The sequence below is a fragment of the Rissa tridactyla genome, chromosome 3 (assembly GCF_028500815.1).
Source record: "Rissa tridactyla isolate bRisTri1 chromosome 3, bRisTri1.patW.cur.20221130, whole genome shotgun sequence".
In the NCBI taxonomy this organism is placed as follows: domain Eukaryota; kingdom Metazoa; phylum Chordata; class Aves; order Charadriiformes; family Laridae; genus Rissa; species Rissa tridactyla.
In genome coordinates, this window is record NC_071468.1 from 117853609 (window position 1) to 117997787 (window position 144179).

A 144179-nucleotide genomic window follows, 5' to 3' on the forward strand; every position below is an offset into this window, starting at 1 on the left:
GAATATGTGTCAGTAATTTCACTAACTCAAAAAAATTGTAAGACACTTCAGGAAAGCAGCTGATTTACATGAGGGATCTCAGGGATGTGTTTTTTTTTCTTTTTATAGATCCTTACTTCCTAAACTAACACATCAAATCTCACCTGATTTTATACGAGGAGGATGAAAACTGGGCTATTTAAGCAAAGTCTGGTTGCAGGTGAAGGGCTAGCCATTCATCCAGAATGCTCTTTTTTATTTTTTCTTTTTTTTTTCTTCTTCTTAATGTACATGGTTAATCACAATGTCCCAGAATACTTTGTCACAGAGAAACTAAGGTTGATATGAATCCTGAAAGAATTTGTTTTAAACTTTTAAAGGATAACTCCCAAACCATCACATGATCAATTCTACAAATACATGTTGAGGGGCTTTGTCTATTATATTTTCTGAAAATCGGGTGTGGGACCTGTTTCAGCATCTTTGAACTCAGGCCAGAGACGGAATCAGCTGGACTTCCAGAAAGACAGGTGTCAATGTAGGAATCAGTTTTATTAGTATTTTTATTGACACCAGTTAAAATACCACAAAAGAAGAAAAAGATGTCTTTCTGAATCACTTCCTTAAGTAACTTTTCAATTTTTTTTTGATGGATGACCTATACATAGCTATATCAGCATATCTGGTGTTACCCTATGCCCCAGGCTGCCATCAGGCTTAATGTAGAAATGGTTATTCTGGTTGGGGGTATTTTCACTACCCCAGTGTTCTCTTCTGAAAGTTACTATTATGAAACATCAGCATCACTACAAAATCAGACAATGCAATCTAAACAGCCTCCTTCAGTTCTGTGTTGTGAACTGTAGAGAACCACAGTTGAGGATGTTTGCTTCTGGCCATGTATTTATCTCTGCCACCCTCTGCTGCCACAAGGGGAAGGGTCAATAGGAGGAGGGCAGCCAAGGGTAGGAATGCCTTGAACTAGCAAAGCTCAGTCCATCTCTCTCAGAAAGAAACAGATTTCTAGAAGGTATTTAGATCTTCACAAATGGGCTCAACCCACATTGGCTTCACGGTAAATTAGAAGCACATTGTATTTATTTGGCTCTTGGGAAAATCGTGTAATTCACCTATCTGAAAAAATTCCAGATTTTAAGTTTGAACGCAGCAATTTTTATATTTTTCATTAAAGCAAGAGAGGAACACCAAAACGAAAATTAGTCTAATGAAGAGATGGGCTTTTAATATTCCATTTTATCTTACTGATGGGGATTGTGGGTTAAGAAATTACTTTTTTACATTTTTGTTTTGTTGATCCACTACTTTTGCACAATAAAAACTTTGTCAAAGTAATGCAAAACAGGTCTATTTTATTTTTCTTTTATATATTCTTGTTATATGTCTATCTGCACACCTTGAAGACTAAGTTGACAGTAAATTTGCCTAAATGCATTTTTGTGTCAAACAGTGCTGCCAAAGTCTGCGTGAGATTGCTTTGAAGAGAATACTTTGGCAAAAAGAGAGAACACACCCTCTCTACCGCTCAGTGCACAAAATGAATCCCTGAAGAATCCAGTAGGTCTCTGAATTAAACTTTTCTAAGTAAGTGGTGTGCTATTCTATTTCAAAATCTGTATAGCCATTTTGTAATCATTATTACGCATGAATTATACCTTATATCATATTTGTACCCAAAGAGAATCAATAATGTGCTATAGATCTTTTTACCAGTTATGCAAACAAACATTATAAAGTTACAGTCATGCTTCAAAATAGAAATCTATTTAATCAACTTAATTTAAATTCAAAATTAAGATAGAGATACTAATCTATGTTCACTGGTTCATATCATTATAGACCCTGTCAAATAAATAGGAAAATACATCCCCTGAGATATATTTTTTGTTTCCCCTGTAGCTCCTGAGAATTTACAATATAATTTAAGAATAATTTTCAATCTGGGAGCTATCACATTCCTTCATAGCTATTTCTGAGGATTAACTCTGGATTAATTCTGCCTTTAAAATCTAGAGAATACTCCCAAATTCTTCATTATTTTACAAATATGGGTAATCCTGACTACTTAGAATAATAGAATCATAGGGTTGGAAGGGACCTCTGGACATCATCTAGTCCAACCCCCTTGCCAGAGCAGGGTCACCCAGAGCAGGTTACACAGGAACGCGTCCAGATTTGGATTTTAATTGTCTCCAGAGATGGAGACTCCACCACCTCTCTGGGCAGTCTGTGCCAGGGCTCTGCCACCCTCAAAGTAAAGAATTTCCTCCTCATGTTTAGGTGGAGCTTCCTGTGCTCAGGTTTGTGCCCATTACCTCTTGTCCTGTCCCCGGGCACCACTGAAAAGAGCCTGGCCCCATCCTCCTGACACCCAGCTTTTAACTATTGATAAGTGTTGATAAGATCCCCCCTCAGCCATCTTTTTTCCAGACTGAAGAGACCCAAATCCCTCAGCCTTTCCTCATAAGAGAGGTGTTCCAGTCCCCTCATCATCTTGGTAGCCCTTTGCTGCACCCTCTCCAGCAGTTCCCTGTCCTTCTTGAACCAGGGAGCCCAGAACTGGACACAGTACTCCAGGTGCAGCCTCACCAAGGCAGAGTAGAGGGGGAGGATGACCACCCTCAACCTGCTGGCCACACTCTTCTTGATGCACCCCAGGATGCCATTGGCCTTCTCGGCCACAAGGGCACATTGCTGGCTCATGGTCATCCTGTTGTCCACCAGGACTCCCAGGTCTCTTTCAGCTGAGCTGCTCTCCAGCAGGTCAGCCCCCAATGTGTACTGGTGCATGGGGTTATTCCTCCCCAGGTGCAGCACCCTACGCTTGCCCTAATTGAATTTCATAAGGTTCCTCTTTGCCCAACTCTCCAGCCTGTCCAGGTCTCTCTGTATGGTGGCACAGCCTTCCGGTGTGTCAGCCATCCCCCCCAGCTTTGCGTCATCGGCAAACTTGCTGAGGGTGCACTCTATCCCCTCATCCAGGTCATTGATGAATATATTGAAGAGGACTGGACCCAGTACTGACCCCTGGGGAACACCACTCGTCACTGACCTCCAACTAGACTCTGTGCCCGTAATCACGACCCTCTGAGCTCTGTCTTTCAACCAGTTATCTATCCACCTTACTGTCCATTCATCAAGCCCACTTTTCCTAAGCTTCCCTGTGAGGATGCTGTGGGAGACCGTGTCGAACGCCTTGCTTAAGTCAAGGTAGACCTCATCTACCGCCCTCCCCTCATCTATCCATCCATCCAGTCGTGCCATCATAGAAGGCTATCAGATTAGTCAGACATGATTTTCCCTTGGTGAATTCATGTTGAGTACTTCCAATAGCTTTCTTTCCCTCCACATGCCTTGAGATGACGCCCAGAACGAGCTGTTCCATCATCTTTCCAGGGATGGAGGTGAGGCTGACCGGCCTGTAGTTCCCCGGCTCCTCCTTCTTGCCTTTTTGAAGACTGGAGTGATGTTGGCTTTCCTCCAGTCCTCAGGCACCTCACCTGTTTTCCAGGACCTTTCAAAGATGATGGAGAGCAGCCCAGCAATGACTTCCGCCAGCTCCCTTGGCACTCTCGGGTGCATCCCATCGGGGCCCATGGACTTGTGAATATCTGATTGATCTAATTGATCCCTCACTCGATCTTCCTCAACCCAAGGGAAATCTTCTTTCCCCGTTAATTCCCCTAATGCCTGGGACTCCTGAGGGCTGGGCCGAGCAGTAAAGACCGAAGCAAAGACGGCATTCAGTAACTCCGCCTTCTCCGCATCCTCCATCACCATGGCTCCTGTTTCATTCAACAGTGGGCCCACAACTTCTCTGGTCTTCCTTTTGCTTCCAATATACTTGTAGAAGCCCGTCTTTCAATTTTTATTTTCTATGTTCAGCCCAATGCCAAAGAACACTAAGCCATGTTTTATGTGAAAATATAAGCCCATTGTTTTTCTTGGCTGAACACAGAACAAAATTAAGAGTTTCTTCAAGTCTCTGGCATTTGGTTGAAGAATGGCCATAAGGCTCCTTCCCCACATGGGAAAAAAGGCCAGGCTTTGGAAGGTTTGGTATTCTGGCCTCAGTCCACCAAATAATGGCACTCTGGTCATCAGTGAGAAACCTATCATCATCCCACTGGACTCATCCCTTTCTCAGGTTCTATTTCAGAATCTTTATCTATAGGACCACTAATTTCAGGAAAATGAGTGATAGTCTGCAGGGCTGAGTCACAGGCTAGAGCCTTCCCAGGTGTTGCCCCCTCGGTAGCCTTTGGTGGTTCATCTCCTTTCTCCACAGCATCACTTCCTCTCTCCAAAGCTCAGAATCTCCATCGGACAAAGAGAAATAATACTACTTTCTTCCCTTTGAAACATGGTTCCAGAAATGCAAGATACAGGCTGACTTCATTTTTTTGCATAGGCAAAAGCCCAGTTTGCCATTGCGCTATTGCAGAGGGGCTAATATTTCCCTTTAGCTTTAATTTATTTGGACCTGAGAGCTTGTTCTTGCTATTTCTTGATTGAATTTAGAAAGAATGCCTGTAATGAAAAGGTAATGAGGTAATGTATTAAAACAAATGTTCTTTTTCCCATATTGCTCACCTCCTCACTAAACTATTAAAGTATATGCATTCAATTACAAATTAAGACAATATTGTCAGATTGTAATATCCATAATAACAGTATTTACTATTTCTATTTATTTTAGACCACCTTTTATTTTAAAAATACATGTATATATGTATATTTATACATATGTATATATTTAACGGGTAGTTGTTTTACTCAGCAGAGACAATTCTACTATATACTGGTTCAGGAGATAAAACCTGTCCAAACTTCTGTAAAGATCAGAGTGTCTTATCTTAAGTTGGATTACTACTCTTGCAGGCTGAGACCAGATAAACAAAGCCCTTATATAACTTCAGGGCTGTTGTGATCAATTTGCCTGGTGCACAACTCTGGGGACCATGCTGTTTTACCATCTTGATTGCAATGATAAATCCATCATTATGTTCAGTGCGGTGGAAACAGCTCAGAGCCTTGCCATTTGTGGCAAATCTTTTCTATGGCAGGCTCATAGTAAATCAGTCTAACCTGAGCTGACAATGATTGATTCTGAACAAAATGTCACGAACAATCAAATCCTCTGTTTTCTTCTCCTTTTAAAACCGAATAGATTTAACCCCTAAATCTAACTAAATTCCAAATAAGAGAAAATGAGGAGGGCTTGGTTTTTTTGTTTTGTTTTGTTTTTTTTTTCTCCGATTGATAATTATGAAAAAAGAGGAGATTTAATTCCCATTTTAGAAGACTAAAGTGTGTGGCAAACAATGCGCCTGTTATTTACAGTCATTAATCATTACTATCATTGAGAATCAGAGAAACACATTTTTAATCCACATCAGAGTGCATGTGTGGGAAGGAGACAGGAAGATTTATCAGCTCTCTGAGGCAGGTATTGTTTCTTTCCTCCTGTTTGATTAAAACCTTCCCATAACGGAGCTGTGGTAATGATTGGAGTGTCTGAAAAATTTCATAACACAGATGTCACCAATATTATTACATGGCATTAAAATCATCCAATTGGCCTACTGATTTATCTTGGGGTTTTTTTGTAAACTCACCTGGACCCTGAATGATTAGGGGTGTTATGGTGAACCTAAAGTTCTCCCAGAAATCTGTGTTGGTCAAAATCTAACATTTGATTGAATGTGGTTGAAACAAATCCTATATTCCATTGACAGAAAATGTACAGAAAAGAACAGAAAACTGTTCTGGCCCCAAAGTTAAATGTTCCAAAGTTAAAATGGTTTTTTTTTTGAGGGTATATTTAGAAAACAATATACTTTCATTGTATCTCTTCAAGCAGCCAACTTTGGCTGGAATAGATGCAGAAGTTAAAAAAGACATGAGCAGATCTTTCTGCTTTACAATTTATGAGGAAAAAAAAATGGTGTTAAAGAAAAATAGCTTTGTCTTTTGTGCGTACTGAATATAAAATGAAAATGATATAGTCAGTGAAATGATTACCTCATTTATTTGTTTATCTAGAATATTGGATGAAAGAAAGTAAAGGAATTGAAATTAAATGAATTATAAGCATCTTTCAAATCTATTCTTTTTCTAATATACAGAGATCAGACACTTTGGAGAGGCAATCAGCTTCGACGTGAGGTAGAGCAAACAGAAGCATCTTCCAGCTGAGACAAAAGGCTTTGCAGAGCTCGTGTTTGTGAGGAGATGTGAAAAGAATAGCTTAAATTGACTATCAGATATTTTTATACTGTTTTGGAGGAGTGGGAATCTTTCAAATTTAGTATGTGAATATCATGCTTGTGAAATTGAAACATAAGCAGAACTTGCTATATATGGGGTATTATTCTTTACACATCTCTAGTAATTAACTATCTCTGACTGGAATTAAAATCATTATTCCTGTTCACTTTTTTTTTTAATCAGAATTGCTGGGGGACAACAGAATTGCACAGAGGATTTAATTATATCATCAGGTTTTGATATTCAAAACTTAGTTTAGTTTTGGTTCAAAACAAATCCCAAAAATTCTTCAGTAATGGGAATAGTCCAAGGGTTCTTAATACACAGACAATCCACTCTGAGAGACTGAGCCTGGGCTGCAGTTTCTGCAAACCCTCTGGGATTTCTGGATTAGAGGCAATCTCCCTGCTTGGCTGCCTCAGTGACACGAAGCTTCATCGTCTGGTCTCTTCAGTAAAAATACCCAATAGCCACGTATATGAGTTTTCAAGAAACTGGGGATGTTTAGAAGATGCCTGTCAGGCAAGCTTCTTATGCTTGATTTCTAAAATAACTGCTATTAAATTGAACTCTCTGTGGACTTTTTCATGTCATTCCCAAGTAAATCCTTTTTTTTGCCAGAGATTTTCCAATCAGCACTAATCACCCCACTCTGGCTATGCCTACATTGTCACGTAGCCTCTTGAGTGAGGCAGCTGGTGCTGAGGACCTGTGTCCACACTGTACAGGGAGTTTCAGGGAGTTTTCTTTGGACTGGCTGTAGCCTGATCTGTGGACTGTATTCTCCCTTGGTTGCCAGAACACACACCTGCAAATCTGAAGCTTATTTCTGTTTCATTTAATCCAAAAGGAGTCTTATTTCTGATTTCCTGAGTGAGAACCAAAGTCTGCTGAATACACTGCCACTCTGAATTAAAATGCTAGGGCAAATATTCAGTCTACAGAAGGTTAGATCATGACTTGTGGTCTCAACATCTGGGGTATCCTCCATGAGACAGGCATGGCTGCTGTTCGATATTGTGCCCAATACCAACTTTCAAAATTATGCATAATACTTTAACAGGCGGCAGTGAAGGTTTTGTCTTCATCATGACACTACTGTGAAGTAAATTCAAGTCTAAGACATATGACACCATTATTCTAGCATGGATCCCCTTACAGAGTCAATTAATAGACATTAAATAATCCAAGCTTTTTCACCTGAAATTCCAGCTACAGTGAGAAATTCACAAGCATCAGTCATGGGTAATTAAGTGGAACCTTATGTGGAAAAACTTGAATATAAGGATTTTTTTACATGAGGGGCAGTCAGGGAAAGATATAAGGTAAACAAAATAAAGTGAGTCTTAAAATTGATTTTGAGTTGTTCATACAGGATCTTAATATAGTTTGAAATCAAACTTCTAGTTAATTCAGATTAACTTTTCCGCATGTTCCTGTGTAAGCAAGCTTTTTGTAAGTACTTTGAGCAGTAAACAAGTACTATGTTTAAAAAAAAACCCACAGAGAAAACAAACTTGCTGTTGATCAAGACTAAGAACAAACTGTTGCCAGAGGAGGCTAAGAGGTTAGTACAATTAAACCAGAAATTATGAATATGCACAGGTAACAAAAGTAGTATTGTTACAGCAAATATTAAATCAGTCAATGAACAGCAAATTCCGCAAAAAGAGCACACCACTTTCTGTACTGACAAAACTGTTTCAGACAAACTCAACCCATCTAAGGTTTGGTAGGATTTTTCTGGAAGGCTTTTTACAGTGTTTTCTGAAATACCTGGTGCCAGCCTCTGCTGATTATGCTACAGGAAAGTAGATGAGCAATGACCTACACATTATATAAGTTAGAAGCACAGATATATTCAGGAATTTAATTTGCATTTTTCTTCAAATATCAACATAATCTTAACATTTTAAAAAAATATATGTTCTGTTTCTATTTCTCGGAATCTTCTTTTTTTTATCTGCCCAGCACTGAGATCATTAACGCCCTAAAAGTATACCTATATTCACTAAATAAATAGGGTGAGGGCTAAGGCCTGTGCAACAGTACCTGACTGGTCACCCTGCTAAATTGTTAGCCCACCCTGGCCCAATTTTGGGCAGTATGAACAAGTAGACTTCCATTCAGCACTGGGGCAAGATCTGGGTTTGGCACAGATATGACTTTTCCAGCAGCGTTTGTGAGTGTAAGGATATTTTATTGTGCAGTTCAAGTTGCCCTGTGTCATTAGGCTTCAGAGACAAAAAATATTGCCTTGCATATTTCATTAATTAAAGATTATAGGTATCTGAATTCCCCCGAATCTCTTTTTTTTCTTTAGAAAATCTTTGCCTTTCTTAATTTTTTTCAAACATATTACCCCTAGAATTGAAAAATCCATCGCTGGCGTAGCTCTGTGGATAGCAATAAGACCCTCTGTTGACACACATTGGCTTCAGTGGCTACATCTGTTCAACTAAAATGTAAAAGTACCTAGGCTAAGGGTGTCAGATTCTAAGTACTGTTGTAAGGAGACTAAGTAATAATCTTGGCTGCCTAAAACTCTCAAACAATTTTTGGATGTGGATAAGCACTTGTCCCTGGACCATCTCTGGGCCTCGGTGGTGCCTGTGGAGCCTTAAAATATAATTATGATTTTATGTGCTTTTCAGTACAAAGTCTCAGAAATAACATGACGTCTGTTTCAGCCCAGCAGCACAATACTTTTATTGCACAAAAGCAAAGATAATCTCTAGGACATTGCATGAGAGTGGACATCTGAAGGCGCAAAGTCTGTGGGGACAGCACAAGGACGATGCGGGGCGGATAGTACCAAACCTGATGCAGTTTCATCCTCATTGCCTTGGAGGATCAATTATCTGGAGTCTGCAGTCAAAAACATCTTGGCTTCTTCTTGGTGAGAGAACAATTAAGCAACATAAATCACCAGGGGTCAGAGACTGTCTTTGCTCCCTTGTGGTCTTTTATTTAGCAGTGTGGATTCACCCAGCATGGTTCCTATGACTGAAGTACGCATACGTGTTTTCAAGATTAGGAAAGTAATGATTTATTATCGCTTCACATGCAATTGCCTGTAGGATGAACAAGAACAGCTGTTCAGTAGTGTAGAGCAGCAATACACAGTAGTTTGCTGCAGGGTAGGAAGGGAAGGAATTCCATAATTTGATTTGGTAGGGGAGCCTCTATCCACAGAACACAAGTAGCCAAATGCAGGTTTATTCAGGAAATCTTTGTCTTACTGTGAAAAGTGCTATTGTTTCTTAATTACTACCACCGATAGCCAAGTCCTTAATATTACATCTGTGCTGAAAGGCTGCATCCTCCAGAATCTCACTAAGGCATTGTCTGTGTTCTGGCAGGGATGATGCAAGACCATCCCAGAATAACAGCACCCTCTTCTGATCAGTCGTGGGGTTCTTGGTTTTTACACTATCCATCACTGTCAGCTCCCATTACCGCCGTTTCTGAGATCCATCAGGCTCCCAGAACAGTGTAGTGCACCACAGAATGCTACAGGAAATTAAGCTATTCCCATAAATACAGCTTCCTTTCTTTTTACTGAATGGAGTGAAAAACAAGATGCAAGTTCACACGCAAGCAGGATTCATATTCATGGAAGTGCAGAAGAGAAAGGAGGGAAATGATTCCTGAGTCATCTTGTGTATTCTCTTGAACATGTAAATATTTTCCTCTATTCCCTACTGCCTTCAAGTTCTTCATATTTAGCTTCATTTCAGCTGAACAGACCATATCTGTTCGTTGCCTGTGCTGCTACAAAAATATTGTCAGGTGGTAACATATACACACTTGCCTTGCAGAGGACACCATTCAGAGGAATGTGTTATCTTCAGAATCAGTTGCAGGCATAGGTAGAACTAGAATATATTGCATTTTAGGCTTCCAGTCAGTGCTACCACATTTGCAACATCACACATTCAACAGTCAGTACATCTGAAAATTAAAGTTGCATGCACAAATCGTTCCTCTTTTATGTGTTCTTCGGGTCTCTGAATTGCCTACAAGCAATTGCATGTGAAAAGATAATAAATCACTGCCTGCCTTTTGTGCCTTAGAAGGAAAAAAAAGTCCCTTTCAATAAGATGATCAAACCTGAAGGTTTGAAATTTGCACTTGAAGTTATATATGCAAGAGCAGTAAAGTGCGCAAGACTTGTTATGTTAAGACTTGGCGGATTCTTTTGACAGAACAGCATTGCTTCATCCTGGCTGCTCCACATTAGAGATCACTTTCCAGATTGTGCAACTTTAAGATGAGGTATAATAAGAAGTGAGAAAGGCACAGATTTAAAAGAGGCAACTTAATGGAAAAAAGTAAAACTTGAACTTATGGTCTTGTCATTATCAGCCCAATCTCCCTTCCGTATGAACCCACAGTATTGTTTAAATGAGGAAAGAGCAGCTGGAAGGGAACCAGTTTTGCATGATCCCATCTGGAGCTTCATCTTTGTGGCATACTTAAACGAGATGCTAGGTTGGTGCATGGGCAGGACTGATAGGATGCTGACGGATTTTAGCAGACAGCCTCTAGCAAGCTCTAGCGAGGAAAGCACAGATGGGGAATAGTGATTTTTGGCAGCTTACGATTTAGCCAAACCTGAATGGATTGAAGACATGAAGAGAGTAAAAGACATCTTCCTGACCCCAGGACTGTACTCACACCAAATGTCAAATTCCTTTTGCAAAACATGGAAGTATTCAACTATTAGAAAACATCATATAGAAATAATCACATTTCTTTTTAAAGTTGGAAAACATTAACCATATTTTTATGCATGCTAAAGTTAAAGATAGATAGCCCTTTCCAAATAAAAAGTATGTGAAACCTTCCTATTCCAGTCAAGGACCAGATATTCCCATAAACAGCTCGATGCCATCTCAGGAATTTGACGCCTTCCCAGAAATAACAAACAATTCAAATGCTAGACCTCATATGGAGGAAACAATCTATCCTTACAATAGCTTGCAATGAGTCTTCATGAATCTTCTGTCACAATGCAAGGGCAGTGATTGCCAATGAAAAGCTCATGTAAAAATGCAAGACTAAATGGCCAGACAGAACAAGTGTAGCTACACAGGCTATGGAAATGAGCGTCCAACGATTTTTTAAGACAGTCTTCTATGTGAATGCGAATGAAGTAAGTGAAAAGATCTTCCAAATAGGCATATTTTTCCTTATTGATATTTTTTTAGAATCATATGAGAAACTAGAGGTCATAAATGAGCCTGCCCCTACCCTAAAAAGTTTAATATCCAAGTAGACAAGAGGATAAAAGGAAGCATTATTAACTCTGCATTACAGAAGTGAAAAATACCTGATTCTAAGAGATTCCGACAGCTACAGCTCTGGTTTAAACAGACATAACTTTTTAGATATTCAGCACTTCCAGTCCAGTTCTTAAGTGACTTTTTTTTTTCTTTTCTGAAATCTAAAGTCAAATACTTGAAACCAGTTTCCTGAATCCGTTATAAATACTTTAGTCATGATGCCATCCATTTACTCTTTAACGTTTTGCTTTTGGGCTTCTTGAGGTAATAGAAATCACTTTTACTTTAAAAACAAAATGCAGAAAGCAAAACCCATTTATATAATTACAACTCTGATCTCCCCTCCTTCTCCCAGACATAATCCCCCCTAGAAAACTAACACTTAATGGGCCATTCCAGTAAACCCTTAAAGCTCAAAGATTGCTGTGTTTAATAGAAGCCCATAAGTGTTGAAATAGCAAAACTTGCAGCAAGATTCCCTGAAAGCTGTGCAAACTAACAAGCTTAATGGATTTTTAATGGTCCCTTTACAGACTTATGTAAGGGCAATGGAGGCAGTGGTGGTGGGAGGTTATGCTTATGCATAATATTAAAAATATTTTGAATGCTCCACAACAGCATCAATACTCAGTAGGACTATATTCTCATGGAAAGTTACATTAAGGAGTTTCTAATTGAATAGAGCAGGTATTAAACACCTTTACAGTGAGTGCAACTAATGTAATGCTCCTGAGGACAACACGGCGCTTCTGTTACATTAAGCATCCCCATATGATTAGTAGATTATAACATAAAACAACTGTGGGCATGACATCTAAGTCTAATATGATAAGAACTCCAAATCACGTATTTGTATGCAAATATGATGTTGAAAGCTGTTGTGCGGTTAGTAAGAAACCATAGAATGAAAAGTTATGATTTCAGAAAAAAAGCAATGACTCTAAAGGACAAGAAATTAAAAACCAGAACTGACATGAGCTAGAGCTTGCAGTGTTGTCCTTATCACAAAAAGACTGGAAGAGAAATATGGGGGATACATAACAGTTTAAAAGACCTTTATTCTGGAGAAGATGTGGAAAATTTCATGCATACATGACTTCAATCTGTCCTCTTGTTTTCAACCTCTTTTTTGTTGCTAAAACAATCAGCTAAATTTTCTTCTCACAAAAATTACGTTAATTTAGTATGGAATTATTTACTTGACTTCTCTAGGTATATAGATCTAACTGGTGGCCAAACGGGCTCCGTTGTGATGATAAAGTCATCCACGCTTAGGCACTTTATCATATTGGCAGGCAAATAGACTATATCTTTCCTGGTTTGCAGCTCTAGTTTTGTGATTGTTCTAAGCAAAAGTCTTTAATCTGAACACCCACAGAATACCGGAAAACAGGTGACATATTCTCATCTATTGTAGTTTATTTTTAAAGACCTGAAGTTTTGAAGCAATATAATCTTTAGTTTTCAAAGAAAAAAAAGATAATTTGAAACACAGATTTACTTCTCTCCTGCAAATGAACTACCACAAATTCAATACTCATTTTTTCAGAGTGTTCAGATAAGCAGGACTTAACAAGTTTTTTTAAAAAAAAATCCATTATTTTGGTTTTGAACACTCTTTTTTTGTACCCTAGATTTCCCGTAATCAAAGCTAGCTTTAGTCCACTTTCATTTTCCCAACACGCGCTTCCTTATTACCTGGAAACATTTTCTACTTTGACTTATAAGTTAATTTGCATAAAATAGGTTGTATTAACTCTTTCTACGTACCCATTTGTAGGTGAAGTCTGGATGCTGGATATCCTTCTCAAGGAGAAGGGGCCTGGAGAGCTTGTTGCTCCGCAGACTTGAATCCGTTGCTCTGTAGTGTTGAAAAGGATGAAAAGTGGCTTGCTGCTTTCAATGTCTCAATTTAGTCTGATCGACCATATATAATGTAAGCCTCTGCAAAACAGTCTAGTCAAATCCATCTGTCTGCTGAGAGAAAAATCCTTAACAGTGGAATTTCACACAGTTTACAGATAGCTACAACTTAGTCTTTGTATTCCTGAACTTCAGGAAGGGAAACAATCGCCAGGCCCTTTTTTCCAAGGCAGTAAGTGATTTTCACCAACTCTAACATTATCTTCATAAAGTTATATATCTTTATATATCTATATATACAAAGTTTTTTTTATGTACAAATATATATATAAAAAAGCCAAAGTTCCCTTCTTTATTCAAGTATAATGGATTTTTTTTATTATTATTACTCCTCCTTCCTCCCACTCCAAGTGTCCTAACTATTGATACTCCAGTTACCTCATATGATAGTAACAAGTATGAGCTAAAATCCCATGCCTTCAGTGTTAAGAACAACTTGATTTTATTCTTACTGTCATAGCTCCAGACGCCTGTGAAAGAAGACAGACATCTGTGTAATTATACTTTTTGTTCTCTTCAACAAAATTGCATACTCTGTTTTTTTAATGTCTTTACAAGTCATGCTACCAAGTTGTCTTAGTTATGTTAGGCACGCATTTCTTTTCAGTTTGCCAGTCTAGGAGGTCTCAAAGTTCAATTGACTGAGTCATTGACAATGTAAGTTTCTCTGAACGTATCACTCTCAGCTTCCATCAGCTCAGAGCTAGTCAATCCATTGAATTTGAAACACATCTGCTCTTAAAACAGGCAATGATTTTTGACCAGGTGAATCACAACTTAAACTCCATAGACTGTATTGACTGCACTAACTATAAGGAGAGTCTAAACAAATAGTTCAGATGAACATATCTACATGATGCAACAGGTGTTTCCCGCTCCCTCACCTCTTCCCAGCTTGTGTTCTTTCATTGCATGGTGGTGAATTCAAGTTGTTAAGGCCTCAGTCTTATTTGCCATCCATCTACAGATATTAAAAAACACAAAGCATCCATTTCAGATCAGACCAAAGGTCCATCTAGCCCAGAAATTTGTCTTCAGTAGTGATCAGAACCGGATGTCTGAGAAAAAATATAAGACTAGAGAGAAAGTGCACATGATACATTTCCACAGTATTCTCCCAGGGATCAGTAATTTTCAGCTCAAAGGCTTTCTAAAACAGAGGTGATTTCTTTGTATTTAAGAATCCTGGTGAATTCCTCTTTGAATTTTCTGATTGTGCCTTGAATGTACATAAACTTGTAGCATCCTGTGATAGGATTTTTTACTACAACTCTGCATTAACTTGAAGACCACCCTGAACCCACCATACTATCTTGTTTTAATGTCCAACACTTTCCAGCTTTTGCCTTGGAATAGACAGTGAGTAACTGATCTTCTCTATGCTGTTTGTACCCTTACTGACCTCAGTCCCGGATCTCTCTCAGTCTCCTCAACTATCTCCTTTACCGCGCTGAAGACCAGACTTAATTATCTTCCAGCTTTCTTACTTACTTATTTTGATGCTTTTTAACAGCTTTGTTACCATTCTTTGAACTTTTTAGAGTCTCGCTGTATAACTCTGAAGAGGACAAACCAGACCATAAGCCAGATCTATGCAGGGACATGCCATTATCTAGTATCAGTATACATTATAGTATTACTGACATTGATAATTGACTTTACACAGTAGCTTATATGTCATAATACAATCCCTGTTTTGTTCTCTATTCTGTTATTAATAATTTCCACTATTCCAACTGGGTTTTGATCATAAAGGAGAGTAGAGCAGTATTTTCAAAGGAAAATCTTTTATAATACCAAGATCTCATTCCTGAGTGGTAATGATCAGCTCAGAGTCCCTCATTCCACATGTAAAGATTAAATTATTTTTCCCATGTGCATGATTTCAAATTTATATTTATTGAATCGTGTCTGCCATATTAATGCCCAGATACTAAGTCTTGTAATGTCTTTGTACCTTTTTTTTTTTTCCATTGTGCTCTCAGGCACATTATTTCCATCCCTCAAGGATTTACAATCATGGTTGTTTTACACCAGAACAGCACCTCAGTCATTGTAGAGACCTCAGAACCATTAGTCATGTTTTCTTCTAAACTTCATCTATACAGCCTCACCATCCCATCAAAAATGCATTTCCTCTTCCTGTGAAACACTTCAAGTTCTCAATACAGCCCAAACTGCGGTGTGAAGAAGCTGTAAACAAGCCTATGCCATGAGCTGAAGAGAAAGGTTTAAATACATCAAGCCCCATAAATCATACTTGAGTTCAAAACCAGTATACCCCATCCCTTCGAACAGCAAAGGTCACAATAGCTGCACGAGAACTAGGCTGTCTCTTGCCCTGCCCTCCACGTGCCTGATCCACAAACACCTCATGAAGAACAACCCACCCCTGTGCCAGCTGAGGAGGGGATTTAGGAGCTCTCTAAGAGCTTAATGCTCCCTGCTGCCATATTAACTTTTAAACTGCTTGTGTAGTAGGTGAATTTGGATTTGGGGAAGAGTTACAATCCCTGTGTAATAGAACAACGGGCAGACCCAGTGTCTCCCAATGGGAATGTTAAGTGTGAACGGTGCAAATTCATGTTGTTATACTGAGTGTATATACAGAAGATGAAAGCCTGTATTTTTTTTCCCCCTACTATTAAGTACACTCATGTTGTCAGCTCTTAAACTCATTAACTCCGGGACATTTAAGTTCTGCCAGTTTTATTCCTGATCCTACTGAGAGTTTTTTATTCCTTATAAACTAACTCATCCCCAATTGCTTTGATCCTCTGAATTCCCAGTCAGTTTGTTCCCTGATGAGACCAGAGGCTTAACTTGTTTCCACTTGAAAATGAGCGTATATGCACACACACATATACACACGCAGTGTAAGGGTAACTTGTAACTTTTCCAGTTCATTATTTACCCATATATTTAGTTTTCATGTTCCCTTTGGGGAGTAAGTTCCCTAAAGTGCAAAGTTTTAATCATAAGGCTTGTGGCTTTTTGCTCAGTGCCAAAAGCACTGTTTCTAATAGCATTTTGGCTCTGCTTATGTATCCAAAGGTCTACTGCTGTGGGGGAAGTAAGAATGATTGCCTTCCAATAACAGTGCCCAGTACAGCAAATAACTTCGTAAACATGGAACAGGAAAAAGCCTGCCCAGAACACAGCTACCCCCCGCTCCACCATGCACAGAGTGATAGAGTATAGCTCTGTGCCCCTTGTTCAACTTAGAATTAATAAATGATACATTCACTTTTTGGTTTGGTTGATAGCTTAGACATTTTCTGCTGCAGTTTTGTCTGTTCTTGCTTTGAAAAAAAAGTCTGAACTAATGGTGCTGCTGGCATCCTCTTTGTCTGTGCTGTGCAATCTCTGCCTCCGCTTGCAAACTCTCACAAAACAGTGTAATCTATTGCAGTTCTTGCATTTTTACAAAATCTTTGCATTTCTCTGGGATAAGACAGCCTGACAAAAGAGAAAATAATACAGGCCAGGCTGGATGGGGCTTTGGGGAACCCGGTCTAGTGGGAGGTGTCCCTGCCCATGGCAGGGGGGTTGGAACTGGGTGATCCTGTGGATCAGGAATGCATGATGCAACACATACATGATAATAGCAGCTTGAATGATTCTAAGCAACACAATTTGTTTCTTATCTGGACCATGCAGCACACATTAAGCAAAAAGGTATATGGGGTTTTTAGATTTTTTATTGTGGATACCTTATTAAAGCTCTGAATAAGGTTCAAAACTAGTCACAAAGGAATAAAAAGACACCCTTATAGCTGTGTTCCACAAGCATCCTCTTCAGGTCATTGGAAGAGAACTTATTTGCTATGCTGAATAAATCAATATATTTCAGAAGCTGTATGGAAGACAGTTTAAATAGACATAACTTGTTAAAGGCTTTCTTCAGCATTCTGAACTCCCTAGTCAGTGCCTTTTCTGAAAATAATCAACTTGCAGAAAGACCTAGGATGCATGTTCTTCAGTTGTGTTGTGGGATTTATACTCCTAATCCCAGAGATTCCCAGTTGGCTACGGCAACAACTATTTTACTAGAGCAATGAGGGTGACTGCTGAGAAGGCTGGTGGTGGAACTGGTGATCTGCAGTTGAATATTGGTAGCAGTACAGGTGATTTGCAATTATTATGTAGAAGTGAAGGTAGTCCTGTAATTTGCTTGTTTTCTGTGTCTGGATGACTTCTTGAGCAAACTGGATGTCTTATTGTGCATGAGAAAAAAATAGTTGCTAAGAGGGCTGTTACTCTGTGAGGCTCACCAAAACAAATTCAGCTCACAACCCAAGCTGCCCTGGCTAAAGACCAGGGAAGAGACAGTTCAGAGTATCCTGGGGGGAGACCCAACACTACTCTGGCATTTTTCTACTACAGAGGTCACCAGCTGACCAGTCAGAGAAACTGTCTGTATTTTCTCTCTCTCTCTTTTTTTTTTTTTCCTCTCTTTTGTATTATCTTGACAGTGAAAGCCTTCTGGCACAGGATTTATGAAGTAAAAAGCTAAAAGGAAGCGTTTAAGATTTATGCCTTACATGTTGTGCTGGCATTCATCACAAGAAAAATGCATATGTAGTAAAACCTTGCCAAGCTATCATAAGTGGGATACCCATCCCAGTGTGTCCACCCAGGGAGCCCAGACAGGAGCAAAATGAGACTACTGAAATGGAGCCCTTGAGTCCATGGGCAAGGGTTAGGGAGGTCCGAGTTGGGACTGGTTGGAGACCAGTTAAGGCCCATTGATGTTCTCAGGGCCCTGATCAACAGACATTAGTTTTTAGTGGATAATAGTTTTAGTGGATAGATGGTAGATTATGCATTTTGGTATTAATTTTAAAATTTTAGTTTCCCTATATTTTGGAAAATATTTACCACCCACAAAATGCATGCTCTTGCACAGGGTGCTTTTGATCTTTCTTGTAACAGCATTAGTCAGACCAAGAATGAGTAGATGCCTCTTCATATTGAGATGCTAAGTGAAATAAAGCAAGGTAGGCATCACTGGGTGCTTGCAGTCAAAGGAAGCATCAGTTTTGACCTCTCTGAGAGCAGCATTGGACATCTGAGCGCACAGGCAGGAGTTCAGTGTTCTCCATGAATCAAACAGGAATAACTTCTAGTGAGCAACCTATTTTCTAAGCACATACTGAACGGAAGGAGTTAAACATGCACATTAATGCTATCTAAAACGAGAAGTATTTAACAGACTCAGTGATGCAGAAGAACGCTCTACCCCAATTAGTCATAACATTTCGATATAGACTACACTTTGAGCATAGAAGTAATAATATTTGACGTACTGAGGCTATTCATGTGCCCCCTTCACTATCCACTCTCTTTATAGAGAAACTCTGCAAATCTTTCTAGATGTATCAAATACATTAAACTACCTAAAAATAAATTGAATCTAGGAGCCCAAATTATGAAGCTTTCAGTTCAGATATGGCTCTCGCTTTGCTTTCAGCCTTAGCAGGAAATAAAATCTAAAAGTCCTTGGATACACAAATGAGCTAACTTTGGCCTTTGGGTCTGTAACTCCCCATCTCCCACCTTTGTTGCTGGATTCTTAGAAGGTAAACCCACTTTCATGCAAAAGAAGAAAGGTTTCCATTCAAAGTAGATGCAGAAGGTCACAATTTTCCATTAGGAAGTTTTGATGGAAGTTATGATGCATTTCCTCAAATCACTTCCAAATAGGAAACTGGTTAACTTTATAGATATTTTTTATTATATGCTATTCTGGTCTGTTCTATTTTCAGTGACAACAGGTGGAGTGGCTAGGAACTGAATTAATTCCTCTATGAGGAAAGGCTGAGAGAGCTGGGACTGTTGAGCCTAGAGAAGAGAAGGCTCAGGGGGATCTTATCAATATATATAAATTCCTGAAAGGAAGGTGCTAAGAGGACTGAGCCAGGCTCTTTTCAGTGGTGGTGACTGGTTACAGGACAAGGACAATGAGCAGAAACTGAAACATGGGACATTCCCTCTGAACATCAGGAAACACTTTTGCCCTGTGTAGTGACCAAGCAGTAGGCCAGGTTGCCCAAAGAGGCTGTGGAATTTCCGTCCTTGAAGGTATCCAACAGCTGTCTGGACATGGTCCTGGGCTAGTGGCTCTGGGTGGCCCTTCTTACACAGAGGGGTTGGACCAGATGACCTCCAGAGGTGCCTTCCAACCTCAGCCCTTCTGCGATTCTGTGTTTTAGAATTGCCATCAATACCTCATGCACGTCCCCTCTGTACTTTTCAAATTTTTGAAACTTTCACCACAATTTCAGAGTGGTATAGAGCAAAAAGAACTTTGCTGAGAAGAGGTTTTTCTCTTTCCTGAAGGAACCCTTATTTGCTGCTGTTCTCCAGAGGGTGGGGAAAAAAAAAGGTAAAAAAGGCAACAAAATTAATGAAATTATCAAAAATGAATAAATATCAAAATCATTAATTCAAAAAAAAGACTAAAAAGCATTTCCTAGTATCTAACACAAAATACATTTCCTGACTCACTCCCTCTAGAATTAAGCAAATTAGTTTTTGTATCACAAACCCAGTAGACTTGGAGAACAATAGATCACTGCAACCTTTTGCATATTTAACCACAGTTGTCACATGCTTCTGTTGCAGTCTTCCTCTCTTTCTCTTACCCCCATTTCCTTTTTGCTAGAATAAGAAAATCTAATTATTTAGAACACTTCCTCAGAGGTGATGTTTTCCAGCCTCTAATCATTCTTGTATGCCTCCTTTGGATTCTCTCCAATTTATCTTCATCTTCTTGAAATGGACATAGTACCCTAAGTGCATCCTTCTCTAGCACTAGATAGTGAGCAATAATTACCTGGTTGTCTTCCTTCAACATTACTGTTCCTATATTGCACAAGGAGATTTGCCCTTTCTGCAATGTCTTATTGTTGATGTTGTATTTAGCTTGCAGTCCACTTTAGCTCCCTGATGCTTTTCTGCAGTGGTATTGCCTAGTCAGCTACTCTTTATTTCGTATGTGTGTAATTGATTTCACAAGGTATTTCACATCAGCTTTTTGTTGAATCTCATTTTGTCAATTTTGAACCAATTCTCCAGTGGATTAACATAATTTTAAATGTTAATCCTGTGCTCCACCTAGCTTAACCAATTCTCACTTTGTCATTAACAAATTTTATAAATATAATAATTTCCATCACCTAAGTAATTAATATTTGCCAAAAATATTTAGCATACTTCTTCAAATAGTGATTTAATACAGGAAGATTTAAGCTAGACTTTGTTTCTTTGTGTTGATGTGTTATGCTGTAGCATTGAAGCTTCTACGCACGTTAAATGGTCACCCAGAATGTTAAACTTTGATGAATTTCAACAAGGTTAAAAAATATTTTATTGACACTTATCCTAAAAGCGCTAGTAAGCACATAAAAATCTAAAGAAGGAGCCTATACTAAGAGGAAACATGGACAACATCTTTATCATATAGTCAAAAATCCAATCTGTGGCCCAGGTAGTATTTTAAGTAGAAAAGTTCATGGATAGTATCCACCATGCCTAATAGACAACTAATAGGCCTTTTTTTCTAAAGCTTCCCATGTAGTTAATGGAAAAGATAAGTGTCTCTGAAGGCTTCTAAAAGAAAATCTAGTCCATCTAGGTTAGCTACCTATGTTAGGCAGTTTAGATGCCATCTTTATATGATTTTCCAAAAGGAAAATAATTTCGTATCTCTTCCTTTAGAAAATCATGTCTCCACTTATAACTGTATTGTGTTTGGAGAGAACTGAACTGATAGAAGATCAAATTACACGATAAACATAGCTGGTAAGAAATTGATACAATTCAGAAAAAGGTATGTTCACAAGCAATCTTTTCAAATAGTGTATGTTGTGGAGAATGGATCTAAGACTTTCAGGGAGACTTGTATCACAACTGCATTGTAACTACAGTCTGTACCAGAGCAGACACCCCAGAAACAGAACACAAAGATGCTTCACATAAGCATCACACTAACATGACTAGACGGTCTTCAACCCCAACCTAACCAGTTCCCATTTTGTTTTGCGGGATTACCGGCTCTGGATTTACCTACCTTAATCATCTTTGCATCATGTTCAAATCACACTGTACGTGTGACAAGCTATCTGACATAATGTCTTCTTTTTGCCTCTGCATCCTAATACGGGAGGAAGGGAAAGTGCAAGTTAAAATACCTTCTGATATTATCAGTGTTTTGTTGTTGTTGTTGATTTTCTAGAAAGCTCTGTGGAAGAATCATTTTGCTCTTAGGCATCTTTATCAAAGGGCTCATGACTATAAATGCCACATCTACATGCAATTACAGTGCAACAAATGAAAACCAGAAACAGCCACAGATCCTGAGACGGTCTTTGTTTGTAAATAAAATGGTCCAGGAACTACTCTCTGGTCCTAAGGGCAGAGTTTGCACACATATAGCTGAATGCTTAGACCATGTCTCTGAAACAACTACAACCCCCCCACAAAACAGGGAATCTGCATCTATATTGCTTTGGGAACAGTCTCTGGCTCATACTGTCCACCAAACCGTGCCTGAGCCTGGATCATGGCAGACACCATGCCACTCTAACTCCAGTTATCCCAGTAAATACAATATTGCCAGCTTTATAAAGACTTCCTTTCATCTGCACTTGCTTTGTCCTGTCTGAAGCTTTCTTTTAGCTTCTTGTCTGGAACAGCATTTTTTAAGGAGCAATTGGCTATGCCTGCTTTGTTTCACTTCTACCTATCTTTACATAATATAATGAGTATTAGAAGGAAATAGTAATGATTTTAGCAAAACGGTCTCAAGTAGAGGAATGTAGGCCTTGTATAACAACAAAGGCCTTAAAAGTAGGTACAAAGGATGCACTATAGAAGAATACAAGCCTGGGATGATAACAAGAATGGCACTGACTTACACTGGAGATACCAGTGCTATGAAGAGCTTACCAGCTGCGAGTTAAAGAAATGCAGACCTGGGAGCTGGGGAAAACCAGCATTAACAAAAAAGAACATGGGAAAAATACCTAACATATAAAAATGCACCATGTATGGTGAATTTGGTCTATGTGTCAATGTAGAAAATCCCTATTAGCAGTCATATGGAAAGTGACCTCCACTGGATTCTGGAGCAAGTAGGAAGAACTCACCAACACACTGGATATTAGGAAACATTTTTTCACTGAAAGGGTTATTAAACATTGGAATAGGCTGCCCAGGGAGGTGGTGGATTCACCATCCCTTGAGGTGTTTAAAAAAAGGGTAGATGGGGCACTTGGTTTAGAAGGGGCTTTTGTCAGGGTAGGTTAAAGGTTGGACTCGATGATCTTAAAGGTCCCTTCCAACCTCAGCAATTCTATGATTCTATGATTCCTCCAAAGAAAGGACTTGGGAGGCTGATAACTTGTCATACTCCTCACCTCAGCTGAAGCTGTAGGCCTTAGGACTCAGAGTGGCAGCAGACAGGTGACCCTAACAGAAGAAAGGACTAGATACTAGCAAGTTGTCATGGTTTGGGTTGCGTTGGCCAATGACAAGACAACAGATGCTCTCCCCCCACCTCTCGCTCCAGGGAGAGGAAGAGATAAAGAGAGTTATGAATTTAGAAAGAGCGAAAACACTTTAATGAAGTATTAATAATTGAAAAAAAGGAAATAATGAAATAGATACAATATATATAAATATACACAAAACCATATCAAGCTCCCAGGGAGATGTTACTGGCAGGCACTGGGGAATTTCCAGACTGGACTCAGTGACAAATGGGAACTGGAACACACTGACCAGGATCAAAACGGAGATGAGCTGACAGGGTCCTCCTCAGATATCAGTCATCAAAGAAAGAGAGCCACTGAAGAACCAGTCCATTGGAGAAAAGCCCTTGGAAAGCAGCTAGAAATAAAGCACCATCCTGAGCCCCCTTGATCCCTCAGCTTTTATACTGAGCATGGCACATGGGATGGAACACCTGATTGACTTGTCACAGGGTAACCCTTCCGGAGGGCAAAAACCCAGGTCAGCTGAGCCTGGTTGACACAGCAACAAGTGCGAGCAAGAGCCTCTCTCAGTGGACAGAAAGTTGGCTCTGCTGCGCCCCAAACCAGGACGGAAGTGTATGTATAACAATTATAACTGTCTTCTTATTATTGAGACTTTTTTTTCTGTGGTGGTAATATAGTCTCTATTTTCTTTTCTCTTTCTTTTTCTCCAGTAATTAGATCTGGGATAATAACAATTCCTTGATTAGATTGTTAAGATTTCAGTTAAAACATCTTGGCTTTAAATATATTTCCTTTCCTGCCCACAAGATTTTGAACGCAACACTAGCAATTAAACAATGAGACATTGACGGCCAGTGATCAAGTCCGTGCCCTGGACAAGTCCAAATTACTAGCTAAGTTGTCTGGAGGGTCAACTCAGTTCATCCCACTGTGTTTTGGCATCTGAAATATGGAATGCTCAGTTCAAGTCTTTGTGCTTAATCACAGTGTCATTAGGGCATGAGCACAGACGGAGATAGGTGTCCTCCCATAGGAATTTCATCTCTGCAGTAGTTACACTGGCTGTCCTGGTCTGCCAGCCAAATCAATCTGCTTGAGAGTTGGAAGCCTAAAAATGCCATTTATTTTCAGTCTTGGGACAAAGGATATGCAATAGGGTATATGAAATTACCAAAAAAGCTGCAAAGCTTGAAGACTACTGTACATGCTGATATGATTTAGGCACAGGAGTAATAAGCAATTACTAAGGAATAATAAGCAACCACTACAGGATGATAGGTAGGTAGGTAAGTAGATAGACAGACAGACATAGTCATGTATGTAAGCACAAAAGCCCTAAGGACACCTTCCAGTTACAACCCCTCATTGCAGGAAAATGGTTTCTTGGTGTTTTGGTGTGGTTTTTTTTCACACTAAGAAAGTTGCCAGATGTGGGTGTCTTACCAGGAAGAGATGTGTCTGCAAGCCCATGCTCCCAAGAATGGAAGAAGTAAGATTTCCCAAATACTGGAAGGCTGTTTCAGTATGACTGGAACAATAAATTTACCAATGGCATCCTTCTGAGGCACATCTGGACAGATCCAACAGAAATTATTCAAAACAAATCATCTGGAGGGAGTCATCCAGAGCAGGAAAATTCAGCCTGAATTGCTGGAGTTACAGTGAGCTGTGTGCAGCTGAAAGCCTTCTAATAGAAAGCTACAACAAGTCATAAATGTACTACCGAAATATACCACTCCATTTCCTATCAAAATCTTTTATATATGTAATAACTATAAGGTTACTTTGTGATTCCAGTTAAGTGGGATGAACTTAGGCCGTACTACATACTGCACTGTGGTCCTCATTCTGTTGGGAGTCATCTGGAACTACTGCACAATGAAATCTAATTAAAAATTTGGAGAAGGCTTTATAATTAATTCTGTTATGCTTTTCTAAGTTACTAATAAAGTCAAACACAGAAAAAAAATCTCTTCAGTAAGATAAAAAAAAGTTATATTCACCATGAACAAGCAAACCCAAAAATGATGTGATGAAATGATGCTCTGAAAGGGGGTATTTTTAGCAAAAAATGTTTTGAACAAAAACGGAAAATCAAGTCTTTCATACATTCTTCATATGTGGTTATTATCTTGTAAAGCACAGAAAAGAATGGGTCAGGAGCAGAAGTCTGAGCATCATTTAAACCCTTAGTTACAGGTTGAGTCAGATTCACGTCCCTAAAGTATTGCTTTCCTGATCATAGTCTGAAAGGTGCTGTATAATGGAACATAACTGAGGTCATTGCTATCCACTTTCAGAGCAGTGTGATTGACGGTGGCATTGTAAGCTTTCTTTAATTACAAGATTGCAGTCTCAGAGAACAAGCCCTTACTCCTAGCAAAAGAGAAATATGATTAGTTAATTCCACAGGAGAAGCTAGGTTAGAATGCAAGAGAGCATGAAGAAAGATTACAGAATTGGTCTACACAGGGAAAATAAGACATATCAAGAATGAATAAGGTGTCAGATACACGAGAGAGAAAAAAAGAACAGAGGTGGTTCTGAAACTTCAGACATTCCTATGTCAAGCTCACTTCATCCCTAGCATTTAGAAACTTAAGGATCAAATTTGCTGTCAGTATAAGTCTATTACCACTCCACCGAACTGCATCAACACTGCTTGGCCTTATGTACAGTTTTTATACAAGCAGGCAATTCTCTGAATTGAGATTCACGTCCAATGTTTTCCAGCAATACAGAAAAAGCATTCCCCTTCCCCAGTTGTGGCCACCGAAGCAGATTTAACTTGCATGGTACAGGTTTGCTTTATTGTACCCCAGAGATGAAGGGCAGAGGTGCCCAGCACCACCCTTGGGCAGCACCAAACACATGCTTCACAAACCTGATGTTTCCTTTTTCTGTTTCTTGACTATCTTTTTCATCTCCCTTGTGTCTCCCTTTCCCCACCCATGTCATTCCCAAATAGTTTTACTCCTGTTCAGATGGTTTAACCTCAAGCCAATGCAAAGTCAGAGACCTAGTCACCTGCCTGCAGCCCTAACATTTTTTCTATACTAGGCTAACATTGAGATGAATGTCAAAACATAAAAAAATCTTTTGCAAATTACAGGTGTTACTACCCCAAATCCAGCAGAACGCATGTGCTTACCTGGTGCGCTGCTGCACCATGTTAGAGACTCCCTGAACATGAATGACTTCATGGCACAGGGCAGCAGTCTACAAAGTTGGCCACTTGGGTCCTGAAAACCTCAGTACAATTTTATAGTTGCGCTAATTAGTTCTGCTTCACAGAGACCACGTTGTTCTCAGCCCCACAGCCACATCAGTCAGCTCTGGGACCATATATTGCACACACGGAAAGACATGTTTCTACAGAAAAAAGATGAAGATGTTGTCATGAAGGGCAAACCAGAATTAAAACAGATATTTCCTTAAAAATCTTGGAATAAATGCAGCCAGGTTATTATCAGCTTTATGGGGAGGAGGAAGAAAGGGAAGAGAAAAAAAAGAGGAAAGTTACCACTGAGTTTATGGTATCATAAATCCCAAATCAGAACTGTACTTTAAAATTTTAACTGGTATATAGGAATGCATAATCTACTGTCACCCTTTAACAACATGATTAGTCATATGAGCATTAGTTCTTCTCATATTTAAGATTAAACATACTTAAATGGTTGTATATTGTTTTATGCCAAAGTGAGGACAGGCTATTTCTTATCTAAAACTAAATAATTGTATGAATTAAAATGTGGAATCACAAATCAAGTGAAGAATTTTCTCTCTATCTCACAAATCCAGTGATGTCAGTGGCGTTATTGCTATAGTCAGGTCTTCTCTGCATGGATGAAAGTGGCAAACTGAGCCCTGATATAGACTTGATAGAAATAGGAAAAGTGGCAATTGTTTTAAAAATTGACTTTTTTGTTGATAAGCAAAAAAAAGAAAACCCTTCTAACCCTATGTGGGTATAGATGAAAGTAATTTTTTTATCAACTAAGTTGTCTGTACAAGAGCATTAGTTCCAGATGACACGTTACACATTAGCTGCATGTAAATGTGTGTATAGAAACCACTCCATTAGTTATAATGAACCAATCAGAAGGTCCTCAAAAGTAAATAAATAAAAAGTCCACAAGAATGTGACTCCTCATAGCTCGTAGAATGAAATAGTCTGAAAAAGAGTAAAAAGAGACGGAGATCTGCCCTCTTCACTAGGGTTCTTGAAAACTAAAACATATGCGGTTAGAATTTATATACTTAGAATTAATACTAGAAGACCTAATGGTCACTTTTGGCTTTAAATTCTGTGCCTATGACAAAAATTAGAAAGTATGTTACTTGTCAAGTTTATGAAAAATATCAGTCTCCCAAATGACCAAGGGGAGAGAAAATCATTGACTATTAATACAAAAAAAAAACCAAAATTATATTTTTTAGTCATCAGGTTGCACATACAAAAATAGCCCAGTCCTGATTGGGAAGGTCTGATTCATGGTTTCCAATCCATACACACAAATGAGAAGAGGTTTGAGAACAAAGGCAAGTCTATAAACACCTGACAAAAACCTGTAGCCAGATTCTTATGGAATCAAGAAATTAACAGCTTGGGAAAGTGGAATCAGTGGACACTGAAGAAATAAGATGGACAAGTATTTTTTTTTTAGCTGCCAGTGGGTAAAACTCAGCTGGAAACTCAGCTACCACCATTGGTATCAGCAAAGAGCTTGGTCGACATGTTTTACCATCCTAATTTTTGCACCAGCTTCTAAGTAGGACTGCTGAGTTGCACACTAGGGTGAAAAATGAGCACATTTGTTCGTTTGATGGGTACGAATGAAACCTCCCAAACTGGCAACAAGGGTCCATTGCTGTTCTTCAAGGAAAAACTGTTCAAAAAGCAGCCCAACCCACAGCATTTTAATTTAGCAGGGTATAAGGGAAGGAGAATTACAGCATCTGGCTGAAGAGCTTGTATACCACCTTTGCTCAGCCCAAAGCAAATTAAAACAGTTGAGTTATAAACCCCACAGATGGAAAAGGGGGCTACAGTAATGATATTCTCTTAAATACAGCCAAGTTGCTTGGGTGCCCCACATAACATAAATTGCTGAAGCACTCAAGTACTTAACTAGTTACAGTATGTGAAATTGGGTTTAATTTGACAACGCTGTAGCTCAGCATTGTTTGCCTTGCAATTATATACATTGATTAGACTTTGAACATAATGAGCTCTTGCCTGAAGGGGTCTGACAACAAAAGCAATATTTTAGGAACTCAGGGCTGTAGGGTTGTAAAGCAAAAATTTTGCTTGAATACAGTCTCAAAGCAGGCTGTTTTAATAAGTTAATAGTCTAAGGTCCTGTGGATAGAAGATGCAAGGCTTTGTTAGAACTCCATATTAAGTAATGCAAATGTTATTTTTATTCTACATGCACATTAAACACATAATCCTCACTTCTGTTGAAACAACCCAGGTAGTAAACACTCCAAATGTATCTTGGGTTAATATGCACAAGATGGAAATTAAGTTACACTATAGCATACATTACAATAAAAACTAGTGAAGTGTGTAATTACTGTTACTATGCTGCATGTTACGGTATATAGTGCTCAGTGTAGCCACAGCGGTAACCATCTTAGTGTCACTGTCTTAATTATAGCAGTTTTATTGTTATTATTATTGTCAGTCTTTAAGCTTTTACTAAATCCAAAGCTCAAACCCAGCAAAGCACAGAAGCATGAGCTTAATTTTAAGCAGGTGCGTAGTCCCACAGAAGCTAGTAGAATTACAAAAACTTTAAAAATACACCTTTTGGAATGAATAGGATTAGTTACACATCTCAAATTAATGATAGGCACACCAGGGATTCATATTACCTTCAACAGAAATATTAATTCAGTGAAGATTCTAAACCTGAGCATCTTGTTGACTACAGGTGATTTAATTTCCATTGAACCAGTCTTAACAAGTTATCTATAGTCTCCATGTCTCCAGCATCTTTTGAGCAAGGCTAGAAAAGAAATACGCCTGATGCTGCCAACTGGAGAATCCAAATCTGAAGCCTTTTAGGTGTAGCATGCCTAACAGTCTGCCTCTATTTATTTTAGCTATTTCTGCTATATTTATTTTTCTATTTCTGCTGCCCTTCTCCATATTCCTGACAAACACCAGGTATTTGCTGACTCCCACTGTTTTTACCCAACTGAGTTCAGATCAGTGGGTCTCTTCCAAGATCTGAGGTCATGGTGGCAGGATTCATATAGATATAGGTCTAGAATCGCAAATGGATATAAGTATCTAAGTCTTAAATTTCAGACCTCAAAAATACTTCAGCTGCTGTCTAACTCTAGGGGTCCCAAATGTCCCCAAGTCTTCTAACCTAATAATAATGTATTTTGTCTGTCAATAACTGAAAAACAATATGATCCATAGGATATAGTATAGATATTTTAAGCATTTTTCTATAGAGTAGATTAAATAATACTTTTTGGTTCGGCAAAATATACAAAATCCCCCCACATTGCTGTAAAAATCCTTTAAAAATGTAATATTTCTTCAATATTCGTTTAGCCTACACATGGGTGTGATGGGAACCACACCCCAGAGGAGCCCCATACCTGGGTGTTTGGTCTGGACAGGACTAGGCAGCGCTGCCTAAGCACTGATTCGGGTTGTGACTAGAATTTATGATGAGAAAGTCAGCCTTTGCCTTGTCCTTGTCCCTCCAGGCTGCACAACTAACAAATAACTGTGACACCTAGAGGAAACGACCACTTTTCCCAAAGAACCTGAGAGAAATGCCTTCGTGTTCTCCATAGGTGTTTTTTGGAGCAGGGAGGATAACTTCCCACCCTATTCCATGAATGAATAAGGTGAAAGTCTAGCCTGGACAGACTAAGTTTTCAACACTCCGTTTTAGGATTTGACCTCATTTTATCCTGGTTCCCATTAGTTTTCCTTCAGTTTATGTTCTCATCATATAAATGTAATGATTAAGATTAATTTGTATCTTTCATTAGCATTTTATATCATGAAGGTACCATTAGCCAGTTTATAGCGATATAATTACCTTGTTTAATAAGTACCGAATCTACACCACGTGACTGCAAAGTAGAACATATTTGTTATTATAAATATAATGATATTGATGTTGGTATGGTGTCTGTATCAAAACTTGTTCCATTGAGAACAAATGCTGGAAACATCAGTCACGCATGCTTACTCCTTGCAAGCGTTCTAGAGTATCCCAGGAAAAGGAGGTGGATTATATAGACAGTGTGGGCAGATATTTTATTTCATCTTGCAGATATTTACTGCATGAATAATATATAGCATTCACAAAAGGAAAGTAGTAATTCAAAAACTCAGCTGACCCCAAACTGGGCCTATTTTATTGGAGAATCAAAATTATCTGATGATCTTCTTGTAACTGGATACATGGCCATAACATCCTCAGATCTAATGCTAAGTATAAAATCCCTTTTAGTGTCCCTGGGATAGAGCAACAGTTTTTTATGAGGAGAAAGTAATGAATTTTCTTGCTAAGAAAAACCAGGGAACTAAGAGTTTTGTGAAGGTTAAATGCCATGTAGCTACAAGAAAGGGGCTGTATTCTTATAATGCACCAAACAGCATAAAAAATAGACCAGTTCACCTAAGGAGAGAATAAGCCTATTATACAGTGTCATTTAAAAAAGTGAGTGGCAGCTCATTCCATGAGGACAAGAAACTGAAAGTTCACAGGAATAATATGCGAATAAAAATCTGTTGGCTGTTGAGAAAAACAAAATACCATCCTCCACGTAGGATTCTCCAACACCCAGTGAACTAAAGGAGAATGGATTATTTCGAGAAATGCTTTACAAAAAATTTCGGCCCAGCCTTCCAGCTTTCCAAATGCTGACTGTTAAAACGGAGGAAGATTTGACAATGATTTTCAGTAGAATAGCAACATTTTCATTACAGGGACAAGTGGGGGAAGGTCCATATTTATTTCAAAAGTTGACTTCTCACAGCAAAAATTGCGGACAAGTTTCTCAGCACTGTAAACCCATATAACTTTAACTTCTGCATTGGCTGAATATTTTTTAACTATATTGATTCGATGAAATGGCAATGTTTTTCTCAACTTATTTCACAAAAAACTAACTATAAATGAATTGGGGGCTGGGGGGGGGGGTTGGATGGGGGGTGCTACACCCACTTTTAAACACACTGTTGCCAAGTATTGTGTCATCTCTGAGTTAAAAACCAACACTCTTCACAGATGGGTAAGTTAGGCAGATAAGACTGGGATTTGCAGAAAGCACTGAGATAAGTGGGGAAACACCAAGGCCAGCAAGGAGAAAACTAGCAAAAAAAGAAAGATAGGGCCTATGCCTATTCCCTAGGAGGTGTTCTTGTAGGATTGAGTGACACTCTTTTCTATGAATAGTAAATTCTCTGCATAAAAGATTATCAACTCAAGTGAATAATTTTTGGCAAAAAAAAGGGATTTTTTAAAGTCAAATTATTTTACTTACATCTCTTTTCAATGAAATGTTTATTTTCAAAATGCCATGACATTTCATTTTAGCATTTTTAATGAAACTTTGTAAATTTATTCTTCTTAAAATTTTTTGGTGAATAAAGACCTACATTAAAAAAGGTAACAGGAAAATTGAACAAGATAATCTGAAACTAAGTGAAACGGGTTTTTTATTTTATTTGTTTTGCCAAAATATGTTTGCGTTATTTTCATCTAACTGAAATTTCTAACTGAATATTTTTATTTCTGCAGCTTAAGTAAAACTTTACCCACTTTTTGTGGATATCTAACTACTAAAGCACTTTGAAAATACATGAGCTGTGTGTGCTCCCTGAAACTAGGCACTAAGATATGGCAGCCATTTTTCATCTGAAATCAATAAGTTATTGAGTAAAACACCAACCTAGGAAACAAAAGACCTGTTTAATGCAGGTTTTTTTGCTAAATAGAAAAGCCTTTAAGAAGATACTGTCACCTGCCACAGAATAGCAACAGCTTCTGATTCAAGAATTTCTTCCAAATGAGGAAACAAAAAGTTTTCCATCTTGGAGATGAAAACCCTAGCCACTAAGTTATTTGAGCTGGTAGAGCAAAGCTGTTTCAAAACCATCCTATCTTCATTTGTTGTTTGCGGCCTCCTGACCTTGAGGGAGTGAAATTTGTACCACCAAAAAGCTACAGCAGGAGAATGATATTCAGGAGCTCAGAGGTGAGGTAAGGCTCTGAAAAGTCTGGTGGTCCCTAAAATTAAAGATGCATTTTCTGACCAAACGTCTGCTAAAACCTCTGCACCTTTGATAAACACTAATACTAGATTTTCTCTGATCGAGGTGCCAGGGCTGGATTAAGAGACACACTGACATTCATCACAATTAATTTCAGACATACAAATGGCCGTACTGTTTGAACTTCAGCAATTCATTCTCAGACTTAGAAACATAGAATAGAATAATTTAGGTTGGAAAAGACCCTTAAGATCATCAAGTCCAACTGTTAATCTAGCACCACCAAGTGCACCACTAAACCATGTCCCTCAGCACCACATCTACATGTCTTTTACATACCTCCAGGGATGGTGACTCAAGTACTTCCCTGGGCCCCCTCTTCCGATGCTTGATAACCCTTTTGGGAAGAAATTTTTCCTAATATCCAAACTCATCCTCCCCTGGTGCAACTTGAGGCCATTTCTTCTTGTCCTATTGCCTGTTACTTGCGAGAAGAGACTGACCCCCACCTCTCTACACCCTCTTTTCAGGCAGTTGTGGAGAGCGAGGAGGTCTCCCCTCAGCCTCCTTTTCTCCAGGCTGAACACCCCCAGCTCCCTCAGCCGCTCCTCACAAGACTTGTGCTCCAGACCCCTCACCAGCTCCGTTGCCCTTCTCTGGACACGCTTCAGCACCCCAATGTCTTTCTTGTAGTGAGGGGCCCAAAACCGGACACAGCACTTGAGGTGGGGCCTCACCAGTGCCCAGTACAGGGGGACGATCACTGCCCTAGTCCCGCCGGCCACACTGTGCCTGATACACTATGATTCTATGACTATATTAGTGGTACATAAGCAAAGTTCAGGTATCCCTGCATCATCTGGTAAATAGTGATATTTAAATCTATGTTGCTTTTTAAATTTATTAATATAACATGTTATAGTTTATTGAATGTTTTAGAGGGTAACTTTTCTACATACAGTCTCTGTGTATGCAGTGACTTGATGTACTCTGGAGCCTCACTTTAAGTCTCTCAGCTTTGCAGGATTAATATTTTCTTCTGGAAAACAGGGCTAGCAATAATAATAATCTTGACATACCTCACCTGTGAATGAACATGTGGTATAAATGTTAAACAGCCTTATTACTCCAAGTTCTTTAACAGACACCAACCCTTCTTCTGATACCATCAGACGTATTTTCAGCTTCAGCAGTTTCCCTGTATTTCCAAGGCAACAGGAGTTTCTGCTCAGTAGTGGAGATTTTTAAAGGCCTGTCGCTCCATGACTCTGAGATATTAGGGATTGAAAAACCTCATATAGTGGAAAATTTTGACTGGTTTTCTACCAAGTATAGTCCACTAGTCAGCTTATGATTCAAGGATATAGTTTGAGGTGCAACATTTGCAAGGCAAGGAGTCAGAAACTTCCCCTATACAGAAATCTTTAGTAACCAAACCCAAAGTAGCACATTTGCATCTCTGACCGAACACACTACAGTGTTTTTGAGTCTCACTGCTACCTATAGGAGCAGTAAAGTGTGACACCCGTATTAAGAGCTTTTTTCCCAAGCCTTTCAATAATGGCATTATGATAAAGTATCGTTACATATAGAAAAAACAAAAAAAAACCCAAAACCAACAGCCACCTATTGAATCTTATGCCCAAGAGGCATGTGAATTACTTAGACTGTGTCCTGCCTGCCAGAAGAATAGAAAGCTGACACTTTCAGAAGGAGTAACATGCAAAACATCCTATTCAAAGGGTCTCCCATAAATACAATAAAAGACTGCAGATCATTTGACTTGCTTTGTTTATCAGTTAGTCATTAATGTTAAGCATGTTGTCACCTGGCATTTAATGTAGAAGAGCACATAAAAAGAATGGTTATAATAGAATAAAAGAGCAGTTCAGAGCAAGCAATTCTACTGTCAAGTTACATAGCGCAGGTACAGCAAGGCTTGTGTGTTCCGTAAGGAAAGTACTTGTCTTTTCCAGGGTGCTTTCAACTCTCTGTCTGAAGTCCACTGAAACAAAAAGACATCTTTCCACCTTTTTGGTCTTTTTGTGGTATAAGATCAAGCTCTGTGTGGAGGAAATACGAGACGTTACACAGTTGTAGGAATGTAACACATAGATCGCTGGTGAGTCAGTGGATAAATGATACCTGAAGGACTACAACTATCAAACAACAAGAGCAAATTTTGGCATGTGCTAGGCAGACCTGATTGCTGTTGACCTCTCAAAGAAAAAATATGTTTCTGGACAAAAAAAACTTTGCTAAATGTGTATGGAAACTGAGCTTTCTGGATGTGGTTGATCTCCATAATTTTGCCATCTACCAGCTGTAGACACTATCATCTGAACTAGTCAAGCTGGTCTCCTTTTCCAGCCAGTGGAGATAGATGAGCACATCCAGAATCATTACAGGGTGACCTGTCTCTCCAGTGTTGAACACCTACTCTACCTTTAAGGGCAGGCTAGGGTGACTACTTCAGGTGTGGAAATCAAGTATGCCAATGGGACTTCCTAGATATGCACAAATGCTTAATACCAGAATTCTTGATATCCAAACCAAACACTAGGGTGGTGAGATTAATTATCTTTACTAACAGACCTCTGCATTATTCTTTAAAATCTGAGGTCTTTTTCTAGGTGTTTTCAAATTCAGATTCCAGACATAGGCTCCTTGTGTAACATATATTGCTATAGGAGGATGTGTTGGAAAAAAAAAAAAATTAATGGAAGGAATCACTGTATGCAGATATTTTTATTTTTTTTTTTCCAACCTCAGACATGATGCTATAATGCCTACAGACAAGCTACACAGGTTTATCAGATGTAATTTTCAAGACAAAATTGCAAAGGTAGCCAACTAAATAGAGAGTCTGATTTGAAGTGGTGTTATGTACCTAAAGCTACTATTGGTATTAACAATTGTTACAGGTGCTCCACATGTTTATCTGGCTCACTTTTCTATCAGTGTTGAACTTCAAGAGCCATCATCAAAATAATTAGTGATGTGGTGTGCATTGATCTTCAGATGTGTAGCTCATGATAACTTGAAGCATCCAATTTTCAGGTGATGGGTAAAAGTTTATTTTTTCCTCATTGTACCTTAGAAAATACTTACAGTAATAAGAATTTTATTGTGGCATTAGCAGTAGCAGCTGAAGTATGTAAGCATATCATTGAATAAGTCTCTTCATGGCTGCACATGCTCAGGGCTTATGGTTTTACATCTCTTCTGAGAAGTACAGGCATGGCAGCAGAAAAAGTGCACAATATAGGTACATCTTTAAAATCAGCAGAGTATGACAGCAGCCATTGCAATTTGAAGTGAAAGAAACAGCAAATGAATGTGCCTAGCAGCTGCTTTGTGTAATGTCAATTATATTATTCCAGTAAGAGGAGTAAAAGGTTCACTATAGCATGTGGGGAAGTGCTCGAATCCTGTGCTACAATAGACTGGTGAAAGAAATGTGATAGGAAGTAATATTTCACTTGTTCAAGCTGTTTACATTCGAAATTCAAGCCCATTGACTGTTCAGTTCATAATCAGTGCCAAATTCTACATTCGCATTTTTCTGTGGGTGAAACATCACATGCAATAATTTTCAGAGGATTGTTTGAAAGCTGAGTTTTTAAAAATATCGCCTTTCTAGCCTCCAGCAAAACCACACCATGCCCTCCATCTTTAAGCAGAATTTTACAATCCATGTAAAAACTATTTTTTGTCATTAAATGATCCTTTTTTTCTAACAATGGACTACAGGTCAATACAAGCTATTTACTCAAAGGGCTACTTTTTGACGTCAGAGGTGACAGAGGCAAAATTCTGTTCACTACTGAAAATTTAGCCATGATTATTTTAACAGATAGATTTTGCCTTTTCAGCTGCAGCTCAGAATCTATAAAGGAGACATGTCACTTTCTTTTTTTCTCTCCCTCTCATTTAATAAAAAGTTACAGTTCAGTTCAAAAGTGTCATTTTAATATTTCCACCCACTCTTGTTCAGTTTGGCTGCTATGGAAGAAGGAAAAGGTGTTGTGCATTCCTAAATAGGCACTGGTGAGCAGATGGACTCTAGCTAAAAAATTCTGGGTGAGAGAAATCAGAAGTGTTTCATTTCTATGTCTGCTCTATTGGCAATGCAAACTCTGGTTCTGCTCAGACGTGCAGATTCCAAGAGGCGTGGAGTGGGAGAATGGAGATCTCAGAAGTTTCTGTGAAGTTTTAGAAACGCAGTGAAAAATATGATGTATTGTGAAAATGTGGAAAGTGTGATAAAAAAAAAAGCAGAGAGCAAAATCTCAAAATCTCAAGAGCATTATTTTGCAATTACAAATCTGACTGCACATGCAAACTCACTGCCTGCTTACTATCACTATACTCCTAAATTTCCAAAAGCAGCCATCAGGATAATGAAATGGGCCAGGTCTAAAGCTGACACTGTGGTTCAGCATATTTAATCAGATCTTTTCCCCGTATCATTTCTTTCTCCCTACATATCATCTTCCTTACAAGATGTTTTCAGCTTGGTAATTGGCAGCAGAGTACTGAAGACTTGTTTTTAATAATTGTTTGTAGCAGATTATTGCCTAAAGACCCAGATCAGGTTCCGATCGTGCTGATTTTGTGGAAAGAGAACAGAGAGACTGTCAATGACTAAAACAACTTGTTGGGATAGGGGACCGTGGGGTTTGTATAGAGCAGGAAGTATATTGCAAACCTTTACCTTCCCCAGCAAGGAAATACCATCCTGGGTCCCTTGCAAATTTAAGTCAGTCTGAACATTGTAATTACCCAGAAGCAACAGGGGTACGGAATCTAATCCAGAAAGTAATAAATTGTGTTTTGTCGCTATTCCTGTACCTTCACCACTACATACACAAAAAGGTATTTTGTCTCTGCAGCTTGGTAACTCCAAAGCCAAATTACTAGTGAACGAAGAGGAAACGAGATAACGTTTTTCCCTTCCTCTACTCAAACACAGTTCATGAATCAGGGATTAACTTGGTCCCTCTCCAATTCAGACTATGAGGCTTGATTACGCCACAGCTTCGGAGAGTATCTATCACATGGAAGAGGAGGAGTTCATCCAGACTGTCCTTGTGTTACCATGAGGCCTGTATGAACCAGTCAAAAGCCTTTCTGAAATGTATGGATCAAAGCAGACAACATTATCAAGCAGTGTTTTTATAAGCAACTTTGAGAAGAAAAAAACAGGCCTAACTTTGATCCCAGGAAATTAAAGTCACATGCTAGGCAATACATGTCACCTGCCTGCTCCTAGATGCATGTTCATAACCTGAGATAAACATTTCTCACTATGCGCCTTTATTGTTAGATAATATAGATTTCCCATCTTAAAAATATTGCTATCAAGTATCTCATAACGCCTGTGCCATAGCAACCTGTTAGTGTGATTTACTTTGTCAGGAGACAATGGGTATTTTATTGTTTGACCCATTCTGCTCTGGCAACGTAGGTTATTTTTTTCATAGGAGCTGTTTTATTTAATCTTACAGCAGGTGGTATTGAATCTTCACATCATTTTTTCCCTTACCACTGTACGCTTTTAGAGTAAATAGTATAATGAAAATCCAGGATTTCACAGAAAGGCACCCACTTAAGAGACTCTGCACTCTGTTATCTCAGAAAAGATCTCTCTCTAAAAATGTATGCATTACAAGCAATTCAAGGAAACCTCTTTTTCTTTAACATGTGAAAGTAATTACGGATTACCATAATTAAACCCATTAAGTTTAATGAGAAACCTTCAAATGGCTTAAATGGGGCTCACCTCCCTTAAAAGGCCAATGTCACAACTACCAAGTGACCATCATGGTGACCAACCTGAGAATCAGGTATATAGGAAGGCTCAAGAATTTTCTGGCTGCTTGGGAATGAGGTTAGCACAGTACATTTGAAAGGGGGGAGAAGGGAAATAACCATCTTACCTCTTTCCTCATAATCATGAATTACTGCAACATGAGCTAAAAGTTGAACCATACAAAGTTGAACCACGCAATTGTCACTGTAAGAGGCTCTAGTCTCTGGGAATCAGGCGCAGAACTGTAGCACTCATTCATTAGCAGAACTGACACATATGTCCAAAGGAACTGAGACCAACCCAAATGTCAGTGCTTATATCAAATTTATCCTTGATGTTCCATTTGTAACATTTGCTTAAGTTTGGGACCTCTAGGCTGGCAAGTCAGCAAGTCTAGGAGTCTCCATTAAGCTGACTGCTTCTTTCAAACATTTTGAATTTGTCCCACAAGCTTAGAAATAGGGTAACTTATACAACATACACATGAATGCCAAAGACAGAGTCCTAAAACAGTGATCCTCTCTGACAGCAGCAAGACCTGCTTGTGTATGAAGGAAATCTAAATGATCAGTTACACTTCCCATAAGCTTTCATGAAACAGGGGCTTCCAAAACTCTTCATCAAAAATCAAGTCAAGGCAGCTTGCATTAATCGCTGAGGCAAATTATCTGCTATGCCCCAGAGACTACAGTCTACATCACTGCAGCCAATGTGACAAAGGAAAGTTTTAAGATGGGATATAAAGGAGAACAAAAAAGTGGCTTTGTTCATTAAGTGCGTTTCCCAAGCTGAAGAGGTAGCCAGGGACTGTTTCTTTGAAATCCAGCAAGTAGATGATTGTAAGCAGCTAACAGAAGAGCTGACCCCCTGGTACTGAACAACAGGTAGCAAGAGAAGAGATAAACCAAGTAGGTTCCCTGCAGTATTAGTTTAAAACTTGTTTGAATTCTTGAAACTATGATTGAAACTATTAGAGAAGAGATGCAAAAAAAGCAGTGGGACGGGTTCAAAATAACAAATGAAGAGGGCTATACTTGGAGTAGCATTCTGACTTTTAATAGTATTCCGACTTTTTGCACTGTAATGGAGAGGGATTTCCCAGATGAGTACATTTTTTTTGAGCCTGAACCTGTTGAGGTTGACAGAGTCCAAGGCTTTTGAAGAAAAACTTACATATTGGACCATGTTCTTCCTCACAGTGCTATTTCTTTAATGCACAATGTGAAGGTGGGGAAAAAAATAACCAGCCCTCAGACTATTCCCTGAGTAGTTTTCCCATATTCATCATCTGATATGTATGGACCTGTCAAGTGAAGGTTCAGCTGCTACTTTCTTTCTGCTGGACTTCTAGTCACAATTTTAATCATGTCTTGCATTCAATCTGAATCAATTTAGGATCATCAGGCTTCAGAGTTTCAGTTCAACAGAAAACATTAATAAATGGAAGAATTAATTCCAGCACAGAGTAGATCAATCAAATCCTCATCTAGGGAGCTACTTACACACTACTGTGTCTCTTTGTCTTTTTCTCATGGGTCAAAAAATCACCACACTGCTACTATGGTAACAACCAAGAAAAAAAAATTAGGCAAGAACCCCAGTCAAAACGACAAGACAGATGCTGCAATTTTGTTTGCAAACAGAGAGTGTTGAACTCTGCTTCGTAGCCTCTTGTGGTGGGGAAGAGGGAGGGGGAGAAGAAGAAAGGCTGGTTTGAACTAATTAATGTATTCTCTGGTTGTAAGTCACCCGATCTCTGAGAAGATGGTTTCATAGAGCAGAAAAACAATGTGCGCTCATTGATTAAATCCCTTTATAGAAGGGAACAGATTGCGGGAAAGGAGGATGTGTTACACAGCACGGGAAGGATCCCTCCCCTCGCTTCCATGCTCCCTGCCTTGCCCTCCCCTTCCATGTGCTGCAAGCCCTCAGGTGCAGACAGCTAGCAGGATTTACATGATCCTGGTCAAAATGTAACACTCCAGTGTTGTCCCTGGCTCATTGAATTTACTCCTGCAGACACAGGCTGAAAGAATCAGAATTCATTGGTTCTGGCTGGAAATACATGCCAGGGTAGGCATGTACAGCCAGCACCTGCCCTTGCTGGAGTCACAGCATTCTGCAAAACAGGCTGCTCGGGACAAAATGGTGCTATGGTAGAGCCAATGTAATGGCTGGTGTGGTGCTGTTCTATGGAAGATAAAGTTACTAAAGCTATCTTTAGCACCTGAGAAAATACTGAAGGTGTATCTTCATTTTAAGGATTCTGTGGCATCCTCACAAATACATCGCTGATACTTTTTATTGTCTCCGCAAAAGGTATTCTAACAGAGCAGCTCCACCTTTATGGCTCAGGAAAGGCAGCTGAAAATAGTCTCCCCTGGATCCCATCAGTGTCACTGTTGGTGTCACTCAAAGGAGGTCTTTGTGGAAGAGCGCAAAGCACCTAGGCTTCTGAGGCCAGCACACGTGTTTCCATTGTTTTATTTGTTCCTGCTGGCCCAAGGGAAAAAAGAAAACATTTTAAGTCACAAACCTTCAAAACTGGAAACCCACATGCCAAATTCTGCCTTGAAATACGTGCTCGAACAACTTTTATTGAAACCTGTACAGCACTGGATACAAACAGGAGGAGAATTTAGCTTCAGATATGATGGTAGTAATTTTTCTAAATCTTCTGGAATCGCTCCAACTCTGCTCAAACTGCCACCAGGACAAGTTTTGCTATCTAATCTTTTTAAGGATGAAGATTGGAACTCATATCAAAGACTTCTTTGAAAGCCTCAGTGCATATTTTAAGTGTTTGGATTGTTTTTTGTTGTTTTATTTGTTTTGTTTTTTTTTTTTTAATTGATAAATTTGGAGACAAAATTGAATAAATGAATCATTTGATTATGACTTTGGGTCAGATACAGGTTACACAAATGTTCTATAAATAAGGAACCTATCCAAGACCTGGACAATCTTTCATAAAACTTATCTTTGTCCACTTCAGTAATTAAGGAAGTTTCCTTAATCCTTCTGAAAGTTTTTTAGGAACCCATGAAAGCTTAGCAACATCCTTAGTTGAAGAACCATCATATGACCTGCTAGACAAGCCCAGAGTTGGTTGTCATCATGTTTTGACTAATTCTAATTAGATAACATTGTTTTCATTATACGACGTGGTGGTGCTGGTGTCTTGCAGAACAGGTTAGTGTGTTTGCTTTGGAAACATCATTCCTGGGAGAGGGGCTGTCTCATTCCCAGTGAGTTTTCACTCGTAAGGTTCATTTTGCAGTCAGGTGCCCTAAGAGCAGATCACAAGGCAGTCTGAGTGATGGCTCATCATTTTTCCTGTTGCTACTGGATCAAACTCCAGGTGCAAGCTTCCTGTCTTCAGGGGAAAAATGCAACACAGTGTGCATAGGACATGCAAATGGCAATAAGGAATCCTGGTGACTTTATTTACTTTTTTATTGTTTATATAGAAATTTCCTAGTCTAAATTGAAAAAATAGGAAAGGGTTTAGATCCCCATATACTAGATTCCTGCCAAATATATTACAGTTTATTCTTTTTCTTTGTCAGTGGCAACTCAGTTACTTGCCTTAACCTGATGGGTATAAAGTCAAACTAGAATAAAGGCTTCTCACTTTCCTTGATTTTGCCTTAAAAAGACATTGCTCTGATAAGTGCCCAACCTTAGAAGGTGATAGAGAAGCAGAGCCTCCACTTGCCTTGGGTAGATTCATCGCATCTTTGGTCATTTATTATATAGAAAAGAGTTCCTGTCCTAATGTGTTCCCGTCACATTTTGTCATAAGAAAGACATTTTAAGGAACCAGTTATTACAAGACAAGACAAGGAGAACTTCCCAGTCCTTCAGTTCAGACTAATAATTTCTCATCTTCATAGTTAAAAAAATACTTGCACATTATTTCTGATTTGAAATGGTCTGGCTTTACCTTCTAGCTGGTGTTTTTTTGCTATACCTTTCTCCATTCAGATCAAGTGTCTGTTAAACCAGCTGACGGCAGAGTGAGGTACAAACATCATCTTGTTCCTTAAACTGCAGAACTGTGGGCTCCCTCTAAGAAAACACAGAGAATGGATCATTCATTGAGATTCCTAGATTAGCTGAGCATATACCATACGTATTAAAAATGGCTGTGACATGCTAGATTATGGATGCGCTGCCTTATGTCCCATCAAAGCTATCATAAAACTAGTCTGTCATCTTGTAAATGACAAAAGATTTCTTTTTCAAAAAAAAAAGAGCAAAGACATTATTTCATATTCTCCCTGTTAATTTGGATAGTCTGCTTAAGCACTGCCTTTTTAAAATAAAATATAATGCTGCGAGAAATGAGCATTTTATGCATATTATTATCATATTTATTTTTATATTCAGCTACTCCTACAGTATAACTCAGTGTGGTAAATAGCTCATGCTAATTACTTAAAAATCCATTAAATTTTAAGTCTTATAGCAGATGCAAACACCATTTCAAATGTTCTCATTGTGCTGCCTACATAATTCATGAACTCTTATTAGAATGCAGACTCCAAGTGGGCATTTGGTGTGTGAGCCACACTCTCCAGCTTTTTGTGCGCTCATGAAAAAGTGGAATACACACCTACAGAGCCTCAATACCAAATACTTCTGTTCAGCAGCTACGCCGACCTATATTAAAGAGTGAGAGGTCACTTAATATAGTAAGATGTTGGAGATGTTGGAGTTGCACAGGCACAGAAGAGTGGGGGTACTTCAGGCAGTCACTCCCAGAGCCAGGGCTGGGAGGCCTGAGCAGATGGCCAGGACGTATCTCAGCTTCCAGTCCCCAATACCAAACCTATTACATGATTTTCTTCATTGAATCTTATGGAGCCCACCTCCCTCTTGTTTCTCTTTTGCTAGACCTATAAATCATGGGGAGTTCACAGTATTGCGGTAGCCCAACCTGACCAGCAAGAGTGCAGGATTGTCCTGACCCAACTCTACCTCTACCTTGATGTGAGCTCAACCACCGTCTGGCTGAGGATGGTGCCCTCATTGGCATAGCATTCGTCAGCTTTGGCTGATGGTTGCCAAGGGCACTGTATGTCCTGTGCTGTATCTGCAAGACATTCTTGGATGCCCTCAAGTATATAAAGTGGTGCTAGATACCCGTGCTCAGGCACGTGAATAACTTCCTACGTATGTGAAATTTAGTCATTTAAATCAAAAGTAAATACCTTGGGTTCCATTTACAGTTTAAATTAGAGGCTGGTTCATCCCACCTATGCTAGTTACCTGTTGAAGCATGACATGTAGTGCCCTTTGTAAATTAATATTCTCTCTATTCACCGTAAAACAAGTTTAGAGTAACTAACTTTAGGTAACCAACATTTATATTGCTACAAGTAGGCAAGAGGTCTTAGGTCTACCCATTAGAGGAATTTGATAAAAAATCAGTGCTCTATAAATAGTACCCTGAGCCCCAAAATAAAATTTTCTTAGTGCTGCAAATAACATTTTTTTCCCCAAATGAATTAGTAATTCTCCATCTGTAATATATGTGTAACATGATTTCCATAGTTCTCCAAGATTTTCTGATGCTAAAAGTATTAACAATTGTGAAGTACTCTTTTAACTGCAAAAATGGGAACTCATAAGTACTTCAGATAGTCACTTCTCCAACTCTAGCTGTACTTTAAGAACAGACCTCTGTACCCCAGTCAGCTTTTCTCTAGCAAAGCCCACCAGATCTGAAGATCCCGTGGTTTTGTACTCATATTCAAAACTCTGCTTTTCTGAGTTTAGTGTCTTGCAGGTAAATGGATACATGGTGTGCAAAGCACAGACAGTCAGCATATTTTAGTATTCTTTATACATATTTTAAAAGCTTTCATATAGTACTTTGGCTATTTCTAACTTTCATGCTTCAATTCCCTATTCTATCCTGTAATATTTTATCTGTCTTCTCTGATCTTGCACTTTGATAGGGCTAGAAAACCTTTGGGAGAATGATCTAACATCTCTTGCTATCTTTGTTTTTTGGTTTTGTTTTTGTTTTGTTTTTTCTCCAATATACTTCTTTAGTTGTATTCTTGCCACCTTATTTAATTCCTTTTGTGTAAAACAAATATGTCATGATTTTTCCTTTTCTTAGCAGAAAGCCACAAGATCAGATTTGTTTTCAACTTTAACCCTTCATTTTAACCAAGAAGAAGATAAAAACATTACCAAATAGTCCTAATCCAGGTAGAAGAGGAACTGGTTTAACAGAACATCACACTTTTCTTTCTTCAGGCTTCATGAAAGCCCCACATTTGTAAATACTTTAAAATCATTTTCTCCAGTGCCCTGCTTTCATCACATTGAGTAGCATCTTGCACACTCCCACTGAGCTTGGGGAGAATAGCTGTAGGGAAGGGAGATATTTAAGGAGAGCTTAAGATCCTATAACCGTGGCTAAGAAAAAGGAGCTATTGCCTAGAAGCACTTGCTCTTTGTCAAACCCTGGCCCAGATTACCTCCACACTCATGGGTGTTGAACCCACTGGTACTTATTCCAGTTGTGTTTCTCCTGTGTTGTTCAAAGTCTTGATATGTTCTTGAGTATTTTAACCCTCAAACATAAAAGATCTTTTTATCACTTATGTCTCTCATGCTTGAATCTGAGTGTAGATATATATTGCCTCTGGTCCAGTCTTACACGATAACAGCATTAGAAATTCAATTACTTCCCTCAGAAATAGTTTGATAATCGTAATAGCTCTCATTTTTCTTACATTTTCCTTATGTGCAGTCAATTTTTGCATTCTATGAATTTTACCTTTTAATTCAAACTTCCTTTCTACCAATCTTGTTTCCAATCTTCAAACACAAATGTATTTTAAAGGACTTATATGGCACATTTCTCTGTGAATCATATTCCTGGGACTGATATAAGTCTGTGTAGAGAAGTTTCTCAAATAATAACCTGAAAAACAGTAGATTACTTCTGTTTTGGTAAGGACTGCGGCCTGAAACAAGCTAATGACTATGAAGTTTTAAGTGTTGAAGGATGTTTATACTTCGTAACTACTTTTCTTAGGTAGCTATTGAATAATTAGAGAGGTTTTGCTGTTCATCAGTCTAATGTATTACCCAGCTCCACAGAAGATATTAATCACTTTAAAAGAAAAACATCTTATGGCTTGGGATTCAAGACTTTATGATTATGCTGTAGATCCAAAGATTCTTAGTGAATCATAAATGAAGACAAAGATGATGCCGCAATATTTTATTAAACGTTACAAACTATTTCAGCTTTTATTTCATTTTTTGCTTCTTCATCTCCTTTGGAGTCAAGATAACAAACCATCTTCATGTCCATTTGCCTCCAGCAAATCCGGAAACGGGAGCTTTAAAAATGATGCATGATATCACATTCACATAACGTTACATTTTGTAATGCTGAATCATTGAAGAAGGAATAGAGCAAAATCCTTATCTATGAATGCACTATGGTATGAAAATTCATTTGAAATATTTTTCATATCGGTGATGAAAAACTCAGAAATTTCAGCAGCAGAGCAGTAAGTAATCTATAAACTATGTTTCCTGAAAAAATGCCTGCTTGTAAAACTATTCTTATTGCAGGTTTTGCTGTAAACATTTTTCAAAGAGATTTAGAAATTCCATTTTCTTTCTGATCCTTTTGTAATATTTCCATGATTTACATGTTTTTCCTTGGTCCACTTTCAATTTATATTTCAGTAGATTTTTAACCAGTTGACTTCTTAGTTTGCTTTGCTAATGGTGTAATTGGTAAAACACACCAAATTATTCTATGGTCATTACAATTGGTGGAAATATTTTTTAAAAAATACAACAAAACAACATTTCTCTTCCCTACTGTTTCCATCCCTTTTTCTTCCCTTCTTTTCCCTTCACTTAAAAAAAAAAAAGTAAGTTTTTTGGATATTTAAACTTTTAAAACATTTGATTTGCACTTGCTGATTCCTCCTGAGGTTGCCAGAGCCTTTCTTCTTTCAGATGCTCTCCAGGAAGACGTCATTACTGCCCTGTGAGAGAGCAATGACCCCAGACAGTAGCCAGGCAATTCTACCACTGAACATTTCAGATGAAGGTGAGGTATACATTACCTGTCCAAGTGTGTCAACACTAGACCACAAGGTAGATTTCAGAGGGATGGCTAGAAGTAACAATATCATGCTCTTGGCCCTTTTTTGCTTGGAAGCCTTAACATCACATCTGTTCTGTAGGTGGTAGTATCTTACATTAGTGTGCTCAAAATTGATTCCTGCCTCCAACAGTACAGCCAAAATGTCCTTCTTGTCCCTATTTCACCACTATCATCTCTGTTTTTTCCATAAATTTGGGGAAAAAAAACTCACTGTAAAATGTAAATAAAGTCATCTTCTGACCTTCCTTTCTTTTTCAAGACTTTTTTTTTTTTCCCCAAAATCTTTTAACATAGTTATGACACTATCAGCCATACAAAATGGCATTTCCTCAAAATGCATCTCTCCAAACATAATTCTTCAGGTTTCTGAAGCAGAACCTAACTATCTCTCACATGCATTAAAAGCGGATTAATCATGAATCTTCACTTCTCCAAGGAACGCTATTCTTTCCTGTAATATTCTTAATTGTACTCACTTTCCCCTGTGCTTAGGTCTGTGCTCCAAATTTATACTACAACATTTTCAAAAGTCTGGGATTTTGAATTTTCACAAATAAATATGTTACAGCAGTTTCAGGTCACTATTTTCCAAGTCATATTTGCATAATGGGTACAACAACTATGCCCTCTTGAAACTCATATTTTCAGTCTATGCCTAAATTAAACTCAGTAAGGTTGATAAGTTTAAAGTCTTTCACATGGATGGTTGATGTCCAGTAGAGTTTCTTGACCTTTATTTTCTGAACTAAGACTGGAATAAATTAAATGAAGGGAGGAAATGGTGTTTAATGCAATGATATTTAATAAAAGGTTCTCTTTTCCCCACTGACAATAGTTATTTCATTCAGATCTATAATAACCTCTTTCCTGAGGCCTCAAAAAATCAAAAAATCCTTCTGAGATTGTATCACACTTCTGATGTATTCTAGTTTCAATATTTTACTATGTTTAATCTGTCAGAATAGAATGTATTGATGTCATTCTTATCCATCTTGCACATTGGTTTGTCGTTTCTCTCATTAAACTTATATTGGACTAAATGATTTACATTGCTGTCTGCTTTATTACATTGTAGAGAAGAGCATTGCTGAGTAAGAATATACACTGCAACATGATAAAATTATTTTCCACGCATATAGCCACTCTTGTACTATTACTGTGACAATCTTTGTGAAAATGACAGATTTTCTGTCTGCGCCTTGGTCTGCTATGTTGATTTAAACTATCAGCCAAAGTCATTATTTTGAAACTTAAAGATCTATGTATTGAACATCATCTCAGATTTGCCTTATTAATTATAACAATATTACTCTTCTGTGTTGTAATAATCCTTATCTCTGATCACTAGCAGTAAACAGAAGGTATCCTTACACTCAGAATGATCTGAGAAAAAGACCTTTTCTGAAGTTTATAAAATTGTACCATTAATTGCAGGTATAACATCTCATATCTGAACATTTAAATAGGTTATTACTTTGAAAACGTATCCAGAATCAGTGATTCTGGGATATTTTGGGGGAAATATTTATGTTCTAAAGTACTATATCAAACATTAATTAGTTGCTGGGGAAAAAAAAAAAGATAAAAGTGAAAACACACTGGACTTCAGTTTTGGTGAGAATGTATAGCTGAAACAAAGAGCACGACCAAAGTAAATGTAAAAGATGCTTAACATTTGTATTTAACCCTTTGTGCAATTGTTGAGTTTCACACAGTTATGTGTGCATATGTATTTGGATTAAAAAAGCATGTAGCATATGATTATTTAGGTGACATAATGTTATGGCAAATCGAAAATGTGAAGTTTTCTCTATTACAGGCACAGAATGGTGAACTTCCTCTTCTCTTTACTGGCAGGAGGGAGATATCTATAATTTCATATCACTAAGATTTTTTATTTTACCTATCTTTTATTTTCTATTAGCAGTTGCTACTGCTGCTACATTGGAATCTGTAGCACACGTGTTATTTAATATATGAAACATCATAATGTTTCATCTTTACTGTGCCAACAATATTCATTTCTAGCTAATGCATTACAAACATTTTATGATGAATGAACGCTATGGTAAAAATAGTAATATAAAATCTTTAGATTGTAGCAACTGTTCCAAGACAACTTTCAATAAAGTAACAAGGCATCTCCAGTGGCCACACAAAATATGACTGAAAAAGAAATAACTGGCTGAATGAATCGTAAACCCAGTTGAAACCTCAACTTGTGTGTTTTTCCTCGTGTTCCATTCCCCCATTTTTGTTTTGTTAGATTTTTAACTTTATGTAGCATTCCATATTTGGGCTACCTAAAATACCAATACTAAAATACTAAAAAATCCAATTTTATATTTTTGGGAATGGCAGAGATGGACAATACTTATATAAGCATTTAAACATTGTGATTGTTTAAACGTTAAGCATTAATGCTGGGGTAAAGTGGACCCTCAACAAATTTGCTGATGATACATGTCTGGGAGGAGAGGCTGATATGCAGACGGTCATGCTGCCGTTCAGAGGGATCTTGAGAGGCTAGAGAGATGGTAAGTGCAAAGCCCTGCACGTGGGGAGGAACAACTCCATCCACTAGTACATCCAGTTGGACCCCCCCCAATTGGAAAGCAACTCAGCAGAAAATGTCCTGGTGGTCCTGGTGGACACCAAGGTGAACATGAGCCAGCAATGTGCGCTTGCACATTGGCAATGGGGACAGACTGAAACACAGGAGGTTCCCTCTGAACATCAGGAAATGCTTCCTTCCTGTGAGGGTCTACAAGCAGTGCCACAGGTTGACCAAAGGGGCTGTGGAGTCACCCTCCTTGGAGGTATTCAAAAGCTGTCCTGGGCAATGGGCTTTGGGTGGCCCTGCTTGAACTGGTTACTCACTAAAGTCCCTTCCAACCTTAACCATTCTGTGATTCTGTGATCTCTTTCCTGAACTATTATTTTTCTGGTTTCATTATAAAAATTACACAGCAGCTACCAGTTAGGCCCAATAATAATAATAAAATAATTTAGACTGGTGAGTATACAGAAGTCTTATGCAATAGCTAAATTTGGCAAAGCTCATGGAAGTATCTACAGCTTGCACAGAAAGTCTCCTTAAAGCTAATATTAAGAGTGATTGTTCCCCTATTCACTTAGTTTCTGCTCTGCAATTTACATCAAGCACAAAAAATTAAGGCAATGTCAATTTGAAACTTTTCCCATATTAAAAGAATATACTTTACCTTTCAAAACAGCATACTTTGCTTTGAAAGTGTTCTAATAAAAGAAAGAATATTGAGGAAATATTCTGCATAAACTCCATGCAAAATGAGATATCTTGTTCTAGTAGAAACAGTACCTTTCATAATTCAGTTTATTCTCAGTCTCTGAAAGCATCAAACCCAAAATGTTTTAGTTTCTGTTCAAGCCAAACTGAGCCTTTTTTTTTTTTTAATTTGACCGCTGAACTAAAAAGTACACTTTACCAGCTTTATTTTAATATTATTAAAATTAAAAGTTGTATATATCCTTAGGGTAGACTCCAGTATTATTCAATAACTGAAGCTGTGCAAAACCAATACAAACAGAAAGAAAACACTAAAACATTTTCTTCACAAACTCTAAAACCTGATGTATTATCTCCTTTCTTATTTACTAAAATCAACATTTTTTCATATTTATGCCCAACATCTTCTGTACTGTTCATCCCTCACCTACAATTATGGGATTGATTCACATAAACTTGTTAATATTTGGTCATTTAAAACCTGAACTGTGAATATTACCATTCTGTTTTGTACACCTCATTGTTTATTTGCAGTCAGGCTGGGATCTAACCCTTGACTCTGGAGGTATAATTCATCCCATCCTCAAGTGGTTCTCTAAAACAGGTAGATGAAAAACTCCAACAGTGCTGATTTTTCTTCTTTGGCCACGCATGGCACCTCCAGTAACTTTCTCAGGTACAGATGTCTACATTGAAGATGTCTAGAGTTAGCTGAGATTAATCCCACTGCTAAAGTTAGGTGTGATGTATTCACCTTTCATGTATAAGAAATATGTGTTTTTTATGGCTATAGCAAATACACTGCAGTTCCTTAAAATATCCTTTGAGGATACTAAAAAAATCTGTAAGCATACCAAGAATGACTCTGTCATAGCCAGACACACACAAGTAAGAAAAAAGGATCATTCTTTAGACAACTTTATAGAACATTACAGCTTTTTAAAAGCAGCAGCAGAACCTTTTTCAGCAACATTTTAACCCATGATGTTTCTATCTACGATTTAACAATGGTTTTATTTATTCCATAACATTTTACTTAGGTATGACTGTTTATCCGTGCCAACCAAAGCAATCCTATTGTGGCAAGATGCAGGATATTTGTACAAGATTAGCACCTGCTGATACATCTTTTTACTATAAAATGGAAAAAACACATGGGTAATTTCCAAAACAATCATGTAGCTTTTGTTTTGCCTCTCTTGGTGTAAATCATTCTAAGTCTCAATAATCTCTTGAAAAAAAAAATCATTCCTCGGTTCTTTTCAACTTACAACTCTTTCTTAAAATTTTTCTATTATCTACAGGCAATTATTCACTATGTCAGAATGTCAGAGAAGGTACATTGAAAAAAAAAATACTACTGAATGGTTGAATATCCATAGATTAATTACAAGCAGGAAAACTGAAAAAGAAGGTTCATTGTTTGGTATAAATTGTCAAAGTCTCTATAACATTGATGGAACTATGTTGCTTTACGCCAGTAGAGGATGCAGCACTAGAGGGTTTTGTATCCATGTAAGATTGCATCAACTTTATTCTCATCGTGGTTTAGGATATGGTTGGTGCTGCTTTCTCCAGGTGAGTATCCAAAATGCGGTACTAAAATCTCAGAACTACACATTTTCGTCTGTTCTGAAAATTTGGTCAGTGTAACGGGTTCTGCAGATTTATTTATTTACTGTGTTGGAGTCTCTGTTTCCCCCCAGTACTTGCCTTTCTAGATACCTAGCCACCATTTAAACCATGTCCTAAAGACTTAATTTTGTAAAACAATGTTAGATTGATAATGCTGCAAATGTTCCTGCAGAATGTTAAAGGACAATCAACATGGCACACTTCCAGCATTAAATTCCATCTAGATGCCTTTAATTAATTCATCAATCAATGGTGGGAAAATCTGGTCCTGTTACTTTGATTCTCAGATCCTAATCAAAGGCTAATTAGCATTAAAAAGATCAACAAGCTCTCGTAGAATACACACCTAGAATCATCCTGCTGGGTGTAAGGGGAAGATGCTGATAAAGCTATTTAAGTAACTGGTACTTTAATATTACTTTCTGCATGGAAACTTTGTTTATTCAAGTTGAGGAAGAGAGGAATAACAGAGAAGATGTGATCAGAGTTAACTCATTGGATTCTAGAAGTATAGGCACTTCTATAAATAGTAGAGACTGAGTTTGTTTTAGATCTTATGTAAAGGCTTAGGCAGATGTGAATTTCATTTGAAAACATTTTTCCTTACCATGGTTAAAATCTGTCCTCCTCCTGTTTTCTACACTTTATCCAGATGATTCCTTTCATACTTACATCAACAAAAGGAAAGAGAATCTTGTTTTCATGTGGTTGTCTCATGAGACTGCTCATGCCTGCAGGTTTTATTTATTGAGGATAACTCACGTATAGGTAGCTAATTTTATGACTACAGTGCAGCTATCGATGGCTACAGGCTGTTCAGAAGGGACAGGCGAGGAAGGAGAGACAGAGGTGTTGCCTTCTACATCAAGAAATGGATAGAGTGTGAAGAGCTGTCTTTGAAGAATAGCCATGAACAGGTTGAAAGCTTACAGTTAAGAATTAATTAGAGAACAAGGCAACAAACAGAACCTTGTGTTTGGTGTCTACTACAGGCCGCCCGATCAGGGCGTAAGAATAAGCCTATTCTTACTCCAGCTACAGCAGGAATTGCGCTCACAGTCTCTCATCCTGCTGGGGGTCTTCAACAACCCCAACATGTGCTGGAAAAGCAGCATGGCGAGCTGTAGGCAATCCAGGAGGCTTCTGGAATGTGTTGAAGATAACTTCTTAAGCCAGTTAATAGATAGTCCTACCAGAGGGGACGAGATACTGGACCTGATGGTCACCAACGCAAGAGAGCTAATTGGTGATGACAAGACTGGAGGCAGCCTGGGCTGCAGTGATCATGCACTGGTGGAGTTCACAGTCTGAGGAATGTGCGTCAGGTGCAGAGTAAAGTCAGGACCCTGAATTTTAAGAAAGCAAACTGCCAGGTCTTCAAGGAGTTAGTCAATAAGACCCCTTGGGAAACTGTCCTCAGGAACAAGGGAGCACAAGAGAGCTGGCAGATCTTTAAGGATGCTTTCCTTAAAGCACAAAAGCTCTCGATCCCCAGGTGTAAGAAATCAGGAAAGGAGGGCAAGAGACTGGCATGGCTGAGTCGAGACCTGTGGTCAAACTAAAGGGCAAGAAGGAAATTCACAGGCAATGGAAGCAGGGACAGGTATCCTGGGAAGGGTATAGGGACGGTGCCCGGTTGTGTAGGAAGGGGTCAGGAAGGCCAAGGCACAGACGGAGCTGAACTTGGAAAGGGAAGCAAATAATAAGAAGGGCTTCTACAGGTATGTCAGCCAGAAAAGGAAGGTCAAAGACAGCGTACCCCACCTCATATGCAAGACTGTCAAACTGATAACAAAGGACAAGGAGAAGGCTGAGTTACTCAACAACTTTTTTGCCTCAATCTTCACTGACAATCTGCCCACAACCCTTGAGGGGATGGACTGCAAGGCAGGGACAAAGTTCCTCCAACTGGAAGAGAAGATAAGGTTTGCGATCACCTGCAGAACCTGAAAGTATAGATATCGATGAGACCTGACAAGATGCATCGCAGTCCTGAAGGAATTGGCTGGTATAGTTGCCAAGCCACTCTCCATGATATTTGAAAAGTCATGGCAGTTAGGTGAAGTCCTTGGTGACAGGTAGAGGGGAAATGTTGCACAAATTTTTAAAAACGGTAGAAAGGAGGACCCTGAGAACTACCAACCTGTCAGCCTCACCTCTGTGCCTGGCAAGATTATGGAACAGATCCTCCTAGAAGCTGTGCTAAGGCACATGGAGGTGATTCAAGACAACGAGCGTGACTTCACCAGGGGCAAGTCCTGCCTGACCAGCCTAGTGGCTTTATATGATGGACTGACTACATCAGCAGAAAAGGGCAGAGCTACAGATGTCGTCTATCTGGACTTCCGTAAGGTCTTTGTAAGGGTCCCCCCCAACATACTTCTCTCTAAGTTGGCTAGATGTGGATTTGATGGCTAGATAATGTTCAGTGGAGGATGGTTGCATCCAGAGAGCAGTGGTCAACGGCTCAATGTCCAGATGGAGATCAGTGACAAGTGGCATCCCTCAGGGGTCCATTCTGGGACCAGTATTGTTCAATATCTTCATCAATGACATAGACAGTGGGATTGAGTGTACCCTCAGCAAGTTTGCAGATGACACCGACCTAAGTGGTGTGGTTGACACGCCTGAGGGATCGATGCCATCCAGAGGGACCTGGATAAGCTTGAGAAGTGGGCCTGTATGAAACTCATGAGGTTCAACAAGGTCAAGTGCAGGGTCCTCCTGCACATGGGTCACTGCCACCCCCAGTATCAATACAGGCTGGGGGTTGAAGGGGTTGAGAGCAGCCCTGCCAAGAAAGACTTGGGGGTACTAGTGGATGAAAAGCTGTACATGAGCTGACATGCCCAGAGAGGTGGTAGAAGCCTCATTCATGTAAACATTCAAGGTCAGGTAGGAGGGGGCTCTGAGCAACCTGATCCAATTGAAGATGTCCAGATGTCCCTGTTTATTGCAGGGGGGTTGGACTAGATGACCTTTAAAGGTCCTTTCCAGCCCAGATCGGTCATCAGAAAGGATTAAGGCCTCTAAGTCTTATAATTAAATACACTGGATTCTTGATTCCACCTTCTAAAAGTGCTTTAATTGGGGTAAAAAGATGGTGAGAAAAGCCATGTTTAATACATCTCATGAGCAAAGGTATACTGAGCCTACGAAATTCTGGGTAGAAACTGGATGTTCATTAGCTCCATCTACTGGCACATTACTTAGTATTTGAATACAAGTGCATTTCAGTCAATGGTAAGTATAAGGCAGTATTACAGCCTTCCCTGCAATTCACTGGATCCATATTTTCCCAGATTTTTTTTAAGAGGAAAGTTTTTTAGGTGCAGACATCTTCTTGACTAAAAGAGAAATAAATTGTTGTGAACCAGAACTGCAGATTTCTGACCAGACACCACAGAACCCCCAGAATCTATAGACAGGGTATGAATTCATACATGTAAAGTTGAATTCTCAGGAAACTATATTTACAGATGTAATTACTGATGCAATACTGTGGGATGTCATATATCAGGTCCGATGATCCTGTCAGGTCACAAACACTGCATAATGTCCAGAAATAGGATGGTGAACTGGGAAAGCGCAGAAACCAACCCAGTCATAAAGATGTGAGGACCAGGACTTTGATTAGCACCAAGGACTGAACTTGGACTACCTCCTGGGGTTTTGAGCTAAGGAACAAAGACTTTTTTCTGGTATTTTTTTCAGATTTTTTGATCAAGTATAAAGAAAATGGTGCACAATACAGTACACAGTAAACAGTACCAGCATGTCCTGAAGTTTGGTTTGGGTCCACTAGTACAAAGGAGACATTACTGCTAAACATGTTTGACATCTTTAAAAGCAGGAATCATTATCAACCTATCTGCCGATGGGGTAGAGATGGTGCATAAAGAGTTAGAGTTGTCTCAATTTCTTTTCAACTTTCTATATTAAATACTTACTCGGTGTAAATCAGAACATTGCCAATGATTTCTGCTTTTATTCCTACAAAGTTAAAACCTTACCATTCTTTCTCTGCATGTTGCCAAGATACAGTGAATATCACAAAATTCTTGAGAAGGGAAAGCACCTAAAGAAGCAAGAAAAAAATATGTGAGATAGAAAGGCTGTGGGATTGATTTGATCTGGAAATGAAGCAAGCCTTTTATTTATGTAAATGTCTTTGCACTATAGCAAACATGCAATGCTCATCAGGTGTCACTTGTATCTCTCAACTTCTAAGCAAAATAAGAGCAATGACAATACAATAAAAAAGTCTCAAAGAAATATAATAATAATAGTAATAATAATAATAATAATAATAATAAAATAAAGCCTTCCTTTAGTTCAAGAGAAAATTTCAACACCAGAAGACAAAATTTGTGATATCATTATATTGATTAGACAACTGATTTTTTATTAATGTGAAGCAGACAAAATCCCTCAGGTAAGGAGCAGGTTTATTTCTATGTTCAATATTAATTTAAAATTAAATTTTTGTAAAGAATCTCAATTTATCTTTTGTCATATATAACACGTTGTTTGCAAGATGAAGCTAGTCCATGTTTTTAATTAATCATTGACCTAACACCAGAAGGTGTGGAATTTTCTTAATGGGGTAGAGACTTTCTGTATATTCAGTATTCCCTTGGGGCACGATGGGTTTGGAAACTTGGTAAGTATTTATGTATTTATAAGTCCGTGCCTCATGCCGCCTTTAAGAAGCCGTGCCGTTGCCAATACATAAGTATTCCACATTTAACACCAACAGCTTCTTCATACTCAGTTGCTCAGTGCTCCTCCTCTGTGCTTGCATTAGGCCACGGATGAGAAGTTGTAATGGTCTCCTTAAATGTGCTTCATGAGCACCTACTTTACAGACTGTTGGCGAGCTTGTTCCTGGCCTCCTAGGAAACTCCCATCAAGTTTAGCCTTCTTTCTCTTTCTTTTCTATATGCGGGAGATCTGGTACATCAACTAACTGCCGGATGCCTTCTACAATCCATAATTCTTCACTTCAAAGTTCAGTACCAAATAAGAACTTATATTGTTTGGTGACCTTTTGTACAAGCACTTCAGCGGCAATTAAATGTTCCTTTCCTTTTGTGCCACGAGAAGACCCAGACTGTCTGCTTGCTTTTCAAGTGAGGAGAAAAACAGTGCTGTTAAGAGCAGCGACAGCAGCCTCCTTTTTCATTAGCAGCAACAGTAAGAAAAGTCAGAGAAGGCAAAGCAGCTGCTATAGCTGATACCAATGTGCCAATATTCCAGCAGGAGTATAATTTGATTTCCAACTGTGAAGTGACACACGCAGCACATAGCTGTAATTTTGATATTAGTGCATAAATAACACTGTGCTCAAATTCAACATTCATATTTTCACCTATTGCAAAGAACAGGAAGCAATTTCCTCCTCACAGTTTACTGTGGCATGGTGTATAAGTTTTAAAGGCTTTTAACTACTAAATAGACATAGTTAATGAGGTTTGTTCCTCTGCGTAATCATTTTTGTTTGATAAGAATAGCTAGTGGAAGCTGCAGGACTGACCCAGTTCCCTGGGTCCTTCTATGTCTCTCACTTTACACCCTGGCTTGTCCACACAGATGTGTTAATTGGAAGACTGATCAAGAAATGATGAAAGACATCATATGCTATTTATTAAAATACCTTCTTAAGTATTGCAATGGGGAATACTGAGTTGGAATTAGGCATTTTCTTAAAATGAGAAGAGCAAATTAAGGCATTCGTGGTGCCTACAAGCTAACAAAACAAAAAAGACAAAAAACTGATGGCATGTGACGTGAGCACTGAAGCATGTCAGTTTATATCCAGTCACACAAAGCATAATGTAGCAATATGAAATATGAACCTTCAAGTTGTGTTGAATCACTCATTTCAAGAAAAACAAAGCAAAAGAAAACAAAAAGACCCTCAATGGAGAAAATGAAACCTTTCCATTCTCTGGCAGATATCCTTTCAGCTTCTGAAGTCATTGTAGCAAAAGACTGTCCCTATTCCAGTTACTTTCCTTTCTCTTGACCCCTCCAGCCACATTAACTTAAAAGTAACTTTTCTCTACTTAGAAATGCTTGATCACCACCGCCCTTACACATCAGCTCTGTAGCTTTTACACTTTTGTACACTTTCATATTGTACTTGTTCAGAGCAATTTTCTGGTAAGTTCACCTACATATAAAGTGCATCTATCACCTACTTGATTGAAATTATGGCATGTTACAGATTAAGTCTAGCCAGAAAATATTTGGTTTGTGTCATACAAAATATTGCCAATACCAGTGATCCAGCTTTGAAATTCAAACTTATAAAAAGCTGGTCAATTCGTGCTGCCACTATCAAAGAGAACAACCTTTTCAACCTTTTCAACTGGTGACTGTAAAACCTAATACTCTTAGTGTGTCAATAACTCTTTCAAATGTGAAGGTTGTAGGGTTGTTTCCTCTCAGTTACTGCTCTGTAGCATCTATTACCACATAGTATAAATTTTATTTAAAAGATTATAATATTTCAGAGTCCACTACAACGTATACAATAAGGTATTCATGTGAGCCACTTATATTCTCCATCTTTCTGCCCATTCTGTCTGTAGCATACATCAACACAAGCATGTAACTCACACCGAAAATGAGATGTTCCTATTCAGAACTGAATTCTTGCTCACCTTCTTGCTGTGCATTTTAATAAATAACGTGGGCCCTGGGCATTTTTCAGGCTTTGAGGACAACTGATATAGATCACACTGGTTTGCATACACATAGTTAAATTGCGCCCCGCCTTTTCTGAGTGAGAGATGATTGACCAAAATCATGCTAGAGAACGTGTGAAAAATTAAAATATGAGCTATCAAGTGCCCAGGCTTCAACTCTGCTCTGTGTCATGTAGATTCCTAGTACAAATGTATGCTTTATGTCCCTAAGGCTCAATGTGGAGTATCAAGACTTTGAAGTAGAGAGCTGACACTGTGTTCCCAGAAAGCTGGGAGATCTGGAGCTCATGTTTTAAGTGAGATGATAGGAATTTTTGCACATGGGTTGAACAGGACTAAACTCTCTTCCTAACCACAGGAATATAATACCATTTTAAATGAACTGCAAATAAAATCACACAAGACTGTCCTGCACATCACAGCAGTTGTGGGGCACCCATATGGTCAAGCATCTCAAATGGTGCAAAAGGTGGATGTAGCACCCATGTGAAGGCAGTTGAATCAAACACAGGAACAGATCTGGCTTCAGATTTTGACACCGGAGCGTAAAGGACTACATGGATTTGTTTGTATGTGAACAAAGTGTTGAAGTTCACTACATTTTAACAGTATTTTAAAAGGTACATTGTCTGTGGAGTCTTGAGTGTGACTACAGTGCAGTTGAGCAGCTCTCTGCTACCACATTGACAAGGTGGTGCGTATGGACTGTTGTGGGAGGCTGGACCCCTACAGCACCTGTGGATGCCTATATGTAGAAACCTAGGTTATGCGACCTACTTACTGACCTAATAGCCTGCAGAGAGAGCAGAATAATTAGCACTTCTCTTTAGCCTGTCAGCTCCCAAATCAATACACCTAGTTTAGAGCCACTCAAACACTCCATATTTTTTCTAGAAAGTTAGCTAGGTAATAGAGAAAACTGGAGTAATCCAGAGGCTGTGCAGAAAATGGGATGGTTCCATGCAATGGCAAGAGGACGGTGAATGAGACTAAAGACCATATGAACTTAGGATCTTTGATTTCCTATATGAATGTCATAAAGCCAAGCACAGGGTGCTGCCAACACAGGCTGGTGGATGGAGAGCAGCCCTGCCGAAAAGGAGTTGGGGCTACTGGTGGATGAAAAGCTGGACATGAGATGACAATGGGCGCTCGGAGCCAGGAAGGCAAACCGTACCCTGGGCTGTATCAAAAGCAGCGTGGTCAGCAGGGCGAGGGAGGTGATTCTGCCCCTCTACTCTGCTCTCGTGAGACCCCACCTGGAGTCCTGTGTCCAGCTCTGGAGCCCTCAGCACAGGAAAGACATGGACCTGTTGGAGCAGGTCCAGAAGATGGCCACAAAAATGATCATGGATGGAACACCTCTCCTATGAGGACAAGTTGAGAGAGTTGGGGTTATTCAGGCGGGAGAAGAGAAGGCTCTGGGGAGACCTTTTTGTGGCCTTTCAGTACCTGAAGGGGGCCTACAGGAAAGATGGGGACAGACTTTTTAGCAGGGCCTGTTGCAATGGGACGAGGGGTAATGGCTTTAAACTAAAAGAGGAAAGATTTAGACCAGATAGAGGGAAGAAATTTTTTGCTCTGAGGGTGGTGAAACACTGGCACAGGTTTCCCAGAGGGGTGGTAGATGCCCCATCCCTGGAAACATTCGAGGTGAGGTTGGATGGGGCTCTGAGCAACCTGATCTAGTGGAAGATGCCCCTGCTCATTGCAGGGGAGGTTGGACTAGATGGCCTTTAAAGGTCCCTTCCAACCCAAACTATTCTGTGATTTCTATGATTGTATTCTGTGATTTCTATGATTGTATTCTGTGATTCTGATGCTCAGGTAACAATTTACCTAAATATAGAAACAGTGCCTCAAGGACAAAGGTGCAGAAAAGCACTACAAATTCAATTTTAAAAATGCATTTTTGAACTTCAATAAGGGAACAAAAGATGCCAGTCAGCCCTGCTCATTTACACTGTTGTTCTAACGTACAGAGCTTGTAGAGACTCCACCTATAGTCAGTGAAGTGAGAGAGGTATGGCCAGAAGATAATTTCTCTTTCAACATCAGTTATCTGAGTCACTTCTTGGAGATGTCCCTTTCCATCCTTCAAGTGTATTGACTACTCCAATATTTAAGCATTTGGATTAAAATAAGATGGGCTGAGAAGAAGCAACAAGCTGCTGAAACATAAACTTTTTGATGGAGAAGGAAGCAAATATGCATTGAGCTGAGCAGAGCTGTCCAAAAATATAAGCTACAAGGAGAAGCAGCATATTAGGCACAGAGGGAGGCAAGACCACACAAGTCCTTCATGCTGCGGTAGTGTTTTGTGTACTGATACAGTGCAAGATGAGAATTCAGTACCGCCTCTCAAGGCTGCTGGCGGGAGAGGGGTCATACAAAGCTACCACTGAACCCTGGTCAAGCCACCCCATAGTCCTCCATTCACTCCAAACTTTGGCAATTACCATTCTTTTCTTATCATTTCTTATGAAAAAAAAAGCACGCAGCTGCTACAGAAGAGACTTTCTGAATATACAGTACAGCAGATAATACATACAAAGACAGAACAAATGCTGAAATGCCAGTTGGAAAGGATGCATTATGGCCACAAAACCAATTGAATCACCATCATGCCCTTCACAATCACATTTTCCCTTTGCTCTGCAGCATATTGGTAATTCACAAGATTATTATGCTACAAATAACCTATTCAAAACAAAGCACACTGTACCCTGCCCTTAGTATAAATGTGATTCTTTTTATAAATGCGGTAGCACAGAAATACACAGGGAGATAAGTGAGACAAACAGGGATTTTTTTTTCCTGTTTTATTTGGGTTTCTTTAAGAAAGATATACCACATCTGGAGTCAGCTGAAGACTTTAACAGCGGATTTTATGATTAGATCAAAGCTTTGTCCAGTCAAAAAGGACATAAACTACCAAAATTATCAGAAATACATAAATAAAATGATTACAAATACTTCAAAAGAATGTAATTTCAAGAGGTAATATTGGCTCTTGTGGCTGTTTTTGAGGTAAAGAAATTGGAGAAAAAGAGCAATAGCAAGACTTACCTAAAGCATGGCATACTGAGGTTCACATCCTATGGGTTTTGAATAAATTATAAACGTGCAGAACAAAAATAAATTTGAAAACCTCAATATGTGTCAAAAATGTAATTATTATTATTTTTCCATGCATGTCTCATATGAATTGGTTTTGACAGCTGATTATTAACTCTTAATAATCACAAACCCTAAAATTTATACCCTTTTTAACAAGTTTAAATCCTTAGACAGGAATTCAGTAGTGATTTTATCTAGCACTCTCCTGGGAAAGATGAGTTACTATTACATTATTCTCATTCTAGGGCTAGAACAACAAAATTACTTGTTCTAGTCTGTACTTCATCATTAGCATAACCCAGACTAATATCATCCCCCGGCTAGTATATATAAAATGCCTTAAACACAATAGAATTACTTTGATTGTAAATCCTCTGGGTCAGGCATACTTTTTAAATACATATTTGTGCAACATGAAGCACATTACAGGTTCTTATGTGCTTATAACTGAGACTTCTAGATAGTATTGCAATACAAATAGTAAGCAGAAACAAAAGAAGACCTTAATCTCACTTATGATAACAATAATTAGAAGAACAAGAAATAAAAATTGATTGACAAAAAGCTTCCAAAAGAATGCCTTGGAAATCAGAAATAGCTCTATGAACTCAGTGATGAGGAAAGCATATTTTAAAATGTAGCAAGGAAAGTAAACACTTTTGGAAACTAACAGCAGATAGCTTGGCTCACTTCTGCCATGAAGAGTACAGCATTATTGAAATTTTCAGTTGAAGCCTGCCTTATAAATTTATATCTCTATATATATACACACATGAAATATTCTATTGTCCTTCAAGTATCTGTAGGTATTTTGCCTTGTGCTGATTTTCACATTGTGGATCTTGCTGAGGTATATTTCAAACAAACTACTAGAGTCCCATAGACTTTTGTTATCAAGAGGACTGGAAAATAAATTAAAGGTTGAAATTATTCCTCAATGACTCAGATAGATTTTTACTTTGATTTGCCAGTGGGTTTATTTCCTTTAGAAACTTCCACTCTTTCAGAGATACTTGTTTTGATCTGTTTCTTGCATTTATTCTATCTTTTCAAAAATAGGTCCTATCTAACTGGATTAAAGAGTTAGGCTTTTCCTTTCTCTCTTTTTTTTTTTTCCTGTTAGTTTGATTTGGGTTTTTTTGTTAATCTCTCATAATTTCAGTAATTCATTGTTCTATTTCCTTGTCCATAATATGTAATTTTACTGCAGTGTTTTGTAACCTGGGTGGTATTTGTGTTTGTGGCCATGACACTAGATTCTTGAACGGCTTTTGTTGCTATTATTGTCATAAAAGGGCCAAAGAACGCAATTCCCATCTTTTCCAGCAGCCCAAAGGTATAATCTTAGGAAATAATGCTTTTTCCTGATTTTTTTACATTTGGGAAAGTTCAAGAGTGACTGCATATGATAAGATGTATTTACATCAAGTCTGACAGCTGCTTTAAGTGACACTTAAAATTCAGATTTGATGCTTTTGCAAATTTCATGCTTAGAAAACCGATAAATATGGCCTGCAATTCTTTGCATGGATTGAGAACCTGGCAAACCGTTCTACTTAAAGACACATTCCTTTTCCCCCTCCATTCCCCCAGAGACTTGAACAATGCCTTTGAATAACAGGACTGCTTGCGTGACTGAAGCTAACCAGCAGCTCCTGCTGTGTAGGATGGGGACTGAAATAAATCCGAGGAGAACTCAGTGGGACTGGTTTGCTTCTAGCCCTGTAAGCCAAATCAGTGTGTCATGTCTACAGATCCTTTTGTTCTGTGGGTTCAGCCTAGTTCAATAAACATTGTCAAGAGGAAAGACAAATCCCAACATCCGTAATTAGACACAATCTTATCCCTGCTCTTACTCGTGATTAGGCCAGAGAGACACAATTTTGCATTTTTTGCCTGTACTTTTGGTTCAATAACAGCAGAGTTCTTACACAGATATCAAACCAGCGCTTGATCCATAAAGCCTGAATTGCAGAAGATGCCCATAGGAAGCTTTGATGCATTGAGATTGCATATTTAAGAATGTTGTAATTCTTATTAATGATCCTGAAAAGTTAGCTCGAGAGCTGACATGCAGTCTTTCTGTGCTGGAAGTTAACTTTATTGTTGTTCATTTCAAATCCCATCTGTTTCCATAATACTGCCTAATTTTGAAGTTATAACATTTATCTTCAGTAGAACATAAATCAAAAAATTTCACCACTAAATCAAGTATTTGCACACATCTCTAATCCAAAGCAACAAAACAGTAATGATTAGTTATTTTCTCCCATCAGACACTTCAGCTGGAAATACACAAATTAATTAACTGCCAGTTCTGTGCCTTTTTTTTTTCTTTCCTAGTTTGTTGTATTCATTAGTTCTGCGTTTGTCTAGACAGGGTCCTGATTCTATTCCCTTACACATGGGAAAAGGAGGTGAGTGGAATCTCTGTTCCCACCCAATCTGTCCTCAGGTGTAAATTGTTGGAATACCTTCTCTCTCTATGTATAAATGGGAATGCAGGGATTTTATACCTTCTGTTTCTTTGATAAATGAGGGTAATAAAAAGGAAGAATCCACAGAAGTAGTGTCCTTCTAGCAAGTTCCAGCTGTGTGCTGCTTTGAGTCCAAAGGAAAACAGGCAGGAAGGCTTATGTAACAGCTTAGGTGTGATCAAAGACTAGGATTAAATTATCTTTTTTTCCCTTTCTTGAATAATTCTAGATTGCCCAGGCACATGATGGATGCACTTCAGGTTCCGTGTATCACCCCTCTGCAATGCAGAGTAGCTCTAGGCACCAATCAGGACCACCACTTGAAGGTGCAATTACCCACCTCTTCTCTCACCAACTGTACAGTGGCTGTCACCAGACAACAATAACCACTGGAGAAATAAAATATTCCAAAAACACACACCACTCACTAAGTAATATTCAGAAATTCTCAACTAGAACTTAGAGCTGAGACGATGTAATTGGTGCTCTCCTGATGTGTGGGCAATGGTGCTTTCAAGCAGCACTAGATGATTTGATTGTCCTTGAGTGAAGGTCCTGGGACTGACTTATGATGGCTATTGGGCTACTGCCAGAGAGCTTTTTGCAAAAGAGGAGTTTCAGTTTCTGATGCCTTCTCCATGGCTCTGAGGCAATGATACCCATCCTTTCAGTGTGTCTCTCCCTAGACTAAGAACATCACATCAGTGCTGTACCCTGTGATACTGTGATTTTACTTTGTCAATAAACTAACATCATTCTGAAGAACTGGCAGCAACTCAGTGACCTCAAATCATGCCACTTTTTGGTGTTTTATCTGTGTTGTGTCTAAGTCTGCAAGACTTCACGTCAGTTTTTAGGAATGTTAGTGTTCTTGCTGTCAATTTTCTAATGAACAAAATATCCACAGTGGCAACCTATGTGTCATTGTTTACATTCTGTATTATACCAGCGCTAAATACAGATTTTGCAGCCTCTTTTTAGGAGGCACTTTGTTATTTTGACACCATTCTCCACAAGCTCACTAGATCACACAAAACGGAGATGGTTGTCTTGTCACTCTGTGGGCCACTGCCAGATTTTATTATTGTTAGTCTACTATAGATGTGACATGGTGATCACTACTTTGGAAATCATATCTTCTACTTAGGTTTTCTCAAGAAAGTGAGAATAAGGATCAAGGACAAGTATAAATATTTTTTCCAAACAATATGAAAAAAAGTGTAGTTTCTCTTCCTGGGCCATTTTTTTTTGGAGTGTCTCAAGATTTTTTCAGCTATCTGATGAGCCTTAACAGAGTTAAGAACGTTGCCAACAATGTTAACAGCTTTAACTATATTGCTACTACAGTAAATGAATCACAGCTTTTTAAGGTTTTTCAGTTTATAACAATCTTGGTATGTCATTCAAATGCATTTTCTTTGTAACAACTTAGAAATGCCATATGAATGCAACTAAACAGTGTCCCATTCTTCCCCTTAATAATTGCTACAGGTTAAGGCTTACTGTTGATATTATCCTCTGCAGTAGAACCAAATTGCACTGGATGCTATTTTTTATTTTATATAACTCGATTAAGGTATTTATAGATAGGCATAACTTTTGCTGCTTATGAGTTCTCCAGTCAAAAGCTGCAGTGGGCGTGTGTTGGTAACCACCAAGTTTCAGTCAGGTTTCAATTAAGTTTGTAATTTGAGAATTCATACGAAAAGGGGTGTGTGTGTCTGGGGGAGTGTTTAGGAGGTTGAAGTACATGATCTGGAGTCTGAGAAAGATGAGTGTTCAGGCTGAAGGAGAGTAGTCTAATGGGTAATCTAATCATTGTCTTCTACTACCCAATTGTGGACTGTAGAGAAGACAGCACCAGGCTCTTCTCAGAAGTGCACAGCAGATGGACAAGAAGCAATGAGGACAAAGTGCAACAAAGGAAATTTGAATTAGCCACAAGGAAAAAATCTGTTGACAATGAGAGCTGTTAACCACTGGCACAGGCAACCAGAGAGGCCCCTCTGAAATCTGCTCTTACACATTTCTAAAGCACTGCTAGTTTTGATCTTCTTTGATGTTCACCTGCTTTGCACAGAACATTGAACTAGGAGACATCCAGAGGCTTATTCTAATCTGCTTTTCTCTGATATCTACGATTCTATGTGTGACTGTGCTTGCGTGTGTGTTTATGTATAAATATATATTAGAGAATATATGCATATATACATGTAAAACACGTATATGTGTGTATATACATATAAATATTTACCTTCAAAAGTATGAAACACACCCCCTATATCTACCACACACGCATATATATATTTATACAACATACAACGTATTCATATACCATATGATATATATTATAGATCAATCAACAGATTAATTGATAGTCACAAACAAAGCCTAGTGGCTCTATCCTTTTTCCCAAATCAATAGTATTTTATGGCCAACTACACCTGACTCTGGTTTATCATAAATAAATAATTTTTGGTCTATAAACTAAAGCTAAATATTTCTTCGCTGCTGAGGATTGTGGCATACTTTTTCAGTAAAGATACATAAGTCACTTCTTTCCAGTTTTGGCAACATTGATGTAAAAAGGCGATGTTGGTTTTCTGGACAACACGGACTTCACTGTCTTTCACAACTGCGGATTTATTAACCAACTCCTTTGGCTTCCCAGACCCTGCATTTAGAACTGAATCCTCAGTCCCCTGGATATTTTTTGCAGAGTCCTGCCATAAGGCAAACATTTTGGTTTGTGGTTGTTTGTACTTTCTGGGAGTCTTTGCATCCTTCCGTTGCCTACTGGGATGAGATTGATGATTATCTGAACTTTATCTGTGATCTCTATGTGCACCTTGCTGTGTCAACATCTCTCCAAGGTGTATTTCACATGTTACATTTTTCACTGTTTTGTGCTAGTCCAGCAAGCCTGACCCTGTCAGAGCTGACAGGAACCTCTGGTCAGGCTCTTCTACTGCTTTTCATCCTCTACCCTGCAAAACATCATCTGTCTTGATCTTACTATCCTCTGTATCATCAAAAAATTATTGCATTTCTATGCAACATACTCTCTGCAGAAAAAAAGGCTGTGTGACCTTCTGAAAAAACTGTCTGGCCAAAGGGGTATCAAATATGTGCAAATGCAGGAGTGAAAAATATTTGGGATCATCCATCTTTGCTTCTTGCATCAGGGATTATTCCTTTTTAAATTTTAAGGCTTGATAAAGAACTGATAGATTTTCTCTGGTTTTATTCCTCTTCCAGAAAACGTCATGGATATATTTATCTCCCCTTTGAGTCTTTTTATTCTAGCAAGCAAAGCTTTACCTGAGAGCAGTCTTGTCTTTTTTTCAGCTGCAAGGGTATGGTTTAGGAACTGACCTTTTAACAGGTAAGTCTTTGCTAAGAATTGCTGGGTGGGCGAGTTGGGTCATAGGTATGGTGGTCTCACAGATGACACAAATAACAGCTCTATTTCAAACATCAACTGTGATTGATTCTTAGCATGTTGTATGTGAAATTCGGGGCAGTTGGGCCTCTTTTGGTTTGTATCCAAAGTCTGATACTCATATATCATCCAGTTACAGGTTCTGGATTCCAAACTTTGACCAATAGCATTGGACCAGGTGCCCAACGCTTCTTCCTTACAAATTATACGTATCTGCTTCTGAAATACAAATATCCTTCTGAAATAAATATAAATGGTCTCAAAATATAGGTTTCTGAATATATGCTTCTGAAAGCTTCGTTGTATTACAAAATTTCATCAAATACTTGCTCTTTTGTTTTAATCTTTTATCCCTCCAACAAGGGCAATTTTGAGAACACAAAGGAATTGATACATTTTTCCTTGTATAGTGGGTACTTTTGCTCTTGGTGCAATTCTGAATTGTGCTGTATTTTTCCCAAGTTTATTATGTACCCAAAGCTATTGTTTACCTTCTTGGTGAGATGCTCATCACTTTGAATCCTATATTTTATATGTTTTGAATCCTATGTTTTATATGTTCACCTCTTATTATTGATGTTTGGTTTGTGGTTTGTTTTGGTGGGTTTTTTTAATTATTTATTTTATTTATTTATTCCTGGGCTACTACTACAATTTCAGTGACATATTGGCTTATGAACCTGTGTACCTTAAAGTTAATAAATTCTCTGTTTGTTCTTTGACTACTACTCCATCCATCTTTAGATATACCTCATTCTTGTATAAAGAATTCCCCGGAGATAAAGGTAGTACTGTCTTCCTCTTTGTCCACACTGTGTATAATCTGCCTTTGCTCGCATATCCTTGCAATTGCTAAAAACCAATACGGTTCCTGACCCCTTTACTAAAGCCTGTATTGTTTTGCAGTATTTGCCAAAGTATATGCTGCTCTGTCTGTTGCTTTTAGTGAACTCCACCTTGGAGTTCTTCATGCCTTCCTTCATCAGATCTAAGCTTTAATTTGATCAGTGTGATTTCCTTGCCTTAGCAAATTCTAATTGCATTTGTCAAGGTTTAGTTGCAAGTGTATCTTTGGACATTTTTCATTCGAGATACCCATTACAGTTTGGCATCGTATCAGAGTTTTGCTTACTTCTCCACAAATTGCAAGACTGGCTCTCAAACCACAAATTCTTCTATGTTTTAGTACCTAACAAAAGAAAAACAAAACAAAATAAATAAACAAGAACCCCAAAAAACCCAAAACCAAGACCCCAAAACATTACAGCATATGTTTAGAGATGTGTTTTGAAACAGCAATATTCTTCCAATTTCTATAATGTTCTCATTCCATTTTGCTTTGTAATAGAATTGTTCTGAAAATTACAAACACACCAGGGTAAGCTATTATTATAAATCCTCACTACCTTCCTCTTAGTTGTACCCATTACATGTGGATGCAAAGAGAAGCAGTGTCTAAGTATTTTCAAGTTATCATATACACAGGCAAATTTCCCCACAGGCAAATTGCTTTGGCACAAAGCTCAGGGTACCTGAACATTGCTCTGGTCAGTGTTATGATGCCTAAATCTCAGCAACTGTAATTGCCCCATAGCTTTCTACATGAGCAATTCTAACTTCAGGGTTAAAAATCAATCTCAGTCTCCTACTGGAGTTCCATGAGGATATATAGGTAAATTTTAGCCATATTCCCTGAGAGAAAAACATGAAAATTATGGAATTTTTACAGAATATGGGATGCCATACACAATGCCCTCAGCCCAGAAAACCCCTGAACCTAGTACTGGCATAGTTTTGCTGCATTAGAACAGTCAGGCTCTAGTACAGGATACCCAGAGATGTTGTGCAGTGTCTGTCATTGAAGATTTTCAAGATCCGACTGTGTAAATCCCTGAGCAACCTAATCTGACCCCACAGATGACCCTGCTTTGAACAGGACATTGGACTTGAGACCTCTTGAGGCTCCTTCCAACCTGTTTTATTCTATCGTTATACGATTCAATGATTTACTAATGACAGAGTGTCCTAGGACAAAGGATGATTAAATTTCTCTCCTTCATTTACAATTCCCCACACTTTTTGGGATATGCTCCAATGCAAAATGAAATAAGGATTAGAAACATAGCTTGCAGCACTGTTGGGAGGATAAATACATTAAAGATTAGTAAGTGCTCAGATACTGTGTTAATGGGGGCCCTATAAGTACCTTGGAGGGATCCAGAGCCCTAAATCACTATTAATGAATTGTATTGATTTCCCTTTAATTTCTGAAATGAAGCTATTATAATAAAGCTTGGCTTTTATTTGACCTTTATCCAATGTGGTAATTATAAACACTATTTTACAATTATTTTATTCTTACTCCCAAAGGAAAATAGTACATGCTAATCTAGTCTGGGCTAAATGTTCCCTCTTATGCTTCTTTTATCTTTCTGGGGTTTTCTTCTTAGGCAAATCATATCACATTATTTTACAAAAAATAAATCAATTGATAGAATGATTAACAGAGCAATACTTAAATTTGTGACTGGAGCTTGAACATATTGAATTCATTCATATCTAGTCTAGCTATGTCTAGGGTCAACAATAATTAAATATTTGAAATGGAAAAATTTGCCTGGTGGGAAAAAACTGGCTATAATATGAAGAAAATTTGAGTCCAGTTGTTGATACTTTAGGTTTCCTTTATGGTTCTTCTGTAAATTACCGAAGAACGGAAACATAAAAGACCTTAAATACCAAGTCCTATCCAGGAAGTCAGGTTTCTAAAAATCATCTCAAGATTTTGCTTAACACTGTAGTTTCCAAAACTCTTTTAGCACTGTGGGTTTCACCCACCAATCTGGCTATGTGCAGATGTACCCAAATCCTGATAGTAAGGAGAAACTCAAGGGTTAACTGAAACTGAAACCCATCATTCCTTCTCCAGAGTTGCAAACACAGTCCAACCCAGCAGGCATTACCTGATTATATTTTAAGCTTTAGACCTTGCAAATGAAAAAAAAAAAAAGGAAACAAAAAAGGCAAAAGGGAAAGGGAAAGGGAAGGGGAAAGGGAAAGGGAAAGGGAAAGGGAAAGGGAAAGGGAAAGGGAAGAGGAAACGGGAGGGTAAAGGGAAGGGATGAAAAAGAAAGCGGTGTTTCATACTGCTGCCTCCCTAGTAGTTTATCTGTGCAGTCAGGTATTAAAGCAGTCACTGAAGATGTGGGCTTCTTTGTCTAAAAAGTTTGAGATTTGTAACTCTCAGAGAGTGCTCAAGAAATTGAACTATGTATTCAAGCCAGGAAGCAGGGATGGACTTGGTCTCTAGTCTCTCTTGAAAGACTCCTCTTTGTACTGAAGTATTAGTCGTGCAAGGGGCCAAGAAGAGCAAATATAATTTCCTACCATGGCAAGCTTAATAACACAGATATGGCATGATATAGCTTTGAGTACGGAGACTTGGATACTAATCCATTTTCTGAAATGGCAGTTAACTAATCTACTTGTTGACTGTTTTATTCGAAATACACCAACAAAGGCCCTGGAAGATTGTTCTCCTCCTTCCCTTATTAATGGAAGAAAACTTTTGCTCCCCTTTGGAAAGAGCTCACTTCCACTTTTCTGAAATGAATGCAGAGTTCAGAGATGAAAGGGAACAGCTTCTCAAGGAGGAAGAGTTTTCCTATTACTTTTTCTTCTTTCTAATTAAGTCATGACTTATTGTTTAGAACTTTCATTTAAAAGGGAACTTGTACCCTATCAGAGAAAGGTAATTATTGAATGTAGGCCTTCCACATCTTCAGTGCTTAATTAACCTGAAACGTTGGATGAAAGGAGAGGGGCAGCATCTCCACAAGATGGTTGATTGAATGAATGATTGCCTCAAGCTTTTGCAAGAAAAAGAATAGGAAAGCTTGGGAAACCCTTGAGGGTTGTGAATCCTCCTTTCAAAATAAACAACTCTGCTGCCTGAGAAGACAATTGAATCTCCAAGTCCTCCCCAAAAATTAGCAAGAATATTCAGCTATTTTTTTAGGCAGAGGTGTACGTAAAAGGAGTGTACATGGGCAAATAAGCATTCCTCTGCAGATCCAACACAAGCTCAGAATAGCCTTGCCTTGCCTAGACATCTGTCTCAATTCATTGAAAGGGAGTGGATGCTCTACCTGGAGGTTATGGGTCCCTCCTTTTTCATCTAGGGATGCTCTTTCTGCCACCCCAGCACCACCTAACCATACAGGGCCATACAGGGGCTCTGACAGCAAAGTCACAGACCATTAACCAAGGCCAGTCTGATGGCAGCTCTATGTCCCAAGGAATCTCTGTTAACCAGGCTAGTGTCAGACTATAAAGAGTACAATCCCTTCAGGTGTATTTACATAAGTCCCCATTCTCCAGCCTATAGCATCCATAGTACAGCACCAAAAGCTGATGAGAAACCTCAGCCCATAGAAGCTATTAATTGTTAAATATCCCTTTAGACTGGATTAGGAACTCCAAATAAAATGTGAAAGCCCCAGACTAGTCAAGGCATGTCAGTACCAAAATTGGGAAGCGTAACCTATAGTATTACAGAGTACCTTCTACCCAAACTTAACAGCTCCTTGCTGTGCTGCTTTTCTGTCTATAGGATAACCGGGGTTTACTAATCCACTCTGGTTATTGGCTATCTCACTCAATGATTCCATGTGACTCAACTGAATTTGTGACTCATTGGTTGAAAAAGTGTGAGATAAGGCTTAAGAAACAGCCTACTATTTACCACTTCTTACTGTATATCTTTACCATTGTGTTTTGGTTTTGTTTGTTTCGGTTTTGTTTTGTTTTTTTAATATCTTAAACTGTTCCTTGCTTAGAATCATAGAATCATAGAATGTGTTGGGTTGGAAGGGACCTCTAAAGGTCATCTAGTCCAACCCCCTGCAGTAAGCAGGGATGTCTTTAACTAGATCAGGTTGCTCAGAGCCTCATCAAGCCTGGCCTTGAATGTCTCCAGGGATGGGGCCTCCACCACCTCTCTGGGCAACCTGGGCCAGTGTCTCACCACCCTCAGTGTAAAGAACTTCTTCCTAATGTCTAATCTAAACTTGCTCTGCTCTCATTTAAAACCATTGCCCCTTGTCCTATCGCTACATGCCCTTGCAAACAACCCCTCCCCAGCTTTCCTGTAGGCCCCCTTCAGGTACTGGAAGGCCGCTATAAGGTCTCCCCGGAGCCTTCTCTTCTCCAGGCTGAACAACCCCATCTCTTTCAGCTTCGAAGGTTAAATTTTGTTGCTCTCCTCTTTCTTACATGACCAGATGGAATCCAGCTTTGTTAATTATATTTTCATACCAAAGTATCTAGGTTCTTAAATTTTATCACTTTCTCTTTCTGGGTCTCTCTTGCCTATCTCTAAAAAGCAGTAAATCAAACTTTCATTAGTTTGCCTTACTGCTGTAGTTTAACTCTAGTAGGCAGCTAAGCATCACACAGACACTCGCTTACTCTCCCCCAGTGGGATAGGGGAGAGAATCGGAAGGGCAAAAATGAGAAAACTCACAGGTTGAGATAAAGGCAGTTTAATAAGCAAAGCAAACAAGAAAAGCAAAATAAGGAAGTCATTCACTAGTTCCCATGGACAGGTATTCAGCCATCCCCAGGAAAGCAGGGCACCATCATGTGTTAACTGGGAAGGCAAATGTTATAACTCCTCCCTTTCTCCTTCTTTTCCTGAGCTTTTATTGCTGAGCACAATGTCATATGGTATGGGATATCCCTTTGGTCAGCTGGGGTCAGCTGTCCCAGCTGTGTCCCTTCCCAGCTTCTTGTGCACCCCCAGCAAGAGAAGCAGAAAATGCCTTGACACTGTGTAAGCACTGCTCATCAATTACCAAAACGTCCCTTATCCCTGTGTTATCATCACTGTTTTCATCACAAATCTAAAACATAGCCCCATATAAGCTGCTGTGAAGAAAGTTAACTTTATCCCAACCAAAACCAGTAAGTACACTTATTTAGACTGTGAAATGTTTATATTTGAGACTAATCCTTACTACGCATTTTTGCAGGCTGCCTTCTAGGGATACACTCGCTTATATCCCTAAGAATTATGCCAATTTGTTTGAATTTTGTTTCCCAATAACTCCTGTGATAATCCAAGTACTAATATTACAGTGATGACTTGTCTCTCCAAATAAGCTTTAGTTGGATGTCTTCATCAACATAGGCCTTTACCACCAAGCCTAAATATCCAAACTCTTTGTTTGTCTCCCAAAGTGCTATATAGCCTAATCTTATGTATAGCAGGATTTTTCTCCATGAGTTTGGTTCTGAACTTGTGAAATACTGAGTTTAACTGACCTTCTTGACTCTAATGACGTAAGTGGGGATTGAAATCATTGAACACTTTATTGGTTTAGACCCCTTCACTTCTCTAATCTCAGAAGATTACTTCCAGTCACACATGGTCAGCAGGGTACTAGCCTTTCTAACATACTCTTTTAGAGCAGTTTCAAACATCTGACTTCTTCCAACCCTCTTATATCTATGAGATTTCTCTCTTTTGGTACAAACCAACTACTCAATAGGTCTCAAAATAACTTACTTTCTTTTACACAGTATTTTGTTTATTTTTCACTGACAGTAAATTCTAGTGTTATGGTTCACCATGTGATCCTGCACTACTCTTGTTAATTATACAGTGAGATGATCACAAGCTGAGAGTTGTAAAATAGATGAAGTGGAGCAATGCCTTACAACAAGGCTGCATTCCCTGGGTTGTTGTTCATATGGATAATGGCATTACCAAAAAATAAAAAAAAAAGGCAGCTCTCTCTGGTGCCTGGAAGACAAAAATCCAACCTAAGTGCTGCTGGGGAGGAGGATGCTGGTATGAAATAGGCTTGAAAGGAAAAAAAAAACTGCAGTGGCATGTCCAGCAAGTGGCCAGTAGAGTTGTCTGACCTCTAAGCGAAAATGAACAAAAAGAAAGTAGATAAGCAGAACAAAAGTAAAAAGCTCAGAATTCAAAGATAGCACACCTGCAGAAATTATATTGCTAAAACTAGAAAACCTAGAAAACAGTAAATGTAGAAATAATAGCACAAAAGCAGGTGTGCTGGTGTTGGGTAAGAAGACTCTAGTGAAGGTGGAAGTGCCCTTAATTACTTTTTTCCACATTTAAAAAGCTTCCTTTCCTTAATGAGTATCCACATGTATTTTCACCTGAAAATTAACCCCAGAAAATGTTCCAGGCTTCTGGAAATCCTCATCAAACAATCAAAATAAAAAGAAATTAAAAATGAGGGTAATCTTGTGATTTGCAATAAGACAATCCAGCACAAAAGTATGAGTCAGCATGACATCCTTGTGTGGAGAACTAGCACAACTGAGGGGAGTCAGAAGAAATTCGGAGTGTTAGCTGAAAAAATTTATTTCAATGACAAGAACAGATCCAGAGCCATTTCCAGGGATTTTAAAAGGAAACCACTACTCATTTTTTTCTCCCCCCTACTTAAGAAACAAAGAAAGCACCCCACTAAAAACATGCATATGAAAGCCATAAAGAACGCCTTTCCAATGCATTATAAAAGAAATCCAAATGTACCTGCCTTGTAGGCTATTGAACATCAATGACTGGAAAAAGTATATTCAGTGACTAATCTGTTCAGATACACAAAGGACAGATGATCACAGGACAGAAGCGGGACCTGTAGAGCAAATCAGTTAAATTTAAACCTGATCTCAGTGCAGTCCTTCCCAGTGTAAACACAGGCAATTTGAGCACGGGTGCTGATGTTCACCAGCAGCACTCCAGCTGACCACTACGGAGGTGACCTCAAAACCCTCCTTGCCAAAATGGCCTGGATGCTAGCAAGCAGGGACCTCTGACTACATGTGTGGGACCTCAGGAGAGCCGTGAGCAGGGACCACCAGGTTGTCTTCATGGGGGGGTTTCTCCCTAACACGTTCATGGGGGGTTGCAGGGAGCTGCATGGCCACATGTAGGGCTGGAGTACCTGCATCTCCCAAGGAAGGTTGGTCCTCTTAGGGACTACACCCTATAGAGAGAGCTGTGCTGGTAATCCATGCAGCCTGTGAGGTGTGTGTTGCATGTAACCATGTGAATCTGCATGTGTTTGCGTGCATATAGGTGTGATCAGAACTTCTCAGGATTTGTTTTAGGAGATTATTTAGAAATTTGTGGGAGTCCATTAACATTCTGTATCTAGTATTGTGGTTTGTCAATTGTCTTGCTGATACAGATCCTGAATACATAGTTCGATTGCAAGTTAATTACATGCTGTTAATAAATCAATAAACTGCTTCAATCCTATTCTGACTTTAACTACATGAACTGAGCAGTTTTTCCCTGCGACAGGCATCACAGGGGTGTTTTATGGTTGTGGGTTGTTTTGGGGTCACTTTTTTTAGTAGAGGCAAAACTGAATTTGTTTTCACAAGGAACCAGTTAAAAGCTTTAAGAAGAGCTAGAGGGGTGCCCAGTCCAGAGTGATACTTTGGACATGGTTTATCAGTCTGGACTCAAAACTCTGCAAACATGCCTTCATGGGTCTGGCATGGTCTCAGAGCTCAGCCAGAACAAAAATGAACCTGTTCAAAATGCCAGCAAAGCAAGACCACCTTTCTTCATGTCAGTCATATTAAAAAAAATAGTTGGTGAAGCTTTTTATTATGTGGATACCAATGCAAAGCAAAATCAATTAGAATGTCTGCTTTGTCTCGCAGTCAAAAGGAAACCTAGACCATTTTTTTTTTTCTTGCCAGGTCTGAACTAGATGAGAGAGCTGGGGATTCAAAACTTTCAGTCAGATTAAACCAATGAAATTTGCCCTGAAATACTTAGATGACAAATGAAAGCAGTTTCAGTGCTGTGTAGGCTGTGCTGGTACACCAATCAAATTGTATATTGCTCACAAAAAGTCTTTGCGTAAACACTGACCAAAATAGGTCTGGGCAGTGAACTATAGCCATCACCACCTTATATAGACGTATAGTAAAGTCTGTGTGTAGAACCGTACAACAACTGCAAGTAGTCCTATTAATTGGGAAGGAAGTATCAAGCAAAATTCTGATAGGGCCTCTTCTGGGTCTCTGCTGCTCAGTGTTTTTGGTAGTGACTGGGGTGGAAAGCGTACTTATGTGTATGGGCACCATCTCACACCACTATCTCATGTTCGTCTTGTGATCCACTAAGTGGCCACAATCCTTTACTAAAGAATGGGTGCTGACTCAACAACTTCTTTCCCTGCTTTATATACCGGAGAACTAGATCAGCATTTTCTTGAGAAGCTGGACGAATGGTCTAAAAAATAAGTTGAAAAAAATGACTCGCAACTTACTAAGGAGTGTAAAGAGCAATATCATTTGTACGGTATGAAATGGTTCTTTCATTTTCCTCAGCGCTGCATACTGTGCTCAGTCTCAGCAAGCACACTGCGTTTCATTTTCTGAACTGCATTTCAGAAAAAGTGTGGACCAGTTTCAAAAGAAGCTAAAGGAGACCAACCAGGAATTATCAGTGGTCTAGAAAGCAAGACTGATGAAGAGAGTTGGAAACATTTGGAGTAGTTTAGTTTATAGAAGAGAAGACTGAAAGCAGACATAATAATGTAAAAAGTGGCTGTAGAGAGTAAAGGACTAGACTGTTCATGTCCCCTGTAGTTACAGCAAGGTAATGGTTTTAAGTTGGTTCAATAGAGATTCAGCTTCAACTGTAAGGAAAGAAAAATCTATGAATCCTGTCACCAAGTTTAGGGAGGTAGTGTTTTAAAGAGCGCATCTGTGAGGAACAGTCAAGGACAGTTAGTCTTGTATTGTGGCCTCAGAATAGATGAGATGACTTCTTTATCTTCATCCAGTCCCAGTTTTTTATGATCACACAGTTCTTATGGATCACATGTAATGCAGAAGTAATGGAAACCTTCCTGTGGCTTGCAGTGTTTCTCTTGCCAGGACTGCATCTTCTGTTCCATTTACAACAACGTGCCATAGTGCTCTGATCATAGTGCCTGAAAAAATCAGCCATAGACATCTTCCTCCACACTTCTACCAAGGGATCCATGCTTAGGTGGCCAGAGGGGCTTGTGGACCCATCTTTTGCCATAAAGACAGCTGTCATGGATTGGCGAGGCAATCCTCCAGACATAAACTGTGTCTGATGAGAGAACTGTGAAAACCAGAAGGATAAATTATAGCAGCCTTCCAGTACCTGAAGGGGGCCTACAGGAAAGCTGGGGAGGGGCTGTTTGCAAGGGCATGTAGTGATAGGACGAGGGCCAATGGTTATCAACTAGAGCAGGGTGGGTTTAGATGAGACATTAGGAAGAAGTTCTTTACACTGAGGGTGGTGAGACACTGGAACAGGTTGCCCAGAGAGTTGATGGAGGCCCCATCCCTGGAGACATTCAAGGCCAGGCTTGATGAGGCTCTGAGCAACCTGATCTAGTTGAAGATGTCCCTGCTTACTGCAGGGGGTTGGACTAGATGACCTTTAGAGGTCCCTTCCAACCCAACACATTCTATGATTCTATGATTCTAAATGGAACGGAAACTCGCTTCCTTAAAAGGTGGATCCCCTTCTGTGGTCTGACAAGGGAACTCAAGGAAATCATGTTTAGAAAGACAGAAAATAAAAATTGTCACTGTCTGAAATAACAGAAATATTGTGAAAGAATTTGTATTCATGTGTGAATTACGGCTCTTCTGTTACAGAGTTAGTGCTGTAACCTACAAGATTGGAGGTTATAGCAGCTCACCATCTTATTATATGAAAGAGAACTGTATTTTATAATAGATAAAGAGCAAGCTGTTAAAAACTGAGGGGGTTAATAATAAGAAATTATGTTTAATATCGAGGAAAAATGTAGAAGCATAAAGTACTGGCCCTTTAAATGAAGGAAAACCATGAGTTGAGGAGAGGTGAATGAAAAAGCCTTGATATTTTATCAGCTGAGACATGCAGAATGGTATCATGAGTCTGGTTTCTAGCCTTGAATCCACATACAAATTACCCTTTTATATTCAATATCATTCTGTTGGTTTGTAGCATGCCATGTCTGGGTAAATTAGCTTTTCAAAAACATTGCAGTACTGCTATTCAGTACATAGTCTAACCATGTCACAAGGTGATGTACTGCACTTCCACTGTGCTATCTACTGATTTACTTTGGTGAATTATAAAGCATTTGATACCTTTAATAGAGTGGCATGTTTTGTTGTTTGCAAGAGTTGTGTATTTGCTGTATAGTCATAGCAGTACATTTTATTGAAGTAGAGCATATGTAGCACTGAGGTAATGAACTTTACAAATAAATATTCACTCATGCACAGGGCAAGGCTTTGCTTCTAGTCTCACAGAAAACACCCGTAACATTGTTTAATAATAATGTGATAGAAAGGCTCAGGTTCCATTCATAACAATGATAAGCATGACCAATATCCTCTGAAATCAAACTTTACTTTCTTCTAGTTCATTGAATATCTGGTGACTCTTCTAAGGACTAATTTCCAGTGTCTTCACAGTATTCTTTTTTTCTGGGGTTAACAAATCTCTAAATTCTGAAATATGTGGGAAGAGGTAATTAAATTTTTAATTTTATCTATGGCAGTGAAACAGAATCACAATTTCCCTTGTAGCAGCCTTGATCCAACAGCAACATTTAGGACGAAATTACTGGCATCCCCTAAATTACGGAAGCATACATCATGATTTAGGCCAGGTTGGTGAATAACAAGACAACAGATGCTCTCCCCTACCTCTTTAAGGAGAGAAAGAAGAAAGATAAAGAGATTTATGAGTTTAGAAAGAACTAAACTACTTTAATGAAATATTAATAATAAAATAAAAAAAGGAAATAATGAAATAGATAAAATATATAAAAATATACACAAAACCATATCAAGCTCCCAGGGAGATGTCACTGGCAGCACTGTGGGAGTTCCAGACTGGACTCAGTGACAAATGGAAACTGGAAACCATTGAACAGAATCAGAAGGCAGATGAGCTGCAAGGATCCTCCTCAGATGTCTGCCATTGAAGAAAGAGAGCCACTAAAGAAACCGTCCACTGAAAGAGATGAATAGCTCAGGAAATATGTCTTTAGATACCTTAAATAACCCTGGAAATACAGACATTGTTCATTCTTTGCTACATTTCTTCCCCACATTTTTCCTCTTTCTCATTTTCATACTCAGCCATAGCTCATATCTTCTAACTTGTTTTGAGATACTTAATGTAATAGAGAATCAGCTGAGGTTGACAAGGGCCCCTGGAGATTGCTTAGTTAAGCCTCTCTGTTCAGAGCGGGGTCATCTAGAGCAGGTTGCCTAGAACAGTGTCAGGTCAGATTTTAAGTATCTCCAAGGTTGGAGTCTCCACATCATCTCTGGGCAACCTGTTCCAGTGTCTGACCACCTGACACCCTGCCTCCTAACACTGCTGCTTGACCATCACCGTCAGCGTAGACAGACTGCTGACACCATGCCACTTGACACCCTTCCCCTTGACTGATACTGGCAGTGCAGGCAGGGTGCTGCTCACATTTAATGTAAGGTATGGTTCTCTCAAATCACAATACCATTGATGGAGCCAAGGTGTGGTGTCACTCTTGCTCACATTCAAAAGGCTGTGCACAACAGGCTATTGCTGACAGATGATCCAGACAGGAAATGTCCCTGGCAACCTGCCAAAGCTGTGTTTGATCCTGTTTGATCAGCCCTTATGATCCTGTGTTTGCTATCAGTGATTGGGTGGATCTCTGCATGGGCACGTTGTTGCTCATCTTTCTTACTGCCTCTATAAAGTTTGCTTTATAGTGTGTTGTCAGATTCCATTACTGTTTGGACCACACCACCCTCAGAGTGAACTGAAGGCCCCAGTCTGAGATGGAGCAGAGGATGTGGGTACAGGCTTCAGGTGGGGCTGGTCACGAACATTAAGGCTTATAAGGTGCCATCAGGGTGTGTCAAAAGCCTTGGTTAATTCACAGTAAACAATATCCACTGCTCTTCCCTCATCCACCCAACCAGTAATCTCATCCTAGAAGGCTATCAAGCTTGTCCACCATGATTTCTCCTTCACAAATTCATTCTGACTGCTACCAATCACTTTGCTAACTTGTGTTTGTAAATGGTTTCCAGGATGATTTTCCCCATTACCTTCTCACGAAGTGAGGTTGAGGATGAACAGCCTGTAGTTCCCTTGGTACTCCTTTCCCTCCTGGAAGATAGGAATAACATTTGCTTTCTTCTGGTCCTCAGGAACTCTTAGCACATCCTTATTTATGTGCATCTGTTTAGGGTGGGCCACTTCTTCCCTGTTTTGTAGTTTTCAAGGTCTCTGTTCCATATCTAGTACTTATTACTAGGAAAAAATAATATGACATATTATTCTTATACATTATGGTACATACTATTCTGCATGTACCACCAAACAGAAATTTTCAACACAGCGTCATAGTCTTGACACAGTTAACGGATAACTGAGATTCACTCTTTCAAATAGAGGATTTCGTTGCAGAAGGAAGATCCCTGATGAGACCCTAAAATCCTCATCAGTGAGGTTACACAACAGAATGACAAAAGAAAGCTTTCTCTGACAACAGGTATGTTGTCATACTAGAAACAGAAGAACAAGAAAAAGGCAAGGCTGTTGCCTTCATCAAGGTTAACCCTGAAATAAAACCATTGCTTAATATTTTATTTCCTCACTCTTTTCCTGTGACACAGAATGATAAAAATGTTCATGCAAAAAACCTTCTTAGCACTGTAACAATTAATTAGACCTATGTAGCAGCAAAAAATAATCATTCACAAATAATGAATAAACTCAGCGAGCCAATACATCAAAATAATATGCCTTTACTAATCCCAACTTTTCTCTTATACTCTGGCTAAAACTGAGTGGAAAAGTAGCATTTAACAATACAATCACATAACCTTTCTATTGCTGTAAATTCTATATATGTGGATGGACTTTTGTTGTTCTTAGCTTTGTCATGATTTGACATTATTCCATGTATGGTATACGTAGTTTTACCATAAGCTATAGGACAACAATCACGAAACCTTCTGTTTTAACTTTTCAGTATGCCCATTTTGTGTTTGTCTTCTTCATCTGATATGCTTTTTAGCAGCTGATCAGTGCATCAGAAAACACTAAAAAGGTTGTACTATGGTGATCAGAAGCGTTGCAGTGTCTGTTTCCACAAGCATTCCAATGAATAGTCTCTTGCATGAGTATTCAAAAGACAAATCCAAAACCCAGGAACGCCATCAAATTAATTAATTATTTTAATTCAAGTATGTTCTGTAGTATTTGGCCTCCTCTGGCATTGTCATTGAGCACCAAATGCTTTGTTTTGCCAAATACAATGTGAAAGGGACTTAGAAACATAAATATCGTTTGATTGTTATCATGTCTTCTCTGATATTAAATGAACAAGTATTCAAATATTCCTTTCCAGAGAAAGGATGGTCTTGAGTTTATAGCTCAGGAATTTGTAAAGAAGGCAAATCAAATCCTGGGCTACATCTGCAGGGGCATTACTTGCAAAGACACAGATGTGATCGTCCCACTTTACTCAGCGCTTGTCAGGCCATGCCTGGAGTACTGTGTTCAGTTTTGGTCCTCACAATTCCAAAAGGATGCAGAGACTGGTGAGGGTCCAAAGGGCCACGAAGATGGTCAAAGGGCTGGAAAACCTGCCCTATGAGGAAAAACTGAAGGAATTAGCTTTTTTTCTTTTTAGAGAAGAGAAGGCTTAGGGGGAACCTTGTCACAATATGCCAGTACTTACAGGACAACTCTTCACAAGGAGCCATATGCAGAAGACGAAGGTCAATGGGAACACGTGGCAACAAAAGGGGTTTCATCTTGATATAAGAAAACATTTTTTTACAGTAAGAACAATGATTCGGTGGAACAACACCCCCAGGGATGTGGTGGAGTCCCCATCACTGGAGGTTTTCAAGATGCAATTGGACAAGGTGGTATATCATTTAATTTAGATTCCCTTTCCCACGAAAGGCTGGACCAGATGATCTTTCAAGATCGCTTTCAACCCGGGCTGTTCCATGATTCTATGAATACCACTCCTGACTCTGGCACAGCTGCTGGCACCTAAAGTCTTAGGTACAGAACCTCCAAGTTATTTAAATCCCGAACTCCTGACAAAACCAACAGGAGTAAGGTGCCCAGAGTAAGGTTCATGGTCTTTGTCTTTAGAATGAAGAATAAATAAAAATCTTTTTTTTTCTTTTAAAATCCAATGAATTATCTATTTGTAACAATAAACTCTTGAGAGATGTTATTCTGTTGTTCCAGTCTTAATAAGGCCTTTGGCTAGTACACTATTATAAAGATAAAATTCAGTTCACTGAACACCAACAGAATTCAGTGGAAATATTTTTATAGCCTTTCATGAGATTTTGTCAGGACCCATCAATATCTGGGGTAGAATTATTTCACCATTGCTCTAATTAAGTTATGGCATTATTCTGGAACAGTCCACTTCTAAAATAACAATATCCAGTTCTGACTATGTATAGAATTTGTAGAAATTTTTAAAACATGTTGACCAGAAAATTTTCTTTTGTGTGCACAGTATTGGGAGAGACATTCTGTGGTTTGAGTTGTTTTTTTCTTTTTTTTTTTTTCCTTTTTAATAACTATTATACATTCTTTTTCCACTGACAATGAGTTCCATTTACAGCTTTATGTATTTTCATGAAAACCCAACCAGATGTTCTTCATGAAAGTGGACAATTTTTCAGGAACATTTTGGTTTCACTGAAAAGTTATTTCGTACTATTAAATGTGGAAAACCTTTCAGCTAGTGCTAGTTTTCACAGATTTCTAAAAGACTAAAGGATACTTTGCAGACCTCTTCCTGAGAGCCAAAGTGGGAATAACAGAGTTGATCTTTTATCTTCTTCTTGGCATTCTGTTGTAGGTATCATTAAGCATGACAGTTTTTAAAAGTCTTCTGTTTCAGAACACCCATTTACAGAACTCAGTATAAAATCCTGTCTCTCCTGTGAGAGCACAAAGCAGTTTAAAATTCAACCTGATTTAATATAATTGCCATGTTCCAGTCCCTTAACCCTTCACTTAAGAAAACAACAATTTTTATGAGTTTGTTATTTTTCCTTTTTAAACACACTTTTCAGATAAAGTGTAGCAGCCAGCAATTTCTTTCTCCCTTGATAAAAATACAGAAAAAACAAACTCCCTCTCACACTCACCTTTATTAAAGAAGACACATAAGGGACACCTGTCCTCTCAGATGAGAGTTGACGACACTGTAAAAATCAACATTGTCCTGTTGAAGTCAGTGGAGTTATACTGATTTTGTACTAGCTGAGTATCTCGTCCATCGTTTCTATTGTGAATAATTTATGAACTAATTAAGAACTTATTGCTCTACCAGCATTAAGTAATGCAGCAGGTAGGGAACCGGAGGTTTAAAGAGGGTATCTTTCTTGATTGGTATTACAGGCTAAATTGTTCTAGCAACAACACGGACAACAGCTTGTACGGGTCCAGGTGTCAGACCTAAAAAATTAGGTCATTTTTTAATCCTTTGAAGCTCTTTCTCTCAAATCTCTACAATTACAGTCTAATTCAGCAGTTTAGGAACCCAGAACCAAGCCATGACATACTTGTGTATAACATTATGTGCAATCACAGCCCGGGGCAAGCAAGAACCATCTCTTCCTTTCTGCTGCATGGAGTAAGAATTTTTGAGATTACTGACATATGCCTACTTCCAGTGCCCAGCAGTGAACCTTCCCTGGCTCAGTAAATAATGTTCTCTGCTTTTGGAGTAGAAAGAGCTCTGAAATAGTGAAGCCAAAATCTCAGTTTAGTCATCACAATTGAATTTGGGACCCCTGAGTTGATCGTCTGCCTCTAGAGGTGCCACAGACAACTTCAGTTGTGGTCAGACCACTTCAGGCTCAGCTAGCCTTATGACAGTTCCAGTCACCACTAGGCAGCACCAAAGAGAAGGATGAAGCCAGCCAAGTCAGTGGAAAGGAATAAGATCTTTAAATTTGTCTTTCAGATAGGTGCTCAGACAAACTTTTATAAAAGCTTCAGACTTCTGTGATCTGCATGTAGAATGACCAGACATCGATGCAGCCCAGGAAATATTGATGCAGTATTGATGATTTATTTGACTTGCTTCTACTAAATGGACAACCTTATTCTTCTCTAAGTATACTGTAGATTCTGAACTGTTGACAGAGACAGCATAGACTTTGACATGTATATTCGGCAGAAATAACTGAAGTGCTGGGAAGTGCAGCACACAAGTGTCACAGAGGTGGGGGATATTAATAGTCACAGTATTAATCATAGTGGTTGTTTGACTAGTCTAGATCCCTATGAAAGATGGCATAGTTCTCACAATACTTTTTTTTTTTAGGAAAGAACAGAAAAAATAACGTGGCTGCTTGGTAAAGCCATTGCATATACAAAAAAAAAGAAATTAAAAATTATTAAAATCATCCTCTTAAAGGTTCTAAACAACAGGAGGAAAGCGCTGTGAAGGAGAAACTGGTGGCTGTGCTGAGCAAACTGGGGAAGATGTGCCATTGAGAACCTTGAACAATGTTGATAGGAAAAAGCCTAAACAAGACACAGAAAGTGTTAATAATGACTTGGAGGAATAGCTATTAAGTACATGAGGATTCTGCAAAATATCTATTTCAGTGTAAAGAGAGAACTGAAAATCATAGCAGCAAATAAAATAAACTGCTGTCAGAAAAAAGGCATTATTAGGCGACCCAGATTAGTCAAAAGATCCAATGGTTAAGACAGTTTGAGGGTAAGTCAGAGGCTACGTCAGCTGAAACTGAAAAGTTGATCAAGACAATGGAGATTATTTGGAACAGTATGAATCTTATACTTCAACTTTATGAGAGCCAAAGAGGAATTTTATACTTCAAATATAAGCCAAAGAGGAATCAAACCAGAAACGGTTGGGATGGTACTTAATATTATGCATAAGATTGCATATTACAACAATTATATCAGCATAAAAATGTTCTAAGATCACAAAAATAAATTGTAGATTTGAAGTAGAGGGATGAAAAAAAAATCATGATAATCCACATTTGAACAGGAACCAGAGGGAAAGAAATGGAATTCACACCTAGGTACAGATTTTGACAAATTTGCCCCTTTGGCTTCTATACAAGGAACTGACGTAGAACTATGTTTGCCTAGCAAATTTACGTGGAAAAGAAGGTACTCTACCTGAAATAGTTGATCAGGAAAAGTGTAGAAACACTAAAAGGTGATATTATAAATATTTACGAGTTCTTAAATTCTGATAAAGAAATAAAGACATATCAAATCTGTTCTGGTTTGGACAAACAGCAGCCTCTTGGGGAAGGGGGAATCAATGGCAAAAAGTATGGTCGAGGCAGTGAAAAAACATTCCATCACAAATACATAGAATTTTTGTCAGTATTGCATTGGACAAAGACTGATATAAGGGAGTTGTGCAGGGGAGCCAGGCTAAATTTAGCATTTTTGGCAAGGGACAGAATGTGAATTCAGGGTGAACAGGCTTTATGATCATAAAAACAGTACAACAGGCTGAAAGTGAACTAGAATGTCCTGGAACAGACTTTTCTTGTGACAGACTACTCTTGAAGACTCAGAAAATGGACTGAATGTGTCTTGGATAAAATTCTAGCACTGAAAGAAGAATGAAATGCCACTGAGAGTAGGTCACTGTAAAGAAAACAATGTGAGATTTGTAGTTAGAAATAAATGGAGAGAAGACTAACAGAGTTATGTACAGATTTACAAAAGAAGTTGACAAGTTTTAAATGGAATGTAAACCTGAGAAAAGAAATTAAGAGCAGATTTAGGTGTGAACCAAAGAAAGAATAGAGTTCAGAAAGCTGACAAAACTCTGGATGTCTGCTTCAAGCTAAGCTCAAGTTTCACTGTATGTAATGAGTAGAGAGTTGCCTCCATGTACACGTCTCCTGGTATTTAAAGTGCCCTATGGGAGACTCTAGTGGCATCTGGGCAGCAGTGTCTGAATGTGGGCATCCAGCACGATTATTCTCTAAGGAATTCTGTCTGGCCTTCAGCTGACAATCCAGAAAAACCAGGGGAGTCGCATAGCTCTGCATCATAGCTAACTGCCTTGTGTAGACAACTTGTACAACCTAAGACACCCGTGAAGACCATAGATATTTGTTTGTATGAACTTAAATTCATCCCCAAAGAAGCCTATAGACATATGCATGAAAATACCTAAATATAAACATCTCAAGTTGGAACTAGTTTTTACCCAGAAAGTTTAATTATGGATATACAGAAGATCACTCATGAAAGATAAAGGAAAGAGACACAGTAGAAATAGAGTAAATCTAGAATGTACAGTATGTGCCCAAAAACTAGACATTATTAATCATAGTTAGCTGATGTACCAGATTCAGTAGAGATGAACTTAAAATACAGAACTGACAGTCTTGAGTGCTGGGAGCTTTGCAGGAATTATGGCGTCAAAACAGAAGAGATGCCATGCTGTCAGAAATACAACAAAATGGTAGATAAGAAAGATACAAAAATGTTACTAGGTTTTTGAAAATTGCTAATATTAATGAAGTACGTTGAAGAGCACCAAATACGAAGCTCATATAAAGGAAGGGAAAAGAGTGCCTCCCTATGGACCATGCTGTTTTATAAATTGTTTAATGAAAAAATAAATAAAAAATGGCAAATAGGATCTGGCAGGAACTGAAGAAACGGTGGGGCATGAAATATATATGCATAAACCCAATTATTTGCTGTGCACTAGAATCTCGTGATACATTATCACAGCAGTACTGCGCATACTGAATATAGTCCCACTGAATATAGACATGCCGGAAAGCAACCTTGATGGGAACAGTTGCAATACTGAAGAAGGTGATAAAATTCTGAATTCACTTACAGCAGTCTAAGTTAGAGATACATTAGTAGTTATGTTACCATTGAGATCTCAGGTAATGGGAAGAAATAACAATAATATATAGGTTTTACGTGGGATGATCCAAATGCCTTTTCCTTCACTAGAGCTAAGCAGTGAGCATGTATTTAACTTTGAAGTCAATGACTTCATAGATATTTCAATAGAGATGAATCTCACCTTCTAGATAAAATAAGCTATGGACTTCACAAGTGATCCATGTATTTGGCTTATGACTTTTCACTGAACTATATTATATGCTTTAGAGGATGACCAAAGATGATTTATTTGCTTTGAGTGATTTTACATCTACACAGCCTTTACTGAACAGATCATATGATTAATTACCACTGTTGTTTTAAAAAAATAAAAAAATAATGTCGGTTAATAGTTAACTAGAAAAGCACAGTACCTGAAATATGACCAGCAGATTTAAGCTTTCATTGCCAGTTAGGTAGATTAGGTTAAGATGAGGACCTGAGCTAAAAGAAATATTGTAATTTTTCAGACTGACATATGCCAAAAATGCATTTGGCTGTTAAATTATCTGCACTTTTTTTTTTTCATTAACCCTGTATAGAGGTTGTATATATTCTGAAATTCAAAAACTATGAGGAACCTGAGCTTCTGCCTTAAGTTGGACCTACATATATTCAGCATTTCTCTACTGTTAAGAAGCCTAAATAAATATTCAAAATCCTAACTGTACTTATCCTTGCTTGAAATGTTGGTTGTGTGTACGCATGAAAGATTGGAAACTATTCATGCACATTGTTGTCTCATACAGATGAAGAATGAATTAAGAAACATCTTTAGCCACTGTGAAGTTACTAAAAGCACTGATTAGAGCAGCTAACATAAGGTTGAACCACAAGTTAACCAAATGAAGAATGGAGTACCTAAGTCAGACAACAACAACTGTTAGAGGGGGAACCATGTCTGAAATTCTCTGTCATTACTGTTTTTGTATTTGGAGTAGTAGAAAACCAGTAGTCCTCAAAGACCATACCCGGCAGTGATAGCCTTTCTCCCAGTTTGCAAGCTTCTGCAGAAACATTATGAATAGCATACCCCAAAGCTTACTCCAGAACAAACAAATGAGCTAGAACTTGCTTTAGTGTCTTTTATTGAAGGTAATGGCAGTTGTGTTTAATTTTCAGTGATAGAGTATGTCTTTACTCAGAACTTATCTACCTTACCCAGAGAGATAAAGCAAGACTGGCCTAAATTGATGAGATAAATTCATATGGCTCTTTACATGGGATCAGAATTTATCCAAATATTGTGTGTTCACCAGTTCCAGAGCTTTTTTCCGTGTTTAGGCCTAAAAGTGGGGTTATTTTTGTTTACTCGTAACGTAAAGAGACCTCCTGAGATTATTTCTGTTGATTCTGTTTACAACAGAACCACTTTGTTCTAGATTAGCAAGTAATTTAATCAGTGTCTCCAAACTCTTAGTGACTTAAAGATTTTAAAATCAATATTTAATAAAGATAATGCTTAGTATGCCCCACACAGAGTGGGTCCTGTCTGCCTTTTGTAATAACAACATGCTGCTCCCCTCCATCTCCGGTAGCTGCATTCAGAAATGAACTCATTTAACGGTGAAGCATTATGAATTACTCTCAACTGGTTTTGCAAAACTAATTCTGGTGTGAGAAGAGACTTTTTCTTCCCTGAAGTGTAACCTTCCCCCTGCCCCACCTTTTCTTCTTGCAGAGAAGAAAATGGTTGTTTTCTCTGTGAAGAAGAAATGTGTTCTTTGAGGAACTGAAGAGCCACACACACAGACACAGAGGGGGAGAGTGCACCCGTTGTGCTGTTCAGACAATCAGACGAGTAACATTCTGCTTCCCCTATGTCAGCTAACCTGGATTTTTTTCTTTCTTAACCTAAATCAAGCGCTAATGCAGTTTCTGCTTTGTGTATACACCCAGCAGAATGAAGTGGAAATAGAGGATAGAAGTTTTCAAAGTCTGGACTACAGCAGTATTCAAACCATGCACTCAGAGCCAGGTATTCTCTATTCTTGTAGGAAATACAAGGGAAAACATGTAAGAAAGCCATTTCCTCTCAAATTAACTATGAAAAGCTCTACTTTTGAAGGGTAATGGGCAGGGGAAGAAAAGAGAAAAAACAGACTGTTTGGGGACTTTTTTAAACGTTTTGTCAAGAAACCAAAGTACTTTGGTTTAATATCAAATTATTGTTAATTGTGCCTGAAATAGTACAGGTTTGAAGCAGTAGTTTTACAAACATAAAATTAATCCGCCCTTAAAAGAGTCACAGATTATCAATATAGATATTATCTACAGCAGTTATCTACCACTACCTAGTCATTGGCCTCATTCATATTATATATCATTCAATTTTCTGAATTCATTACTATTTGAACTGAACACAGTTCAAATTGTGTAATATTTTGTTTCTTCAAAAGCTTAATTTTCCATCAAAAGTAATTTCCTAGGAAAAACTTCTTCCTAGACCTTTTTAGAAATACAGCATCCAGATAGATTTTAAATTGAAGAAAAAGAATTTTTCTTTAGACAGAATCTTGAACTTAGCGTATACCCAATGACACTCTCCACAAGGACTAATATTTCTTCACTAACGCCCTCATGTACATGCTATCCTAAACCAGTCCTGGTACTTTTTTACTTTTTAGGAGTTATATTCATATCTTCTGCTTTTTTCTGGAAATAAGTTCTTTAAATATTTGTTTCTGCTATGTAATGAATAAAAGCATATTGGCTTTATCGTCTATAAAATTCTGAATACCTCTCCAGGTAATTGCAATCTAGTCTATATCACCACACAGAGTTTGATAAAAGAAAGCAAAAACCTCTGTGAAGCCTGCAAGATCAAGTATCTGTTGTGTCAAGGGTGTTTTAATGTAACTAGTTTTCTGGATTCTTTTAACTTCCATAATTTGGAGGCTAAAAGTCTAGTGATCCCATCACTGTGTTCATAGAGTTGTTGATGGATGTATGTAAATTGCTTATTTATTTCATCAACAGGTAGCTTGCTGAAGACCTCTGTAAATTAGCAAAACCTTACATTAGTTTATTGTGAATTCAAGGGGTTTTTCCTTCATTTTGTTCCTTTTTTTCCCCCCTTCTTTAATTTTCTCTCTACCTCCCACTTTTCAATAATCTTCTCCTCTCTCTTTCATGCTATTTTTCAAATACATTTATTTAGGAGAGAGATGGAAGGGGAAGGGCTTTCTTTCTAAGGTCTGGGGAAGAGCTATAAGCTTTCTCCTACCCACAGGCAGAGGTGATGAATGTGTGCCACCTTATTAGGAATATAACATGATGAGTAAAGAACATATGCACCATGGAGGGAACATGAGAGGTGTCTTTCTTATGTATGGTACAGAAGAGACAGCATACAAACTGTCCCATTTATGCTTATTTTAACCTCTGCTTTCATATATCACTGCTATTATTGACAAAAGCTTCTTTTCTGCTTTGCCAGTTAATGGAAACAGCTGTCTTCAAAGCTTCAGAGTATAAAACTAGAAGGGATTGAATAGTCTATACTTCTCCATGATACAGGCCATTATGAAGACTGTGAATTAGTGTTCATTTGAAGTAAAGCATATGTCTTAGGAACACAGCCACTATTGATTTTAAAATTTCTAGTGATGGAAAATCTACACTAGCCCTTGGTAAGTTCTACCCATGTTAAATTGTTCTGTTTTTTAAATACATAGACTTTATTTCTGGTCTGAATTTGTATTTGGTCTTCTAGGCACTGTGACTTGGTATACGTGTTCATGCTGTACTGAGCAGGGCACCTTATCTCAGAGGCACAGTCTGGGCAGCACGTGAAGTGTTTCCTCTGTCTCCAAAGCAAACAGAAGGAATTCTGTGTTTCTGAAGGGAGAAACTAATGTCCTAAGCAAATAACTTCCCAGGGCTAACCTAAGAGAATCAGCCGTGAGGAATTCCCAAACACCTTTCTGCAAAATACTCTCAGACTTACAGCACTCATTAAGAACAAACTAAATACAGTCTTTAAGTCCTTTTCTTCATGAAAGTGTTTGAGTCTTCCCATTTTACATCTTTTCCAGCTGGGCTGACGGCATAGCAATGAAAATGCACATAAGTAGATGGTACACTTACTTTCTCCAATGGAAATTGCTCCACTTTGTAAGGATAAATATGACAGATGAAGGAGAGCAATTTAATGGTATCATTACTTATTGCCTAGTGAGACCAGAGATCAAATCTGTCCCATCTTAGCTGAACTGCCAGTACACAGAGTAACATAATTGTTTTGCTGAATCTAATAATAAATCATGGTTTTATTTTCCATATTAAAAATTAAATGAGAAGGGCAGAAAGTGTCAAATTCCAACATTGATCCATGACTTGGAAACTTGGCTGCTCTGAAATTTGCCTTTAAATCTAAGTGTAGTGCATGTTTTTTCCAAGGGGTTCTTGAGGAATCTGACTTCACTCCCTTGCAAGTTTATCTAGGCACTAAACTTCAAAACAGAAAAAGGTCAACAAGAAAAAGTTAGTTCTTCCTCACAGTGGGACAAACATTGATTTTTTTTTTATTTTTTTTTTTTTAAATTCATGCTGTTCTTTTCTGGTTTCATCTGGGATGGAGTTAATTTTCTAGTAGCTGTTCTTTGGATTTAGTACGAGAATAATGTTGATAAAACATATGTTTTACTTATTGCTGAGTAATTATTATATTAAGTCAAGGACTTTTTCAGCTTCCCATAGGAGCTGAGAGGGAGCATAGACAGGATGAACTGGCCAAAGGAATATTCCATACCATAGACGTCATGCTTAGTATATAAATGATGGCTGGCGAGGAGGCAGGAATCCACAATCGCTGCTCAGGACTGGCTGGGCAATCAGTCACCGGGTGGTGAGCAACTACATTGCATCACTCATTTTGTATATTATTTTACCATTATTATTATTATTATTATTAATAATAATAATAATAGTATTTTCTCTTCCTTTATTGTTCTATTAAACTTTCTTTACCTCAACCCAAAACTTTTTTTCCTTTTTTCTCCCTCTTCCCCCTATCCCACTGCAGGGAGGGGAGTGGGGTGGGTAGGGAGTGAGTGAACAGCTGCATGGTCCTATTTACCACCCAGGGTTAAACCGTGACACATTCTCTGAAGCCACGTGTAGGCCTTTAACAAACACTCTGCCACGAACAAAATTTTTGCAAGCCCTTCTTAAAGAGAAAAAAACCCACCCTAACAAAACAATAAAAAACCAAAGTAAAACTACTGAAAAGAAAATTGATTCTGTTTTACCTCAAACCAGGAGCACCTTACTTGCAATGTTGTTGTTTTACCGGTCTAGGAAAATTGTGGTTTTATTTACAGGGAAGACTATACATTTCTAGAGACCTTTAGCAAGCCAAAAACTTGTTAATATTAGTCATGGATGAAGAAACTTTTGGGATTTAGAGATGTGAGGCTGATAAGAACTGAAGTCAGAGATGAGAGTACTTCATGGGTAATACAGTCCAGATTACTACTATTTTGTCAGCCTCAGAAAGATTGTAAGGTCTCCAGAGAATTGTAGTCCTTGGATATTTTGTTTGAATATTAACTCTGTTTATTATTTTTAAATGTTGTTTACTATAACAATTGTGACAACCTTGACTGGTGGTTCTTTTTCTACCTGGGAAAACTGGTAAAAATTAGCTAGCAACATTTCATATATACTCATGAGATGAAGGTACCTGCCGGAAAGGAAAATACATGAAAAAATTCATGTGGACAACTCAACAGAGAATGAACAAGTTTCTGGTAAATAAACTGCATGCAGAGATAAAGAAGTTTATTTTGTGTTGGTCTGTAGGATACTAGTAAGAAAAACTAAAAAAATAAACTTTTTCCTCTCTGACTGCTGTCATGCATCTGCAGCAAGCTACTTTGTTCCCCGAAGGAGAATGTACTAAGGTTATTATATTTGTCTTTCCATCCATCTGCTTACCTTATCAGTAGAAGTTCCTTGTTTTCAGCATTTAGGTGTTCCTACTGTTTTTGGTCTATCTGTCTTTTTCACCTTTTCAACTTTCATCCTAAGTAAAATTCTAAATAGTTTTTCGAATTTTGGATTTGCAAACTTTCGAAGAAAAAGGGATCACAAAAGAAATGAGAGAACAGGACTTTAAGCTCTTACAACCTTTAGCTAAGAGAATCGACTCCCCCTCTGTTCCCATATTCTATTTCTCGAGACAAATACTTAAAAGCATCGCGTGTTCTTGTCATTATGAATCACCTCTGCTACCCTGCTTCCCCAGGATTGAAGCTCCATGACAGAACTGTCCCAAAGCCAGGGAGTCTGGAAGCTTGTTCCATTTGCTTGGTCCTATTCGCTTACTCATGTAAAATGGACCACTGACAATTAGGCTCGAAGTCTGCACCATAAAAGTAACTGCAACATAATTGAAAAGAGAAGAACACTAGTTTTTACATTTATTAATTCCTTTTACTGCTAAAGAATATTAAGATACCATTGGAATTATCTCACAGTTCTTATTTTTTTGTGTTATTTTTCCCTTGTAATGTCCAAGCAAGATCCCGAACAGACCAGGACTTGCTTTTTGACATAACTGTTACCTTTCTTTTGTTTCTTTTATCTCATCACTAATAGGAGCAATGCACATGAGCTGCAGAGATGAGTTAGGAAAAAGTTGAACAGAATTCCTGGTGAAAAAACTCTCCTTAGAAAATAAACCAGGCTGAGATTTTTTCCTGAGTAACTTGGGTATAATATCACACCAAAGAAATTATTTTGCCTTAAAAGCTTTACCTCAACTGCATTATGTGGGCATACTTCCTTAGGTCAGCATTAGCTCAGGTATCTTTATATCAAAATGTATAATGTAGCCATGCAGTAGACTCAACAGTTATGAAGTGAATGCAGATTTTTATTATAATAGAGTTACCATTATATTACTCAAAGGCTGAGACATTTTATCCCAAGTTCATCCCACATCAAACTCTTCTGGATGAAATATAATCCCCAGAAAGTACTGGTCTGTAGTGGAAATGCTGACAGGCCCTTAGCTATAGAAGCTCTACCAGCTTTGCTGCTCTACAAGGTCCCTAACTGAATTTTTATTCTCTAATTCAATGAGAGGATTTTGCTTCCAAATCACTTTTGAAATCCTCCAGCTGTGCTATTTCTTAGTTTATGATAGCTACATTACTTTTCAATTAAATTATTGCAATGTTCATATATTTTCTATATTAAATTGTAGTTATATCTACACTTTTCAAATATACTGGGATCTGCCCACCTCTCTCATTTTGCCTTGTAAGTATCCAAGCGTAGGAGTTTTATATCATATTTAAGGCTAGTGGTGACATAAGCTTTAAAGTTTCTGGTTTATTTTATCAGTCTCTCCCCCAAAAATCTTAGTAGACTTCGTTATGTTCTCTCAGGGGTGACAGCAGTGAATACATTAAGATCCGCCATTTTAAGTATGAGGCAAGCGAGACAGAGAATTTGTGTCACAGCATGTTGTTGACTTCTAGCTGTAGCGACTTCGAATAAATGTGATAATTTGATACATGCCACCTCTTCTAAACATTGTGGTCATTTAAGATATAGTTGCCTGAACAGAGGTATCTAATGTTCTTATTCAAGTGCGATGACGTTTCCCAGTTGTCCTCCAGATGCTGGTTGAGAATGATATGATCTTGTATTGTGTGCATCAGGCCCTGTGTGCATGTCTGGGATTTTCCAGGGCATCCTAAATGGCATTAGATAGCCATTCTGACTATGCTGCTACTTATTGGTGGCCCTGGGTCACCTTTATAGAGTTAGATTCATCTTCTCTCTATGGAGCAAGCCTGAGGCAAACTCTGGGTTCTTTCCAGAGGCACACATAAGGTAGAGCACACTGCTGCACTAACAGGCCAGCAGGACTATTTGAAAAAGTTCTCTATAGTCAATCTTCAAGCTGTCCACAGGGGAGCCATATGGACAGAAGGTAAGCAATATGTAGACCATGGAGTGCCTGCAGCCAATCTAAAGCACAGTAAGAAAAAGCCACTGACAAAATCCAAAAGCGTTTTTAGGCAGATGAATCTCCAGCTTGTTCACTGTCTTTTTGGTAATGCTTCCTAGGAGACTCTTCTGACTACTGTGTGCTTTGTAGAAGTAGGTTGCCACAGTGAAGATTGGGAGCACACCACTGCCATTATAATTTTGAGTGAAGCTTTTCTGCTTCATTGTCTTGTGATATCAGGACAGTTGTTGTTTCTCAGTATGACTGTCATTATCATAGAATCATAGAATCTTCATGGTTGGAAAGGACTTTTGAGATCATCAAGTCCAACCAAACAACCTACAATCTCTGTCACTGGAGCATGCCCTGAAGTGCCACATCTACACGTTTCTTAAACACCTCTAGGGATGGTGACTCACCCACCTCCCTGGGCAGGCTGTTCCAGTGCCTGACCACTCTTGCAGTAAAGGAATTCTTCCTCATATCTAACCTAAACCTCCCCTGCTGCAACTTCAGACCATTTCTTCTGGTCCTGTCGTTATTCACCTGGGAGAAGAGGCCAACACCCACCTCTCTCCAACTTCCTTTCAGGGAGTTGTAGAGGGTGATGACGTCTCCCCGCAGCCTCCTCTTCTCCAAGCTAAACATGCCCAGCTCCCTCAGCCTCTCCTCATGTGCTCTGGTCTCCAGACCCCTCACCAGCCTGGTAGCTCTCCTCTGGACACGCTCCAGCACTTCAATGTCCCTCTGGAACAGAGGGGCCCAGAACTATGATTCTATGATTCTATATCCTAAAATAAAATTATAGGGAATATGCTGTAATGTTAGCAATATAGCATAGGAGCATATATCACAGAATCATAGAATACCAGCTTGGAAGGGACCTCAAGGATCATCTCATCCAACCTTTTTTGGCAAAAGCACAGTCTAGACAAGATGGCCCAGCACCCTGTCCAGCTGAATCTTAAAAGTGTCCAATGACGGGGAATCCACCACTTCCCTAGGGAGATTATTCCTATGGCTGATTGTTCTTATTGGGAAAGTTTTTCCTCTTGTGTCCAATTGGAATCTCTCCTGGAGTAACTTGTACCCATCACCCCTTGTCTTTTCCATGTGCCTCCTTGTAAAAAGGGAGTCTCCATCCTCTCTGTAGCCACCCTTTAAGTACAGGATCATGGTGATAAGGTCTCCCCTAAATCTTCTCTCAAGGCTGAACAAACGCAGTTCTCCCAGCCTTTCCTCATATGGCAGACTTCCCAGTCCTTTGATCATCTTGGTGGCACTCTTCTGGACCCTCTCCAGCCTATGCACAACTTTTTTGTATAGCGGGGGACCAAAACTGAACACAGTATTCCAGGAGTGGCCTGACAAGTGCTGAGTAGAGTGGGATAATGATTCCTTTTTGCCTTCTGGCGATGCCCTTCTTGATGTAGCCCAGCATCCTGTTGGTTTTCATTGCTATTGCAGCACACTGTTCATTCATATTGAGCTGTCCACCAAGACCCCCAAGTCCCATTCCACAAAGCTGCTCCGCAGCCAGACAGATCCCAGCCTGTGCTGCACTCCTGTATTTTGTTTTCCCAGGTGCAAGACCTTACACTTGTCCTTGTTGAACTTCATAAGATTCTTGTTAGCCCACTCTTCCAGCTTATCCAGGTCTTCCTGCAGTGTGGCTCTCCCTTCTGAAGTGTCTACTTGCCCACTCAGTTTGGTGTCATCAGCAAAATGCATCAGGGTACACTTGATCCTACATCCAGATCATTTATGAAGATATTAAACAGTGTTTTGCGCAGTACCGATTCCCAGGGGACCCCACTTGTGACAGGTTGCCAGTTTGAAAAGGAGCTATTGACCACCACCCTCTGGGAGCGGCCTGTCAGCCAGTTCCCCACCCACCGCACAGAACATTTGTCTAGACTGATACAACAGAATTTAGAATCAAGGTTCTCTTCTTAACTTTAATTTTGGTGGTTTAAAGCAAGATTTATCTCCTTAATTAAAGCAGGGGAGGGAGGATTTACTCAGAGATTAAAATGCTTATTTTAAAATGTCTGTATATAGATTTCCAGGGGACATTAGGGGCAGGATTCGACTTCCCGAACATGTGTCCACTTTTATACTACCACCATGGGATATATTACACGGACTCCAGCTGTCAAACCAGAATGCTGTGGGTCTACTGTAAGATGTGTGTCAGAACTCAGTCACCTCAGGGCATCTCAGCAACTAAATCACCTCCTACTTATCTTTTTTGGTGTAAGGTGATAGACTCTCCAGACTTCACTGATTTCATTTGCTGGAGTTCAGACTTCTAGTACTTGTTGACACTTAATTGTGGTGGACACTCAAATCTAGATATCTCAATCTCAAATGAAATCCTACTCTAAGGATTCACAGTTGCTTTAATATGAAATCCTTGTATTGGGATTTAATAATCTAGATCCACTCTGTATTTAAGAGAGGAATCGCCATTTCTAGAGGGTAATTCATTTAACTTAGCTGCCTAATTTAAGGGTGGAATATCCCCATTGAATATTTCCTGACTAGCTTAGAAACAGAAGTCTTTGAAGTAGCTAAGAATAAGGTGAGGTGTTTCCTACTCTGCCTTACTTCTACATCAGCCCATTTAAATTATGAAAAAAATGAAAAGTCTACAATGAATAAGGCTCTGGATTTAATTTTTTAATTAGGAAGGAGTACATATTTGTCTTCCATAAATTGTTACCTCATTTCAGAGATGTGGATTTACAAACAGTCAAACTTTGGGAGCTTTGAAACAGCTTCTAATCAAAGCAAATGAGACATACACAGTTTGATGTAGAGCAAACATCAGAGTACTAAACTGACTTTGGGCTGTTGCCATAGTCTCTGCAGTTTCCAAAGCTGAAATCGAGGCAGGAAGATGATCGCACTAGTGGAAGACATTATGCAGTGTACTGTTGAGTATACCTATCCAAAATAGTCATAAGCTTTACGCAATCTACAGAAGATAGTTTTAGATTAAAATGCAGGACATGGGGTAAAGAAGAGCAGAGAACTGTCACAGAATCACAGAATGGTGGGGGTTGGAAGGGACCTCTGGAGATCATCTAGTCCAACCCCCTGCCAGAGCAGGGTCACCCAGAGCAGGTGGCACAGGAACGCGTCCAGGCGGGTTTGGAATGTCTCCAGAGACAGAGACTCCACCACCTCTCCGGGCAGCCTGTTCCAGGGCTCTGCCACCCTCAAAGGAAAGAAGTTCCTCCTCATGTTTAGGTGGAACTTCCTGTGTTCAAGTTTGTGCCCATTACCTCTTGTCCTGTCCCCGGGCACCACTGAAAAGAGCCTGGCCCCATCCTTCTGACACCCACCCTTTAAGTATTTATAAGTGTTGATAAGATCCCCCCTCAGTCATCTTTTTCCCCTTCGTGTAAGTCTTACTACCCTGTCTGTCTTCTGCCTATCTCCTTGTAAATGGACACAGACTTCCTCCCCACCACCTCCAGCATGCATTTATAGCATTTCCATAGGTGGATTGTCAACTCCTGTACGTGCTACATTTTCATTATCTCACTGGGTGATTCCAGACCTGAGGGATTCAGCTAATTCCCCTCATCATGGGGAGACTTTATGGAGTGTGTGGGAAGGGAGCAGATACACCTGTAATTTCACCAGCGTCCTTTGTCTGGTAGGAGCAGTAGTCCATAATGACAGTGAATTTTCTGATAGCTTCAGTGATCTTTTCCCTGAAGGTCTTACACAGCTGAGTATATTAAACACACTCTCACACATACAGTAACTTGCTTCTTTCATCCATATTGTCTTCTCTAGAGGGATTTTTTTTCACTTTGATATGTTGCTCACCTTGTTACCACTCATCTTGTCGGCTATTTCCTCTGTGGTTTCAGACATTTTATGCATGGCTGCTTATGTCTTGTTTTCAGATTATTTCTGCCTAGGCCTGGAATAATTTTTGTCGATTCAATACTACACTCCATTTCCCATTTATGAAATTTTAAATTCATTTTTGCAGTATCTTCCCACCTACTTCCCAACACTGCCTAGGCTTAAAGTTTGGGGGGACTGTGCTAGGAGTAGGGGTGGAGAAAAAGAATTTAGTGAAGGGGAGATAAGGGAAACAGCCAAGTGAAACACATAACGTGTGGCAGAATCATTTCTCCAGTACAGTTAATGATATCTAGAGCAGCCTGACTCAAAGCCCACTGAAACCAACTGTAAAATGCAGTCACCCTTTTGCAGTTTTGGACCCTTTAAGACCAGATTTCCAGAACTGGAGAATAATTAAGTGGCATGAAGTGGATGTTGAGATGGGGACGTAGTGCAGATGGTCTCACAACAAGGACATAGTTAGGAGGCTTTCTCTAACAACAAACAACAGCCTCCCACTCTCAGGCCCTCTCACTAAAAGGGAATTTGGACTGTCTGAACACCTATGGAGAGAAAACTTGGCACTGGGTAGATGGTTCAGGAGGCTCCTAGATCACACTGGTGACAATTTCTTTACGTGAATGCTTGAGTGGCCAAGCAGGGGTAATGTTGAATTTGACCCACTGGTCACAAATGAGGACAACTGTGGTGACAGTGGTCATGGACAACCGCTTCAAACTGAGTTGAAATCCAGAGGACGGCTTGAGGCTGGGGATTAGGACTCTGGCCTTTAGAAGAGCAGGCTGTGTGGGGAATTGCTGTGCACACTGCCCTGGGAAGGCACCATGAGTAGGGAAGGTACCAAGCAGAGCTGGCGTGCTTTTTTAGGAATAAACCATCCTGGTATGCGGAAGGACGGAGAATTTTAGCAGAAGACTAAAATAAAATGTTTGTGGACTGATACACAAAAATGGAGCATACAAAAGGTGGGGGGGGGAGGGGAGGGGAAGATATAACAGTAGAAAAGGGGTATAAAAGCCCATTCCAGTAGAGGAGATGGATTAGTGCTCTCTCTCTTAACCTTTTCTTCCACTGCAACTGTATTATGGAGCATCGTAAATGAGACTAGGCAGAGTAATGTGGAAAGGATGCCTCTGATGTAGAAGGCCAAAAAGCCAAATAAACGTGGAAAGGGGGAAAACAGGGAGCTTTCTTCATGCCAGATATAGGCAGTACTCCTCCTCTTAAACTTTGCTATAATTTCTAGTCTAACACATATTTGGATTAATGAGAATCTGTCCATTGCCTTCACTGGCTTTGGTTTCAGATCCCTAAGGATTATACATGAAAAGGCAGGAAATGAGCAAGCAGGAAATGTAATTCTTTGAAAACTCATCATCCCAACAAGGGATGTTTGCCTAGCCAGGTTTTGGTCTCTGTTTCCAGATGTCGTATCTGCACCTTTACAGTTCCTTATCTCTTCCATATTTTGCGCAGTCCTGTCATAAAGCTCTTAGGCATAAACTCAAGGCAGTCTGGAATTAAGGTGTAAGTAATAGCAAGAGTATCCATTAGAGTACCATCTATTAGAATGTTATTCTAACATCCAATATTCTATTAGGAAAAAGCTTTTTGATTCCTGCAAATTTCAAGATTAATCAAGTTTTAGCTCATCACCTGCACCATTAGCCTTAAGCACTATGAAAATCTTCTGCATAATCTACTCAACGTAGACCCAAGTTAGTTAAAGGGAATTTTTCTTTCTGATATCACATAATCATTTTTAGGAAATTTGAATCTGCGGTTCTAAGATTTTCCACTGCTGTGATTCACAAACAGATTGACCAGGACATACCTCTCTTCTATAATAATTACTGTCCTACAATAAAGACTATTCTGTATCAAAGGTTATTGCTCAAAAATATTTCTAGCAGGCCCAGGAGAAAGCTGGAAATGTGTAATCCCTCGTTTTCGTGAAGACAAATTGCATTTTAAAATTCTCCTAATGAAGCAGCATTCATCAGCCCTCCTTCATCTATCTTTTTAGAGTGAGTTTCAGTGAACAGATAAGAAGATTAATGCCTCTGAACTTTCCAACACTTTTTGTGCCATTATAGTAGTACCACAGTGAGATGAATTAAATCAATATCGTTACTACTAAGTCCAGAAACATTTTTACATGTTATGATATTTGTCCCTTCTGCCTTTGTATTATAGGCCAATAAAGATAAAATAAAGCTATTGTGAATCTGCTTGGAATTTTGAAACTCATTTCAATACCTAAGGACTTTTAATCATGGTTGACCAATCTGATAGCCTTCTATGATGGAATGACTGGCTGGGTAGGTGAAGGGAGAGCAGTGGACATTGTCTACCTCGACTTCAGCAAGGCTTTTGACACTGTCCCCCATAACATCCTCATAGATAAGCTTAGGAAGTGTGGGTTAGATGAGTGGATGGTGTGGTGGATTGAGAACTGGTTGAATGGCAGAGCTCAGAGGGTCGTGATTAGGGACACAGAGTCTAGTTGGAGGTCAGTAACAAGTGGTGTTCCCCAGGGGTCAGTATTGAGTCAAGTCTTGTTCAATATATTCATGAGTGACGTGGATGAGGGGGCAGAGTGTACCCTCAGCAAGTTTGCTGATGGTACAAAACCGGGAGGGGTGGCTGACCCACTGGAAGGTTGTGCCACCATACAGAGAGACCTGGACAGGCTAGAGATCTGGGCAGAGAGGAACTTAATGAAATTCAACAAGCGCAAGTGTAGGGTCCTACACCTAGGGAGGAATAACCCCATGCACCAGTACAGGTTGGGGGTTGACCTGCTGTGTGGAGAGGGACCTGGGAGTCTTGGTGGACAACAAGTTGACCATGAGGCAGGAATACGCCCTTGTGACCAAGAAGGCCAATGGTCTCCTGGGGTGCATTAAAAAAAAGCTTGGCCAGCAGGTCGAGGGAGGCCATCTTCCCCCTCTACTCTGCCCTGGTGAGGCCGCATCTGGAGTACCGTGTCTAGTACTCAGCTCCCCAGTTCAAGAAAAACAAGGAAAAAACTACTGGAGACAGTCCAGTGAAGGGCTACAAAGATAATCAAGGGACTGGATCTTATGAGGAAAGGCTGAGGGACGTGTGTCTGTTTAGCCTGGAGAAGAAAAGATTAAGGGGGGATCTCATCAATGCTTATAAATATCTAAAGGGCAGGTGTCAGGAGGATGGGGCCAGACTCTTCTCAGTGTTGTCCGGCGACAGGACAAGGGGCAAAGGGAACAAACTGTAACACAGGAAATTCCATCTGAATATGAGGAAAAACTTCATTATTTTGAGGGTGGCAGAGCCCTGGAACAGGCTGCCCAGAGACATTCTGGAATCTCCTTCTCTGGAAATATTCAAAACCCGCCTGGACGTATTCCTGTGCAACCTGCTCTAAGTGATGCTGCTCTGGCAGGGGGTTGGACTAGATGATCTCCAGAGGTCTCTTCCAACCCCTACTATTCTGTGATTCTGTGAAAACAAAACAAAACAAAAAACACAGCAAAACCATGTTCTAAGATCTTAATCATCTCAGACGGTCAGGATTTAAGTTTTTCATTCTGTGATTCTGTGACTCTATCATTCTGTTAGTTTGTGATGAGCAGAATGAGTAGGGCAAAGATCATCAGTACAACAATTCTTCCACGTTCATGTGTCGGTGCGATTTTGCAAGTGTATATGAATATATGCATCCACCAGAAAAGTATTGTTTTTTAAAGGCTTAGGGAGTTTGCGTGCTTCTTGTTTTGAAACAGCAGAATTTTCATGGGTTGCGTCCTCAGCACAGGTTGCGTCCTACCACAGAATCCCCAATCAGCATCATTTGGATACTGACTGCCTTGTCACACAAGCCTCATCTTTCCAGCTCCCTTATTATATGACCTCAGAGAGCCGAGGTCCCGGAGTTTCTAATCAGACCAAAAATGCCATGATTACAGGTTTCAGCTATTAAGAAGTGGAATGCACTCATTTGTTCTGACTAGCTTCTCATTCCACGTGCCTTCCCATGGAGGTGAGTAAGGCTGGTGTAGCATAAAGGGCTATGCAAAGTTAGTAAAGATGTAAGAATCTAGTAAATGTACCTACCCAAAATAATGTGGATGGAAGGAGCTTGCAAAGAATATTAAGTTAAACTTATTTTCCAGCATATAAAAGGTTTCTTGACAGAAACTAAACTATGAGTCATACAGTAAGACATCAGAAAAAAAAATTAAATTAAAAAATCACCTGATTTGTCAGAAAAAAAACAAAACCTAATTGCAATCATATTTCTTAGACAGGATGTTTTCAAAAAAACACCTGTAGCAAATTTTTTAGATCAAAAGATTTTGCAGAATGTATTTGGCAAATGGTTTTAAATAATATATATAGCTGAGAAAATCACAGTCTGTTTAGACTCCCTTGTAATGCCAAAATGCAGTGAGCAAAACCCAATAATGTGTGTTGACCAAAGCTGGGACAAAATCTTCACATCACATGATTCATACAAGAAACTACTCCAATATTTGTCAGCAATACCATGAGGGTCAATCAGTTTTTCTTTAAGGCAGTGAAAATTCAAGGTAACATCAAAGCAAGCAGTAAGTAAAATCAGAATCAAGCCCTTTTTTTTTAACACATATATATATATAAATATATATATATATACACACACACATATGTAGACAGACATAAATGAATCAGAGATCTAGCACACTGTGCCAAGACTATCAGTGACATGGCTTTTTATCTATAACTTGTCTCACTGGAAACAGCAGTTTGACATGCCTATTATTTCAAGGAAGGATTCACATTTCACAAAATGCTGACACCTCCCTCTCATGTTTTTTTTAGAAGCAGCTTTAATTCAATTATTTTTGCATGACAAACTAGTAGTCAGGAGTATTGTCATATTCACACAACCAAATGAGTCAGGTTATAGTTTGAATAGCTTCCAGATAATAGGGATAACCCTTATTGTATCTTTAAGAACATTAAAAAAACCTCTTTTTTAATACATATATTGGCACATAAGACAAAAGCCCAATTCCCACCAACCCAATTTTTCATATTCTTATTGTTGTGCAACAGTTCAAGACAGACAGCAAAAAGTAATGGATTGTCATTATCATTTATTTGTACTAGCAGAGCTGTTAATGGACCAAAACTTAACCATAGCACACACTGAACAAACTCAGACTCCCTTCAAAAAATACTTAGGTTTTCTATGTATATATTTATAAAGCTACGAGTGAATTTGCTGTGTGGCATTAATGTCATTCCATTAGGAGTATCTTAATAGCTTTTTCAAACTTCCTTATAGACATCGATATTACTACACACATTTTAGAAGCAGCTTTGATTTGCCTCATATAGAAACACCAGTGATAAAGCTATGTATTTCAAAATTATAAGAATTATTCATTTGCACTATGATCTTGCTTCGGGCCTCCAAAGAAAAGTATCTGCTTTGTAAATTTTGGGCAAACCCAAACAGAAAAGATATTTCTTGCCACAGAGTGCTCATGATCTACATGTAAAACAACCAAGGTCAAATAAATATATATGTAGATAGCAAGGTTAGTGGAAATAAATGTTTTTTTACTATGATATACAGGAGCTGAAAGGGTTGTAACTACAAGATTTTGGGGGTTTTTTGGTAGCTATGATGTTAGACTGGCTAAAAGAAGGTCTTAATGAAACAACAAAGTTGTTTGTGGAGTTCTTCCAAGTTTAAGTGGCAATAAGAAAGCAAGCAATAAGTGTCTGATGAAAAAACTTGAGTTGCTTGTTCTAGAATACATGGCCTGGGTGTTGTCTCCAAAGAAGCAGCTGTTAAGGGTACACAGTAATAGTCCCCAAATACCCAGAGAACTAGAGCAATGTTTCCCTCTCACCCCATAACCATGGCAGACAAGACAAGGAATTGGCTTAAACTCCAGCAAATGAAAAAATCACATTTCTGACATGAAGATGTTAAAGGATGAAGAAAATTTACTGGGCAGGCTCTTAGTTCTCAGTCTTTGGAGGTCTTTCAAACAGGCTGAGCTTAGTCTAAGGCTTGAAGTCTGGTGATGGTTAGACAGAAGTGACAGTTTGACTGACAATACGAGTCCTGGAAGTAAACACCACTAACTTATGTTTAATATGTCTGAGAAAGGGGAGTTAGTGAAGGGTTAGAGGGAAAGTTGTAGCATGATCTCACCCATGTGATAAGAAAATGCTCTTTGTAGCAGAGGCAATTTTTTTTTTCTGGGGATCCTCATTCTGTTGTTTATTTCAAAAAATATTGAAACTCAGCAAAATTCTCTGCATGCATTAGGCAGCAGGTCAGACTAAATGATCAGAATCATCCCTCCTGGCATTAAATTTACTACATTCTAAATCATATGAATATATATTGCACTTATAAAATCAGCCCAATACTCTAGTTTACAACAAGAAAATGCAAATATGCGATGCATAGGAATTAAATCTTGCCTTTTGCAGTATAACCATATAGCATATACACCAGAACAATATACATGAGAAATTACATTAATGTACATACATATTATCGAAATTCCCCTGTTTTAAATGTACATACCTCTGATTACTAGTGAGATCAAACAACAAAGCCTCTCAAAACATTACCTACTGCTAGTATGAGCTAAAACAATTCCACCACCTTGAGAGTTCTCCAATGGCTAAGAAGACATGGAACACTAAATTATGCTTTTAAGCACTGACCACAGCGGAGCTGTGAACAAAATGCAGTACCCCAGGAGCATCGTTTTAAAGACACCACCCTGTGTATGAGAATCTCCTTCCTGCTTCACCTTTGCTATGAGACAGGGAGTAGCGTTTTGCTGATAGCTCATCTCATTGCTAGATAACACCATGCCAGATGTTACCTTGCATTCATTTAACTACAGAACAAGGAAACGTCCATAAGTCCATTCCCTCCCTGATTATTGCCTCTTACCTGTAAAAGATATGTAACAAGAGCATGCTCCTGTCTAACTAGACCAAAAGCTCAGGAAGTTTACAAAAAGCTGGAGACACACTCCTTTTTTTCTTGAAAAAAATCCTTTGTCAAAGTATGAAGTTCTGCATATCCAAGACATTTCTCTCAAATGTTTTAAGTTTTTATGTTGAGGTTTTGCCATTTGCTACTGGAAGTGGGATTCATCTCACCTAATATTATGTCTCTAGTGCAAATCTGTGTGCACTGAATTAGTTCTCCAGACTGTCTTTGTAGCCTGGGGAGAGAAATGGGCACTGCTACATTATCATTCATATCCTCCTCCTTCATATATCTAAACTAGATCAAGACAAATTACCACCTAGCAATGCCCATTTCTCTCTGTTGATTATAAAATCAGTTAGAACTGGCTGGTTGAAACATAGATGTGTACACTGTTATGGTGGGTTGATCCTGGCTGGATGCCATTGCCCACCAAAGTCACTCTATCACTCCCCCTCCTCGACTGGACATGGGAGAGAAAATATAACAAATGGTTTGTGGGTCAAGATGAAGACAGGGAGATCACTCAGCAGTTACTGTCACAGGCAAAACAGACTCAACTCAGGGAAACTAATTTAATTTATTGTCAATTAGAAGTCAGAGTAGGGCAATTAGAGTCATAGAATGGTTAGAGTTGGAAAGGACCTTAAAGATCATCTAGTTCCAACCCCCTGCCCTGGGCAGGGACACCTTCCACTAGACCAGGTTGCTCAAAGCCCCATCCAACATGGTCTTGAACACTTCCAGGGAAGGGGCATCCATAAGTTCTCCAGGCAACCTGTTCCAGTGTCTCACCAACTTCAGAATAAAGAATTTCTTATTAATAGCTAGTCTAAATATAAAAATTAAATCTTAAAACACCTTCCCCCCACCCCTCCATTCTTCCTGGGCTCAACTTCACTCCCGATTTTCTCTCCCTCCTCCCCCAGTGATGTGGGAGGACAGGGAGTGAGCGTTGCAATCAGTGCCTCACACATTGTCTCTGATGCTCCTTCCTCCTCACGGTGAGGACTCTTAACACTCTTCACCTCCTCCAGCGTGGGGTCACTCCCACAGGAGACAGTCCTTCACGAACTTCTCCAATGTGAGTCCTTCCCACAGGCTACAGTTCTTCATGATTTGTTCCACCATGGGTCCCTTCCACAGGGTGCAGTCCTTCAGGAACAGACTGCTCCAGCGTGGGTCCTTTATGGGGTCACAAGTCCTGCCAACAAACCTGCTCCAGCATGGGCTTCTCTCTCCACGGGTCCACAGGTCCTGCCAGGAACCTGCTCCAGCACAGTCTCTCCATGGGGTCACAGCCTCCTTCAGACATCCACCTGCTCTGGTGTGGAGTCCTCCACAGGCTGCAGGTGGATATCTGCTCCACTGTTAATCTCCATGAGCGGCAGGGAGACAGCCTGCCTCACTGTGGTCTTCACCACAGGCCGCAAGGGAATATCTACCCTGGTGCTTGGAGCGCCTCCTCACCCTTCTTCACTGATCTTGATATCTGCAGAGTTGTTTCTCTCACGTATTCTCATGCTTCTCTTCTGGTTGCTGCCCCACAGGTGTTTTTTTTTGCCTTCTTAAATACGTTATCCCAGAGGTGCTACCACCATCGCTGATGGGCATGGCCATAGCCACCATTGGGTCTGTCTTGGAGCTGGCTGGTGTTGGATCTATCAGACGCGGGGGAAGCTTCTAGCAGCTTCTCACAGAAGCCACCCCTGTAGAACCCCTGCTACCAAAACCTTGCCATACAAACCCAATACAACTGTGGTCATGAGTGTTCTCTCCAGTGACTCAGTTCTTAAGGGAAGAAGAAAGTGGAAAGGATTTGCAGAATCTGACAAAGCTTTGATACAGTTTTCTGAGTATTAGCAATTTGTGAAGATAATTAGCTTTTATTTTTCTTGCCACTTGCACTGTTGTTATCTTTATAGACCTATTGGAATAATGAGCAGAGAAGTGAACAGAAAGTATACAGTAAGTGGTATCAGAAACTGCAAATAATATGCAAATTGCCAAAATCTTGTTAATGTAGAGTAGGATCTCAAACTGTATGCGAAAGCTATAAAGTATGCTAATGAGTATTTTGTGTCTGGGTGGATTGACCTATCAAAAGCAAATATAAAACAGGAAGATGAGTTAGAATGGAAGAGTAAAAACTCAGACATCATGGTCATAATACAAAGAGTCTATAACTTTAAGAATTCAACTTTAAGAATGCCAAATAATGGGGTTGTGTAATAATATTCAAAAAACATACAGAGAAGAGATACAGAAAGGCAAAACATGCAAAAATAATAATAATAATAAAAAAAAACAACAGGGAAAAAGTAGAAGGACAAAGATAAAGTGTAAGTACCATAACATTATCATAATAATCCCATCATAATATATACCATAGAATCACTAAGAAGACAGAACAGACTTGAAAATGCAGAGTAATAAAACACAGCTCGTTCACAGTCGGTATCAGGCAGAAAGAAGTAAAAGCAAACATAGATGAGAAAAATAAAGAGAAGAGCAACAAAAGGGAAGCAGGGCTGAATGTATAAAATAATCTTTAAAATAAAATACTACATTGCATAGTACAAAAATTAGTCATCTATTTGACATAAGTTATAGAATCACAGAATCATAGAATCATTTAGGTTGGAAAAGACCCTTAAGATCATCAAGTCCAACTGTTAATCTAGCACCACCAAGTGCACCACTAAACCATGTCCCTCAGCACCACATCTGCACATCTTTTAAATACCTCCAGGGATCGTGACTCAACCACTTCCCTGGGCCACCTGTTCCAATGCTTGACAAACCTTTCAGCAAAGAAATTTTTGTTAATTTCCAAACTCACCCTCCCCTGGCACAACTTGAGGCCTCTTGTCCAATCGCCTGTTACTTGGGAGAAGAGACCGACCCCCACCTCTCTACCCCCTCCTTTCAGGCAGTTGTAGAGAGCGAGAAGGTCTCCCCTCAGCCTCCTTTTCTCCAGGCTGAACGATCACAGTTCCCTCAGCTGCTCCTCATAAGACTCCTTCACCAGCTTCCTTGTTCTTCATTGGATGTGTTTCAGCACATCAATGTCTTTCTTGTAGTGAGGGGCCCTGAACACAGTATTAGAGGTGTGATGTTAGCAGTGACAAGTACAAAGGGACAATCCAAAGTTCTCCAATTTCAGATTTCATATGGAATGTCTCTCAAGAGAGAAACATAGGCCTCTCCAAAAGTCTTTATATCCCATTTGTCATAGATACTTATCTAAGGATGGAATGAATTGACATCTGAAAGTGACAATTTCTTTTGCTCGACTACAAGGGAGAGCTAGTATTTTATAGTAGCGTTTTTAATATTCTAAAACCTGTTTATAATAAAATAACTAGTTTATAACAGATATCTACATTTTAGCCATCAAAAAGAAGTAATATTAATCCTATTCTCACTGTTAGGTTAAAATATCCAGAGGGTTTGTTAAAGTCTAAATCCCTTAATGGACAACTAATTCTAGTTGTTTAGGTTAGCCATAAACAATTTGTAAGTTATGCTATATAGAATGTAATGAAAGTGTTGATACATTTCTAAGAAAGGTTATGCAGCCAAGTACATTGCCAAGTGCTTTCTTCAATATAAATTAGAAAAAGAAGATAAGAAAGTATAGAAGATAAGAATATGAACTATGTTTCTTCCCATTTGTTTTCCCCATGGAAAGACACAGGCAATATTTGGAGAAGGACACACAATCACGGAACAATCCAGGTTGGAAGAGACCTTAGGAAGTCTCTGGTGCGACCCGCTGTTCAAAGCAGGTTCAGCTGTGAGATCAGACCACATCACTCAGGGCTTTCTCCAGTAGGGCTTTGAATATTTCCAAGGATAGAAACTATACAGCCTCTCCCAGCAGTCTCTCTGGGCACTGTGTGGCACGTTTGGGGAAAAAGGACTGTTTATGTTCATGTATGGTATCTATTAAGGTGACAGATACTTTAAAAAATAGCTGCTTATATTGTTTAGGCATTTTCTGTTTCTACATTGGCATGTTGCTATTGATTTATGGTATGGTATATGATATGGTTGAAGTAGTGCTTAGAGACCTCAGTCGGGACAAGAAGATATTGTGCTAAAGAAGGAATTAATCAAGAATGTGGTCTTCAATAAGGAGCATGACCACTTAAAAATAGGCATGTGAGACATTATAAAAAAGGGGGGAAAAAAGAAAATTAAAATCGGTTGTACACAGACAAACATAGTGTGGAATGACAAAAATATAAGAGTTGACTATCCTGTTTTGAGAACTACAAGCATTAAATTGACAATAAACATCCAGAGTAGTCTGCAGTTTCCATTCCTCATTTGAAAAAATGATAAATACAAAATATTTTTCCTTAAAATACCAACATAGATATTACTGGAAATACCTTTTGGGACAGTTCGATGTGTCCCCAGTGAGGCAGAGTCATTATCTTATCTTACCATTATCTGTTATCTCTTATGTCAGTCATCTTCTTCAGAGATCTGTCAGATTCCAAACGTGATTCTGCACAGAAATTCATAGAAAACACATATTTATTGCTCTACGTATTTTATTAGCTAACCTATATTACTAGAAAAATCATAAAGCATTTACCAAAAAAAAAATCGAAAGAATAATGGTTAATATCAATTCCTCAAAGTAACCTAAATATCAGATTGAGTCCAACATATTTAAATTATTAGGTCATTCAAGTGCTACATTATCATTTGAGAAGACAGCAACCTTATTTCACTATCAGCTATAAAAGTGATTGAATATTGTCAGTCTCAATTCTGAACAATATATATTTATAGCGTTTCCAGCAAAATGTCTGGCTGCAAGAGGGTCATATCACTGCCAAGTTTAAACTAACGCCAGATAAGACACCCTTCCCAAATTATAACTCCTCATGTTATGCAGGTCCTGTGTTACACAAAGAAAGACACATCAGCTGATTGTAGAATTCCTCCTGACTTGAAAATCTATGAATCTAAGATAATACTTCATCTTTTCCCTGTCAGAATAGAGTTTCAATAAAACATCCCAATACAAACATCCCAAGGTGACACAGATTGTTACATTTCAAATTCACATGACAAATTTAGGTGAAAACAACACGAGCTCTCAAGATTAAACGTAAAACTTCCAACCCATGAAATATATGCATGTGTGATCTTTTAGGCAGCAAAGTTGTTTACCCAGGGGCTGTTTTAAGTATATGAGAAACTATCTTGTCAGCACTGTTTTCAGATAAATTCTGTAAGAAATAAACATTCCCATGCACACACCTATCACCAATCACTTGTTGCATTAATGCAAGAATGCTGTTTGAGTCCTTATCCTGGTAAGTGAGAGGGAAAACAAGCCAGAAATAGTATTCACCAGTATGGTTGTCATAACAAGGAGGTATTAATAAAATTACACCTGGTTTCACTGGCTTTTATGTTTAAAGGCTGGATTCTGTGGCTCAGGGAGGTTTAGCTCTGTACAGTTGTCAAATGTCAGACGTTTAGTGCCCATGGAGTATTCACTGATGTCCATGTTGATGAACTTCTCAAGACTGACTGGGACAAAGGAGAGTGCCCTTTGTCAGGTGTAGTGTCATAGACAGAGGCCAACGAGCGGTTTATCAGCTGTGCCATAGATGTTGCATTCAGGAGCTTCAGTTGGAGTCCAGTTGTATTGTTTTTGTGTAAAAGAAAAAAAAAATCCCCGTTCCAATAACTAGGAGCTTGCAAATTCCACAAATCCAGAAAGAAAACCAGTAAGTTAGATAGATATTTTGAGATATTTGAGGTGACAGATCACTCTACAAATATTATCTTAGCCACAAGACTATTTTTAAAAAAGAGTATCACAAGAAAGGTAGAAATTAAATTACCCAGAATACATTAGTTACATTTTTCAGCCATTCTCTCAGGGATAGTTCCTGCTTTGCACTTATCTTTAGGTGCACTTTTATATGTGAGTATTTGTCAGCTCAACTTTGTGTTTCAATAAGTAAAGCTAAAATCAGACACAAAAGTTGGATTTAAACTTGACCAAAGTAAAAAGTATTTTCTTCTTAAAAATCAAAATTTGGATTAAGAGTTTTTATGTTGGACCTATCTACCTTATGGTGTAAGGTACGTGTTGGAATTCTGATTCTGATTTTGTGTGCAAAGATTATCACAGCTGGTTCAGCTGCCACTTTTATGTGTGCAAAACAGGAGCAACTCAAATGAACCACAGTTATATATGATTTATTATCACTGTGACTGACATCAGGATTTGATCTAAGAATTAAAATAGGACAACTCATCCAACTAACTGTAAAAATCAAAGGAGATGATACCAGCTAAACTTATTGTTATTGAAAGTCTAAAATCGTAATTGCTCTCTTTAGTAGGGAGGTAAATTCCAGATTTAGTTAATTTCTTTTTTTTTATTACTTTTTAATCTGATGAATACGTTTTCATTTTTATAAAGCCTAATAGATGGTTGATCTAATTTAAAGCTTATAAATTATACAGTTATATATAATGTAATTACAGTATGTAAGTCTAATAGACTGGTGATCTTTTTTAGAGATTCAAAGAATTGTTCAGTTCAGCACTCTGTGGATGATTAATTTTAGTGGTTATCTGGTCTAAAGTTGTGAATTTCTTAATAAGAATTTGCCATGCGGATCACCAGTCTTAATAAGTGGTAAAAGTGGTTCAATTAATTACAAATACCTCTTTAAAAGAAAATGAAAATTAAGATACTTTAATAAAAGATGGATTTACTTTTTTTTTTTTGGAGTAACAGCTGCAGTTCCTATTCAAACAAGCAAACAGGTAAACAAACAACAACAAAAGCAAAACCCCCCAAAAGTGGCCATCACTTATTTAAAATGGCGGGGAGGGCCCACTCTATTTCCTTTTAAATGTCATGTTTCATTCTATTTAGACTATTCTTGTATCACTCACTATCTTCAGGATTCTTGACCTTAGGGGGGGAAAAAAATAATCCATTTTTCTACAAAATACGTTATTCTGTTGACTTGCTAATGACTTCCCTCGAAAGACAGCAGAATCACCTTTTGTATTCGAGGTAATTTGATTTCTTTACCAGCTCTAAACTAAATCCTTTTTTCAATGATGCCATTAGCTGCATGGCAGTAATAACTGCATACTTGCCCTTTCACCCATCAACCTGAAGCAAATGGTATTCTATGAATGCTCTTTTGATACACAAATGTGTGATCATGTCATTAAAAAATGTACCTTCCAAGATTATTTTTGTTTAGGTGAACATAAACAACTGGAACTGTGTGAAATCAATCAAGTTAAAACCTGCTTTCTTACTAATATTTCCTCAGAACCCTTGACCAGACACAATTAAACTAGAGCTTCATCTTTATCAGTCATTCAAAATAAGACACATCACCTTATGTGTTGAAACTGGAAGAATATTTTGATAATCCTAATGTTTCCTTTTACAAAATAAAAAAAAATCTTAATAAAAATCACCAAAAAAATGCCCAAATTGGTACAATGGGACAATGTCATTCTTCATTCCTTTTCTAGCAAAAGATCATATTTAGATAAAAGAAAAAAAACCCCAAACAAATACCCATACATTAAGACAGGTCGAACGCTGCTACTAGCAGGTAAAACTATTCTGAAATTGCAAAATTTGGGATATAAACCTCAATGGCCGTAATTGTCATAGAAAACACCATTACGATTGCAATCCATCTGCAATGACCAAAGCTGGTGCCTCTGGGTTGGAAATGTAATGTTAAGAAGAAGCTAAGCGCCTGAAGTAGCAATATACTTGATACCGCCAGTGGAGTGAGACACAGACCCACTCTGTCCTACAAACAGTAACAAAGGTAAAAAATAACACAACAACAGGCTTCCAAAGGAGTTGTTAGTCTTGGTATAGTGGATAAATTTTATAATGCTGCCTATTCCCAGCCTTTGAAATTCTTCTTGAGAAGCTGTGAGTTTTAGCTCATTCTCCTTACTTTTTCTTCTTGTCATTGAAAAGAGCGAAAGAAAGTATCTTCCACAAAAAACAACAACAACAAAAAAAAAAACCCACACAAAAAAAACAGAGGACACATCACCTTCCATTTACTCAGCATTATTGCTCAGCTTCTTGGCTAAAAAATGTTGACTCTAAGGAAATAAATATTACGGTGCCCAAAGTACTGACCACTTGCCAGCAGTCATGCCAACCTCGAATATGCTGAAGTCTTGCAAAACCCCCAAAATAATCATTAGCTAAGTTTCTGCAAGGAATATATTGTTCACTTATGACTTATTGAACGTTTATAGCACAGCACAATGTTCAGGCTTTTCTCCTCAGCTACTGGAGACTGAAAAAATTACTGAAAACTGATCATCTTACTTCATAGCCCTATCCCAAATAAGAAGATGTAAAAGAGAAGGAAAAGCGTATTAACTGAAACTCCTGTCCACGTGTAGAATTGCAATTTAGAGATTCTCTAAATACATCTGAGTTCATAAATTGAACTATGTCAGGGACTATTTCTTCAGCCAGATACCCACTCATGGCTTAGGTCTCTGGAAATAGAAGTTGAAGTATACAATGGGAAAACACGACAAATCAAAATACTTTGGATTACTTTAGATGTCACAGATCTGTATCCTTTTCTGCCCTGATTTTCTGCCATTGATCTTCACTTTCTTCAGCATGTGTAAAAGATCTTTTGGAAGTCCAGGATCTCCCCAGCTTGTAGCTCCTTCTCTTCCCATCATGGATATACTCCGCCTCTTCATGATCCTGTGTCTCTTCTCTTCACTGTATTTACCATTCCTTCAGCTCTCACTTGCCTCCTGTGTTCTTTCTTAGCCCCTGAGACTAATCGACTCTCCTTATAATTTTGAGGCCCCTTTAAAAAGTGACCTTCTTATCAGCTTCGCATTGTCAAAATCTATTTCAGCTTATCCACTGCTGGTTACCTGCCCCATGGGCAGAGGGGGTTATGTGGTTAAAAGTAATGATCCTTTCAAGGAAAATCAAACTTAAACAAATGAAATAACAAGATTTAGCAGCTTCTCTGATAGACGAGAGAAGGCAGACGTATCTTTCAGTCAAAACTGAGCTTGCCATTTGTCACAGAAGTAATAATTTGAAATTTTATTTCAGGTTAAAAGTCAGCTGCTAGTCAAGTGAATTACTAAGTTTCATGATACTCAAAGAATCTACATTATTTGAAAATGGGTCATCTAAATCACCTGTTGCAACCCCATTTCTAGCTTGTCTGTTTTCCTAACATGAAACTGTGCAGATTAAGGAATTCAAACATAGACAATGCAACCTCCATCAACCTCCAGGATCTTAATACCAGCCCATACTAGTGATGACAGTTTTTTCGCTTTTCCCAAATATTTCTTTGTGCCATATACACTGCAAGAACTAAGCTTTAATTCCATTTTCTCTAATCAGCTTGCTGCTTATATTACAAAACCACAACATTCATACTCACTATAAGTTCACTGAAGGGTTAACAACTGCATTGGTATGAACGACATTTCCTGAGGAAGTTTCTATGGACAAATTTGAAATATATGTATAGAGTAATCTTAATGTTTGCTACATGTTACCTAAAATTATTTTTTAAAAACTATTTCCTTAGATTAAAAAAAAAAGCCTTAAATATTCAAATTCAATCTTATGCAAAAAATACTATTCTGCTTGTTTTTCAATGTAATTTTGAAACCATTATTGAGCTCCTCCTGTTCTTGCAAAACATTTTGACTCTAAGAAATTTACAGTATTAAACTAAAAATGGTTTTAGCTTAAAAACCGGCAAAAGATGATATGTGTTTAGGAAGAAAATACATGAAAAAATGGAAAATTATATATTTGAGAATTAATAAATGTCTTTTTCCCTTTTCACCCAGAAGTTAATATTTCATAAGGTAGAATCATAGTCATTAAATAGTTTGGATTGGAAGAGACCTTTAAAGGTCATCTAATCCAACCTCCCCTGCAATGAACAGGGACATCTTCAACTAGATCAGGTCGCTCAGAGCCCTGTCCGACCTGACTTGGAATGTTTCCAGGGATGGGGCATCTACCACCTCTCTGGGAAACCTGGGCCAGGGTCTCACCACTCTCAGAATAAAGAATTTCTTCCTTATATCTAGACTAAATCTTCTGTCTTTCTGTTTAAAACCGTTACCCCTTGTCCTGTTGCTACACTCCCTGATAAAGACTCCCTCCCCATCTTTCCTGTAGGCCCCCCTTTAGGTACTGAAAAGCCGCAATGAGGTCTCCCCGGAGCCTCCTCTTCTCCACATTGAGTAACCCCAGCTCTCCCAGCCTGTCCTCATAGCAGAGGTGCTCCAGCCTTCTGATCTTCTTCGTGGCCCTCCTCTGCACCCGCTCCAACAGGTCCATGTCTTTCTTGTGCTGAGGGCTCCAGAGCTGGACACAGTACTCCAGGTGGGGTCTCACGAGAGCAGAGTAGAGGGGCAGAATCACGTCCCTCGACCTGCTGCCCACGCTTCTTTGAACACAGCCCACAATACGGTTGGCCTTCTGGGCTGCGAGCATACAATGTTGGCTCATGTTCAGCTTTTCATCCACCAGTACCCCCAAGTCCTTCTCAGCAGAGCTGCTCTCAATCCCTTCGACACCCAGCTTGTATTGATACTGGGGGTTGCCCCAACGCATGTTCAGAACTCTGCACTTGGCCTTGTTGAACCTCATGATGTTCACACAGGCCCACTTCTTAAGCCTGTCCAGATCCCTCAGGAGTGCTAACTGCACCACTCAGCTTGGTGTCATCTGCAAATTTGCTGAGGGTGCACTCAGTTCCATTGTCTATGTCATTGATGAAGATATTAAACAGTACTGGTCCCAGTATGGACCCCTGAGGGATGCCACTTGTCACTGATCTCCATCTGGACATTGAGCTGTTGACCACTGCTCTCTGGATGCGACCATGCAACTAATTCCTCATCCACTGAACAGTCCACCCATCAAATCCGTATCTAGCCAACGTACAGAGAAGTATGTTGGGGGGAGACCATGAGAAAGGCCAGGTAGATGATATCTGTAGCTCTGCCCTTGTCCACTGGTGTAGTCACTCATTCTTAGAAGGCCACAAGGTTGATCAGGCAGGACTTGCCCTTGGTGAAGCCATGTGGGCTGTCTCAAATCACATCCCTGTCCTCCATGTGCCTTAGCCTAACTTCTAGGAGGATCTGCTCCATGATCTTGCCAGGTGGAGAGGTGAGGCTGACAGGGTCGATAGTTCCCTGGGTCCTCCTTTCTACTCCTTTTAAAAATGTGTGCAAATGAAGTCACCAAGGACTTCACCTGATTGCCATGACTTTTCAAATATCATGGAGAGTGGTTTGGCAACTACATTATCATCCAAATTTCATTTCCAATATTACAATCACTAAAACAGCCTAGACAACTCGATAGATAAATAGGCTCTTCTATTTAATAAATAATGAAATAAAACATAGGAAAACAAAAATCTAGGACCACTTTTGGCCAGATATAACTGCCTTTATCTTTGCCAAAGAAAAAATACCTTTAAAATAGCTAACGCCTTCCTGAAGGCAGAGTAAAAAAATCAGTCCAAAAAACATGTCTTCATCTCCTTAAAATGAGCATTTACACCAGAATTAAAATTAGCATCCTTTTTTCTGTCCTGTATATGTATTTTACAATGATGAAGGTAATATCTAATTGATTTTGTCTTACTTTCACCAGACCCTGGCAGAAATGGTGAGTAGAAGTACAAGATAGCGCTCAGAGACAAAGGCTTGGCAAATATTGTTTTTTTTTGTAAAGAAGCTATGCTGTTGAGGGGAATAATTTGAAAGACAATCGCATCCTCTGTTTAAACAAATTATGTGCAACCACCAAATAAATGTGATATATCTTGTGCTCTCACAAAAAATAAGCAGGATACTCTCTAGAAAAAGCCAGTCCAAGGGTAACATCTGTGATGTCCACAGACCATCCAGCACCTTGTGAAAAAAGCATCCATGTGAAAAAAAGCGATGATAGTATAGACATTTTTTTTTTAAACGATACACGTGCTCTGTGTTCATTACCCCTGGGGAATGTGAAGTTGATTAAATAGGAGAGGTCTGTGGCAGAGTGGAGAACTTTGATCAACAAATGAAAGCAGCTGGTGAGTGCATCCATCCACATCACCGTGCTGTGAAAGAAATTTGTAAAGTCAGCTCGAGGAGGAGTGTAGTCCTGTGCAAGCAGGTCTGATTCCAGGGTCTTGCTGTCTCTCAGAGGCAATGTAGGACAAACGGAATAAGTCAGGCAATATGAGACTTAACATCAGTCTTGACTGGGTTTCTCAAGGATCCATCCTAAATGCTGTAGCATTCAGTATCAGAATTAACAAATTGGATCATAATAAACAGTGAGCCTGCTTACTGAATACGCAGATGTAAAAAGCTGAGAGGGACTTTGAATATGTTTCAGGTAAAATTACAGTCAAAAATTACCTTTTCAAATTGAAGAAATAATCTGGGGGGGGGGGGAAGGTAGGAGGAATTTTGACATTCTACTTTCAGACAGAAAAGGAAGGCAAATAGAAGATGGTGAAAGGCTAACTAGTTATAGTTCCTCAAGGAGCATCTGAAGGCTGTAAGAGGGAAGCAGTCATCACATGATAGCAGACAGCAAATGCTCTATGAGCATTTATAAACTGTAGTATATCTCTGATACAGAACAAGAGTCAGGAAGTAGTGCTTAAACCCCGTTAAGCACTGAGAACACTTCGTTAGTTGGCTTCCAGCACTGCACTTCAATAAGTTGGCCTAATTGAAGAGAAAAGCAAAGGATAGATTTAGAAAACACACAAACAACAACAGAGAAAAAACCCACCAATTTGTTCAGTCTACAAAAAAGAAGGCTGAGGTATATTATAGTAAGCTTTTGAAATAAAGGAAGAAATCACCTGTGCTTAAAATCTATGGAGGTATCATGGTTTCAGCTGAGGTAGAGTCGACTTTCTTGGTATAGTGCTGTGTTTTGGATTTGTGATGAGAATTGTGTTAGTAGCACACTGGTGATTTTGCTTGCCGCTAAGCAGTCAAGGCCTTTTCTGCTCCTCATCCCGCCCTGAGAGCGAGTAGGCTGGGGGGACACAGAAGTTGAGAGAGGACACAGCCGGGACAAATTACCCCAACTGACCAAAGGGATATTCCATACCATATGACATCACGCTCAGCATACAAAGCTGTGGGAAGAAGGAGGAAGGGGGGGATGTTCAGAGTTACAGTGTTTTGTTTTCCCAAGTAACCATTACATGTGATGGTGCCTGGCTTTCCTGGAGATGGCTGAACCCCTGCCTGATGATGGGAAGCAGTGAATAAATTCCTTATTTTGCTTTGCTTGTGTGCACAGCTTTTGCTTTACCTATTAAACTGTTTTTATCTCAACCCATGAGTTTTCTCACTTTTACTCTTCTAATTCTCTCTCCCATCCCAATCGGGGGGAGTGAGCAAGTGGCTGCGTGGTCCTAGTTGCCAGCTGGTAGGAGGCTAAGACAAGGAACGTGGAGAAAAATTTAGACTAGACATCAGGAAAAAACATTTTAACACTAATATTGATTGCCCTAGGACTTTGTGGTGTTTCCATCATTAGGTGTCTTTTACAGGAAGCTTGAAAACACCTATCAAAAAGAAACAGCAATAATTTATCTAGCCTTGGGTTCCTGTCTTCCCTGGATGATCCTTTGAATTCCATTTCAGCCCTGTTTTTTAGTGATTCTATGACTTGAGAAAGCTTTCCAAAAGATAATGGCACTTTATTGCTACCTAGCTTTTCAGCAGGTAAGTCTCATTAAATTTAACTCTATTTCTGAATTCATAAAGCTAATTCTGAAGTTCACATGGGAATTTTACTACCTCCTAATCTTTTTTCTGCAAATACCCTTTTATCAAAGGATTCCTACCAATACCACCTATTTTCTCATAAGATATCTGTAATAGTAATATTGTAGAAACAAAATATTCTGAGGCAAATGAGAATTAGGAAAGGTCATTCTGGAAGTCAGAATTGGGATTACAGTATCTGGTATCAGATATTAAGTATCAGGTACTGATTTCATTATCTGTAGTAATTGTAAAAAATGCACCCGACTGCAGGTAGTATAAACGATATGTGTTTCTAAGTAGGCTCTTGTTTCTTTTTCTTTATGTTTGTGTATCTGGTTTTTGATTGACTACGTGTTTCATTGTCTACCTCAGCATGGGAGAATACTACTGCAATCTGGCAAAAAGTACACTTTTGAGCTCATGGATGAACTGAATGCCGTCTCAGTGTCTGCAGCTGAATTCAATAGAAATTATTACGCACCTGTGATGATACAGTCTGATAATTCATGAAGATTTTTGCTTCTTTGCTAGCTCATCAAAAGAGGCTAATGCTTTTTTCCTCCCTCTCTTCCTCAGCCTTTCACTTCAACTCCAGTTTAGAATGTTAGTTCTAAAGGAAAACAGATACAGTTTTGAAATTCATTGCTGTAAAGCAGGATTGAAGGGTATTTATGATGAAAACATTTAAGTGTGCCTACGTATATATCAACATTGTGACTGAAAGACATCCATTTTTATTGTTGCTCAGGGCAAGTACTCACTGGGGTAACTCTTATCTCTCAGTTTAATAAACTTAATCTTTAACCCATCAGTCATAATACTATATAGCAGTGTTAAAAATATATATGTGTTGTTGATAGTATAAGTGAGGAAACTAAGGCACATAAGACAAAGCTCTGATGAAAACTCGTATGGTAAGAAAGGATTCAGCGATTCGAAGGGATCTGTGCGCTGTCTTGATTGGAGGAGTCAAAGATTTGTTATGGTAGGAGAATCCTTGCTCATACAAAGTTGTCACAGCTGGACCTTTGCTTATGATAATCGCCCAACGCCAGCTGGTGGTGAATGTCAAAGCCAAAGATTAAGCAAATTGTAATACATAGATCCATCATATTGTCATAATATCATGACCTATAACTGCCATTAAAAACCAGAATATATTTGAACACCTGAGGATCGCTCTAACTTGTGTTGGGTGTCATCTATTTATTTAGCATCCAGTTGTGAAGCAGCGAATTCTCCAGTCTTACTCATATTTACCTTCCTTTCATTGAACTGTACTTAACTGTTCTGTTACCATTACACTCTAAGTTCCAGTCACTTGATGAGGACCATGAATTTACCTCAGTGGTAAGATGTTAGGTTTGCAGGTCATATAACATCTCCAAAATTTTCTATAGTAGATATAAATAGGTAATTGGGAAGTGTTAAACATCCAGGAGGTCACAGAGGCTTTTTGGAAAATATGATGGTGTAGTACCTGAATCGGTATAGGATGTGTGTGTGTTATATTCCAGGTTGTAGGGAAACCTTTATTGCCCATGGTATCTATAAAACTGTCGTGTTTAGAACACATCCAAATTTGTTTTGTATACTCAAAAGACTGCAAGTTTGTTTTCAAGTTCACCATCTACTGTGCACATTTGGATCCTAGCATTTTATGATAAATTGATAGTTGACCCAACAGAACATTTCAATAGTTCAGCCCGCTTCAGCACATTATTCTAGGAGTACCTAAGGTCTCAGAAAAGCACTGATTCATTGACTGCCATGTATTCTCAGTTGATTAAGTATGCCTGGTAAATATTCATAGGATATTTTTGTTAATATACTGTATACTATATGGTCTTCTCAGTTAATCACATTCAAACAAAAATAAAGCAATTGCTTTTAATTTCCTTTTGGTTTTTTTTTTTCCAGTGGTTAATTGCCTGAAAACATTCAGTGTGTGACAAAAATATAATGCATTCATTAATAAAGCCATCCCTCCACAATGAGATTTTGAGGTATCAGATCACATAGTGATTTCCTTCACAGTTAGTCATACAGATGGCTTTTCTTTTTTTCTTCAGGCTTGATTAGGGTGTCCTAAGGGATGCTGTGCCTTGGAGACGTCTCTGGGAGACACTCACCCTTTGTTGCTTCTTGGAACTTCTAAGGAATAAATTTGTTGCTTGTTGCCCACCTCAGCAACTAATTACAGCATGGCTGTGATTCCCTTGTGGTAGAGAAGAGGTGTTAACTCTTGGTTAATTCCTCATCAAGCTTTTGAAGAGTAAATAGATTTCTGGTACTCCAAGTATATGTAGTCAATACAGAGCACAAGTGGAATTATTTTCTCACTTCAAGCCCAATGTGTTCAAATTTTCTAAATAATCCAACTGCAAATGTTCAGCAAATAAGATTTCAAGGTCAGTAGTGTAGAGAGTGGAGTGAGCAGTCTCCATAAAACACAATGAGCAGAGTAGATTGGCTGATGAGATCCCACAGAGGCATTAGGGCCAGAAAGTCGGGTTGGAGGCAAAGAATGGGACAGAATTCAGAAAAGATCTCCCAGACACAAAGAAGGACTAAAGATTACAAGATGGAAACAGTGCCAGCTTCTATGGAGTGTGCACACTCTTCTCAACCAGAGAAATATTTCAGGCAAACCATAAAAGTAAGTAATGCCTCTTACTCAGGGATGGGTCACAAGACAGAAGACTGGGATTGTTAACATTAGAAATCAGACACTTAGGTTAAGCAGACATATGGAATGTGTACAATTATAGAAAAAAAATAAATTGGAAGGGACCTCTGGTGGTCATTTATTCTAACGCTGCACCGAAAGCTGAAAGCTGCACTCCAGGTAGTCTTAGATTACTCAGCACTTTGTCCAGTCAGGTTTTGAAAATCTCCAAGAGTGGAGGTGCAACAGCATGCCTGGACAAGTTGTTTTAATTCTTAAACGCTCGCATTGTGAAGAAGAGCTTCTTTTCTTGCAACTTGTACCCAATGTGTCTTTTCCATTCACCCTGCATCTCTGAAGAAAGTCTGTCTCTCTCTTCTTTATAACCTTCTTTTTAGGAAGACGACCGTTTCTGAGCAAGGCTGTTCAGCCAGTTTTCTACCCAACTTATGGTGTTCTTATGTAAACCATAACTCATCACACCATATTATGGTATACTGTGTCGAAATCCCTGATGACTGCTTCTAACCACCTGTTTGCATTTCGTATACCTGGAAATTGCTTCCATGAGCATATATGAGATCAAACACTGCAGACAAAGTATCTGAGGTGTTTCTCTTCTCACAACACAAAAGCAAAGGGCTGCTCATTGAAATAGATAACAGATTTGAACACATCATGTTTTCCATGTCCATCCTATCTAGGTGGTGTAAAACATTGCCACAGGATGCCAAGCCTTGTGTCTGTACTGGAAGGGAGGATGCATGCCTTGTGCCTTGTTCACAAGGATGAAGAGCTTGGGCTTGTGCAAATACTGCATCAGGACAAGGAGTGAGTGTGCACTGTTCTGCTTCATGCCCTCCTTTCTTTAGGATGGAAATCAACAAAAGAGAGGGGCTAAAGTTTACTCCAGTGGATCCCCTCAGATACACTGCTCTGCTCTGCAAGGAGGAGTTGTCCATGATACATGTCCAGCTCCAGTCTACTGCTCTTCGATGTCAATGTAGTACTTGAGCCCAGTAGTAGATAAGCAACGTGCACCTGCAAGAAAACACTTTTATCCCAGTGTTTCCTTCCTCAGTTCGCCAAATAAAACAAGTTCAAATGGCATTTATTTTTCTTAGGATATGTTTGGTTTTATCCCCTTAGAACTTTGATTTAGGATGGTCACAGTCCTCCCTGAAAACAGTTTTAAATGTAGACAAGGTCTTAGAAAAAAATTGCTTGTTTTTATTGATAAGAAGGGGAGCCGGAGTTATTAATGCTAAAAAATACTTTGAGAGCAGTTATAATCCTTATTCTTGAGAGATCAGTGAAATCTTAACAGAATGAAACCTTCCCAGGGACAGATTCTAATGCATTTTTCTAAGTTTCTCAACTGGCCACTGTTAAAGAAAGGTTATTGGATATTGAATTAGGCAAGGTTTTCCTATGTTCTTGTGCTCCACTAACTGGTAGGAAGAGTACTCAGCAAGGGGGCTACAGCTCCTGAGGGAAGGGACTTGCTATCTTTCTTATGGGTTGATGTTATGGACCTGCTTATATATTTGCCTCCCTTGCAAATGTTGAACTCTGAAGAACATCAGACTTATCAGGCATCTTCAAGGACTTTTTTTTTTAAGAGAGCATTAGTTAAATTTTTTGCATCCTTCAGAATTCATGCGGACAAAACATGAACTCTGAGAGAGAAAATATAACTATCCTATATTTATATATGTCAAAGATTTTAAATCCGATACATTGTGGTCTTCCGCCCCTGCATGTAAATTTTCTGCTTCTCAAAGGGAGGTCTGCAAATTCTACTTCTACAACAACATAAGGCTTTGATTTCAAACAATTAGCCATGCTAAACTAATTTGACAAATAGCAAAATCATTGTAAGTGTTTCAGGGCCATGTGATGAATTGTAAGAAATCTCTCGTAGGTGTTGAGATTGAAGTGCAGTGAAGAAATGTTTCCTAAATGTTTGAACACAGAAGTGTTGCCCATGAAATATTGAGTCATCAGTCTGAATCTGCCACTAATTTTCTATGTTGCCTTGAGCAACTCACCTAAATCTCTCTGTTCAGTTTTGTCTCTTTAAAATTGAGATACTAAAATTTTATTTTCTATTCTATGTAGGTATCTTTGATTAATTAGTTAATATCTGTAAAATCCTCTGAAATGTAAAGTGTTCTATAAGTATGATACATTGTTTAAGAAGAGATTTTCATGCATAAATGACAAATTTCTCCATTCAGTAAATTTGCTGGAGGAATAGATTAAATGCATAAATGAACATATTCAGAGAGTGAAAAAGAGCAAGGTTAGATATAACTTCGAGGAGGAGACTGGGGTATAGATGGACTGGTGGAGTATCACAACTATCAGCTTCAGGCACATTTATGTCCTTTATAAATTGTACACATTGTAGATCTATTGAAGTGCCTTAGGAGAATGATGTGTCAGTAATACACTAAAATGGGATTGCACTAAATTAAGAGTGGTGTCACTGTACAAAAAGGACAGTTGCATTGCAGCAGCGTATTTTGAATCTATTTGTAAATCAGAAAGGTAAATTATTGGGATATATTTAAAATATTTTGGAAAAAAATAAAAATTTTTGTAATTTTAATATTTTTGGTGGAAGGAACAATTTTAACAAATCTCATTTTTTATTTAAAATATCATAATTTACTTGCAAGAATTTAGGAAGTTAAGGTTCTCCATTATAAAAGTCAATGATGGTTTGAAATGTCAGCTAATCTATGCCTACAAATATTTCAAATTGCAAGGTAAAACTCAAACCAAACTTCTTTTACATAACTGAAATGAAGCCTTACAATGGATTATTTCTTGTTTGGTTGGTTTTTTTTTTCCAAAGCACCTGATACACATGTATTTTAATCTCAATTTAGCAGAGAGACAATAGGCACTTTGTTGTTGTGTCTCCTACAGTTGAGACTCATAACACTGTTAGGGAGGTAATGGAGAGATGCTGAGTCACTGAGCAGATTATGTATTTAGACATGGTAAGTCTCTTTTATCACACAATTCACTTAATGTAATAACAAATACCACTAAATGACTCTTATGAACAATGACATCCATGAAAACAATGAAAACGGGAACAAATTGTCATTTCCTGCTGCTCACTCAGACACGTCCTTCATCCTGCACAACTTTGATTTCTAATTATCATTAACCATTGAGGTAAAGTTTGCACTGGCATTCTGAACACATCACCCAGTGCACTCATCTAGACCCTAATCATTAGCTCTTTGATTATTCTCAGTAGCCAATACATTGCAATGTTTCTTCAGTGGTCCCTGTGTCATGTCACCTGAGAATGGATTGAGGTCCTCCAGAAACCTCTCCCCAGCTGATCACTTGGTCACTCACAAGTACCAAATTCCGCACTGCTTCAGTAATGTGGTCAGCTCTAAATAGCTTTTGTCCAGTGAAGAGCTTCATCTTATATTGATCACAAACTCACTTGGAAAATGTCCCTAAGGTCTGGCTAGTCTTCTAGATGTGAGGGATTTCTTTTCCATCAGAACCATAGTGAACATTGACCTGCAAAACTGTCTTGTGAAATTAAGACCTAAGACCCGGCTGCCGTAGAGAATGTTTCATTTTGTTATGTTTGGTACATCTCAGATTGCTACATATGCACACCACCTTCCAAGATTGGAAACTACTAAGCCGTATTCACTTGAGGACCTCTTTGAATGTTTGTAAGATCACCAGCATGGAAAGGAGAGTTCTCCATTAGAGGTGCTACAGCTGTCAGATATCTGACTGAATTGTGTTTGTAGCTTTGATTTGTTTATCAGTCTTTTGATGTCAGGTGATCATTTAGGAGGGAAAGACATGAAATATTTTTATAGTTCCATTATATGTGTGTTTACATATATATAGTATGTACAGTCACTATAAGTAGAGAAATAACAAGATTTTGTTTCAGGTAATCTAAAAAAAAAACCCAAAACCCCAAACCTCAAGCATAAAAAATAAAGAAAGAAGCAAACATAAGCTACTGATATTCACCTCTTTCTATCCCTCCCCATGTCAACAGTTGAGTGTATGTCTAGAATAAAGTATGCGGGGCCTCAGAGTATTAGAAAAAATCTTGACACATTGGAGGAAATTCAAGGAAAAGCAACATAAATTATTAAGGGACTGAAAAGATTGACTTACGGTGAAAGATTAAAAGAAATAAATATGTATAACTTGCTAAGCAATGACTGTAGGGGGGAAGGGAGAAGGGACATGTTAACCGTCTACATGTATTTGAAGGCAATAAACATCAAGGATAGAAAGGAATTATTTAAGGTGGTCTTAGTGTATAACCAAGATAAAATAAGTTGCAGTGCAAATTAATGTTGGTAAAATTAAACCAAAAATTAAAATCATAGTAAACTGTACATCCTTTTCAAATGTAGAATAGTCATTTAAGGGAGACATGGTTCTTCAGAGTTATTAGCAATTGTCTTATTTGGCCAGGGTGGGGGAAAGGTGCAGTCAAATCCTCCAGCATAAGAAATAGGAGTTCAAGTTTTCCAAATTCCCAGTGGGCTTTCACACCAGTGGAACTGTTTTTCTATTGGTCTCTCTCTATCTTTTTTGTTCTCTCATAAGTTTCAAATGATCTTTTTTTACAGAAGGAAAATAAATGTTGAAACCTCTGTAGGGAGTGGGTAGTGGTTTGGTTTGGATTCAGTTGGGATTTTTTTTTTTTTTTACAAAATTGAGTTGTTTTCTGTCTTGGCCTGCACTAGATAATTTACCATAGGAAATGATCTTGCACTGACAAGGAAAGGGATGAGATGATCTAATAGGCTTATTTCATCTGTAATACCTATATTTATGTGACAATTTTTTGAGGAAAACAAAGACTTCACACTTAGCCAGTGATCAAAAAGCTCACAAAATAAAGCACAGAGATAGAATGCCAAAATAGCCTGACAACACCAGACTTTCAAGCACTTTTTTCCCCTGTGACCTCTTCTCTTCCTTGGAAAAGGCTCTAATTCCTTTAAACTGCTGGATTGTTTGTAAATCACAAAAACTTGTGCCATTCAGGGTTTTTTTAGCTAGAAGTGAGACCTCTAAAGTTGTTCTAAATCTAGACGTACTTGAGTCATTGGTGTAATTTTAGATTTCTATTTGTCAATAATGAAGAATAGACACAGTCATACAGGTATCATGGGATCAACACTGAAGTAACTTGTTAGGTGACTGCAAAAAAGGTGTGGAGAGGAATGGATTGGAAGTCAGCTTTTTATTGTATAAAGGTAGGTTGCCTGCTAGCTTGGGAGACCTGAAATAAAAATTTCTAGTAATAGCGCATCATTCATCTTATAAATATAATTTCTTTAGACCAGGGCTTTTAGGAATTGCTGATGGAGAGTTTATTTTCAAGCAGTATTAATGGCCCCTATTATTTTTGCTTACTAAAGTGGATTACTGGAAAATAATAGGTATAACATGTCCAGGACTCTAATTGAAAACAATTAATGGAGTTCTTTCCTGTGTTCTTTTTCCAGCAGTTAGTAAATAAAAGTTTATGATCATTCCTTTCCTGTGCCCCAAACCTCAAAGGCAAACAGGAGAAGTCTCAATCTGAACCTATAGGCATATACCGCAGTTTTGCCAGCAAGAATTTGTGATGAAACTGCCAAGGTACTGGATGTCTGCATAACCTGTAAAGCAAAAGAGAAGCTGCTATTCAGCTGATATTTGAAATGTGTGAAAGAGTTCTGAATGTTCGTGGCAACCCTGAAGCACTGTCTCTTGTGGCTTAATCCATTAAAGCCCAAGCCCTGTATGAAACTCTGCTGGTGTAACAGGCAACGCGTCATTTAATAGCTAGTTATCTTAGCATAGCCAAGTGGTAGACCAGGCCACATCTCAGAGCAATCAGCCATTGGAAAGTACTTCAAGCTAGCCTAAAGTTGGAAGGAAACTTGAATCTTCTAGGAACATTCAGTTTTGCATGGGAGAGTGTTGTGGTTTAACCCGGGCTGGCAGCTCACTCACTCCCCCACAGTGGGATGGGAGAGAGAATCAGAAGGGTTAAAGCGGGAAAACTTGTGGGTTGAGATAAAGACAGTTTAATAGGTAAAGCAAAAGCTGCAGGTGCAAGCAAAGCAAAATAAGGAATTCCTTCACTGCTTCCCATTGGTAGGAAGGTATTAAGCTCCCTCTGGGGAAGCAGGTTTTCATCACACATAACATTTACTTGGGAAGACAGACACCATAACTCCAAATGCTTCCCTTTTTCTCCTTCTTTCCCTGAGCTTTTATTCCTGAGCATGATGTCATATGGTATGGGATATCCCTTTGGTCAGCTGGGGTCACCTGTCCCAGCTGTGTCCCCTCCCAGCTTCTTGTACACCCCCAGCCCACTCGCTGCCAGGGCAGAGTGAGAAGCAGAAAAGGCCTCGACTCTGTGTAAGCACCGCTCAGCAATAGCTAAGGCATCGGTGTGTTATCAACACTGTTTTCAGCACCAATCCAAAACGTATCACCATGCCAGGTACTGTGAAGGAAATTAACTTTATCCTAGCCAAAACCAGTACAGAGAGGAAGGGAGGAACAGGTCTTACTTGCTATAGGGGAAAACTTTTTCGCTACGAGGATATTCAAGCTTTGGAACAAGCCGCCCAGACAAGTTTTCAAGACTTGACTGGAGAAAGCTCTGACAAAACTGGTCTGATGTCATAGCTGACCCTACTTCGAGCAGGAGGCTGGGCTAGAGACCTCCTGCGGTCATTTCCAGGCTGAATTGTCCCATGGTTTTGTAGGGGTGGCTGAATCTGGCAGCCCAATAGAGATGAGGCTGCTCTAGCTCCATGTGCCCACATTCAGCCACTAGCAAGGCTGAACTTGTATTCCCAACAGGCACACAAATAGAAGTAAACAACACATATGTAGATCTACACATGGCCAGCCACACAGATCAACACAGCCAGAAACACAAACAATATTCATGCAAACACAAAAAGCACCAACAGTCTCATGCTGTTCCCCTCTCTGGCTGATCAGGATAAAAGCCCATTAGTGGAAAATATATTGGCATATATAGACATATAAACAACGTGGATCCCTCCAGGAGCTGGCTTTGGACACCGTTTTGTAAGTGGGTAACCTGAAAGATTTAACATTCCCCTAGTGATATTTTACATATAAACAGCAACTTGATCAAAATGCAATAGGAAACTGTGAACTTGAATTTTGTATCCAAAGATCTGCATCGGTGAGCTGGGATTTGATGAACATATAGAGAGGCAGAATTTTAGTACTAAAACTTCTATGGGAAAGAAAAAAAAAAAAAAAAGAAAATAAAACTAACATCCTTTTACACTGAATATTAGTTTAGGAATCCTGAAGCCAAAAGAAGTGAAAGATAGCACAGGTTCAGGGTGGTTATATCTTTTATATTTGGCCTCATGTTTAACACTTGAGCCTGAATGGTGTTGAACTGTTTCTCTTAACTTAAGTATCTCCAGCAGACACTTGAATTACTCTGTAGTCATTGCTTCAGGAGTACCTCTGATGGTTTTTATTTAGTTTTCAAAGGAAATTTGGATCTATTCCAAATAGTTACTGAGCAGAGATATTGAATTCATGAAGGTATTTTCCTTTAAACTATATCAAGATGCATCTTTACATTATTGCTTTACATTCAAAAGGCTACAGTGAGTAGATTCCATATTCCGTTATATATGAATGTTCCTAATTATTGCTGTTTTCTCACAAGTCTCGGAATAGTTGGTCATGACTTCAAAGATATTGTCCTGGAGGCAAAAAAAGTATGTGATACAGCCTTCTATATTTTACATAAGTTAATTTTGTGGTTTAACTTGAAAATGTAATTAGTAGGTGACTTACAAAAGGTTTGGAAAGAAAATGTATATGTATATGTGAAACTGTATCAATATAGATCTCTGTGTGTTACAACTCTCTGTGTTACACATGCTAAAATCAATGTTGCATCTACATATATAGGTTATAACATGAACATATCTACACATAGCATGTACATTTAACATGTTATAACCATATATAGCTGTGTGTTAAAATGTTAATTTTAGCTCATGAGTTTTGAACCTTTTCATTTTCCATACCAAGGCTGCAATATATGCTTTCCTAAAATAATACATTATTTTACAATTATACAGTACTTTTCATCCCTAAAAATCAACAGAGGCCTATTTCTCAGTTTCACAGAAGCCATTTTACATTTCATGGCAATATAATGGACCATTTGGTGGACACAACTTCACTTTATTCTCATTTTCAGACCCCTTTAAACTGCCACAGATGTATAATCTAGCTTTGTGTGACCAGACATCACAGCCAGGATTGTCGTTACAAGAATCACTCTGCTGATCACTGTCTGGATCTCAGCAACATTGCATGGCTCTTAGGACAGCAAGGGAAGGGATATTAGATATGAAAGATAAAGAGACATCTTTACAAAATGTAATTTCCATTGTTATAATTGACTGGCAAACCCATTCCTTCTAAAAAAAAAAAAGGTTGTATTTAGTTTTATTAAATATTACTAAATTGGTAAATTGGGAGGCTTCAGTGAAGGAAAATGTACAAGCTCTAGTCACTAAGGAACATGCAATGACTGAAATTTTTCAGTCTAAAATGACACAAAAGCTGAAAGAATTCTATCTACTTGCCAAGTGGCTACTGAGAGGGCCACTAGAACAGGATCCTCAGTGAGTTACTGACTGCTACAGTCACTAATGCAACAGAAAAAATACCCTAAATCCATATGGTTCTCAGAGGCAGCTGAGAAACTGCTAATCTACCACCCATTCATACACTGTTGATCCAGCTGAACTGAAGGTAGCAATCTTCCCAAGGTACTGACTAAAGCAGCAGAGGACAAAAGAGGTATTTCCTTTCAAAGAGAGATTGTTCGGGACTAACAGTGGTTCTCCACCTTCTTTACAGAGACACCCTGCCAAAAAAAGACATTTCACCCATCACAGCTTCAATGGCATTCCGTGCAGCAGGGTCAATGGAAGTCCGTGCTTTCAGAGCGCCAAGACCACCTCTCAGAGATAAAATATCCCAATGCTCTTATCGGGGCATGAACTACAGCAAAAGACAGAGCACTAGAAGGACAAGGCAGTTATCATAAATGCTTGACCAAAAAACCTGTTTAAATAAACCTACAGATTTTAACACCTCCTGATAGCAGGACACCCCTATATTCACAGAGAGCATTGCTTATGCTTGGTGATGTTTTAAGTGAATTTATAGGTATGATAAATAAAGTCGTGACCTGCTTTTTAATCCTTCATGAAGTTTCTGTCTATATAGTCCTCAGTCACACACCTAGGCCAAAAGGAATACAGTACCAACAAAATAAACAGCTCCAAAGTTTATGAGATATATGATTTCCCCCTCCTTCTAAGGATGTGACCTCCCTATGTTTAATCATCTTTCTTACGAGTTCTCTTCCGTGAATGATAGACTGTTGTTAACATTAAAAACCTCAGCTGATTAAATCTCAGCAGGAGTGACAACCAGGTTTTAAATCTCAGGGACTCTAGAATAAGCACCAAAGTCAAATAGTATTGCTTTGGACCCAGAGTGGTAAATGTGAGATCATAATATGGAGCACCAAAACATTAAACACCTTGATTTTATATCTCAGTACTTCATACTATGCTTACTTAGTAGTCAAATGCCACCTTCTAAATCAACAATACTTCTTGTAGACTTTCTTTAAAAGACTCCTGCCTTTGTACTAGTCTAATCACACCCAAGTTCACATCGGCTGCTGGCACTGAGATGTCTACATCCTTCTGGTCTTTATAAATACATTTTTTCTTATTCCAAAATCTTAAATGCATCATTAAAATTCTACTGTGCTAGGAAAAGCCTCTAGCAAGAGTTTGTCAGCCTACTATCAGGTTTATGTTTTAGGGTGGTATTGAAGAAAAGTTTCGTGATTATAGTAAGATAAATTCTCCAGACAATTTATGTTAATTTTTTTAATGGAAGGGAAGTTTGGAACACAGTGATTATTAAAACAGGGAAACTCATCCAGCCGCTTATTAGATTAGATAAGGAAGTCATTTTGCTTAGAGCAACAAATTTGAAATCTCTTAATTTTCTTTCCCGTTCATGTGACTCTAGCAGTTTAGATAAAACAAGCAGTTAAAGCAGATGATGAGTATCAGATCTCAAGTTAATACAAAGTAAATTGAATTCTGAAGTATCTCTTCTCTTTGTAACTTTGCTGCAGGTGCCAAGGTTCACTTTGTGAATAGCTTCACTTATTTAGCAACATTGCAGAGGTCCCAAAGTCAGTTAGAGGAAGATAAACTTAAATAAACGGTTTTCAGCTTGACAGATTCTGTGCCCCAAACAAACCTGAAGTACACTACAGATTTACGTATTGTTTTTAATGAAAATTCACATTATAAATCACCATCAACATTTTCCTTTTTCCTACTTTCAACCGTTTGTTCAATTGGCATACATACTCCAGGAAGCCTCCCAGTAGAAATACCTTAATAACATCTTGCTGTGAACAACTGAAAGACCTTAATTGACAGCCACGGGTTCTCAATCAGACCCTCCTTAAACACTGCACATCCGTGCTCAGGACAGCTAGATTTGGGATTGTGCATAGCAATTTGTCCAAGGCCACTTGGTGGGGGATTATAAGGCTGGCTTTACATTATTCTGTAAAACTCAGTGAATTCACATCTAGTGATAAATTCAAATTAGCACATAAATATCTCTTTCCTTTCAAGTCTCACCAAACACACTTTGGAAAGAGAGGCTTTATTTTCAAGAGTCAAAAGACCAGGAAAAAGGCTCAAAGGGCTGTATTTATTGGCTAGAGGGTCATCATTGAGTTAGGCAAAGCTCAGAATTTGACTCAGTTTACTGGGGTTTGGGTTTTTTTTTCCCCCACCGTGGAGATGATACACTTCCTTCCATCTTTTTTATTCATAATTATATTATCTTTGTTCATATATTTGAAATAGTCTGTGGGTTTGGATTGTCTGAATTTGGTTGTATTCTGAAATAAGGCTGTGGGAGCTGTATACAAGCAATGAATAGACCAAAACTAGGATTACAACAACCTGCAGAGATAGAAAGGAAGAAGGACCGACATCTATATTATCTTTCCATATGCCTCATTCCTCTGCTGGAGATCTCCCTTCCATAATATTTTCTTTTCATCACAATCACCATGGTGATAGTCATATAATTGCAATTCCCTTAGTAACTGAATGACCAAGCTATATAACTGGGTCCTCCAAGTCATACAGCACTGATTATATCTCTATCTATTTCTATAAATAAGAGGAAGACATGAGGATTTTGCTATCTTAGGGAAGACAGCATCTGAGGGAAAGGCATGAGGAAAGGAGACCAGGTCTTGAGAATATTAGGTGTGGTGGGTTGGACCCATTGCCCACAGACACACAACCAAAAAATCCTGCAGCAGCACACGCAGAAGGGAGGGGGGACAATAAAGAAGAAGAATGGAAGCTTGCAACGCCAAGGACCAGCACGACGAAGAGACTTTCCCTGAAGCCAGAGGTGCACTTGCAGAACAACTTCACCACTCTGCAGAGTGAAGGGGAAAGACCAGTCACAACAGGAGAGACGCTGGAGCTGAGTAAAGCTCTAAGCCAGAACAACTAAGAAAAAGCAACGGGTGACAGGAGTGACTCTCTTCTGAAAGGTACAGAGGTACACATTGCCAACCTGATGCACTCTCAGGAGAAGGCTGAGGTACTCAGTGACTTTTTTTGCTTCAATCTTCACCGGTAAGTGCCCTGGCCACACCACCCATGTCACAGAATGCATAGGCAGGGACTGGGAGAAAGAAGAACCGCCCATCACAGGAGAAGATCAGATTTGAGACCATCTAAGGAACCTAAAGGTGCACAAATCCCTGGGACCTGATGAGATGCATCTGCAGCTTCTGAGGGAACTGGCAGATGAAGTTGCTAAGCCACTATCCATTGTATTTGCAAAGTCGTGGCAGTCTGGTGAAGTTCCCGCTGACTAGAAAAGGGGAAACATACATACATAGCCCCTATTTTCAAAAAGGGAAGAAAGGAAGACCTGGGGAACTACAGGCCAGTCAGTCTCACTTCTGTACCCAGCAAGATCATGGAGCAGATCCTTCTGGAAACTATATGGAAAATGAGGTGATGGTGACAGCCAGCGTGGCTTCACTAAAGGCAAGTCATGACTGACAAATTTGGTGGCCTTCAATGATGGGGTTACAGCATTGGTGGACAAGGGAAGAGCAACTGATGTCATTTACCTGGACTTGGGCAAAGCATTCGACACTGTCCTTCATGACATCTTTGTCTCTAAATTGGAGAGACATGGATTTGATGGATGGACCACTCAGTGGATAAGGAATTGGCTGGGTGGTCACACTTAAATAGTTACAGTCAATGGCTCAATGTCCAAGTGATGAGCAGTGATGAGTGGCATTCCTCAGGTGTCGGTATTGGGACTAGTGCTGTTTAACATCTCTGTCAGCGAATGTTGGTTGATGAGAAGCTCAACATAAGCCAGCAATTTATGCTTGCAGCCCAGAAAGCCAACCACATCTTGGCCTGCATCCAAAGAAGCCTGGCCAGCAGGGCAAGGGAGGTGATTCTGCCCCTGTACTCAGCTCTCCTGAGACCCCACCTAGAGTACTGCATCCAGCTCTGGAGCCCCCAAGATAAGAAGGACATGGATCTGTTGGAATGGGTCCAGATGAGGGCCACGAAGGTGATCAGAGGGCTGGAGCACCTCTGCTATGAAGACAGGCTGAGAGAGTTGGGGTTGTTCAGCCTGGAGAAGAGAAGGCTACAGGGAGACCTTATAGCAGCCTGCCAGTACTTAAAAGGAGCCCACAGGAAAGATGGGGAGGGACTCTTTATCAGGGAGTGTAGCTACAGGTAACGTTTTTAAAATGAAAGAGGGAAGATTTAGACTAGATATTAGGAAGAAATTCTTTACTGTGAGGGTTTCCCAGGGAGGCTGTGGATGCCCCCTCCCTGGAAGTGTTCAAGGCCAGGTTGGATGGGGCTTTGAGTAATCTGATCTACTGGAACGTGCCCCTTCCAACCCAAAACATTCTATGATTCTATGATGCTAAGCCCCCACTCAGCTGCTCACTTACACCCCACACATCTCAATGGGGAAAAGAATGGGAAGAGCAAAAGTGAGAAAGACATTTTAATAAGTAAAGCAAAGCTGAGCATGCAAGCAAAGCAAAATGAGTAGTTTAGTCACTTCTAATCAACAAGTAGATGTCCAGGCACCTGCTGCAAAGCAGGGCCTCAGCACTTATAATGGTTCCTGGGGAAGACAAGTGCCATAACTCCAGGAAGTCCCACCTTCCTCATCCTTTCCCTCAGCTTTTATCACTAAACATGATGTCATATGGCACGCAATATCCCATTGGCCAGTTTGGGTCAGCTGTCCCATGTGTTTCCCCTTTCAACTTTATATCCAGCTTACTCGCTGGGGGGAAAAAAAGGAAAACATTGGCACTGTTCAAATGCTGCTCAGCAACAGCCAAAACACTGGTGTGTTATCAACACTGTCTTAGTCACAAACTCAACACTCAGCATTATACGGGATGCCATGAAGAAAGTGAACTCCATCCTGGCCAGATGCAGCACATTATTTTACAACAGGTTAGTAAATTAAAAATGTTAGGTTTCAGCCTTGCATGCAGGAACTTGATTGTCTGTGTTGCTAAATTATTCAAGTGGTCACAGGGTTTGTCAGCCAAAACTGCGTCTCAAGCAGTGCCTGGCCGCAGCTCAGAAGTGAGCACAACCCAGGGACCATAGGCAGTTTGGATGCAGGCACCTTGTTTTGGAGAGAAAAAGATTCTAGCAGTACACATGTGGCCTCAGGGCCAGATAATGGACTCTAGTTCTGATTAGTTTTGTAATATAAAGAAATCTGCGTTAGCTGCCCTCTCTTTTATATATACATTACCTTGTAAATATTTTAATTCATATTTTTAAAGAACATGAGTCTTTTAATAATAATAATAAAAATAACTGAGGAGGAAGACATAAACCACTTAGACAAAAATTTATTGGCAGTGTACCTTTACATTTATTGGCAGCTACCTTTAATTACCTTTTGTCACCATTATACATGGTAATTGTATTTGCATTTAAAATCCTGTGTGAAAAGGGCATTGTCACATATCTTTGTCCATCTTGTTTGATTAATTGCCTCACTGTCAAGATGTTAAGCAAGGATTTTGGTACTCTGTTTTCCTGTCACTGATTTGATACTCAATGACTGTTTCTCTTAAGTTAGTTTCGTTTTTTTCCTATAGTGTTTCAGTGACCTTACTAAGCATCTTACTAAAGGCATCTGATGTCACATCGTTAGTAAGATACCTACATCTTTAGATGTAAGGCAAGTAATGTCTTTTCTTAGATCAACTGATACAGCTGGGAGGAAACAGACTGGCGTTCGGATACACGGATGTATACGGCCTGTAACTCCCTGTCTTGTAAAAATCCTTTTCTTCCTTAAATTCAAGTGATTTCTTTGTATTGTTATTTTTTTCCTACTCTTTTCCAGATGGGAAACAAGACAATTGTTCTAGATTTAAAGAAAAAAAACAAAACAACAAAATAAATAAATAAATAAAAACAACAACAACCCTACCCCACAATTTAGATTTGACTTAAAATATGAGAGAATGGCTTTATTAAAAGAAAAAGACAACAAAGGTTAGAATTCTTACCTAAAACTCCTCTCTGGTAAGACCTTCAGTTACTGATATCCCATTAACCTTTCTCATTGTCACTTCTTTTTGGTTATTATTTGTTATTCAGGTAATAGCACGTCCACACCTCCAGTCATAGACCATCCCCATACGGTGCTAAATGTTGTATAAAGAGAGTAAAACAAAAGACGTTTCCCATACCAAAATCATTAAAATCTTAATGTTCACGCATAAATACGGATACCGAGCTTTCTACAGAGCTTTACATGCTGAAAACTTTGGTGTTTTGTCAGGAGTTTTCTTCTGTATTGTATTCCCAAAAAGACAGAATCAATTACAAACTTCTTTGTTAATCCTTTAAGTTACAAGTGAAGCATGCTAAAGATTTTAAAGATGAAACCCTGGGATCAGCAGTGGTGAAAACAGTACTAAACTGATGACAGTAATGGAAAAATGCCTCAGCATTGATGCTAAGGAGGTAACATTCCTGTTTTTCAGTTTTTAATCATTTAACATTGAAGGGGAAATGCTCTGTCCAGAATACAAATACTAAATGTTTAGCCTTCAATATGGAGGACGAGAGTTTAATATAAGTTCATTCACATTTTCTATTCTGTCAGGGAAGCCATCAGAGTTTAAGTGCAAAGACACTCTTAATGGTTTTGCTTAGCACATTGAAGGCTTAAGAAAGGTGTGAGATTGCCAGCTTTGGAACCAGAAAGCATGGATAGATCCACCACACAGAAAGTTGACATGGACAATGCAAGCAGACGTGTAGAACTGTGCTTATAACAGCAGAGTCTGACTTATAGAGAGCAGGGAAAATAACCTCGTTTACTGCAGACACCAATAGCAAGAAAAGAAAAAAACTGTATGAGTAAGCTCTGGCTAATGCTGCGTTTGTTAGAAAGCTTGCATCTTTCCTAATACATGAAGGAGAACTAAGCCTGAGATTCAACTCCCCAGATGATAGCCTTCATAAAATTTGAAGTGATGACTCTGAGATGAGAGTGTCTATCTTCCAGGACATGACTGTTATAAATTTAATTATTTTGTAAACATTTTTTCCTTAAAAAGAAGAACAGGGAATTTAATCATGGTCCAAATTTTTGAGTTACTGTTTTGGTTTGCTTTATACTTCCTAGGTAATTCTAAACACCACATAATCTGTTATTGTTGGGATCTCTTCAGTCTCTAAAATGCAGCCACATTTTGAAGCGAGAAACATTTCAATGGTTCTCTTTAAAGAGGCGTATATGCAACTCAAACAGCATTAATATGTAGGCATAGTTTGACTGAGCCAACTTCAGTCCTGCAAAGACATTTATGAAATCAAAGTTCCCGAGGACTCAATTTTCTGTTTATATAGAAACTTCACTAAAAAGTATTAATGATTCATAAAATGTGAAAAGATGAGGAGAAAAAGGGAAATTCCATATCAAACATCTGCATCGTTCTCACACAGCTTCAGCTGTGCATTTAAGCCTATCTCTTTTCATATTCCTATGACTTTTCTGTTATTTTTAGCATTTCAAGAGATGCTTAGTAACTACTTAATTCTGCAGCGATTAGAGACCACTTTACAAAATAGTATCAGTAAACAAGGTTAAATTTGGAAGTCAAAAAGAAAACCAAGTAAACAATTAAAAAAGCAATATTTTTGGTAATGTAACAAAATTCCTATGCAGTGGAATAGCAATTTTCCTGAGTTGTATACATGATATAAAAACTAATGCATAATTATTCCCAGAAATACTGTTCACTATAACATAATCATCAGATCTAGATCAACAAAGACAATTTTTCATAAACATCTAAGACAATTAAAATCATGATCTCAAAAATATAATCACCAGCTATTTAGCACATTTGAATTTGAAATATCATTTGGAATATTTTTATTCTGCAGGAGCATCTTGAGCCTTTGAGTAGGTCATTATTTCATCTTTCATTTAGTTAATGAACCCAGTATCACTAGCAGTTGAATTGGAAAAAGCTGCCCTGTATAAAGGTATTATATTACAGAATCACACAAAATCACAGAACAACTGAAGTCGGAAGGTCCCTCTGGAGATCATCTAGTCCAACGCTTTTGCTCATAGCGGGTTAAACCAGAGCAGGTTGCCCAGGACAGAGTCCAGTCAGGTTTTGAATATCACAACAGGTGGAGACTCAACAGCCTCTTTGGGCAACCAGTTCCAGTGTCTGAGTAACCTCACAATAAAAAAGTAGCTTATTGTGCTTATATTGGATTCTTGTATTTACATTTGTTCCCATTGCCCCTTATCATTTCACTGGGCACTAATGAGACAGGCTATATCTTCTTTACTCTCTTTGATCAGATTTACACATCGATGAGATGTCCCTGAGCCTTCTTTTCTCCAGGCTGGACAGTCCAGATCTCTCAGCCTGTCCTTGTATGTCAGATGCTCCACTGTCTTGATCATCTTCCTGGCCATTTGCTGGACTTGCTCCAGTGTGCCTGTGTCTTTCTTGGACTGGACTGCCCAGAACTGGACCTAGTACTCCAGATGAGTCTTGCCAGGACTCACTGGAGAGGAAGGATCACCTCCCTTGACCTGCTCTGCTCTGTTTTCTGCAGCCCAGGAGGCTTTTGGCCTTCTTTGCTGCAAGGGCTCATTGCTGGCACATGATCAGCTTGTTGTTCCAGCAGGACCTCCAGGTCTTTCTCTGCAAAGCTTCTTTCCAGCTGGTTAGCCTCAGCCTGCATGAGTGTGTATGGTTATTCCTCCTAAAATGCAGGACTTAGCATTTCCTTTGTTGAACTCTGTGAAGATTATTGGCCCATTTCTCCAATCCATGTAGGTTCCCATGAATGGCAGTACACCCATCTAGTCTACCAGCTACTCCTCCCAGTTTTGTATTATCTGCAAACTTGTTGAGGGTGCACTGTGCACCATCAGCCAGGTCATTAATGAAGACGTTACACAGGACTGGTCACAGTATGAACCCCTGGATAGGCTACTAGTGACCATCCTTCAGCTGGACCTTGTGGTGCCGATCACAACCCTTTGAGCCTGGAAGTTCAGCCAATTTTCCGTCCATCTCACTGTCCATTAGCTACGCTGTACTTCATCAGTTTGTGTATGAGAACGTTAAGGGAGAAAGTGTTTAAAGCCCGACTAAGGTAAAAATAAACACAACCACTGCTCTGCCCTCATCCACTGAGCTAGTAATTTCATTTTGGAAAGCCATAAGGTGGATCAAACATGATTTCCCTTTCATAAATCTGTGCTGATTGCTCCCAGTCACCTTGTCCTTCAAGAGCTTGGAAATGCTTTCCAGTATTACCTGCTCCATCACCTTCCCAGGGATTGAGGTGAGAATGACCTGTCTGTAGTTCTCTGGGTCCTGCTTCTTGCCCTTCTTGAAGATAAAAGTGATATTTGCTTTCTTCCAGTCTTCAGAAGTCTCCTGATTACATGATCTTTCAAAGATTATCAAGAGTGGCCTCACAATGACATTGACCAGCTTCCTCAGCACTCACAGGTGCATCACTTCAGGTCCCATGTTCTTATATATGTCCATATTGTTTAAACGGTCTCTGTCCTGATCCTTCTCTACATAAATATCACACCTTCTTCCAAGTTACTCTTAAAATTGAACTGTTCTGTAATGATTATCTTTATTGTGGTATAGATAAACTTAGCAATGTACCATCTAAAAGTTTTCTTATAGTGTCCTCCTCATCCCCTGCTAAGTCCCGTGTTTGCTCCAGCCACTAGCTCAATATCACAGGTCAGGTTGTGGTCCCTTTAGAACAATGACTAACACTTTACTATACATTCCTACAAGAGCTTTGTGGCCTCAGTTTTGTTATTTCTTGATGCAACTCCAGTGAAGAGATGAAAATACACAGTAACAATAATAGTCCAACAACAGGAGACACATTGACTGGACATGCATCTACCACTGGAAAGTCTATGAAACAGAAATGAAATGCCAGCTACAGCAAATGAGGTCATAAGACACCTCATTTTTTGTGATGCAACTGCAGCCGTCTAAAGCGAGACGATCATTTGAAGATGCTTCTGTTTCTTGAATGTATAATTATCTGAGCTCGTGGCTATCTGATTTCACTTTAGTAATCCTACTCCTTATGTAAAATAAGAGAACAAAACCACCGGATTCAGCCCCTATTATTATCACCATTTCCATGAGATCGTTCCAGATTTATTTCCTTTGGAGTTTTGCAATTCAAATATCCTTCTAAGCCCGTAGCATGTGCGAGAACAAACAAGTGCGACAAGTAGCTACGTGTGGAATGCAAACATGAAAGCAGAGGAAACTGCAAGCCACCTAGATTCAGGACATTCCACTGTTCCAACCACTTCTGATCATCATCTATTCTGTCTGTCTGTCAGACCTGATTTTAAATCTGCTTTTCAGGCTGTTTTTATTTGTAAACATAAACTCCTCAAAAAACAGACAGATAACATCTGTGCTAAATTAACATCAATATTTTCAAAGTCTGTTCCAAAAAGCACACAGAGTTTGACCTGTAAATAAAAAGTAACCCCCTCCATATGTCCAAATATTGCTCCTTTAACCCATTGTTTCCATACTGCTCGTGATGTTTCTTTTCCCATAGGCATATTTAAAAAAACAACGGGAATATCTGTCCAGTGTGAGAATTGAATTCAAATGGGTGTTTATTAGAAATGTCAAAATATCCATGACACTTACTTTTTTCTTAAAAACATTTGTCTTTTTTATTATGGACATGTCACCAAAAATGGCAGAAATAGTCTTCCTTCCAACACTGAAAACAGCTGTGCTGGGAATCTCTTAACACCATCAGGCAGCACAAAACTCCCAAAGCAATTTCAATACTGGTAAGCTTCAGGTGAACATCCAAACCGTTAGGTATAAAGCTGACACATACATGAGCTGAAGCATGTTTGAGATTTATTTTTATTATACAGCTCCTGGAATTAGATAAATATACCAACATTGAAGATATATTTGAAAGGCACCCTTCATACCTGATACTGAATTGCAGCAGGCTCAACAAACTTCAGCAGAAATCAATATGGTAGTAGTATAGTCATCAATCTGCTCCTTACTTGTTTAATCTAGGCCAAGATTTAGACAGATTACATGTGGTGACATTGAATACTAACACTAGTATTAGTAGTGTCGTCTGGAAGCTGGAAAGCCAGGGAGAGCTTTTCCTGTGTATGAGCTCTAGTAAAGAACAGTGACTTTATTTTCCATGGGGAACTGAAGGGAAACTCATGAAACTTGCAGCAGATAACCTGAGAAGGAAGGTTCTTGCAGGTACAAGAAATTCACAGTGTGCACCTAAAAGGGTCTCACTGGAGGCACAGGCACAGAAGAGGATGTTTTGCAATCTCCCTCGAGTCTGGCTTAATGATATACGTACATCTCATTTTATGGCACTTAGAAATCATAGGACTTCTTCTAGTGAAAAATAGTTTTTACCTTTTTAACTGAAAATGCTTTGAATGTGTAGAATTGCTAAGGATCGTATCCAATGGGAACATGGAGAAGAAGACTGGGATTCTGAGGACAGGAAGGAGAGGGATAAGAAAATAAAACTAAAATAGAGAACAAGTCAGTGTCCTGTATGTATTCATATGGCTTACCCTTAACAAATCCAACTGTTGATTTCCTTTGTTCACGCATCTGCTGTGATGCCTGTGAAGTTTGATTTTTGTCTTTAGAAGTTAATGTTTCATGACTGATATCTTCAGCAGAATTCGTGGTGACTGATATGCAAGGATGGCCTGAGGCCTGACATATCTTTATACTGACAATCAATGCCAGGCATTGCATGGTGATTAAAAGGAATAAAATTGTATTTATTCTAGAGCTTAAATACATCATTAAGAAGTAGTGTTCTAAAGCTACTCAGTAACATAAAGATTTGGCCATCTAATGGGTTGTCGTTTATTCCCCAGTTTTACTGTTCAGTATCACATGGTCAAAACATGTGATATCTCACAAAGCTAATTCAAGAACTATAGTCATTATTTTTATTTTTGATTCAGATTATACATTTTGATCAGCCTGATGAAAATATTAGGATGATGATCAGGGTCAAAATTTGCAACATATTTTTAGGAGAATTTCTATTCCCAAATTGTAGTGATTTTGTCTTTAAACTATTTGATGCTGCTCTCAAACCATAATGATGAGGTAGAAAACAAATTCATCATGATCAGCAGACTCTAAAAGGGAGCGAAACATAGATGACAGTCTGTGTTATGTAGCTGTAAGGGTTTGGCTTAAAACAAATGTGCACCCTCAGCAAGTTCACAGATGATACCAAGCTGACTGGTGCAGTTGACATGCCTGAGGGATGGGATGCCATCCAGAGGGATCTGCACAAACTCAAGAAGTGGGCCCATGTGGGCCTCATGAAGTTCAACAAGGCCAAGTGCAGGGTCCTGCACATGGGTCAGGGCAACCCCCAGTATCAATACAGTCTGGGGGATGAAGGGATTGAGAGCAGCCCTGCCAAGAAGGACTTGGGGGTACTGGTGGATGAAAAGCTGGACATGAGCCAACAATGGGCGCTCGGAGCCCAAAAGGCCAAGCCATGCGTCTGAAGAAGCGTGGGCAGCAGGTCAAGGGATGTGATTCTGCCCCTCTACTCTGCTCTCGTGAGACCCCACCTATAGTACTGTGTGCAGCTCTGGAGCCCTCAGCACAGGAAAGACATGGACCTGTTGGAGCAGGTCCAGAAGATGGCCACAAAAATGATCAGAGGGATGGAACACCTCTCCTATGAGGACAAGTTGAGAGAGTTGGGGTTATTCAGGCGGGAGAAGAGAAGGCTCTGGGGAGACCTTTTTGTGGCCTTTCAGTACCTAAAGGGGGCCTACAGGAAAGATGGGGACAGACTTTTTAGCAGGGCCTGTTGCAATAGGATGAGGGGTAATGGCTTTAAACTAAAAGAGGAAAGATTTAGACTAGGTAGAGGGAAGAAATTTTTTACAATGAGAGTGATGAAACACTGGCACAGGTTTCCCAGAGGGGTGGTAGATGCCCCATCCCTGGAAACATTCGAGGTGAGGCTGGACAGGGCTCTGAGCAACCTGATCTAGTGGAAGATGCCCCTGCACGTTGCAGGGGAGGTTGGACTAGATGGCCTTTAAAGGTCCCTTTCAACCCAAACTATTCCATGATTCTATGGTTCCATGAACTCAGGA